General features: G+C 38.3%; 4 protein-coding genes and 1 long non-coding RNA gene across 5 annotated transcripts in view; 3 read left to right on the top strand and 2 right to left on the bottom strand.

Moving 5' to 3' along the window:
• Positions 1 to 5,703, bottom strand: part of LOC139729151 (GDP-fucose protein O-fucosyltransferase 1-like) — a 9,413-nt gene extending 3,710 nt beyond the window's left edge. Inside the window, exons 1-6 of the mRNA XM_071640080.1 lie at positions 5,657 to 5,703; positions 3,919 to 4,064; positions 2,832 to 2,947; positions 2,143 to 2,266; positions 1,499 to 1,664; positions 1 to 195 (exon numbers count right to left, since the gene is read on the bottom strand). The exon at positions 1 to 195 is cut by the window's left edge and continues 1 nt beyond it. Coding sequence (XP_071496181.1) covers positions 1 to 195; positions 1,499 to 1,664; positions 2,143 to 2,266; positions 2,832 to 2,947; positions 3,919 to 4,064; positions 5,657 to 5,703 — 794 coding nt within the window. The remainder of the gene's footprint in view (positions 196 to 1,498; positions 1,665 to 2,142; positions 2,267 to 2,831; positions 2,948 to 3,918; positions 4,065 to 5,656) is intronic.
• Positions 5,704 to 7,083: 1,380 nt separating this feature from the next.
• On the top strand, positions 7,084 to 8,090 carry LOC139729143 (haloacid dehalogenase-like hydrolase domain-containing protein 3). Its single transcript, XM_071640072.1, has one exon. It carries the CDS (start codon positions 7,140 to 7,142, stop codon positions 7,872 to 7,874), a length of 735 nt encoding a protein of 244 aa, XP_071496173.1. The 5' UTR covers positions 7,084 to 7,139; the 3' UTR covers positions 7,875 to 8,090.
• Positions 8,091 to 77,721: 69,631 nt separating this feature from the next.
• On the top strand, positions 77,722 to 90,889 carry LOC139729144 (ubiquitin carboxyl-terminal hydrolase isozyme L5-like). Its single transcript, XM_071640073.1, has 11 exons — positions 77,722 to 77,802; positions 80,944 to 81,010; positions 81,991 to 82,096; positions 83,241 to 83,366; positions 83,969 to 84,030; positions 84,552 to 84,682; positions 85,306 to 85,369; positions 86,408 to 86,522; positions 87,974 to 88,090; positions 89,181 to 89,279; positions 90,670 to 90,889. The coding sequence occupies exons 1-11, from the start codon at positions 77,724 to 77,726 to the stop codon at positions 90,733 to 90,735; spliced, it is 1,032 nt and encodes a 343-aa protein (XP_071496174.1). The 5' UTR covers positions 77,722 to 77,723; the 3' UTR covers positions 90,736 to 90,889.
• Positions 90,890 to 98,228: 7,339 nt separating this feature from the next.
• LOC139729152 (uncharacterized) lies at positions 98,229 to 108,863 on the top strand. Its single transcript, XM_071640081.1, has 12 exons — positions 98,229 to 98,334; positions 98,811 to 98,920; positions 99,832 to 100,512; positions 101,450 to 102,169; positions 102,613 to 103,001; positions 103,574 to 103,728; positions 104,150 to 104,319; positions 104,716 to 104,861; positions 105,969 to 106,127; positions 106,610 to 106,758; positions 107,826 to 107,985; positions 108,478 to 108,863. The coding sequence occupies exons 2-12, from the start codon at positions 98,829 to 98,831 to the stop codon at positions 108,861 to 108,863; spliced, it is 3,207 nt and encodes a 1,068-aa protein (XP_071496182.1). The 5' UTR covers positions 98,229 to 98,334; positions 98,811 to 98,828.
• Positions 108,864 to 120,495: 11,632 nt separating this feature from the next.
• On the bottom strand, positions 120,496 to 121,508 carry LOC139729145 (uncharacterized). Its single transcript, XR_011710853.1, has 3 exons — positions 121,481 to 121,508; positions 120,855 to 120,878; positions 120,496 to 120,577 (listed from the first exon to the last, which is right to left on the bottom strand). It is a non-coding gene; the product is annotated as an uncharacterized lncRNA (long non-coding RNA).
• Between the last annotated feature and the right edge of the window lie 2,762 nt (positions 121,509 to 124,270).

A 124,270-nucleotide genomic window follows, 5' to 3' on the forward strand; every position in this document is an offset into this window, starting at 1 on the left:
CAGTCTGAACCAATCCTCATGTGGATGCCGACAAAAGGGCCAGTAGAAAGATGCTCCCGGATGAAGGCATCCACCTTCTCCTCCACCTGGTCTGACCAGTGCAGGAAGCGGTGAAGAGGGCGGTTCGCCTCGGTGACCGGGAAAGAGGCAGGAGCCCCAGACATGGCCAGTACGGGGTACTCCGACACTGGGAATCTTGCGAGAGATGAAGTACAAATGTAGAACCATTTCTGTGCCGGGAACTTCAGACAGTGTGTACAATGCTATGGGCTTTTCTATGCCAATCGGCACTTGAAACAAACAAAGGGTTAATGACAGAGTGATGCAATTACTTGAGAATCCTGGTGAAGCTTTGTCATTACATTACACAATGACATTTTGGGCTTTGTAACTGGTTGAATAAGGGGTCATGTTGCTCTTATAAATAAATTATATACTGGGCATCTTTGTTTACCTGACTTAGAGCCCGTCTCAGAACTTTAAGGAGATGTAACAGTACTTGGTTGCAAATTTTTTTTTCTCCAAATGCTAACTATTACCAAAGCAATTGGAAAGGAAGTGATTCCAATCATGGGTTTCATGAAAGCAGCTACTTTTCTCAGAGACTAGGTAGGGGCTTTTTTGATATCTCACAACAATTATGAAGGCATCAAATATCAAATATTCTTTACATTTGATTAAAATAAATAAAGAATCACACCAACTTCAAGTTGCAGGTGAAAAGTATGTTTTACACATCATCACAAACTTATAACAACAAGAGTATCATTATTTAAGATGTGTAGTGATAATGCTAAGGAAGACAAGACAACTGTCTATGCCAACATATTAACTTTGCTATCTGTGTTAAGTTTGGAAACAAAATGAAGTAGAAGAAAATTTGAAAAAAAGTAGCAAAGAATTGTTTTACAAAAAATTGTATGATGAAAAAACATATTACACTAAAATCATATGTTGAGTACACTGCCAATTCACGTCCTCAGCAGACTATCTTCTTCCATGTCGCCTGAAAAGTTCATATTTCAATTAAATATCACAGATTATGAACTTTGCAAAACCTCTCGGTACCAAAGAAGCATTAAGCATTAATCCCCAGCACATAAGTCAATTAAGCTCTTACTTTTATGAAAAGCCTGGCCAATTTGGTATGGAGGGCCATACTTTATGCTTCTTTCTCTAAACAACCGATGTGATAATACTGTAAATAACAGTGGTATTGCCAGATAACAATGCAGCAATCTTACTGCACTAATTTGATGATGACAGTAATATTCATAAAACTATTATTACCTGAACATTGATTGCTACTATTACTACTGATAATGATAATAATACCCATTTTTTAGACTTGGGTAAAGAGGGATGTTTGTGGGTAAAATGTTGTGTCCCAGGATTAGTGCACTGGGCAGGATATGAACATTCGGTTTAAAGATATAGAACCTTGTTTTGTAAAGATTTTGGTACCGCCATATGTGGGGCACTGAGTGTGACACCTTACCTCTTTTCCCATGCTGCTCGTACTGCCAGTAAATGTGTGTTGTATGAGAGAGGTCCAAACTCCTCATAGTTGTCAAAGTCGACGTTTATGTTGTCCCAAAAGGGACCAAAAGGATTGCCCTCCTTCATCTTACAGTCTTTACCATCACGGTATCTGTAGCAAAAGCCTGGAAGTGGGCATCAAATGAATAAAAATTAAAAATGAATAAATGAAAAAGATAAACAGTGACAAAATATAGTAGGGCCTTATGGGACTTGTCTTTAAAGTGAAATACAGCAAGAACTGGACTGTAGACAAGCAAAAATAAAAAGCACCTGCAAAAACGAATGAGAATCAGTAAGGAGAGCTGCACTTGCAGTAAAATGGAAAATAGATTGAGACAGAGTCCGACTTGAACCATTACAACATGCTTCAATTATTTAATCACTGGTATGGACAGTTCAAGGTGTGGGATGCTGCATGCAATTCCTGACACTTTACATAGTTTTCCCTTGGGGTTGAAAAGATATTTTGAATCAAAGTTCCACAGGTTGATAAGTGGATGACCAGTGTAAATCAAAACTTATATCTAAATGCCAATATCATGGCAATTCATGTATCGGTAATCTTACTAGTGATGTGACGTACATCACGTTCCCTCTCACCTGTTCGCTTCCCTTTGGGCCATAGCGTTGGTGCCAGCTCCTTCATGAATGTCTCCATGGTGATGACCCGATGGTACTCCCTGAGGGGCTCCACTTTGAAGTAGTCATCAAATGGGATTTGAACCTACGGATCACCACAACACAAGTAGTGAAGCCTAAGGCCATCTATATTGGGGGGGGGGGTCCACAGGCTGTTCAGGACAACTTTAATTCACACATTTGTTTGTGTAAATATGTCATATTAGTCACAATGTGAAGGAAATGAACATTCATGCAATGCATCCATGGCTTGTATCCTCGGCTCAAAGTGATATGAACTAATGTCAACTTTGCTTTACTAGCACTATAGGTTCTCATCTAGGAGGATTCCCTCATATCAGTGTTGAGATATGTTGCATTGGGTACAGAATAGTTGGGTTGATGATCATTGTTACATCAGCTTGGTGTAAATTGTGATCCGTGCCACAGTCCAAGAGCATCTGTTTACAACTGCCACTTTGCACATTGAGAAAACTAGCCAAATATATTAGAATCTAATGCCATGTCTGACATCAAATCTTCCTATAAAAGAGGTCGATACTTCATTGTATCTTGAAGGGCGTTACATGACATGCTCACATGAAAAACAATCCAAGTTAATTATGTAAAAAGAAACAAACAGAAAATGCATGAAGTGGTCAATTACTTACTGAGCCTCTGATGTGACCAGGGTATTCCACCCACGGTGGCAAAATCAAGGTTCTGTCTAGGCCATGGGCAAATGAGAGAGCTCCGAGAAAATGGTCCGCCTGATTCCCAAAACGACCTGGCAAAGAAAATCAAGCAGCAAGAAAAATCAATGAAGAGATCAACATTGTTTGGTAACTGAACATCACATAAGTTACAGCTAATCCAGTTGAAGACTGCACATAATGTACACAAGAATGGAAAGTACTTAAGTTCAAACTCAATTATCATTGAATCTTTTTTTTTTTGGGGGGGGGAGGGGGTTAAGTAAAGATATAGTTAAGAATTCCACAGCTAAAATATATTTACAAACTATTCTGCTACACATGGGAATGGTTTACAGATATTTTTTTTTCACGACCCTCAATTAAATAATGCTCTGCTATTCCATCACATATAACTAAAACTTGGCTCCAACGAAGACGAACTGTCAATCGCAGCATTGTGTATTATTATATCTGCTGTAAAGTCTAAACTATAGGCCTGTGCCCCGTTGCCACATAAAAGTTACTATTGTGGTAACTTTGCCATCTAATGGTAACTACCATGGTAACAATACTCAACAGCCAATCAAAATCAAGAATTCCATGCTAGTTACCATTGGATGGCAAAGTTACCACAATAGTAGCTTTTATGCAACGGGGCCCAGATGGGGTTGGTCAAAAGTTGTAGATGGGGTTGGCCAAAAGTTGTAGATGAAACACACAGTTTTTAAAAATATTCAAATAATTTTCAATGTGTTGTTAATGTAAAAAGATGTGAAAAAGTTCCTACCATAAAAAACATTTGGTGAAATGGTAAGTAGAACATTTTAAAGAGATTAATGTGGTGACACTTCATGGGCCTTTTTGGTGATGTATGAATCATTGATATATTATCATTCCTAGGACAGCAAGATTTGCTTCTTTCCTCTAAAATATTATATTGGAGCTTTTAATGCACATGTGGCGAAAATTCTTACGAAGTGGCTAGCTTCCTAAGCAGTGGGCGTGCATACCTTAATAAAGACCCCCAAATCCTGTTCTTACTTCTTACTGGCCTATTACTTACCCATACATGGGCAATATGTTACATAACCATTTGGGTCACTTTTGTCCACTGTGTTTGAGGCTTGACAGTAGGCTAGCAGTGATGATGCAAGCAGGAGTACAAATCCCTTCACACAATTCTCAGCCATCGCTATGATGTGATACCACCTGTTCCAAGTCAAAAGAACACACAAGGCCACTACACAGTCATTAAATGAAGAGTTTTAATGAAAAAAAAACAACTAAAAAACTGATGTATCTATCTTCATCACCTTGAGATATTTGAGACTGAAGCTGCTAAAAAAGAAAATAACTAAAACATATGTGATTTAACTTAAATTAATAGGTCTACTGTATTTCTTGTTATGTATTGTGAGGAAATATATTTTCCTCTATCTGATATGATCCTACTTGGAAAAAAAAAATGGAAATTATTTTTTTTTTCATTCAAACTGTTCACATACTCCAGTTTGTATAGAACTTTAGAACTTTATGTTTGAATTACTTTGATGTAAACTGAAATTTTCAACAATGTTCGTGCAGTCCCAACCAAATCATGAAAACATGAAAATATGCAACAATATTTTTAGAATGGACATTGCACATTTCCTAGATGCAGTACCTAGTCTGTGTCTTCTTTTTCTGTTGTTAGTGTTGACAAAACAGGATACACAGATGACAACAACTAAAATAAGGACCGGACCTTTAAGGTCTTTCTAAAAATGCATCTTGTGGATACCATTTATATCAAAACACATTCTGACATCAATGTTCGTGTTCCTACTCGCTAGAGATCTATTCTCTGAACGTTAACAAAACTGATTGATTGTGTAATAGTGTCTATTGACTAGACACTAGACAGTAATAAATAGGTAAATCTGTAGTGTTAGATGGATTTTTCCCCTAGCACTGCAGTAATGTCGTTTAGTACCACAATTATTCGATTATTTGGGTACTTATCTCTGCAACTACTTGAACCTCTTGACGGCTAAATGCACATTAGACCTCCCCGGATGTGACTTGAATTATCAGATCAGCTGAGCTTAGTAAGTTGAGTAGGGGCCTACTCACTCACAGTCACAAAATGTAATAGACCTATTGTGTGTGGTCACTATAATGGGTGATAAAGAAGTAACATAGAATCTGGTGCGTCGGACTAAGGCGGGATTGCTGCTACGTGTATTCCACGGTAAATGATTTCTTCCTCTCGGGTAAGATAATAAATAACCACTTCGCAAGGTACAATTTCAAGCTACATCATTGAATGTGAAACGCTGAAGAAGAAGAGAATGGGAGGTACATGGAGCTAGCTAAAAGGAGGAGTCGAAGAAGCGTACCTGGTTACTGGCAGATTTGGCAGTGTTCTGTAGGACTAGGAGTGCCAAGGTCAGCACACACGTGATGAAGGAACGAGACGAGCGAAGGTACGGCGCCAGCGCAGTGCAGCTAGCTAGCTCGGATCTCTTGTTGACGTAGAGCAAGCGGCCAGCAGCCCGGAGCTTTGGCTGCTGCAGCTGCTACCATACCTAGATCGCCAGTGCAGTGCAGTGTCGAACTTCACGTCAGGCTGGCTGTTCTCATAGGCATAGCGTCCGTGCACAGGAAGAGGCTGGGGGAGACAAGGTTTTAGAGCGAAAAGCTATCGGAGTAGGTACATGTACGTTATTTCTCGCCGTGATCATTTAGAGCGCAGTTCAAGGAATGTTTGAACGTAGATGATGATTCGTTTACTTCGCCTCGCCGCCGCATTGTTCACCCACAGTTCCACGTACAGTAACCACCGGATGACCACGGCCACGGTGCGCATCATTATAGGAGGACGTGGATGGATGAAATGAGGACCGACCATTGTTATTTCCTGTCGACGTGACATACGTGTCTTCCAAAGAGGTAGATCTACCTGGCGAGAGCTGCTCAACCACTCCTTTTTCTTCATCTGTGATTTCCACATAGACTAACCATTCGTCTACGAAAATTACATTAGGCTTTTGCATCACCAAGTAGAATCTAGAAATCGGCGCCGTGGAATTTACACAGATATGCCCTTTGGCTTTAGAAGTGATTGAAGCAGGACCTGGCTATCTCTGAAGGAAGAACTTGACAAGTAGAGAAGGATAAGTGTATTCAGGTAATGTATCATTCATAAATTAATAAAGTGAGATACCATGCCACTTTATCTTAATTTTTGTTTCAAGTTCAAGATTAACACAACACTAAATTTATAGAACTAGAAGGTTGCAGTGGCGGATCGGGGGGGGGGGGGGGGGGGGGGCCACCGGGGGCACACCCCCTTTATTTTTTTGATAAAACAAGAAATAAAAAGAAAAAATAAAATGGGCCCCCTTCAGTTTAATTTTGTAAAGGTGCCTCCCCTTTACGGAATTCCTGGATCCGCCCCTGGTTGTGTATATCAATGAATGTGATGTACTTGGAGCCTTCCAGTAAGTTGACCCTCTAGACTGGCAAGTTTGTGGCAATTATGCATGAATATTGCGTGTGGTTGGTCTGTGGTGTATGGAATATACCATAGGCCTACCAGGTAGACCCTACCCTTTGACTTTCCTGAAACAAGTTATGGTGGAAGACGTATATCAGTGTTACTTTACTTTTCTGCAATGATGGTGTAGGCCAGAGCCTGTTCATCAATCAGGATTGATTCTAATTGTTCTCTCCAGCTCTCCCAATGAAAGTGGCTGAATTGGTAATGGTAGTATGTAGGCCTATACTTCATCTGTATGATGGTATTGTGGATGCAGTTAATTTAAGTAATCCAGATCAGCTAAAATGTGAGTGAAATCAGGAAATGTACATTGTATATATGTGTAATCCTCGAGATTCATGCAGTTTCGACTTTGCTTGGTAGAAGTCCTCAATAATGCTGCTAAAATGCAAGGATACTAATGGTAACTGGTATAGGCATCATAAGATAACTGATCCATTTCAAATTTAAAGAAAATCATGTTTTAAATAGTCATGTGCATTGTCACAGTGATAAACATTTCTGTGGATAATTTCAAGCTAACAAACCGTCTTTTCTCAACTTTGTTGGATCTTATTGCTCTAGAATGTGATGTATCCACTTGATATCGCCAGTTTCATCACAATCAAGTTTCATATCATCATTTTCCTCTGAATGCAGGTACCCAGCATGCAAAGTAACTAGACTAGGCATTGCACAACACTTCCTACTGTGTTGGACAAGGACCCAGGGGCCTAGCGTTCCAGACAAATTGAGTCCCAAAGATGCTCCGGTACAGGCTGCTCACTTTCGATGTGAACAATACACTGATTCAGGTCCGGAACACGGCTGGGGACCACTATCGCAGGGTTGCCAAGATGTTCGGGGTGGAGGCCAAGGTGCCTGACCTGAACCGTGGCTTTCGTGTGGCCTACAAGGAACAGGTGGCTGTTCACCCAAACTTTGGGGCCACAACGGGCCTCACTCCCGAGCAGTGGTGGACCGACGTTATATCCCGCACATTTCTCACGGCCGGCTACGCTCTGAGGGAAGGCATCCTCGCCAAGATATCCTCCAAGCTGTACCAGGACTTCAGCACTAGTCAGACATGGGAGACATTCCCTGAGGTGAAAGAGATGCTGACGTTTCTGAACAGGAACGGAGTCGCGCTAGGAGTTCTGTCAAACAATGACGAAAGGTTGATGAGCGTGCTGCAGTCCTTGGACCTAGCTCCACACTTTGCATTCATTCTCTCATCATCGGAAATGAAATGCGAGAAGCCTGATGCTGCATTTTTTCGTCTAGCCCTGGACAGGCTTGCTATTGATCCAGCATTGTGTGCCCACATTGGTGACAATGTTGAATTGGACTACTTTGGGGCCAAAGCGGTTGGAATGGATGCCTACTTGGTGGATCGCAAAGGTTCCACCGAGGAGAATTGGCCTGATATCAGTAAGGACCACATACTGTCTGATATTTCTGATTTGGAGACAAAGATTTTCAAGATGCCTTCTGTTTGATTTTGTAGTCCATGGTACTCTTCTTACAACCCTTTTTGTTGTTTTTATTACTGGTATATGAAAATATGAACTTGGGGGGAAAAGAGCAACGTTTGGATGCTTTTTTCGTTTCGAATATTGAATTTGCCTTTTGTGAAGAGTATTATTTCATGATGTTCCTCTCTTTTTTATCAAGGTAATACAAGCTGCAAATTCAAGAGAAGTTAATTCAAACAAAATGAATTATTAAATGCTGCCCTGTCATTTATAGACTCCAAAGTTTGACAGAACAATGATATGCCAGGTACAAAGAGTTAAAGTCTTCTCTTTTATCAAAATGTTTTAGTGACTTATGAATTGCATCAAGTACTTGATGATCATGCTGAGCTGAGTAAACAGTGCTGAATGAAATCTGTCAATCTATGCCTTGTTTGCAATGGATATGCCTGTATTTCCATTAATCAATTAACAATTAAATGCGGGCACATTGATGTGGATGTCAATCAAACTTAGTACTTTGACCCATCAGATCCTGGGGTAATTTTGCTGCAATAATTATCAACTTGTCTCCTTAAACTGGTTGCTCTGTACTTTGCTGCATATCTTATTTTGGAGAAAGACTACACTTGTAGATTGGAGTGTTTTGACTCATTAAATGCACCAAAAGCAGTAAAGAGAACCAAATGTTTGCCATTCTGGGAGAGGAATATTAACTCTAATCTTCTAAAATGTATAACCAATTTGAGATCAGTCATGAGGTTAACCCATGTAGGACGGACTGATTTTGCTACAACACACATTTCCCATAGACAGCTGCCCGAGTATACTCGGGACTCATCCTCAACGGGTTAAGATATCATTACCTACAGAACCTATCCACAGAAATGTGGTTTCTTGGAATAGATGAGTCAAATAAAGGATTGGTAGCTTCATGTATGATGATTTTCCATTTATATGCAAATTTTACTTTCTTGATTAGTTTTGATATTACTCTTTACTAATATTCAGTTTTCCATGAAAACATTTAGAATCGGTCATGAAGAATATAACCATAATACAGAAATCACTGTAATGTTTTCATGTGAGTATGGTCTTGTGACTCAGAATACATCATGGAATACACACACGCATATATACATTTTTAAGAAACCTTATCTTGCCTGGAGAGAAACAGAAGAGCAAAAAAAGTACAATTATTTCCTTATTTATTGTTTTTATTGGAGTCAACAATATGTGTTGAACCATTTTACACCACCTATCATTTCAGTATTTGATACAATGTTCATAATCATGTTATGTTATAATTATACAAACTGTCATTGCTTTTAGGAAAGCTACATGATATTTGCATGATTCTGGATTTGGGATTGAAACACAGAAAACCTAAATTCAGAATTGTATTTATTTGAAATCCTTATCATGTTTAAATGTCAAATGTACAAGATATCAAGCCGATCTACTAGGCAAACTGTGTATGCTGCTTCCAGCGTGAGTAGCACAGTGCAAAGCAACAAAGATCATAATCATGAACTGTTTTTGTTCTTGGCAGCGTAGAGCAGCTAAAATTTGAGCTAAAAATAGTTGCCGATTATTGCAAAATTCTTGATGATAGCATGCTTCTCGCTCTGAACTAGACATACTAGTGATTATGAAGGTATGTCGTAGATTCACACAAATGTATGATTAGCAAGTGTCAGCCCCATATTGATTGATTTATAACAGTTTAGCTTCAATATGAAGGTCCTGTCAAAATGTCATGACTGAATATTTAAGTCAAATTCTCATCTTTGAGGAGAATTACAAATTGTACATTCCTTGCATTTATGTGCATAGTATGCATGTGTGAAAAGAAGTGCAAAATTAGGCATCTCAATCCAGTATGGGTTCTTTGCCAGCTTCCAGTTGAAGAAGCCAGTGTGAACAGTCAACAGTCGTTGGCTTGTTTGCAATGAAGTGCAACTATTGTTATTGCCTGAGGTCATTTCACAGTGCGGTCATTCATCTGCAAATATTATCAGATCTAGTTTTGGACAGTTGAAGGAAGTGATATGATAAGGCAGCAATCACTTAATTAACACGTCATAGTAGGCAAACTGTAATGTTGTTTTGTTCTTGGGCTCTGTAAGCCTGTAGACATGAGGGGTTAGGGTATGATTAACTTCAACTCGATTTGTGGTAGCCCAATTTTTACTTGGTTAAATGAATACAAAAACAAATGAAGCAAGGTGAAAATTGTCATTAAGTTGCATTGTTCTGTACTGTCAGAGTGTCAATATTGATTCAGAGAACCAAACACTGCCAAGGCGAAATTCTAAAGTCAACGACATTGTGTTTGCACTGTTTGATTTCTTATCAACTTATCAGATGCTTCTTGCCCCTAATATTAGTGTTGTAATGTGTACCATTGTGTTTGCTTATACCACGTGGGTATGGTTGTCAAGGTTAAATGGTCAAGGATGATGATAACAAAGGATAATGGTGCTCTACGAAAATGAAAGAAAGAGCATATGTTAGATATTTACAGGGTCCTGTAAATTGTATGCAGGAGTGACAATACACTTTACTTTGTTGGCATTCCAGTTGTACTGCTGTAAATTTGAGCTTACTTTTAATTTATGTTTTCCTTCAGTTTGTTGTTGTAAGATGGCACTTGCGTAATACTGATAAAAAAAAATCTTCATGAAAATCTCGAATAAGTCATATCTTGCACCGAGGTCATTTTCAGATGTGTTCAGAGAATTGCGTTCATCACCAAATCATTTTTTGAACAAATGTATAAGAATTTTGTACACATACACGTACTTTCCTCAGTCTTTAGTTGGTACCATTGCGTGACTGCTGTATAGCCGTTGTGCCGGGCATTTACCACATAATGACGATAAGGTGTATGGTTGCTCATAAGAATGGGATGAAATGTAGAAGACAAGGTAGCAAGTACCCATGTTTGTGCTGCATGGATTTTTGAAACGTTCACCCTGAGAACTGTTTTTAAAACCCCCAGTAATTTGTCTTGAATAGAACTCAAACTCTCACGCTCTTGACTGTCAGAAGCAGAAAAATTGTTCATCTATGTCCAATAATTACTTGATGTCCAATGGAGGTTTTTCACTTCCCGATAGGACAGATTATGAGATGATATAACAGCCATAATATGTCTTGCTACCGTTGTCCGATTTCACTCAGGTTTTCAACAATCTGTAGTCTTGTGTCATTGCTTTCAGTGAGTAAAGCTTGTTTTAGAGGAAGATTTTCGTGAGGACTGTATACAAAACAGTCAAAGCTAAGTAGATATTTATACAAATTCAGAATGTCTCATTTTGTGTTGATGAGTTTAAATTTCATGCCATCAGTATTGAACTCCAGTCCTTCCAGTTTCCAGTGTATTTGTGATAATGTTTAGAAGATTGTTCACGGTATTTTTGATATCCTATGTTGTGAAAATCAGGAAGAAAATAAGACTCCATTTAAGGACTGTTAAAATAATAATAAATTTGGGGTATAATCTCATCCTTCTGTATCAGTATACATCTGATGAATGCCAAATTATGACAGTTCAATTGTATTGTTGAAATAAATTGCTGCTGAATGCAGGAAATATATTTATACATGTACTGCATTGAAAGAGAGTGACTAAAAAGTTGAAAGACCAAAGTTGTGGTGTGCCCCCTCCCCAACGAAGATTGGAACAAAAGAGAGGTAAAAAGATGGAGAGTAGGAATTAGCATTAGAGAGAGGAAGAGAGGGGAGGGTGGAAAAGAATTAAATTCATGGAATGCATGTGTAAGGGGGTGTTAGTGTGTATGTGTGTAGAATAAAGTCACTTGTCAGGATGGCTTATTCTCACCCCGAATACATAATTTCATCCAAATGGATATATCACACAGAAACATTAAACAAACCAAATATGTGGGCGTCAAAGCAGTGACAAAGACAATGTGGTACACATTGGATTACATTAATCACCATGTTGGTGTTGAGATTTATTCAAGGTCACGCATCAGAGCAATGAGTTTGATCTCTTTGAACCATGAAAAATAAAAAGAGTTATTATACATATACAAATGACAGAGATAACAATGTACTCACATATAAGTCCACTCTGAATTCAATAAAGGGGATTGGGTCATGCACTACCATTCAATTTTCGCGCAAAATACTCACAAATACAGTTCTCGCGGTCGACTTAACATGCTAACTGATGGCGAATCTCGTCGGAGCGCTCAGTTCATGAAGTGAAGAGGAGCCGCGAATGATGACTTGAAGACATCTCTCCGTTGAGTTGACTCACACATACAGTTGGGGGGGGGGGTCCATGTCCAAATGAAAGTTACTTCGGGATTGCTGCACATTCTGAAAGCTGCATGTCTGGTCCTCAAAACACTAAGTAGTCATTTGACTCTTCCTTAGGTCGACCAACATGATAACAGACCGTTTCGAATGTCCAGTAAAGCGTCCATAAAATATCATTCGAAACATCTGTACAGTTGGGGGGGGGGGGGGGGGTCCTCGTCCAAATGAAAGTTACTTCGGGATTGCTGCACATTCTAAAAGCTGCATGTCTGGTCCTCAAAACACTAAGTGGTCATTTGACTCCTCCTTAGATCGACCAACATAATTATAACAGACCGTTTCGAATGTACAGCAAAGCGTCCATAAAATATCATTCGAAACATCTTATCAACTTTGAACTGATGTACAGTAGACATGACTTAGTTATGTCAAGACGGAATTCGGTGTATAGATGCAAAAGGTTGAGTTTCTCCACTAAAGCATTCAAGTATATAACAGCTTGGTCTCTGAGAAATTTGAACACGTCCTTCCACTTCACAGGGCTTGGGGAGGAGAGCAGGGAGGTGGGAATCCACCTCCCTGGGGAGAGAGACTGATTCGAAGTCTTTTTTTCAATATATAGGCCCTACTATATATACTTTCCTGTTCCTACTATCCCATAATACTTATCTCTGGTACCGTACCCAAGCTTTCCTGACTAACCCTTCTCAAAGAAACTTTATACAAAAACTTTATACAAAACTGACCATGAATGGTAAGGGAGAGAGAGAGAGACAAAGAGGCAGAGGGAGAGATGGGGGAGGGAGAGAAAGAGACTTAATACAAAGCATTTTACATCGGAATGCTCTACTCTGGTTCTTTGTACAGCATCACAAGGTGGCAAACTTCAAAGTAACATAGAACAATACCAGCCACTTTTATGTGGTTTTCTATCTCTAAGTCACTGTCCAGTCATTACCAATGTCCAGTCATTGCCACTAAATCCACTATTCAAGTAGGGTGGCAGTACCTCTTTTGTTTCATAAACTCATTCAACCTTTAGGTTGCGTGGTGGCACTATATAATACACTGTGTACCAAGCACCTATTGTATCTTGGTAATGAATAGATTCCAGCTTTCTGGTTCTCCAAATTCTATGTGCACTAAAGTGGGCAAGTTGCTCTATAAACTTATGTTACATGTCTTGGCAGGAAAGCTATATTCCAGCTTCCTGCCCATACAATCTCTACAGTAAAGTGGGCATGTTACTCCACCACTTTACATACCTCCCTGCTTTAAAGGAATCATGACTTCCACGTCATGATGATAATGCATACCATGCATCTTCTTTACATTGCTATTTACATAATACACAATACACAAAATATATTATTTACAATATTCATTTCAATACTGTGAGAAAGAGGAGGGTTACCAAGAACATATCCCATCACACCCAGATAGGTCAATACAGGTGTAGCCCCATGACTAGAGGAAGGTGTGGAGTGTGATGCCCCTTCAGACACTGGAGTTGCCTTACTCCTATTCATTGTACTGCAGTGTATGTATACTACCACCAAAAAGTCCTTAACACACTTTGAAATTAAATTGTCATCAAAAGATCTAAATTTGAGAAGGACCAATAACATGCATCCAATCTATTGCTCAGACTATCAATCGAACTCAAGCACGTAAAATCACGAAATCAAAGCATGGGCATAAAAGTAAATATGAGATGCATGTGCCACTATAAAGCCACTACATCAAGCAAGTGTACCCTCATTCAACCTTGTTACCTGTCGGTAGCGGGTCTACTACTGCTTCGACCAGAACAATCTTTCTATGTTTGAATTCGGTCATTCAATGTACACTTGACCAATTAACTCCAAAACGACCTTGCGAGATGTAGTGCTTCACAATATTCTAAAGTGTGGCAGCATAAATGTACAAAAATATAATGACTTGCGAACTCATGAAATACAAACTAGATCTCAACACCTACTTTGACTATCCCACTCCTGACACCAATTTATGTAAGGGGGTGTTAGTGTGTATGTGTGTAGAATAAAGTCACTTGTCAGGATGGCTTATTCTCACCCCGAATACATAATTTCATCCAAATGGATATATCACACAGAAACATTAAACAAACCAAATATGTGGGCGTCAAAGCAGTGACAAAGACAATGTGGTACACATTGGATTACATTAATCACCATGTTGGTGTTGAGATTTATTCAAGGTCACGCATCAGAGCAATGAGTTTGATCTCTTTGAACCATGAAAAATAAAAAGAGTTATTATACATATACAAATGACAGAGATAACAATGTACTCACATATAAGTCCACTCTGAATTCAATAAAGGGGATTGGGTCATGCACTACCATTCAATTTTCGCGCAAAATGCTCACAAATACAGTTCTCGCGGTCGACTTAACATGCTAACTGATGGCGAATCTCGTCGGAGCGCTCAGTTCATGAAGTGAAGAGGAGCCGCGAATGATGACTTGAAGACATCTCTCCGTTGAGTTGACTCACACATACAGTTGGGGGGGGGGGGTCCATGTCCAAATGAAAGTTACTTCGGGATTGCTGCACATTCTGAAAGCTGCATGTCTGGTCCTCAAAACACTAAGTAGTCATTTGACTCTTCCTTAGGTCGACCAACATGATAACAGACCGTTTCGAATGTCCAGTAAAGCGTCCATAAAATATCATTCGAAACATCTGTACAGTTGGGGGGGGGGGGGTCCTCGTCCAAATGAAAGTTACTTCGGGATTGCTGCACATTCTAAAAGCTGCATGTCTGGTCCTCAAAACACTAAGTGGTCATTTGACTCCTCCTTAGATCGACCAACATAATTATAACAGACCGTTTCGAATGTACAGCAAAGCGTCCATAAAATATCATTCGAAACATCTTATCAACTTTGAACTGATGTACAGTAGACATGACTTAGTTATGTCAAGACGGAATTCGGTGTATAGATGCAAAAGGTTGAGTTTCTCCACTAAAGCATTCAAGTATATAACAGCTTGGTCTCTGAGAAATTTGAACACGTCCTTCCACTTCACAGGGCTTGGGGAGGAGAGCAGGGAGGTGGGAATCCACCTCCCTGGGGAGAGAGACTGATTCGAAGTCTTTTTTTCAATATATAGGCCCTACTATATATACTTTCCTGTTCCTACTATCCCATAATACTTATCTCTGGTACCGTACCCAAGCTTTCCTGACTAACCCTTCTCAAAGAAACTTTATACAAAAACTTTATACAAAACTGACCATGAATGGTAAGGGAGAGAGAGAGAGACAAAGAGGCAGAGGGAGAGATGGGGGAGGGAGAGAAAGAGACTTAATACAAAGCATTTTACATCGGAATGCTCTACTCTGGTTCTTTGTACAGCATCACAAGGTGGCAAACTTCAAAGTAACATAGAACAATACCAGCCACTTTTATGTGGTTTTCTATCTCTAAGTCACTGTCCAGTCATTACCAATGTCCAGTCATTGCCACTAAATCCACTATTCAAGTAGGGTGGCAGTACCTCTTTTGTTTCATAAACTCATTCAACCTTTAGGTTGCGTGGTGGCACTATATTATACACTGTGTACCAAGCACCTATTGTATCTTGGTAATGAATAGATTCCAGCTTTCTGGTTCTCCAAATTCTATGTACACTAAAGTGGGCAAGTTGCTCTATAAACTTATGTTACATGTCTTGGCAGGAAAGCTATATTCCAGCTTCCTGCCCATACAATCTCTACAGTAAAGTGGGCATGTTACTCCACCACTTTACATATGTACATGGTATTGTGTTGAAATAAACCTAAAATATAAATTTAGTGACTCTTTAATCAAGACTGGTGGCATAATTGTTGAATATTGCACATCTACCTCTACTTTGGAAATGTACAGAGACTGTCTTCATTAGTCCACAGGCCTCTTTACGTCTACGATCAAACGTGTCATGAAATCTTACTATTCCACACACACACACACACACAACAGACATACAACATATGTATGTGTGGGTGTGTGTGTGTGTGTGTGTGTGTGTGTGTTTGTAGATTTAAACCGTACAAAACACCTTGGGTTTGCATTTATGAATTGGTAAAGGTAATGAAAATCATTTAAACGGGAAGAGAAAATCTGGATAAAAGATTGAAATAAGATGAAGAAAGGAGGTATAGCAATCAACTAACCTGGCAAAGTGTATTAAATACGAGGTCATCTATTAATCATGATGACATTTGCTCATGTCTAACTGAAATGCTCAGGGCAGATAGCATATACAAATGAGACTGGCCTGTTACAAAGCAACTGATGACAATTGAAAGGCAATAAATAGAATTCTACCAACGTGTATTGAATCTGGTACGACAGACTGCAAATTGCAGGGTGCATTTTATGATGGTCTTCTTTGTTGTAATGTCCTGAACTGATACATCAACAGTCTGGATTCCTTCTTCTTCTTTTTCTTCTTCTTTTTTTTTTTATTGCAGCTAACATACGGGTTATTATAAAGCAACAGATCGGCAAGTTGCGACGTAAATGACTAGTGTATTGTTAACACCGCCCCTCTAAAGGTCAATGCACATCCGCACTATAGGCAGATCATTATTAATTCTGTTCCTTATGGGAAAAATCAACGGGAGGAGTGAATACCTGGCGTAAAGGTCATTCAGTGTGTGTTCTTCCCCGGTCTGCTATTCAGCCAGAATTTTAATTAGATCAGGTTATTCGATTTTTTAATTGACATCTGGCACCATTTCCGTGACAGCAGAAAGACGGAAATAAAACATGCTTTCTTATGGAAATAACATCCCCAAAAAGAAAGAAAGAAAGAAAATAAAAAGAAACAAAAGGTTACAATAACCGATTGGTTGAACTTTGGATCCCATTCAAGAAGAGCTTGCTTTCCAGCGCCTTCAAAACTTCGAGAATGAAACGAAGGAACATACATGTATTTTTTTTTAAAGTTTTATTCAGAAAGTAAACGTTTTACTATATACATATATACAAGGTCATTGTTCTCAACATTTGCATGTGAGCACTTTCGTTATTTTTTCAATGATAACGTCCTCTTTATATTGTGATGCCCAGATACAGTTTGTCACAGTTACCATTGTTTAGATTTTTTTTCCCGTTTAACATGATATAATACGATTGCATTTTCTTGTATTGGGAGCAACTGCTTGTGCTCTGATTCAGTTTTTCTGGCCTATGAAACCAAATGAGTTAATATTGTTTAGTGCACTTTGCTTAGTTTTATTTTTATTTTTTCTGATTCCCCCACAATGGATAGTGCACTGTATATACCTCTTTTTATATCCGTATCGTTATCCGCATTTTTTGTTGTTGTTGGTCGAGATGTTATCCTCGGCTCTCTTCGTTCACTGGGTCTTATTTCAATTCTATTTTCATATATTCAACCACCTAGGCCTACTGCACCAATCTGAAATATTCAATTCCTTTCACAAAATAAGTTAGACTTGAGGATTGGGCTGACAAAGGAAATGAGATTGAGGCATATACATCTTTTGGTTTCGTGAATATTGCATTGCTTTCTATGAAAGTCCATAATTGGTCATTTTGTCATTTTAGTGAGTGAAGTCTCTATTCCGATCAGGAGGGCGATATATGCCATGCTCCCAGTGCTGCCGCATCATTGGTGGGTGTGGCCTTGGTGATGGTAGACGTAGGTTCCTGTGATGGTGGAGCGGCCTGCTTTGGTATCTCCCGCAGAGGTTGCCCACGCCACTGATAGGAGGACGCCTCCATTGAGTACCACAAGCAACCTGCATGGATCACAAAGATGACACAGTTGCATCCTTTTTAGAAGACTACCAGTGGCGGATCCAGAGGGGGCGCAACGGGAGCGCGCCCCTCTTTATTTTTGTTAAAACAAAAGAAATAAAAAGAAAAGAATAGGGGGGGGGGGGAACGCTTGCGTCCCCTTTAAATTTGTAAAGGCGCCTTCCCTGTTCGGAATTCCTGGATTCGCCCCTGACTACCGTGTCCAATAGAACGCCAATTGAAGTTCACGGTACGTGTATCAGTTTTAACAGAATTGACACCAAGTTGGGGGGGGGGGGGGGGGGGGAACTGGATCCCTGAAAGAAATCAGTTAACTGCATGTGCAGTGAAATATTCGAGAGACGAGAAAGGGCAGGGAGTAACGTTTACTTCAAATAAAACAAACAAACAAGCAAACAAACAAACAACCATAACCAGAATGTTTCAGCGAACGTTGCCACAGTAAAGACTGGAAGAGTGTGCACGTATTTGTATAATTGAAGTTTGTAAGAAACATTTCATAATAACATTTTCGGAGTGATATTAAAAACGTTAAGAGGACAATAAAGTCAGAGAAAGCCGTACAATACACATCATACTTTTGTTGTTGTTTAAAGACGCAGGCGTACAAACTATAAAATCAAAAATTATACTACAGATCAATACCGCATAATGACTTGTTATCTTATTACCTGTTGGTTGTCGTGCCGAGGAGATGAGTTTGTTGGGACCTCAGGAATGTTCTGTCGAACCTCTCGTGCAGGCCCCGATGTCCATGGATCCTCGTCTGGTGGAGGACGAAGGGGAGGAGGAACCACTGGTGAAATAGGAGGCTTGGCTGAGACGGTAGCTCTTCTGTCGGCATTGGCGGGAAGAGGTGGATCTGCCCGCACCACTGGGTGAGGAGGAGGTGGAACTGTGAAGACATGCCCGCCAAACTTTTCAATGTTTGCAGCCAGTGATGGAGGGAGGTAAGGAGGAGGGAAATGTATCACCTCTCCATTCACGATTTTCTGGAGTGCCATTTTTTCGAGGTTTTTGACATCTTGGTAGGTAAGACGATGAGGAGTTGGAGGCAGAATGGTCGATGATGGTGACAGTGGAATGGTATGTGCTATCCCCTTCCCGGTAGTCTTGTTCGATTTCGACTTATCGTCGATCAACGACAAAATATTCGACTGCAGCTTCTGCTTGATCGCCTTTCTAACATTCTGGAAAGGAGAAACGAATGAAAGGCATAATTTAAAGTTCTCCTGTACACCCCCACTCAAAATTAACTATCTTTGCTCCTTATGATTATCTCAAATGACGGAAAGAAAAAAATTCCACAACATTATAGGAGACGAATTGGGCAGTAACAGATTGCTCTTTTAAACATGTAGTTGTTCTAATCAACGTAAACGAAGGCCTTCGTTGTCATTGAAATATCATTTCAACATAATGACAAATGTGGTAGGGCCTATGCCTTTTTCGCACGTAGATTCTTTATCTCGCATTTTGAATGGAATTTTGAGAAGCAATGATGAGAAACATTTTTGAGAAACATGAACACAGTCTTGAGAAATAGATCAAGAGAGAAAGGGATCATAATCGCTCACCCTGTATACATTCTGTACGATGGTCTTTGCTTGAGAGTTCAAATCCGACACTCTGCCCACCTCCTGTGAAATAAAAAAGGACAAAATGTATCGATCATGGAAATGGTCGACAACTTGAGGAAGCACCAGTCGAAAAATAGACAAAGTACAGTCCCAAGCTGATTGCTCTTTTTTACATGATTGGTTTAGACATTCTTCATACGCTTTCGATCCAAAAGAAAGTATTCCTTACCTCTAGAATGTCGTCAAAGAAGCCTGATGCCGAGTCCTCGACGTCTATGCGGAACTGAACAGCCTGGACAAAGAATGAACATTTTTGTGTCATTTCATTCGTGAAAAATGTAATGGAAAGAAAGAAAAACATTTGAAAGGAACATAAATCCTTCAGGGGAGATTTTACAGATCTTGGAAAATGACTTGGTTTGTGCAGCGTTATTGACATAAACGTGATTCCCGTTTCCCCAACAGAATGGAATTTTCAGGTTAAAATCTATTTTCGTTCACTCTCCGAGCTCTTATCAATGTTGGCATGAAACTGTTCATTTATGAAATTGACTTACCTTGTACACACTCTGTATGATGGCCTTTGAATTAGCTTTCCATTCGACCTCTTTACCAACCTCCTGAAACATGTAATACAAAAGAAACGGAAGATTCTGTGCTTTATTTACCGTTGACTTTGACTTTATAATTGTGTTCTCCTGAAGAACACAGTCAGGAAAATATGATAATGTAATGCACACAGATTTACTGGCGAGAAGAAAGTAGCGAGCGAATGCTCACTAAACGTATACAGCTTGGCCACATGCCTTAATTACGACTTTGCGAGAGAAAGTCTAAAATACTGTTTGATGGTAATGCTATTCTTTAACATTGCACACTGCACACGCAAACCTGACATGGAAAGCATATCAGTATCATTCATAATGCTATTAGAATGTGTGAGTTTGTTTTCATAGAATAAGCTGTTCATTGATGATTTACCTCAAGAACCCCGTCTAGGAAGGTTGCTGCTGAGACTTCAGCAGCTCTCTGGTCCCAAGCAGCCTGCGAAGCAAAATGATATTTTTGGATTTTAGCAGCCTGTGGACAAGGAATGAATGGTAATATGACGCTTTCCATACAGTTGATGATTAACAAGATCAGCTGTGCCATCCCATTTCTAACAAGAAGTAAAAAGAGACCAAAGAAAAAAAAATGGTTTCAGATATTTTCCGAGTTGTTTGGCGAATTATATGAACCTCATAGGAGGAATAAGATTTCTGCCACTGAGTTAGAATGTAGCTGTTGAGATTTATTAAGCTATATAGTTACAGGCATTGCTTTGTTTAGGAATGTAACTATACACCTTCCACTTACCTTAACTAAAGGAAAATTGCTACATATCAAATGCATGCATCATGACCTGTCAGCTAATTACCTGTAGGTTGGCATGTCGAGGAGAGGCGTTTATTGGAGCCTCAACAATGTTATATCGGACCTCTGGTGCCTGCTCCAATGTCCATGGAACCTCGTGTAGGGGAGGACTAAGTGGAGGAGGAACCACTGGTGAAAAAGGAGGGACAGAAGGCAGCAGAAACCTGGCTGGGACGGTAGCTCCTCTGTCAGCACTGACGGGAAGAGGTGGAGCTGCGCGCACCACTGGGTGAGTAGGAGGTGGAACTCTGGAGAGGTGTCCGCCAAACTTTCCAATGTTTGCAGCCAGCGATGGAGGGAGGTAAGGAGGAGGGAAATGTAGCCCCTCTCCATTCACAATTTTCTGGAGTGCCACACGTTCGAGGTTTTTGACGTCTTGGTAGGTAAGAGGAGGAGGAGATGGTGGCAGTGAAATGGAGAGGTATAACCCCTTCCCGGTAGTCTTGTTCGATTTCGGCTTATCGTCCTTCGGCAACAAAATGTTTGACTGCACGTTCTGCTTGATCGCCTTACAAACAATCTGGAAAAGAGAAATGAATGTTTTAAAGTTCTTACGTATACCCCATCTTGAAAATCCACTTCCAATGAGTGATTTTTTTTTCTTTCATCTGAATGTCAGAAAGACATAAAAAGGGAGAAAAAAAAGAGAGACAATAATATATTATCAAGTTTATGGAGCCACATAGTGTATGGAGCAAAACGTTTTTTAATACACTTGGGTTGTAATTTCCTCATTAACGCAATCATAATTTTTCTTCACGATATGGAATCACGCCTTGATAGTAGTGTGATCACTAGTTAGTTATCAAATTATCCTTCCTACAGTACTTATGACTATCTCAGTCAACGGAAATGGGGGGGGGGGGGGGGGCGTGGCCCTAATAGGGAAAACGAATAAGAACTGTAAATAGTTCTCATTCAAAAACGTAAAAGGAAAAGGACTTCATTTTAAATATCATTTCATAATGATGACAAATGTAGATCTTTTGCTAATGAATTAGAGTTTGCTATCTTTAAATTTATTCTGAATGGAATACGATGACACATATAAAGAACAGTCATGAAAAATGGATCGGAAGGGAAAGGGATCATAATAGCTTACTTTGTATACATTCTGTACGATGGTCTTTGCTCGAGAGTTCAAATCCGACACTTTACCCACCTCCTGTAAAACAAAGGAAAAAGTGTATTAATCACAATATCCCTGACAGCATGACGAAGCATCAGTTGAAAAAACCATTAACTACAGTTCCCAGCCGATTGCTTTTATGACAACAAGAAAATATCATTCAGAGGGGTGAAGATTGAGTGGTGAATTTTCTTCAATTTGTCTCCCTATATGGAAAAGAAATTTGCAAGATCGCAACTGCTGATCTGTAATTTAACAAACATGTCGGAAAAAAAGAACCATGGGACTCGAACCTGTCATGCTACTGCTTTCCGGGCAGCGACTCTACCACCTTAAAGCAGTAGATGGCAGGTTCGAGTCCCTTGGTTCCTTGTTTTCCGACATGTTTGCTTTTATGATATTGGGTCCGACATTCTTAATACGCTTTCCTTCGAAAAGAAAGTTCTTCTTACCTCTAGAATGTCTTTAAAGAAGCCTGATGCCGAGTCCTCGGCGTCTAGGCGGATCTTAACAGCCTGGACAAAGAATGAAAATAGTGATGTTACATTTTCTTCATGATCGTGTACTTGACAGAAAAAAAAAAGTTTATTGTTAACAGACGATCAAATATTCCAGACAGGTTTTGCAGATGTTGGGAAATCACTCGGTTTTCAGAGTTTTTACATGAACACGAAATCCGCTTTTCTCACAGAATGGAGATTTCAAATCAAAACCATTCTTAGTCTCTCACTACCTATTGAAACTAAACTTACAGTGCCTTATACACATTCTGTATAAAGGTTTTTGACTTGGCTTTCCATTCAAACTTCTCACCAACCTCTTGAAACATGTGTTACAAAAGAAAAGAAAGATCTGCGTTTTAATGACCATTGACTTTGACATTATCTCAGCATTTCCCGAAGAAAGCATTTAGCAAAATATGACAATGAAATGACACACAAAGTGATATTGCATCAAGACGAAAGTAGCGAGCGAATTTTATTATCTAAACTTATAGTTCTTGGTCACGTATCTTAATTACAACCTTGCCAAAGAAAGTCTAAGATAAAATTTTACTGTTTCGATGGTAATCATCATCAACATAAACTTGTTGTGGAAAGAATACCAGTACTGTTTTCACAGAGTGAACACTTCAATGATAATATACCTCAAGAACCCCCTCTAGGAAGGTTGCTGCTGAGACTTCAGCAGCTCTGTGGTCCCAAGCAGCCTGTGAAGCAAAATGATATTTTGGATCTTAGCACCTGGACTAGGAAGGAACATACTGTAGAAATATGAAGCTGTGACATACTCTATCAAATAAGAAAGAAAAAGAAGAGACATAGAAAAGTTTCTGATGTTTTCTTACAGTTGTTTTATATTTCTGTCACTGAGTGATAGTGAAGATGCCCAACTATTCAGACTGAGTTTTATTGAGCTATAGTAATAGTCATTACACGTTCTGGGCAATGGTCTTTGAATGTGATTGCACTTCAATCACTTCACCAACCTCCTGAAAGAAAAATCATGAAAGATAATTGGAGAATAATAATTCTGTAGGTGACATTTTACTAAATCGATACTCTTAACATTTTGCTAAATGGATCAATCTACCTCTTAGAAGTACAATGCAAGTTTTGTCGTAAATCATACACAAAATTATGATTTACCTCAAGAAGCCCGTCCAGGAAGGTTGCTGCTGAGACTTCAGCAGCTCTGTGATCCCAAGCAGCCTGCGAAGCAAAATGATATCTTTATATCTTAGTAAGATGGACTAGGAAGGAATATGCAACTGTACTGTAGAAATATGAAGCTATGACATGCTCTATCAAATAAGAAGGAAAAAGAGACATAGAAAAGTTTCTGATATATTCTTACAGTTGTTTGATTTTTCTACCACTGAGTGAGCTTTAGTGAGCTATATATAGTAATAGGTATTATCTTGTTTGTGAATGTAATGACTTACCTTGCACACCTTCTGGACAATGGCCTTTGAATGTGATTGCACTCCAATCACTTCACCAACCTCCTGAAAGAAAAATCATGAAAGATAATTGGAGAATGATAATTTTGTAGATGACATTTTACTAAATGGATACTCTCAGCATTTTACTAAATGGTTCAATCCAACTCTCAGAGGTACAATGTAAGTTTTTTTTTTTCATAAATCATGCACAAAATTATGATAATTTACCTCAAGAACCCCGTCCAGGAAGATTGCTGCTGAGACTTCAGCAGCTCTCTGGTCCCAAGCAGCCTGTGAAGCAAAATGACATTCTTATATCTTAGTAATCTGGACTAGGAAGGAATATACTATTCAATTCAATTCAATTCAAAGGTTTTATTTTCACTTCTTTCAACAGAATGTACAAAAAGGATAAATTTGACATGCGTTCGAAGAAATGATACATTAGATAGCAAAGAATAACATTTGTCAGTAGTCATTACAAAGAAATATTACTATAGAAATTACACTATATACAGAAATATGAAGCTGTGACACGCTCTATCAAATAAGAAGGAAAAAGAAGTGACATATAAAAGTTTCTGATGTTTTCTTCCAGTTGTTTGATATTTCTGCCACTGAGTGATAATGAAGATGTTCACCAAAGACTGTTTGAGCTTTATTGAGCTATAGTAATAGCCATTACCTTCTTTATGAATGTAATCACTAACCTTGCACACCTTCTGGACAATGGTCTTTGAATGTGATTGCACTCCAATCACTTCACCAACCTCCTGAAGGAAAAATCATGAAAGATAATTGGAGAATAATGATTTTGTAGATGGCATTTTACTAAATGGATACTAACATTTTACTAAGTGGATCAATCTATACAATGTAAGTTTTGTCATAAATCATACACAAAATTATGATAATTTACCTCAAGAACCCCGTCCAGGAAGGTTGCTGCAGAGACTTCAGCAGCTCTGTAGTCCCAAGCAGCCTGCGAAGCAAAATGATATTTTTATATCTTAGTAAGACGGACTAGGACGGAATATACTGTAGAAATATGAAGCTGTGACATGCTCTATCAAGTAGGAAGGAAAAAGAAGAGACATAGAAAAGTTTCTGATGTTTTCTTACAATTGTTTTATATTTCTGTCACTGAGCGATAATTAAGATGCCCAACTAAGACTGTTAGAGCTTTATTGAGCTATAGTAATGGGCATTACCTTGTTTATCAATGTAATCAATTACCTTGCACACGTTCTGGACAGTGGTTTTTGAATGTGATTGCACTTCAATCACTTCACCAACCTCCTGATAAAAATCGTAAAAGATAACTGGAAGACAATTATTTTGTAGATGAAATTTTACTAAATGGATACACTTAATATTATTTTACTAAATGGATCAATCTATCCCTTAGAAGTACAATGTAAATTTTGTCATAAATCGTACACAAAATTATGATAATTTACCTCAAGAACCCCATCTAGGAAGGTTGCTGCTGAGACTTCAGCAGCTCTCTGGTCCCAAGCAGCCTGTGAAACAAATGATGTTTTTATATCTTAGTAATCTGGACTAGGAAGGAATGTACTATTCAATTCAATTCAATTCAATTCAAAGGTTTTATTTTCACTTCTTTCAACAGAATGTACAAAAAGGATAGATTTGACATGCGTTTGAAGAAATGATACATAGATAGCAAAGAATAACATTTGTCAGAAGTCATTACAAAGAAATATTACTATGGAAATTACACTATATACAGATATATGAAGCTGTGACATGCTCTATCAAATAACAAGGAAAAAGAAGTGACATATAAAATTTTCTGATGTTTTCTTCCAGTTGTTTGATATTTCTGCCACTGAGTGATAATGAAGATGTTCACCAAAGACTGTTTGAGCTTTATTGAGCTATAGTAATAGCCATTACCTTGTTTATGAATGTAATCACTAACCTTGCACACGTTCTGGACAATGGTCTTTGAATGTGATTGCACTCCGATCACTTCACCAACCTCCTGAAAGAAAAATCATGAAAGATAATTGGAGAATAATAATTTTATAGATGACATTTTACTAAATCGATACTCTTAACATTTTACAAAATGGATCAATCTACCTCTTAGAAGTATATTGTACGTTTGTCATAAATCATTTACAAAATTATGATAATTTACCTCAAGAACCCCGTCCAGGAAGATTGCTGCTGAGACTTCAGCAGCTCTCTGGTCCCAAGCAGCCTGTGAAGCAAAATGACATTCTTATATCTTAGTAATCTGGACTAGGAAGGAATATACTATTCAATTCAATTCAATTCAAAGGTTTTATTTTCACTTCTTTCAACAGAATGTACAAAAAGGATAAATTTGACATGCGTTCGAAGAAATGATACATTAGATAGCAAAGAATAACATTTGTCAGTAGTCATTACAAAGAAATATTACTATAGAAATTACACTATATACAGAAATATGAAGCTGTGACACGCTCTATCAAATAAGAAGGAAAAAGAAGTGACATATAAAAGTTTCTGATGTTTTCTTCCAGTTGTTTGATATTTCTGCCACTGAGTGATAATGAAGATGTTCACCAAAGACTGTTTGAGCTTTATTGAGCTATAGTAATAGCCATTACCTTCTTTATGAATGTAATCACTAACCTTGCACACCTTCTGGACAATGGTCTTTGAATGTGATTGCACTCCAATCACTTCACCAACCTCCTGAAGGAAAAATCATGAAAGATAATTGGAGAATAATGATTTTGTAGATGGCATTTTACTAAATGGATACTAACATTTTACTAAGTGGATCAATCTATACAATGTAAGTTTTGTCATAAATCATACACAAAATTATGATAATTTACCTCAAGAACCCCGTCCAGGAAGGTTGCTGCAGAGACTTCAGCAGCTCTGTGGTCCCAAGCAGCCTGCGAAGCAAAATGATATTTTTATATCTTAGTAAGACGGACTAGGACGGAATATACTGTAGAAATATGAAGCTGTGACATGCTCTATCAAGTAGGAAGGAAAAAGAAGAGACATAGAAAAGTTTCTGATGTTTTCTTACAATTGTTTTATATTTCTGTCACTGAGCGATAATTAAGATGCCCAACTAAGACTGTTAGAGCTTTATTGAGCTATAGTAATGGGCATTACCTTGTTTATCAATGTAATCAATTACCTTGCACACGTTCTGGACAGTGGTTTTTGAATGTGATTGCACTTCAATCACTTCACCAACCTCCTGATAAAAATCGTAAAAGATAACTGGGAGACAATTATTTTGTAGATGAAATTTTACTAAATGGATACACTTAATATTATTTTACTAAATGGATCAATCTATCCCTTAGAAGTACAATGTAAATTTTGTCATAAATCGTACACAAAATTATGATAATTTATCTCAAGAACCCCATCTAGGAAGGTTGCTGCTGAGACTTCAGCAGCTCTCTGGTCCCAAGCAGCCTGTGAAACAAAATGATATTTTTATATCTTAGTAATCTGGACTAGGACGGAATGTACTATTCAATTCAATTCAATTCAATTCAAAGGTTTTATTTTCACTTCTTTCAACAGAATGTACAAAAAGGATAGATTTGACATGCGTTTGAAGAAATGATACATAGATAGCAAAGAATAACATTTGTCAGAAGTCATTACAAAGAAATATTACTATGGAAATTACACTATATACAGATATATGAAGCTGTGACATGCTCTATCAAATAAGAAGGAAAAAGAAGTGACATATAAAATTTTCTGATGTTTTCTTCCAGTTGTTTGATATTTCTGCCACTGAGTGATAATGAAGATGTTCACCAAAGACTGTTTGAGCTTTATTGAGCTATAGTAATAGCCATTACCTTGTTTATGAATGTAATCACTAACCTTGCACACGTTCTGGACAATGGTCTTTGAATGTGATTGCACTCCGATCACTTCACCAACCTCCTGAAAGAAAAATCATGAAAGATAATTGGAGAATAATAATTTTATAGATGACATTTTACTAAATCGATACTCTTAACATTTTACAAAATGGATCAATCTACCTCTTAGAAGTATATTGTACGTTTGTCATAAATCATTTACAAAATTATGATAATTTACCTCAAGAACCCCGTCCAGGAAGATTGCTGCTGAGACTTCAGCAGCTCTCTGGTCCCAAGCAGCCTGTGAAGCAAAATGACATTCTTATATCTTAGTAATCTGGACTAGGAAGGAATATACTATTCAATTCAATTCAATTCAAAGGTTTTATTTTCACTTCTTTCAACAGAATGTACAAAAAGGATAAATTTGACATGCGTTCGAAGAAATGATACATTAGATAGCAAAGAATAACATTTGTCAGTAGTCATTACAAAGAAATATTACTATAGAAATTACACTATATACAGAAATATGAAGCTGTGACACGCTCTATCAAATAAGAAGGAAAAAGAAGTGACATATAAAAGTTTCTGATGTTTTCTTCCAGTTGTTTGATATTTCTGCCACTGAGTGATAATGAAGATGTTCACCAAAGACTGTTTGAGCTTTATTGAGCTATAGTAATAGCCATTACCTTCTTTATGAATGTAATCACTAACCTTGCACACCTTCTGGACAATGGTCTTTGAATGTGATTGCACTCCAATCACTTCACCAACCTCCTGAAGGAAAAATCATGAAAGATAATTGGAGAATAATGATTTTGTAGATGGCATTTTACTAAATGGATACTAACATTTTACTAAGTGGATCAATCTATACAATGTAAGTTTTGTCATAAATCATACACAAAATTATGATAATTTACCTCAAGAACCCCGTCCAGGAAGGTTGCTGCAGAGACTTCAGCAGCTCTGTGGTCCCAAGCAGCCTGCGAAGCAAAATGATATTTTTATATCTTAGTAAGACGGACTAGGACGGAATATACTGTAGAAATATGAAGCTGTGACATGCTCTATCAAGTAGGAAGGAAAAAGAAGAGACATAGAAAAGTTTCTGATGTTTTCTTACAATTGTTTTATATTTCTGTCACTGAGCGATAATTAAGATGCCCAACTAAGACTGTTAGAGCTTTATTGAGCTATAGTAATGGGCATTACCTTGTTTATCAATGTAATCAATTACCTTGCACACGTTCTGGACAGTGGTTTTTGAATGTGATTGCACTTCAATCACTTCACCAACCTCCTGATAAAAATCGTAAAAGATAACTGGAAGACAATTATTTTGTAGATGAAATTTTACTAAATGGATACACTTAATATTATTTTACTAAATGGATCAATCTATCCCTTAGAAGTACAATGTAAATTTTGTCATAAATCGTACACAAAATTATGATAATTTACCTCAAGAACCCCATCTAGGAAGGTTGCTGCTGAGACTTCAGCAGCTCTCTGGTCCCAAGCAGCCTGTGAAACAAATGATGTTTTTATATCTTAGTAATCTGGACTAGGAAGGAATGTACTATTCAATTCAATTCAATTCAATTCAAAGGTTTTATTTTCACTTCTTTCAACAGAATGTACAAAAAGGATAGATTTGACATGCGTTTGAAGAAATGATACATAGATAGCAAAGAATAACATTTGTCAGAAGTCATTACAAAGAAATATTACTATGGAAATTACACTATATACAGATATATGAAGCTGTGACATGCTCTATCAAATAAGAAGGAAAAAGAAGTGACATATAAAATTTTCTGATGTTTTCTTCCAGTTGTTTGATATTTCTGCCACTGAGTGATAATGAAGATGTTCACCAAAGACTGTTTGAGCTTTATTGAGCTATAGTAATAGCCATTACCTTGTTTATGAATGTAATCACTAACCTTGCACACGTTCTGGACAATGGTCTTTGAATGTGATTGCACTCCGATCACTTCACCAACCTCCTGAAAGAAAAATCATGAAAGATAATTGGAGAATAATAATTTTATAGATGACATTTTACTAAATCGATACTCTTAACATTTTACAAAATGGATCAATCTACCTCTTAGAAGTATATTGTACGTTTGTCATAAATCATTTACAAAATTATGATAATTTACCTCAAGAACCCCGTCCAGGAAGATTGCTGCTGAGACTTCAGCAGCTCTCTGGTCCCAAGCAGCCTGTGAAGCAAAATGACATTCTTATATCTTAGTAATCTGGACTAGGAAGGAATATACTATTCAATTCAATTCAATTCAAAGGTTTTATTTTCACTTCTTTCAACAGAATGTACAAAAAGGATAAATTTGACATGCGTTCGAAGAAATGATACATTAGATAGCAAAGAATAACATTTGTCAGTAGTCATTACAAAGAAATATTACTATAGAAATTACACTATATACAGAAATATGAAGCTGTGACACGCTCTATCAAATAAGAAGGAAAAAGAAGTGACATATAAAAGTTTCTGATGTTTTCTTCCAGTTGTTTGATATTTCTGCCACTGAGTGATAATGAAGATGTTCACCAAAGACTGTTTGAGCTTTATTGAGCTATAGTAATAGCCATTACCTTCTTTATGAATGTAATCACTAACCTTGCACACCTTCTGGACAATGGTCTTTGAATGTGATTGCACTCCAATCACTTCACCAACCTCCTGAAGGAAAAATCATGAAAGATAATTGGAGAATAATGATTTTGTAGATGGCATTTTACTAAATGGATACTAACATTTTACTAAGTGGATCAATCTATACAATGTAAGTTTTGTCATAAATCATACACAAAATTATGATAATTTACCTCAAGAACCCCGTCCAGGAAGGTTGCTGCAGAGACTTCAGCAGCTCTGTGGTCCCAAGCAGCCTGCGAAGCAAAATGATATTTTTATATCTTAGTAAGACGGACTAGGACGGAATATACTGTAGAAATATGAAGCTGTGACATGCTCTATCAAGTAGGAAGGAAAAAGAAGAGACATAGAAAAGTTTCTGATGTTTTCTTACAATTGTTTTATATTTCTGTCACTGAGCGATAATTAAGATGCCCAACTAAGACTGTTAGAGCTTTATTGAGCTATAGTAATGGGCATTACCTTGTTTATCAATGTAATCAATTACCTTGCACACGTTCTGGACAGTGGTTTTTGAATGTGATTGCACTTCAATCACTTCACCAACCTCCTGATAAAAATCGTAAAAGATAACTGGAAGACAATTATTTTGTAGATGAAATTTTACTAAATGGATACACTTAATATTATTTTACTAAATGGATCAATCTATCCCTTAGAAGTACAATGTAAATTTTGTCATAAATCGTACACAAAATTATGATAATTTACCTCAAGAACCCCATCTAGGAAGGTTGCTGCTGAGACTTCAGCAGCTCTCTGGTCCCAAGCAGCCTGTGAAACAAATGATATTTTTATATCTTAGTAATCTGGACTAGGAAGGAATGTACTATTCAATTCAATTCAATTCAATTCAAAGGTTTTATTTTCACTTCTTTCAACAGAATGTACAAAAAGGATAGATTTGACATGCGTTTGAAGAAATGATACATAGATAGCAAAGAATAACATTTGTCAGAAGTCATTACAAAGAAATATTACTATGGAAATTACACTATATACAGATATATGAAGCTGTGACATGCTCTATCAAATAAGAAGGAAAAAGAAGTGACATATAAAATTTTCTGATGTTTTCTTCCAGTTGTTTGATATTTCTGCCACTGAGTGATAATGAAGATGTTCACCAAAGACTGTTTGAGCTTTATTGAGCTATAGTAATAGCCATTACCTTGTTTATGAATGTAATCACTAACCTTGCACACGTTCTGGACAATGGTCTTTGAATGTGATTGCACTCCGATCACTTCACCAACCTCCTGAAAGAAAAATCATGAAAGATAATTGGAGAATAATAATTTTATAGATGACATTTTACTAAATCGATACTCTTAACATTTTACAAAATGGATCAATCTACCTCTTAGAAGTATATTGTACGTTTGTCATAAATCATTTACAAAATTATGATAATTTACCTCAAGAACCCCGTCCAGGAAGATTGCTGCTGAGACTTCAGCAGCTCTCTGGTCCCAAGCAGCCTGTGAAGCAAAATGACATTCTTATATCTTAGTAATCTGGACTAGGAAGGAATATACTATTCAATTCAATTCAATTCAAAGGTTTTATTTTCACTTCTTTCAACAGAATGTACAAAAAGGATAAATTTGACATGCGTTCGAAGAAATGATACATTAGATAGCAAAGAATAACATTTGTCAGTAGTCATTACAAAGAAATATTACTATAGAAATTACACTATATACAGAAATATGAAGCTGTGACACGCTCTATCAAATAAGAAGGAAAAAGAAGTGACATATAAAAGTTTCTGATGTTTTCTTCCAGTTGTTTGATATTTCTGCCACTGAGTGATAATGAAGATGTTCACCAAAGACTGTTTGAGCTTTATTGAGCTATAGTAATAGCCATTACCTTCTTTATGAATGTAATCACTAACCTTGCACACCTTCTGGACAATGGTCTTTGAATGTGATTGCACTCCAATCACTTCACCAACCTCCTGAAGGAAAAATCATGAAAGATAATTGGAGAATAATGATTTTGTAGATGGCATTTTACTAAATGGATACTAACATTTTACTAAGTGGATCAATCTATACAATGTAAGTTTTGTCATAAATCATACACAAAATTATGATAATTTACCTCAAGAACCCCGTCCAGGAAGGTTGCTGCAGAGACTTCAGCAGCTCTGTGGTCCCAAGCAGCCTGCGAAGCAAAATGATATTTTTATATCTTAGTAAGACGGACTAGGACGGAATATACTGTAGAAATATGAAGCTGTGACATGCTCTATCAAGTAGGAAGGAAAAAGAAGAGACATAGAAAAGTTTCTGATGTTTTCTTACAATTGTTTTATATTTCTGTCACTGAGCGATAATTAAGATGCCCAACTAAGACTGTTAGAGCTTTATTGAGCTATAGTAATGGGCATTACCTTGTTTATCAATGTAATCAATTACCTTGCACACGTTCTGGACAGTGGTTTTTGAATGTGATTGCACTTCAATCACTTCACCAACCTCCTGATAAAAATCGTAAAAGATAACTGGAAGACAATTATTTTGTAGATGAAATTTTACTAAATGGATACACTTAATATTATTTTACTAAATGGATCAATCTATCCCTTAGAAGTACAATGTAAATTTTGTCATAAATCGTACACAAAATTATGATAATTTACCTCAAGAACCCCATCTAGGAAGGTTGCTGCTGAGACTTCAGCAGCTCTCTGGTCCCAAGCAGCCTGTGAAACAAATGATATTTTTATATCTTAGTAATCTGGACTAGGAAGGAATGTACTATTCAATTCAATTCAATTCAATTCAATTCAAAGGTTTTATTTTCACTTCTTTCAACAGAATGTACAAAAAGGATAGATTTGACATGCGTTTGAAGAAATGATACATAGATAGCAAAGAATAACATTTGTCAGAAGTCATTACAAAGAAATATTACTATGGAAATTACACTATATACAGATATATGAAGCTGTGACATGCTCTATCAAATAAGAAGGAAAAAGAAGTGACATATAAAAGTTTCTGATGTTTTCTTACAGTTGTTTTATATTTCTGCCACTGAGTGATAATGAAGATGTTCACCAAAGACTGTTTGAGCTTTATTGAGCTATAGTAATAGCCATTACCTTGTTTATGAATGTAATCACTAACCTTGCACACGTTCTGGACAATGGTCTTTGAATGTGATTGCACTCCGATCACTTCACCAACCTCCTGAAAGAAAAATCATGAAAGATAATTGGAGAATAATAATTTTATAGATGACATTTTACTAAATCGATACTCTTAACATTTTACAAAATGGATCAATCTACCTCTTAGAAGTATATTGTACGTTTGTCATAAATCATTTACAAAATTATGATAATTTACCTCAAGAACCCCGTCCAGGAAGATTGCTGCTGAGACTTCAGCAGCTCTCTGGTCCCAAGCAGCCTGTGAAGCAAAATGACATTCTTATATCTTAGTAATCTGGACTAGGACGGAATATACTGTAGAAATATGAAGCTGTGACATACTCTATCAAATAAGAAGAAAAAGGAGACACATGCTGCTGAGACTTCAGCAGCTCTCTGGTCCCAAGCAGCCTGTGAAGCAAAATGACATTCTTATATCTTAGTAATCTGGACTAGGACGGAATATACTGTAGAAATATGAAGCTGTGACATATACTCTATCAAATAAGAAGAAAAAGGAGACACATAGAAAAGTTTCTGATGTTTTCTTACAGTTGATTGATATTTCTGTCATTGAGTGATAATTAAGATGCCCAACTAAGACTGAGTTTTATTGAGCTACAGTAATTAGTCATTACCTTGTTTTATGAATGCAATCACTAACCTTGCACACGTTCTGGACAATGGCCTTTGAATGTGATTGCACTTCAGTCACTTCACCAACCTCCTGAAAGAAAAATCATGAAAGATAATTGGAGAATAATAATTCTCTAGATGACATTTTACTAAATCGATACTCTTAACATTTTGCTAAATGGATCAATCTACCTCTTAGAAGTACAATGCAAGTTTTGTCGTAAATCATACACAAAATTATGATTTACCTCAAGAAGCCCGTCCAGGAAGGTTGCTGCTGAGACTTCAGCAGCTCTGTGATCCCAAGCAGCCTGCGAAGCAAAATGATATTTTTATATCTTAGTAATCTGAACTAGGACGGAATATACAGTAGAAATATGAAGCTGTGACATGATCTATCAAATAAGAAGGAAAAAGAAGACACATAGAAAAGTTTCTGATGTTTCCTTACAGTTGTTTTATATTTCTGTCACTGAGTGATAATTAAGATGCCCAACTAAGACTGTTTGAGCTTTATTGAGCTAAAGTAATAGGCATTACCTTGTTTACAGTGTAATCAATTACCTTGCACACGTTCTGGACAGTGGTCTTTGAATGTGATTGCACTCCAATCACTTCACCAACCTCCTGAAAAAAATCATAAAAGATAACTGGCTGACAATTATTTTGTAGATGACATTTTACTAAATGGATACACTTAATATTATTTTACTAAATGGATCAATCTAACCCTTAGAAGTACAATGTAAGTTTTGTCATAAATCATACACAAAATTATGATAATTTACCTCAAGAACCCCGTCCAGGAAGATTGCTGCTGAGACTTCAGCAGCTCTCTGGTCCCAAGCAGCCTGTGAAACAAAATGATATTTTTATATCTTAGTAATCTGGACTAGGACGGAATATACTATTCGATTCAATTCAATTCAAAGGTTTTATTTTCACTTCTTTCAACAGAATGTACAAAAAGGATAAATTTGACATGCGTTAGAAGAAATGATACATAGGTAGTAAAGAATAACATTATTTTGTCAGTAGTCATACAAAGAAATATTACTATATAGAAATTACACTATAATAATAGAAATATGAAGCTGTGACATGCTCTATCAAATAAAAAGGAAAAAGAAGTGACATATAAAAGTTTCTGATGTTTTCTTCCAGTTGTTTGATATTTCTGCCACTGAGTGATAATGAAGATGTTCACCAAAGACTGTTTGAGCTTTATTGAGCTATAGTAATAGCCATTACCTTGTTTATGAATGCAATCACTAACCTTGCACACGTTCTGGACAATGGTCTTTGAATGTGATTGCACTCCAATCACTTCACCAACCTCCTGAAAGAAAAATCATGAAAGATAATTGGAGAATAATGATTTTGAAGATGGCATTTTACTAAATGGATACTCTTAACATTTTAATAAGTGGATCAATCTAACCCTTAGAAGTACAATGTAAGTTTTGTCATAAATCATACACAAAATTATGATAATTTACCTCAAGAACCCCGTCTAGGAAGGTTGCTGCTGAGACTTCAGCAGCTCTCTGGTCCCAAGCAGCCTGTGAAACAAAATGATATTTTTATATCTTAGTAATCTGGACTAGGACGGAATATACTGTAGAAATATGAAGCTGTGACATGCTCTATCAAATTAGAAGGAAAAAGAGACATAAAAAAGTTTCTGTTTTTTTCTTACAATTGTTTGATATTTCTGCCACTGAGTGATAATGATGGTGTTCACTAAAGACTGTTTGAGCATTATTGAGCTACAATTAGGCATTACCTGGTTTATGAATGTAATTACTTACCCTGCACACACTCTGGACAATGGTCTTTGAATGTGATTGCACTTCAATCACTTCACCAACCTCCTGAAAAAAAAAATCATAAAAGATAATTGAAGGATAAATCATGTAGATCATCTTTCACTGGTATCATTCAAACCCGTAGAAGTACATTTTTCATAAATTACACACAAAATAATAATAATAATTTACCTCAACAGCCCCGTCGAGGAATGTTGCTGCTGAGACTTCAGCCTCTTTTTGATGTCGAGCCGCCTAAATAGGAAGATGATTGAGGTAAGATGACTATGTACTAGTATATGACAGAAGACGATCATGATAAAAGTATTATCAGTGCATTAAACTCAACATGAAAAGGGCAGAGGCATATAATGTAGTCAGATTTATATCTCTTTAAATCTCTTTCAAAGAATGATCACTTTAAAGGATGATAACATCCAAAACAGTTACCTGGTATGCATTTCGCACGATGATCTTTGCTTGTGCTCTTAGCTGTGTGACCTCGCCAATATCCTGAATAAAGATGAACAAAACAGCACGTATCTTAAACAGAAAAGTGGGAAGAAATGTAATGTAATGTAGGGCCTAATAGAATTTGGCAAAAAGATTTGTTTAAGATGAGCTCTGTTCTTGAACTCTGGTATCCCTTCTTCGGCAAGAACAGTAGTTTAAGTGAGATCCATTAATTCTTACCTGAAGAACGCCATTCAGGAAGTTGACTGCCGATTCTCTGGCCATGTTGACCTCAACTGCCTGAGGATGAGAAGTAAAATGTAAGAAGGAAATTACAATAAAATATTTTCACCATCATTTTTCAGTGAATCATTACAAGGCATGACAAATCTATGTCAGTTACTAGACCAGCGTGTCCATTTGATTATACTAAATCAAACACATGATAAAAGGATATAAAGGGACGAGCCTATATCTGGAAGTATAATCGTTTGAGCTTTGAAGCGACTTACCTTAAACACCTTTTGAACGGTGATTTTGGCCTGTGTCTTGAGATCTGATAAGATCCCAACTTCCTAGAAATAAAAGGACACATAAAACGAAGTGATGGTACCTTGGATATAATAGATGGATTCCATGATAGGATGTGACATAATATTCCTCAGTTAAATATTACATTAATATTAACACTGATCTCACCTCCAGCACTCCGTGGAGGAAGGCTACCGCCGAGTCCTCGGCAGTTCGGTGGCCTCCGCAAGGCTGAAAGAAAGAAGCGTTAAAATTATGCTTGTACTAGTGGTCAGCTCCTCTACACGTAGCTTATAAAAAGTAACACATTATTGCTACTTCAATAAAAAAAAAGTTGACGGAATGTTTACGCTGACAGTTATCAAGATATACAAGTATTATATTTATGTATAATGCTTTAACATAGATCTAATCATGCTAAAAATGAAACATTATGTTAGTGTGTTGTGCTGCTCACAAAGAAAGGGTTTTCTGGTTCTTTAACACATTCAGATATTGGTATATGAGAAGGTACTTTGCTGAGGAAAGATAAACTTACCTGGTAACACTGTGAAGCTTGCGTGCTGTCACGTGTTTGCTTGTCTCTATAAGCAGAAAAAAAAAGAACAGAGTTGCAAATTCACTATTTTATGACTTTGGATCGTAACTGCATAATACATAGGGTACCTACTTCAACTTTTGATAGCTAAGGAATTTCATATTAAAACAATTTAGAGTCTAAATGAGCAAAGTCAAGATCGGACCAAGCTGTTTGAAAACATATTCGATAGTTGGTATTATATCATTGTCCCATAAATCGATAAATTATATAAATGAAAATATTTCGAAACAATGCAAAACGAAGGGGTATAGTATGAGAAGTACATGTATTGTCTAGCTAGGACTCAATTCTTCAGACATGGTGTTGCTTGCCGCCCCCTTTTTCCTCCTTTTTTTAAAGCATTCGGTTAAAGAACCCTCTTTATATTTTCGTGTATAAAATAGTGGCTCACCCTATCGCAAATGCGCCTGCAAGGATGACTGTGCGGCGTGCGAGTTGGAGAAGAGAGCGAGTCTTCGTTGCTCTCTGTTTTCGACCTGACCAAGACAAAGAAAGAATAACAGATCAATAAAGAAATTAATATCAAGAAAACATAAAATGCGTATAAACACGCTAGCAGGGTGACTACATAGTGACATCAGGAAAAGTCACACGTGAAAAAGAAATCTTTTCCACAATGCGTATAGGATACTGACTACCTCAACAACTTGATTTGTTAACAAACTTGTCAGACCTAAAAATTAAATGAAATCTATTTGGGAATATATTCCGTATTTCATATTTTGTTCTTAAGTGTTTTCGCTCTTACTGCCTGCATCATTCGTGATGTCTATATGTCACTTTGGTACAATACTCTCCCCTTTTCTCTCTTATCCTTTTACATTGTTAATAGCAAGGAGCCCGTTAAAGTGTTATAATGCCTATTACTTGCACTAAGCGCGAATATCTGCACAAATACAACCATACATACAATGATTGTTTTTAAAAAATATTATATATATATATATATATATATATATATATATATATATATATATCAGAAATTGAGAACGCTTTATGAATGAGAAGCAGTCTGTAGGTCACTTACCTGATTCCGGTCTGGAACATGCCCTGAAGCAATTCCTTGGGTCAATTTTAGTCAAATTGTTACCCATTTTGATCGATTGAGAGAATCTATGAACTGATCCAGTCAACTATCAAAAACGTTGTGTTTGCGGTTGGCAAGTAAGCGCTGAATACCCTGGTGGAGGCATTGTTACGTCACTCCATTTCTTGCGCGCATTCCATGACAACAGGAATTACGAAATAAAAACCACTGTGACGATGGTGTTATGATGGATGTACGCGGATTGTGCAGCACGCATGATTCTCTCCATTATGACGTTATACGTGCACTATTTATTGATTCAGATCAAAGAGATTTTACAGAAACGAAACACGAAAGTGCTAAAGGCCGGTTGGACAATATTAGGAACTACGAAACAAGAACGACTGTGGCGGTGTTTATATATATATATATATATATATATATATATATATGTTGTTGTTGTTGTCTGCAGTAACATCTGGCTCCGGAGTTCGAAAATCATGAATCCATTCATTTGTTTTTAGTACAAATGAAGTATTGTGTAAGTGCAGCTATTTAGGATGAGTACGTATACAGCATGGGCCGCGGAACGTTTTTAGTGAGTGTGTGTGTGTGTATGTGTGTGAGTGTGTATGAGAGAGAGGAGAGTCTTGCGGGTAGATGGGGTGTCAAGGTTTAATAGTAACCCCACGAAACCCTTGGGGCTTTATTTCTTTTTTTCCATTCTTTTTTTTAAGAGCGGAGATTGTGGGGGTACAACCTCCCTACTGTTCTACTAATGTTTCTGCTTTCACTCAATCCACATTGCTCTTTGGGTTTTGGTTTCAGTTTAAGTAAGTTAAGTTATTAAAATAAATGAAGTGCATGCATTTGATAATTTGCTGCCCATTTAGAGAGAGGGGTACAAGATCAGTGTTCTTGTGTGGAATTGTAAATCACTCAGAAATTGTAAATTTCTTTTGACTGATTATACATGTAAAGGAAAAATGTGGACAGTCCGAATATATTCCTGACTGAAATTGGATTTTAAAGAGTGAGGATCCAGTGGTACCTAGTGAGAGTACTTCTCAGGAAACACATTCATCGGTGCACCACCACCGGGGAGAGATGGTGTCTGTGGTGGAATCGCTGTTATCTATTGAACTGAAATCAATATTATGTCTGTCATCAAAATTGAATTTAAGCATGATTCTTATGAACGAGTCTGTGTTAATAATCCTGCGAACATGGTATACCATGTTGTAATCTATAGGCGACCATATTCTGTGCAAAATACCCTTAAAACTAGTGAGTTTCTAGCTGATTTTGATGAACTGATCCCAAAGCTTTGTACATGTTCATTTAAAATCCTTCTTGTTGGAGACTTTAATATATCATCATCAAGACATTCCCAGCAAACCTAATGCTGCTCAGTTTCTCTCATCTCCTGATAAAGCAGGTCTTCACTAGCACATCCAGGAGTCAACCCACAAGTGTGGTCGTACGCTCGACTTAATCATTCCAAAGGACAATGATGATTTTATTGTTAAACTGCCGGATTCATGAGAAGGTATAATCTGATCATCATGTTCTTAGCTGTGTACCTGATGTGTAAACCCCCCCCCCCAAAAAAAAGACCAAAGATAAGGCATGTGACGTCTGTTTCACCTAATTTCCACAGCCATAGCATGGAGTCTTTACGTTCTGAGATAGCTGAAACATTTGTGGGATTTCCTACTGTTATAGATCACTGCATTTTACAACCTATGTCCAGCCACTAAACGGACTAACAAATTTTGTTTACATTCACCTTACAATGATGACATTTACGATATGAGACGCTAGACAGCATTACAGCGCCTTCTAAGGGCTCCATTAAATGAAACAAAGGAAGGCAGAGCAACTTTTTTTTAAACGTTTTATTACTAAATCAAAAGTTTTACCATATACAGGGTCAATGTTTATCAATTGCTTGTGAGCACTTTCGTGTTTTTTTTTCCATTTTACTCCAAGCCCCCCCCCCCCACCATGATATGTGGTAATGTCCTCCCATTGTGATGCCTATGCAGCTTATCAATATTACCATTTTTGTTCATTTCTTTCTCCTTTTTACATAACATAATGGTACTGGGAGTCACAGCTACTTGGGCCTTGATCAGCATTGCGACCATTTAAAATAAACGAGATAATTATCCTTTAGTGCATTTGCGGCAGCTTCCCCCCCCCCCCCCCGTGATTTTCACCACATGGATAGGGCACTATTCATACCTCTAGTATCATTATCCGCAATTATTTACGAGTTGAAATATCTGATGTAGGCCAAGCCTCCCTGAGTTTTTGTTTTGTTTTGTTTTATTTTGTTTTGTTTTCTTGTTACTATATATCAAATCCTCAGCACTTTTTGTTCATCAATGTGCAGCTCATTTTATGTCATTTTCATATGGACCCATTGCTGCAGACATCACAAACATTCATTTCCATTTGCAAATACACGAGAGCTTTCTATTAGCTTTATCTGACAAAGAAAATGTTAATGAGGCATAATGTGATGTGTCTTTTGGCTTCCTGAGTATTGCATGGCTTTACATGAAAGTCCATCATTGGTCATTTTGTCATTTTAGTGAGTGAAGTCTCTATTCCAGTCAGGAGGGCGATATATGCCATGCTCCCAGTGTTGCCGCATCATTGGTGGGTGTGGCCTTGGTGATGGTAAACGCAGGTTCCTGTGATGATGGAGCAGCCTACTGGAGTCTCTCCTGTAGGTGTAGCTGCTCACGCCGTTGGTAGGAGGACGCCCCCATTGATAACCATAAGACGCCTAATAAACACAAAGATCGCACAGAGTAGCATCTGATGTTAAGCATATTTAAAAGACTTGGTGTGTGATTTAACGCCAATTGAACTTAATAATATCAATTTCAACAAAACACCAAATGGAAACACAGAAGTTGTAGATACGTCATTACGTTGACAGCACAATCCAAAATGTGTAAATTAAGTTTCATGCAATTCTTTATTTTTGTGGAAGTTTGGAACCAAAAAAAGCAAATCTGGTAAGCGTGGATTGAAATAATCTGGGACCGATTCCTAGCACCTTATGAGCTTATCATTCTTTTTTTTATTATCATTAAAGAAATGTGTACAAACTATTGGAAAATTATCACAGATCAACTGCGTATGACTGGTTATCTAACTACCTGTGGGTTGGCATGTCGAGAAGATGAGTTTATTGGGGCCCCAGCAATGTTCTGTTGGACCTCTCGAGCAGGCCCCAATGTCCATGGGACCTCGTCTGGTGGAGGACGAAGAGAAGGAGGAATCACTGGTGATAAAGGAGAGGCAGAAGGCAGCACAAGTCTGGCTGACACGGTGACAACTCCTCTGCCGGCATTGGTTTGAAGAGGTGGAGCTGGACGCACCACTGGGTGAGGAGGAGGTGGAACTTTGAAGAGATGCCCGCCAAACTTTCCAATGTTTGCAGCCAGCGATGGAGGGAGGTAAGGAGGAGGGAAATGTATCCTCTCTCCATTCACGATTTTTTGGAATGCCACTTTTTCGAGGTTTTTGACGTCTTGGTGGCTAAGAGTAGGAAGCGTTAGGGGCAGAACAATCGACGATGGTGGCAGTGGAATGGTGTAGTACGACGCCGTTCCGGAAGTCTTGTTCCATTTTGGCTTATCGTCGATCGGCGACAGAATGTTTGACTGCACGTTTTGGGTGATCGCCTTGCCAACATTCTGCATGGAAAAGAGAAATACATGAAAGGAACGATGATATGTATGGTAGATTTATTGTAAAAGTAGTTGTTTATTCAATAATCCGAATCGAATACCTAGACACAATAGACGACATGAACCACACAGTCATGACAAATTGATTAGGAAGAAAAGACATCATGATAGCTTACTTTGTATACATTCTGTACGATGGTCTTTGCTCGAGAGTTCAAATCCGACACTTTGCCCACCTCCTGTAAAATAAAACAGGACAATACAGAATTATTCATGATACCAGCGACATGAAGAAGCACCATTTGAAAAATACATGCAGGGGCGGATCCAGGAATTCCGTAAAGAGGGGGCGCACGCACCCCTCCCCTTTTTTTCTTTTTATTTCTTTTGTTTCAACAAAAAATAAAGGGGGCGTGCGCCCGATGCGGTCCTCCCTGGATCCGCCACTGACATGATCTATATGACACTCCTAATTTGATTTTTATCATGTTATCGGTTACAATGTACTTCATACGCTTTCCTTCTAAAGGAAAGTTCTCCTTACCTCTAGAATGTCTGCAAAGAAGCCTGGTGCCGAGTCCTCCACGTCTATGCGGATCTGAACAGCCTGGACAAAATATAGACATTAATGTAAAAATTTTTTCATGAGAGTGGAAATGACAGAAGAAAGTGTATTGTAAAAGTTAGATGAAATACAAGGAAGTTTTCACACATATTGGCAAATTGATTACTTGGTTTGAAGGGTTTTGAAATAAACACGATTTCCACTTATCCTACAGAAAATTTGAGAGTAAAAGTATTCTCAGTCTCTGACCGGCCATTGAAACTAACTACTTACCTTGTACACACTCTGTATGATGGTCTTTGACTTTGCTTTCCATTCGATCTCTTTACCAACCTCCTGAAACATGTGATACAAAAGAAACACAAGATCTGTACTTAATCATCTTTGACATTGACCTTATATCTGCATATTTCCCGAAGAACGCAGTTAGCAAATGATTATGACAATGAAATGATATACAAATTGATAAAAAGGGAAGTAGCAAGCAAACGTTAACTAAACTTATGGACAGCTTGGACATTTACCTTATTAGCTATTTGTCAGAGAAAGCCTTAAGATAATTATGCAATTTGATGATTACCATCAACACCAACTTGTCATGGAAAGAATACTATAGTACCTTTCGAAACTTAAAATCTAAATTTGTTTTCATAGAGTTACCTATAACATTACCTCAAGAAGCCCGTCCAGGAAGGTTGCTGCTGAGACTTCAGCAGCTCTTTGGTCCCAAGCAGCCTGTGAAGCAAAATGATATTTTGGATCTTAGTAGCCTTGACAAGGAAGGAATTGTATGACAACGCTTTCTATATACCTTTCTATATATTTCAATTATGACATGCCCTATAAAGCAAGAAGGGAAAAAAGAGACAAAGAAAGAGAATTTCCTGGGGAATTCAGTGAACCTCAACAACGTATATAGGATGAAAAAGATTTATGCCACGCTGACAGGGTGAAAATGTAAATGTTCAATCAAGACTATCTGAGATCTATTGGGCTATATAGATTGACATTGCTTTGTTACAAGAATGTAATCACTTAAATTGCACCTTCCTTAACCCTAAATGATACAATTTACTACAGATGAACTGAATCGTGACTTGTTATCTAATTACCTTGGGATTGGCATGTCGTGGAGACGAGTTTATGGGAGCCTCAACAATGTTATATCGGACCTCTGGTGCCTGCCCCAATGTCCATGGAACCTCATCTGTTGGAGGACGAAGTGGAGGAGGAACCACTGGTGATAAAGGGGAAGTAGAGGGCAGCAGAACCCTGGCTGAGACGGTAGCTCCTCCGTAGGCATTGGTTGGAAGAGCGGGAGCTGCACGCACCACTGGGTGAGGAGGAGGAGGAGGTGGTACTCTGCAGAGATACCCGCCAAACTTTCCAATGTTTGCAGCCAGCGATGGAGGGAGGTAAGGAGGAGGGAAATGTGTTTTCTCTCCATTCACGATTTTCTTGAGTGCCACACATTCGAGGTTTTTTACATCTCGGTAAGTTAGAGGAGGAGGCGTTGGAGGCAAAACGATCGAAGACAGTGGCAGTGGACTGGTGTGTATCTCCTTTCCGGTGGTCTTGTTCGATTTTGGCTTATTGTCGATCGACAACAAAATGTTTGACTGCACGTTCTGTTTGAGCGCCTTACCAACATTCTGGAAAAGAGAAATGAAATGTCAACGAAAGGAATGAATTAAAGTCCTTGTTTATACCCCATCTTGAAAAGACCATTAGTGCAATAAATTATTCTTCCGGGGGTCAACGTGCACGACTTGAACCCCTTGAGAGTAATGTAATTACTAGTTGGTAATAAATTCATCTTTGCTTCTTACGATGTATCACAATCAACAATCTGGAGGTGATGGCCATAACATAGTGAAACGAATATGACAGTAGATAGAGCTCTTTCAAATATGTTTTTCTTTAAATGCAATTTAAAAGAGGATTTTGATGCAATTGAAATATAATTTCACTATCATGACATAATGTGGTATAGATCTTTCGCGCACGTAGATTACTAAAGTATTTGTCTATCGTTCTGAATGGAACACCTTGACTCAATAGACGACAGGAACAACAGTCATGAGAAATGGATCAGGAAGGAACGGGATCATGATAGCTTACTTTGTATAACTTCTGTACGATGGTCTTTGCTCGAGAGTTCAAATCCGATACTTTACCCACCTCCTGTAAAACAAAACAGGACAATGCATTATCATTCATGACATCAGCGACAGCATGACGGAACACCACATGAAAAATAAATGAACTTCAATTCCCAGCTGATTGCTTTTATGATATCAGTTCCGACATTCTTCCCACGCTTTCCCTCAAAAAGAAAGTTCTCCTTACCTCTAGAATGTCGTCAAAGAAGCCTGATGCCGAGTCCTCGGCGTCTATGCGGATCTGAGCAGCCTGGACAAAAAAAAAAATGAAATGGGAAGTTTTCTTCATGAAAGTGTAATCGACTGACAAAAAAAATAAATATTCAAAGGAGCTTTATACAGATCTTGGCAAGTGACTTGGTTTGTGCAGAATTTTGACATAAACATGATTATATAAATCGTTTCTCCAACAGAATGGAATTTTCAGATTAATACTATTTTCATTCTTTGACTGAGCTGGTATCAATGTTGGCATTAAACTGCTCAGGGATGAAACTACTTACCTTGAACACTCTCTGTATGATGGTCTTTGACTTTGCTTTCCAGTCGATCTCTTCACTAACCTCCTGAAATGTGTGTTACAAAAGAAACGAAAGATTCATGTTTACATTGACCATGGACTTTGAATTTTATTATGCATTTCCCCTGAAGAACACAAATAGCAAAATATGAAAATCAAATGACATGCAAAATGATATTCTGGCAAAAGCGAAATTGGAAGTGTATATTGACTGAACTTACACAGTTTAGTCACATTGATTAATCACAACTGGCGGAGAATGTCTAAAATGAATCATACTGTGTGATGGTAATGCTATTATTTGTTCTTGCGAAAAACTAATAACATTAATTTGCCATAGAAAGAATGTCAGTACCACTCAAAACTTAAGCTCTTAGTTTGTTTTTACAGAGTAAGCACTTCAATGATAATTTACCTCAAGAACCCCGTCTAGGAAGGTTGCTGCTGAGACTTCAGCAGCTCTGTGGTCCCAAGCAGCCTGCGAAGCAAAATGATATTTTTGGATCTTAGCAGCGTGGACTAGAAAGGAATAGTGATACATGTATGACGCTTTTTATACAATTGACAATAAACAAGATAAGCTGTGATATTTCCTTTCAAACAAGAACATGAAGAACAAACAAACAAACAAAAGTTTCTGATGATTTGTCAAAGTTGTTTTGCGAATTCAGTGACCATCAATACCATAGGATGAACATTTTTCCCATTGCATGCGGCAGAATGTAGATGTCCAATTAAGACTGTTTTAGCCCTGTTGAATGATATGAATAGACATTTAAAGAGCGCAACCACTTACCTTGCATACACTCTGGACAATGGTCTTTGAATGGGATTTCAGTTCAGTCACTTCACCAACCTCCTGAAAAATATAAAAGAGAAATAGTGCATGGATATGTGTAGATTATCACGTACTTAGTGGATGCTAATATGTTTTTAAGTACGTTTTTTTTTCATAAATTTTACGCAAATTAATGATAATTTACCTCAAGAACCCCGTCCAGGAAGGTTGCTGCTGAGACTTCAGCAGCTCTGTGGTCCCAAGCAGCCTGTGAAGCAAAATGATAATTTGGATCTTAGCAGCGTGGACTAGGAAGGAATACTGATACGATACTTTTTCTATATTTGACAATAAACAATATAGCTGTGATATTTCCTTTCAAACAAGAACATGAAGAAGAACAAACAGAAAAAGGTTTCTGATTTTTATTTATTTTTATTTTTTTTGGTCAGAGTTGTTTTGCGAATTCAGTCAACGTCAGTACAGGGTGAATATTTCTCCCATTGCACGAGGGAGAATGCAGATGTTCATTTAAGACTGTTTTAGCTCTGTTGAATGACATGAATAGACCTTTAAAGAATGCAACCACTTATCCCTACCTTGCAAACACTCTGGACAATGGTCTTTGAACGCGATTTCAGTTCAGTCACATCACCTTATAAATATAATAAATAGATATAAAGAGAAATGATGGATATAATTATGTAGATTATCTCTTACTTAATGGATACTCGTACGTTTTTAAGTACTTTTTTTCCCATAAATTTTATGCAAATTAATGATAATTTACCTCAAGAACCCCGTCTAGGAAGGTTGCTGCTGAGACTTCAGCAGCTCTGTGGTCCCAAGCGCTCTGTGAAACAAAATGATATTTTTGAATATGAGCAGCCTGGACAAACACGACGCATTCTATAGAGTTGTGAATAAACAAGATAACTGTGACATGTCTTACCTAACGAGAATGCAAAAGAGACAAAGAAGGGTTTCTGATGTTTTCTTAGAGTTTCGTGAATATAGTGAACCTCAATAGCAAAGGTGAATTGTAGCCACTGTTTAATTAAGACCGTCAGCGTTCTATTGAAGTATCATTACATCTACAGGCTTTACAAATGTATTTTATTTATATATTTAATGTAATCACTTACCTTGCACACACCCTGAACAATGGTCTTTGAATGTGATTGCAGTTCAATCACTTCACCAACCCCCTGAAAGAAAAATCGTAAAAGATAATTGTAGGACATAGGCCTATGTTGATCATCTTTTACTAAATGAATACTCGTATCATTCAAACCACTCAGAAGTAATTTTTGTCACAATTATATACAAAATAATGTTGATTTACCTCAAGAACCCCGTCGAGGAAGTTTGCAGCTGAGACTTCGGCTTCTTTGTGATCTCGAGCCGCCTAAATAGGGAGATAATTCGGTTACAAGATGATCGTACCAGAAGAACATTATTTTAAAAGAATCGGTAATGTCAATTATATCTAACACAACGTGAAAGAGATGTGGTTTTCTGAAGTTTCGGTGTTCATGATCTATATGCAGCAGATGTCTTTTCAAACTCTTTAATGCTCGTTAAAACAACAATCACTTTAAAATATGATAACATCCAAAACCGTTACCTGGTGTGCATTTCGCACGATGATCTTTGCTTGTGCTCTTAGGTGTGTGACCTCACCAACCTCCTGAATAAAGACGAGCAAAACAGCACGTAATTTAAACAGGAGAGTGGGAAGAAATGCAATGCAATGGGACAGAATGCAGCAAATAAAACCATCGAACATAATAATGCGCTCTGTTTTTTTTTAACTGCGTTGATCTGTAAGAACAGTACTAGTGAGATCCATGAATTCTTTCCTGAAGAACGCCATTAAGGAAGTTGACTGCTGACTGTCTGGCCGTCACGTCGACTAGATCCACTGCCTTGGGATGAGAAGTAAAAAGTTGCAAGGAATTGACGATTTTTTTCTTCATCATTTTTGCAGTGAATGAAGATGAAGCTATTACTCATCAAATCTGTATCAAATACTAGACCAGTGTGTGCATAAATATTTTAAAGACAAATAATAAATCAAACACACAATCAGAGACGACGCTGTATCTGAAAGTCTAAACGTTCGAGTTTTGTTGCAACTTACCTTAAACACCTTTTGAACGGTGGTTTTGGCCTGGGTCTTGAGATCTGAAAAGATGCCAACCTCCTAGAAATAGAAGAACATACAAAACATAATTATTGTACCCGGATTGAAACAGGTGAAATCCATTATGGCATAATATTCATCAGTCAAATATCTAGGTAAATGACATGTCTTGCATTAAGATTTAACACTGATCTCACCTCCAGCACTTCATGAAGGAAGGCTGCTGCCGAGTCCTCGGCAGTTCGTTGGCGTCCGCCAGGCTGAAAAGAAGGATAAGTTAAAATGATGCTTGTATTTGCGGTAAGACCACTTCATTTCTGAAAGGAGTATATTGTGAGTAATAGGAAGTAAGTAAACATTGTTCTTCAATAACATAATAAATTTAGGAGATGATTTACGCAGACAGTGATCATGATATCAGATCAAGATATTTTTATGCACGCAAGCCAAATAATAAATTGATATGCCTGAATGGATGACGTTATATGACATGGATACTTCACTTTGTGTTTGCAAAGAATCATTACAGCAGCATCAGTGTCGCACTGCACACCTAGAAGTGATATACTAGTAATTATATTCTATCATCGCTAAATCACACAAGTTTGATTATGTAAAGCATATTCGAATATTAATATATTTATTCATATGAGGAAGTATTTTGATAAAGGGAAAGGGTAACTTACCTGGTAACACGGTGCAGCTTGCGTGCTGTCACGTGTTTGCTTGTCTCTATAAATGAAAAAGAGGAGAAAAAGAGTTGCAAATTCATAATCTGATGACTTCGGATTATTATCAATAACACATGAATTACCTATTTCAACTTTAACTGGGCAAATGTAAATATATACAAAATATAGTCTAAATTAGCAAAGTCATCTGGGGACCAAGCTGTTTCAGAACCTACTCGATTGTTAGTATTATACATTATTGTTCCAGCAATAGATAATGATACTGAGAATATTGCAGAACGAAGCAAAACGATGGAGTATGGTAATAGATGCATTCTGTAGATGGAACTCTATTCTCCAGATGTGATGATGCTTTTTGTCGTTTTTTAAGCCTTCGTTTAAAAAAGATATTTGTACAATGTATATAATAGGGACTCACCTTATCGCAAATGCGCCTGCAAGGATGACTGTGCGGCGTGCGAGTTTGAGAAGAGAGCGAGTCTTCCTTGCTCTCTGTTTTCGACCTGACGAAGACAAATAAAGAATACACATCAATAGAAAAATGAATATCAGGAAAAACAGACACAGCATTTAAGCACCTTAGTAGGGTGGCTAAGTAGTGACACATTATCTAACCATCCGTACGAGCGACGTTTGAATAAAACAAAATAAGATCCGTCTGATACCGCACTATATTAAACAAGCACTTTTTCACAATGCGCATCAATACGATTAACTAATTTGTTCGTTAACAAACTCGTCATATTCTAAATTTCTTTGGGTGTGTATTCCTTATTTCATCTTTGGCTTTGATAAAGTTTGGCTCTTACTTGCGTGACGTCTATTTATACATGTGGCTTCTGAACAATAATTTCCCCTTTTCTCTTTCCAGCTCCTGCAACATCAGGAGCAAATAGCTCAAGAATAGTCTTTTATTGTACGTAGCACGAATATCATGCAGCACAGTGTTGTCGAAAATCCCTTTGATCTCATAAATTCAGTACGCTTCATGAATGGGAAACAGTACGTAGGTCACTTACCTGTTTCCGGTCGGGAACATGCTCTGAAGCAATTCCGTGGGTCAATTTTAGTCAAATTGTTACCCATTTTGATCGATTGAGAGAATCTATGAACTGATCCAGTCAACTATCAAAAACATAGTGTTTGCGGTTGGCAAGTAAGCGCTGAATACTCTGGCAGAGGCATTGTTACGTCACTCGATATCTTGCGCGCATTCCATGACAACAGGAATTACGAAATAAAAACCACTGTGACGATGTTGTTATACATGTACGCGGATTGTGTAGCATGCATGAAACATTCTCTACTCAATTGATGGAGATCAAAGAGATTTTACAGAAACAAAACTTAAATGATAAAGGCCGGATGGACAACAGCAACTACGAAACAAGAACTACTGTGGCGGTCTATATGCTGTTTTCGTTTTGGTTTCGTTTGTTTTGTTGTTTTCTGCACTAACATCTGGCTCCGGGGTTAGAAAATTACGAATGATTTCATTTTTTTTTAAAATTACAAATGAAGTATTATTATTATGACTGTAAGTGCAGCTATTTAGGATGAGTCATATATAGCATGGGTCGCGAAACGTTTTTAGTGTGTGTATGTGTGTGTGTATGTGTGTGTGTTGTGTCGGAGGGAGTCTTGCGAGTAGATGGGGTGTAACCCCACGCAACCTTTGTTGCTTTATGTTTACGTTTTTTTGATAATTTCCTTTTTTTAAGAGCGGAAATTGTGGGGGTACAACGTACCTCCCCCTTTCCTTATAGGGCCCCTGTATACAGTCAAGAGAATGACAGTACCTTTTAAATAAGTTCTTGTTAAAGACCATCTTATTAAGATAAATGAAGTGCTGCATTTGATAATTTGCTGTCCATTCAGAGAGAAGGGTATGATAAGATCAGTGGTCTGGTGTGGAATTGTAATCACTCAGAAACTGGAAATTTCTTTTGACTGATTACATCTAAAAGGAAAATGTGGACAGTCGGGATACACCGGTATCATGTTTTCTGACTGAAACGGGGTTGAAGAGTAAGAAATTAGTGAGCTAGTACTCCATCAAGAAACACATTCATCGGTGCACCACCAGAGAGAGATGATGTCTGTGGTGGAATTGCTGTTATCTATTTAACTGAGATCAATACTATGTCTGTCATCAGAATTGAATTTAAGCATGATTCTTATGAAAGAGTCTGCGTTTACACAGATCCTACGAACATGGTGTACCATTTTGTAATCTATAGGCGACCACATTCTGTGCGAAATGCCCTTTAAATACAAGTACAGTGATTTCTTAGCTGATTTTGATTAAATGATTCCAAAGCTTTCTACACGTTCATTTTCTTGATGGAGACGTCAATATTAATAAAGATATTTTCAGCAAACATGATGCCGCTCAGTTTCTCTCATTTCTTGATGAAGCCGGTTTTCACCAGCACATCCAGGGTCCTACCCACAAGTGTGACAAGGGTGTAGCCAGGAATTCGGGGATGCAAAACAGTTTACATTTCTGGTGCCAATTCCAGTTTTGATTGGCTGACAAGCAAAAAAGAAAAAAAAGCCTTAAGTGCATATCTTTCTCATATTAAAAAAAAAATCAAAGAGGGCGTATCCGGTGCGCTTTAAGTTTTTTTTTTAAAATTTAAAACAAAAATAAAGGTGAGCACCCAGTGCGCCCCCCCCCCCCCTATCCGCCACTGATTGTGGTCATACCCTCGACTTAATATTGCAAATGACAATGAAGATTTCATCGTTAAATCCAGCCTGATTCATGAGAAGCTATAATCTGATCATCATATTCTTAGTTGAGTATTTGATATGTCAAAACCAAAGTTACAGAATGTGACCTCTATTTCGCGTAATTTCTGCAGCCACAGCAAAGGGTCCTTAAATTCTGAGCTGACAGTTCTGCAGATGAACAGACTTATTCTACAACAGTGTCATCTCCACAGTGCTAGATAACCCATGTCCAGCCGCTAAACGGACTAACAAATTTTGTTTACATTCACCTTGGCACGACGATGAGATTTACTGCGTGAGACGTACCAAACGGCTTTACCGTGTTTACAGCGTCTTCCAAGAGCACCATCAAATGAAACAAAGGGACAGAAGAAGCTTTTTTTTTTGGAAATAATTTTATTAATAAATCAAAAGTTTTACTATGGATTATACACGGTCAATGTTTACCAATTGCTTGTGAGCACTTTCTGGTCCCCCCCCCCCCCCCCACATACGCAATGACAGTGTTCGCGCATTGTGATGCCTATACAGCTTGTCAATATTACCATTTTTGTTCATTTCATTTTCCCTTTTACATAACATAATGGTACTAGGAGTCACAGCTACTTGGGCTCTGATCAGCATTGCGACCATTTAAAACTAACGAGGTGATATCCTTTTACTTTGCGGCAGCTCCCACCCCCCCCCCGATTTTCCCCCACATGGATAGGGCACTATCCATCATACCTCTCGTATCATTATCCGCAATTATTTATGAGTTGGAATATCTGATATAGGCCAAGCCTCCCTGGTTTTTTTTTTTCTCGTAACTTTATAATCTTCTGCACTATTTGTTCATCAATGTGCATCTCATTTTATGTTATTTTCATATGGACCCATTGCTGCAGACATCACAAACATTCATTTCCATTTGCAAATACACGAGAGCTTTCTATTAGCTTTATCTGACAAAGAAAATGTCAATGAGGCAGAATGTGTGTCTGTTGGCTTCCTGAGTATTGCATGGCTTTACATGAAAGTCCATTATTGGTCATTTTGTCGTTTTAGTGAGTGAAGTCTCTATTCCGGTCAGGAGGGCGATATATGCCATGCTCCCAGTGTTGCCGCATCATTGGTGGGTGTGGCCTTGGTGATGGTAGACGCAGGTTCCTGTGATGACGGAGCGGCCGACTGGAGTCTCTCCCGCAGGTGTAGCTGCTCACGCCGTTGGTAGGAGGACGCCCCCATTGATAACCATAAGACGCCTACATAAACACAAAGATCGCACAGAGTAGCATCTGCTGTTAAGCATATTTAAAAGACTGGGTGTCCGATTTAACGCCAATTGAACTTAATAATATCAATTTCAACAAAACACCAAATGGAAACACAGAAGTTGTAGATACGTCATTACGTTGACAGCACAATCCAAAATGTGTAAATTAAGTTTCATGCAATTCTTTATTTTTGTGGAAGTTTGGACCCAGAAAAGCAAATCTGGTAAGCGTGGATTGAAATAATCTGGGACCGATTCCTAGCACCTTATGAGCTTATCATTTTTTTTTTCATTACCATTAAAGAAATGTGTACACACTATTGGAAAATTATTACAGATCAACTGCGTATGACTGGTTATCTAACTACCTGTGGGTTGGCATGTCGAGAAGATGAGTTTATTGGGGCCCCAGCAATGTTCTGTTGGACCTCTCGAGCAGGCCCCAATGTCCATAGGACCTCGTCTGGTGGAGGACGAAGAGAAGGAGGAACCACTGGAGATAAAGGAGAGGCAGAAGGCAGCACAAGTCTGGTTGACACGGTGACTACTCCTCTGCCGGCATTGGTTTGAAGAGGTGGAGCTGGACGTACCACTGGGTGAGGAGGAGGTGGAACTTTGAAGAGATGCCCGCCAAACTTTCCAATGTTTGCATCCAGCGATGGAGGGAGATATGGAGGAGGGAAATGTATCATCTCCCCATACACAATCTTCTGGAGTGCCGCATTTTCGAGGTTTTTGACGTCGTGGTAGCTAAGAGGAGGAAGCGTTGGGGGCAGAACGATGGACGATGGTGGCACTGGAATGGTGTGGTATGACGCCTTCCCGGTAGTCTTGTTCGATTTCGGCTTATCGTCGATCGGCAAGAAAATGTTTGACTGCACGTTTTGGGTCATCGCCTTGCCAACATTCTGCATGGAAAAGAAAAATACATGGAACGAACAATGATATGTAGAGTAGATTTATTGTGAAAGTAGTTTATCTAATAATCCGAATCGAGTATCTAGACATAATATAGACGACGTGAACCACGCTGTCATGACAAATTGATAAGGGGAAAAGGGCTGGTGATAGCTTACTTTGTATACATTCTGTACGATTGTCTTTGCTCGAGAGTTCAGATCTGACACTTTGCCAACCTCCTGCAAAACAAAGAAGGACGAAAGGTTCAACGTAATTATTCATGATACTAGCAACAGCATGAAGAAGCACCATTTGAAAAATACATGATCTATAGCTTTCCTCATCATTGTTATTGTATCGGTTACAATGCTCTTTATACGCTTTCCTTCAAAAAGAAAGTATTCCTTACCTCCAGAATGTCTTCAAAGAAGCCTGATGCCGAGTTCTCGACGTCTAGGTGGATCTGAACAGCCTGTAATGGAGAAAAATGAACATTGATTTACTAAATCTCTTCATGAGAATGTAAATGACAGAAGAAAATACTATTGTAAAACTGACATAATAATATGATACAAGTGGGTTTTCACACATCTTGGCAAATTGATTGCTTGGTTTGAAGGGTATTGAAATAAATACGATTCCTCTTAACTCACAGGAAATTTAAAAGGATGATTATTTTCAGTCTCTGATCGTTACTTACCTTGTACACATTCTGTATGATGGTCTTTGACTTTGCTTTCAATTCGATCTCTTCTCCAACCTCCTGAAACATGTGTTACAAAAGACACAGAAAATCTCTGTTTTATTGATCATTGACTTTGATTTTATGTCTGCATAATTCAGGAACAAGGCACTTAGCAAAATATGACAATGAAATGATATCCAAATTAATACATGTATTGCGGCAAAAGGGAAGTAGCAAGCGAATGCCAACAACTAAACTTATACAGCACGCCTTATTAGTTATTTGTCAGAGAGAGCCTTGAGAGAAATGCTGCCGGTGGTTATCAACAACAATTTGTCATGGGAAAATACCAGTACCATTCGAAACTTAAAATATATGTTTGTTTTCATAGAGTAAGCACTTAATAATTATTTACCTCAAGTACCCCGTCAAGGAAGGTTGCTGCTGGGACTTCAGTATTAGCATTGTAGTCAGGAGTAACCTGTACGAAGCAAAATGATATTTTTTAATCATAACAGTCTGGACAAAAAGGAATTGTATTATAACTCTTTCTGTATAACGTTAACAACGAATAAGATAAGCAGTGACATGCCCTATAAGTTAAACAAGAAGGGGGAAAAGACAGAGAATTTTCTTGTGAATTCAGTGTGAACCTCAACATTGTACTCTGAAAAAGAATTATGCCAAAAAGTGAAATTATAGATGTTCAATCAAGACTGTCTGAAATATATTGAGCTATATAATTTGGTATTACTTTATGTAACCACTTACATTGCACCCTATCCTCTTATCTAATGACAATGACTACAGATCAAATTTAATTGCGTCACGACTTTTCATCTAATTACCTGTGGGTTGGCATGTCGGAGAGATGAGTTTATTGGGGCCTGAGCAATGTTCTGTCGGACCTCTCGTGCCTCCAATGTCCATGGATCCTCGTCTGGTGGAGGACGAAGGGGAGGAGGAACCACTGGTGATAAAGGGGAAGCAGAGGGTAGCACAACCCTGGCTGAGACATAAGCTCTTCTGTCGGCACTGACAGGAAGAGGTGGAGCTGCCCGCACCACTGGGTGAGGAGGAGGTGGAACTCTGGAGAGGTGCCCGCCAAACTTTCCAATGTTTGCAGCCAGCGATGGAGGGAGGTAAGGAGGAGGGAAATGTATCCCCTCTCCATTTACCATTTTCTGGAGTGCCACACGTTCGACGTTTTTGACGTCTTGGTAGGTAAGAGGAGGAGGAGTTGGGGGCAGTATGATGAACGATGGTGGCGGTGGAATAGTGTGGTATAACCCCTTCCCGGTAGTCTTGTTCGATTTCGGCTTATCGTCGATCGGCAACAAAGTGTTTGACTGCACGTTTTTGGTGATCGCCTTACCAACATTCTGGAAAAGAGAAATGAAATGTCAACGAAAGGAAAGATTTAAAGTCCTTGTTTATATCCTATCTTGAAAAGACCATTAATGCAGGTAAGTTATTCTTCAGGGGGTCAACGTGCACGATTTTAACCCCTCGGGAGTAATGTAATTACTAGTTGGTAATCAATTTATCTTTGCTTCTTGCAATGTATCACAATCAACGGAGATCGGGAGATGATGGCCATAACATCATATGAGACGAATATGATAGAGAGAGCTTTCAATCATGCATATTTAATACCACTTAATACATCATTTCACCATCATAACAAATGTGGTAGATCTTTCGCGCACGTAGATTGTTTATAGATCATTCTGAATGGAATGCTTAGAATCAACAGACGACAGGAACAACACAGTCATAACAAATTGATCAGGAGGGAAAGGGCTGATGATAGCTTACTTTGTATACATTCTGTACGATGGTCTTTGCTCGAGAGTTCAAATCCGACAACTTGTCCACTTCCTGTAAAGAAAACAGGACAATACAGAATTATTCATGACACCAGCGAGAGCATGACGAAACACCGGTTAAAAAATAAATGAACTTCAATTCCCCGGTGATTGCTTTTATGATATCGGTTCCGACATTTTTCCGACGCTTTCCCTCAAAAGGGGAGTTTTCCTTACCTCTAGAATGTCGTCAAAGAAGCCTGATGCCGAGTCCTCGGCGTCTATGCGGATCTGAGCAGCCTGGACAAAGAATGAACATTAATGTGAAGTTTTCTTCATGAAAGTGTAATCGACTGAAAAGAAAAACATAACGCAATATTGGCATGAAATATTTGAGGGAGTTTTATACAGAGCTTGGCAGGTGACTTGATTTGTGCAGGATTTGGACATAAACATGATTATATCCGGTTCTCCACCAGAATGGAATTTTCAGATCAATACTATTTTCATTCTCTGACTGACCTGGTATCAATGTTTGCATTAAACTGCTCAGGGAGGAAGCTACGTACCTTGTACACACTCTGTATGATGGTCTTCGACTTTGCTTTCCAGTCGATCTCTTTACCAACCTCCTGAAATATGTGTTACAGAAGAAACGGAAGATTTTCCATGAAGAACAATGTTTGGAAAATATGACAATGAAATAACACACAGGTTGATATTGTGGTAAAAGGTAAGTGGCAATTAAGGGAACGTAAACTGAACGGATACTGCTAGGTCACGTGAGTTAATGACAACTTTGTAAGAGAAAGTTTCAGATAGAATATATATGCTATTTGATGGCAATTATCATCAAAATAAACTTGTCAAGGAAAAATACCAATACTATTATCTAAGTTTGTTTCATGAAGTAAGCACATCAATGACAATTTACCTCAAGAACTCCGTCAAGGAAGGTTTCTGCTGAGACTTCAGCAGCTCTGTGGTCCCAAGCAGCCTGTGAAGCAAACAAGAACTTAAAGAATAAGAATCAGACAAACAAAGGTTTCTGATTTTTTTTTTTTTTTTTTTGTCAAAGTTGTTTGAGGAATACAGTGAACGTCAGTACATTAAGCGTCTTTGGTCAGTACTATATGAAGATGAATATTTCTCCCATTGCATGAGGGAGAATGTAGATGTTCAATTAAGACTGTCTTAGCTCCATTAAATGATATAAATAGGCATTACTTTGTTAAAGAATGCAACCACTTACCTTGCACACACTCTGGACAATGGTCTTTGAACGCGATTTCAGTTCCGTCACTTCATCAACCTCCTAAGAAAATATCATAACAGGGAAATGGTGAATATGTGGAGATCAGCTCCTACTTAACGAATCAATACTCATACGCTTTTAAGTACCTTTTTCATACATTAAGGCAAATTAATGACAATTTACCTTAAGAACTCCGTCTTGGAAGGTTGCTGCTGAGACTTCAGCAGCTCTCTGGTCCCAAGCAGCCTGTGAAACAAAATGATATTTTTGGATCTTAGCAGCGTGGACTAGGAAGGAATAGTGATTACGATGCTTTCTGTATATTTGACAATAAACAAGATAAGCTGTGATATTTCCCTTTAAACAAGAACATGAAGAAGCACAAACAGACAGACAAAGGTTTCTGATTTTTTGTCAAAGTTGTTTTGAGAAGTCAGTGAACGTCTTTACAGGGTGAATATTTCTCGCATAGCACGAGGGAGAATGTAGATGTTCAATTAAGACTGTTTTACCTTTGTTAAATAATGATATAAATAGACATTTAAGGAATGCAACCACTTACCTTGCACACACTCTGGACAATGGTCTTTGAACGCGATTTTAGCTCAGTCACTTCACTAACCTCCTGAAAAATGTAACAGAGAAATAGTGCATGGATATGTGTAGATTATCACTTACTTAATGGATACTATAGTACGTTTTTGAGTACGCTTTTTTTTCATAGGTTTTATGCAAATGAATGATAATTTACCTCAAGAACCCCGTCTAGGAAGGTTGCTGCTGAGACTTCAGCAGCTCTGTGGTCCCAAGCAGCCTGTGAAACAAAATGACATTTTTTAATCTGAGCACCCTGGACAAAGAGGTGATAGTAATACGACGCATTCCATATAGTTGAGAATAAACAAGATAACTGTGAATGTCCAAGCTAACAAGAATGCAAAAGAGACAAAGAAGGGTTTCTGATGTTTTCTTAGAGTTTCGTGAATATAGTGAACCTCAATAGCAAAGGATGAATTGTAGCCACTGTTTAATTAAGACCGTCAAGGTTCTATTGAAGTATTATTACATCTACAGGCATTACAAACGTATTTTGTTTATATAAATGTAATCACTTACCTTGCACACACTCTGAACAATGGTCTTTGAATGTGATTGCAGTTCAATCACTTCACCAACCTCCTGAAAGAAAAAATAAAGATAGATAATTGTAGCATATATTTTGATCATCTTTTACTAAATGAATACTCGTATCCTTCAAACCACTTAGAAGTAAATTTTGTCATAATTTATGCACAAAATAATGTTGATTTACCTCAAGTAACCCGTCGAGGAAGGTTGCTGCTGAGACTTCGGCTTCTTTGTGATCTCGAGCCGCCTAAATAGAAAGATAATCCAGTTAAGAATATCGTAATAGAAGAAAATGAGTTTAAAAGAACCGGCAATTTCAGGTCCAATTAACACAACATAAAAGAGAAGTGGTTTTCTGAAGTTTCAGCTTTTATGATCTATATAGCAGCAGACATCTTTTCAAACTCTTCAATGCTCGTTAAAACAACATTCACTTTAAAATATGATAACATCCAAAACAGTTACCTGGTATGCATTTCGCACGATGATCTTTGCTTGTGCTCTTAGCTGTGTGACCTCACCAACATCCTGAATAAAGACGAGCAAAACAGCATGTAAACTGAAAAGCCGGACGAAATGCAATGCAATGAGACAGAATGCAGCAAATAAAACAATTCAACATAATAATGCGCTCTGTTTTTGAACTACCTTATCCCTTCTTGATCTGTAAGAACAGTATAAGTGATATTCATGAATTCTCACCTGAAGAATGCCATTAAGGAAGGTGACTGCTGACTGTATGGTCGTCACGTCGACTTCCACTGCCTTGGGATGAGAAGTAAAAAGTTGCAAGGAATTGACGATTTTTTTTCTTCATCATTTTTGCAGTGAATGAAGATGAAGCTATAAATTATCAAATCTGTATCAAATACTAGACCAGTGTGTGAATAAATATTTTAAAGACAAACAATAAATCAAGCACACAATCAGAGACGACGCTGTATCTGAAAGTCTAAACGTTCGAGTTTTGTTGCAACTTACCTTAAACACCTTTTGAACGGTGGTTTTGGCCTGGGTCTTGAGATCTGAAATGATGGCAACCTCCTAGGAATAAAAGAACATACAAAACATAATCATTGTACCCGGGTTGAAACAGGTGAAATCCACGATAGTATATGGCATAATATTCATCAGTCAAATATCTAGGTAAATGACATGTCTTGCATTAAGATTTAACGCTGATCTCACCTCCAGCACTTCATGAAGGAAGGCTGCTGCCGAGTCCTCGGCAGTTCGTTGGCGTCCGCCAGGCTGAAAAGAAGGATAAGTTAAAATAATGCTTGTACTTGCGGTAGGACCAGCTCATTTCTGAAAGGAGTATATTGTGAGTAATTGAAAGTAATCATTTATTCTTCAATAACATGATAAATTCAGGAGATGATTTACGCAGACAGTGATCATGATATCAGATCAAGATATTTATGCATGTAAGCCAAATAATTGATATGCCTAAATGGATGACGTTACATGACATGGATACTTTACTTTGAGTTTGCAAAGAAACATTATGGCAGCATATGTCGCACTGCACACGTAGAAGTGATATACTAGTAATTATATTCTATCATCGCTAAATCACACACGTTTGATTACGTAAAGCATATTCGAATATTAATATATTTATTCATATGAGGAAGTATTTTGATAAAGGGAAGGAGTAACTTACCTGGTAACACTGTGCAGCTTGCGTGCTGCCACGTGTTTGCTTGTCTCTATAAATAAAAAAAGATGAGGAAAAAAAGAGTTGCAAATTCATAATCTGATGACTTCGGATTACTATATACATAACACATAAATTTCCTATTTCAACTTTTACCTGGCAAATGTTAATATACAAAATATAGTCTAAATTAGCAAAGTCATCTGGGGACCAAGCTGTTTCAGAACCTACTCGATTGTTAGTATTATACATTATTGTCCCATCGATAGATAATGATACTGAGAATATTGCAGAACGAAGCAGAACTATGGAGTATGGTAATAGATGTATTCTGTAGATGGAACTTTATTTTCCAGATGTGATGATGCTTTTTGTCGTTTTTTTAAAGCATTCGTTTAAAAAAAGATATTTGTATATAATAGGGACTCACCTTATCGCAAATGCGCCTGCAAGGATGACTGTGCTGCGTGCGAGTTTGAGAAGAGAGCGAGTCTTCTTAGCTCTCTGTTTTCGACCTGACGAAGACAAACAAAGAATTACACATCAATAGAAAAATGTATATCAAGAAAAAAAGACACAGCATTTAAGCACCTTGGTAGGGTGGCTAAGTACTGACACATCATCTAACCATCCGTTCGAGCCATGTTTGAATAAAACAAAATAAGATCCGTTTGATACCGCACTATATTAAACTAGCACTTTTTCACAATGCGCATCAATACGATTAACTAATTTGTTCGTTAACAAACTCGTCATACTCTAAATTTCTGTGGGTGTGTATTCCTTATTTCATCTTTTGCTTTAATAAAGTTTGGCTCTTACTTGCGTGACGTCTATTTATACATGTGGCTTCTGAACAATAATTTCCCCTTTTCTCTTTCCATCTCCTGTAACATCAGCAGCAAAGAGCTCAACAACAGTCTTATTCTACTTAGCACGAATATCATGCAGCACAGTGTTGTCGAAAATCCCTTTGATCTCATGGATTCAGTACGCTTCATGAATGGGAAACAGTATGTATGTCACTTACCTGTTTCCGGTCGGGAACATGCTCTGAAGCAATTCCGTGGGTCAATTTTAGTCAAACTGTTACCCATTTTGATCGATTGAGAGAATCTATGAACTGATCCAGTCAACTATCAAAAACATAGTGTTTGCGGTTGGCAAGTAAGCGCTGAATACTCTGGCAGAGGCATTGTTACGTCACTCGATATCTTGCGCGCATTCCATGACAACAGGAATTACGACATAAAAACCACTGTGACGATGTTGTTATACATGTACGCGGATTGTGTAGCACGCGTGAAATATTCTCTCCATTATGACGTCATACGTGCACTAAACTCAAGTGATGGAGATCAAAGAAATTTTACAGAAACAAAACTTAAATGATAAAGCCCGGTTGGACAACAGGAACTACGAAACAAGAACTACTGTGGCGGTCTATATGCTGTTTTCGTTTTGATTTCGTTTGTTTTGTTGTTTTCTGCACTAACATCTGGCTCCGGGGTAAGAAAATTACGAATGATTTCATTTCTTTTTTTAATTACAAATGAAGTATTATGTAAGTGCAGCTATTCAGGATGAGTCATATATACAGCATGGGTCGCGAAACGTTTTTAGTGTGTGTATGTGTGTGTGTGTGTGTGTGTGTGTGTGTGTGTGTGTGTGTCGGAGGGAGTCTTGCGAGTAAATGGGGTGTAACCCCACGCAACCCTTCTTGCTTTATGTTTAAGTTTTTTTAATCATTTTCCTTTTTTTAAGAGCGGAAATTGTGGGGAAACAACCTCCCTCCCCCTTTCCTAGGGCCCCTGCATACAGTCGAGAGAATGACAGTACCTTTTAAATGAGTACTTGTAAAAGACCATCTTATTAAAGGACAAGTTCACCTTTATAGACATGTGGGTTGAGTGAATGCAGCAATATTAGTAGAACACATCAGTGAGAGTTTGAGCAAAATCGGATAATCCCTTAAAAAGTTATGAATTTTTGAAGTTTCTGCTCAGTCACAGCTGGATGAAAAGACTACTATAGCTTGTGATGTCACATGAGTACAACGATATAAAGAAAGAATAAAGAAAATTCAACATATTTCCATTTTTCTCGCATAACAAAAGAACACTCGACTTCTCTCTTTCAGAAGGCGGGGGGAATAATTTTACTCTTAACATATGTCAGTAGCAAGTCGAAGGAATGTGTACTTTATTCAAAAAGTAAAGTTTTGTTAAATTCTCCTTTTATTTTCCTTATATAGTTGTACGCATGTGACATCATACACTGAAGTAGTCTTCTCTTCCAGCAGTGGCTGCGCAGATACTTAAAATATTCGTAACTTTTGAACGGATTGTCCAATTTTCCTCAAACTTTCACTGATGTGTTCTACTAATATTGCTGCATTCTCTCAATCCTTATGTATAGGAAGGTGGACTTGTCCTTTAAGATAAATGAAGTTCTGCATTTGATAATTTGCTGCCCATTCAGAGAGAAGGGTATGATAAGATCAGTGGTCTTGTATGGAATTGTAATCACTCAGAAACGGGAAATTTCTTTTGACTGATTACATCTAAAAAGAAAATGTGGACAGTCGGGATACACCGGTATCATGTTTTCTGACTGAAACGGGGTTGAAGAAATTAGTGAGCTAGTACTCCATCAAGAAACACATTCATCGTTGCACCACCACCGGGGAGAGATGATGTCTGTGGTGGAATTGCTGTTATCTATTTAACTGAGATCAATATTATGTCTGTCATCAGAATTGAATTTAAGCATGATTCTTATGAACGAGTCTGTGTTTACACTGATCCTACGAACATGGTGTACCATTTTGTAATATAGGCGACCACATTCTGTGCGAAATGCCCTTTAAATACAAGTATAATGATTTCTTAGCTCATTTTGATTAACTGATCCCAAAGCTTTCTACACGTTCTTTTAAAATCTTTCTTGATGGAGACGTCAATATTCATAAAGATATTCCCAGGAAACCCGATGTTGCTCAGTTTCTCTTATCTCTTGATGAAGGAGGTTTTCAGCAGCACATCCAGGGTCCTACCCACAAGTGTGACAAGGGTGTAGCCAGGAATTCATAAAGGTGGGGTGGGGGTGCAAAATAGTTTATATTTCTGGTGCCAATTCCGGTTTTGATTGGCTGACAAGCAAAAAAAAAAAAGCCTTAAGTACAAATCTTTCTCGTATAAAGAATCAAAGAGGGCGTAACCGGTGCGCTTTTTTTTTTAATATTTAAAACAAAAATAAAGGTGAGCACCCACAACGCCCCCCCCCCCCCTCCCAGATCCGCCGCTGATTGTGGTCATACCCTCCACTTCATTATTCCAAAAGACAATGATGATTCCATTGTTAAATCCAGCTTGATTCATGAGAAGCTATAATCTGATCATCATGTTCTTGGTTGCATGTGTATTTGATATGTCAAAACCAAAGTTACAGAATTTGACCTCTATTTCGCGTAATTTCTACAGCCACAGCAAAGGGTCTTTAAATTCTGAGCTGACAGTTCTGCAGATGAACAGCCTTATGTTACAACAGTGTCATCTCCACAGTGCTAGATAACCTATGTCCAGCCGCTAAACGGACTAACAAATTTTATTTACATTCACCTTAGCACAATGATGACATTTACTACGTGAGACGTACCAAACGGCTTTACCGTGTTTACAGCGTCTTCCAAGAGCACCATTAAATGAAACGAAGGGACAGAAGAAACTTTTTTCTTAAATAATTTTATTAATAAATCAAAAGTTTTACAATGGATTATACAGGGTCAATGTTTACCAATTGCTTGTGATCACTTTTTGGTCATTTTGATCTTAAGCCCCCCCCCCCACCCCCCCCCCCCCATATACGCAATGACAGTGTTCGCGCATTGTGATGCCTACACAGCTGGTCAATATCACCATCTTTGTTCATTTCTTTCTCCCTTTTACATAACATAATGGTACTGGGAGTCACAGCTACTTGAGCTCTGATCAGCATTGCGACCATTTAAAACCAACGAGGTGATATCCTTTTACTTTGCGGTAGCTTCCCCCCCCCCCCCCGATTTTCCCCCAAATGGATAGGGCACTATCCATCAGACCTCTCGTATCATTATCCGCAATTATTTATGAGTTGGAATATCTGATGTAGGCCAAGCCTCCCTGGTTTTTTGTTTTGTTTTGTTTTCTCGTAACATTATAATCTTCTGCCCTATTTGTTCATCAATGTGCATCTCATTTTATGTTATTTTCATATAGACCCATTGCTGCAGGCATCACAAAAATCTATTTCCATTTACAAATATACGAGAGCTTTCCAGCTTAATCTGGCAAAGAAAAACGTAAATGAGGCATAATGTACGTCTTTTGGCTTCGTAAATATTGCGTGGCTTTCTATGAAAGTCCATCATTGGTCATTTCGCCATTTTAGTGAGTGCAGTCTCTATTCCGATCAGGAGGGCGATATATGCCATGCTCCCAGTGTTGCCGCATCATTGGTGGGTGTGGCCTTGGTGATGGTAGACGCAGGTTCCTATGATAGTGGAGCGGCCTGCTTTGGTCTCTCCTGATGCTGCTGCTACCCATGCCACTGGTAGGAGGACACCCCCATTGAGAACCATAAGAAGCCTACTTAAAGACAAAGATCGCAGAAAGTTACATCTGATGTAAGCTTTTCTAGAAGACTGCTGTGTCCATTTTAACACCAGCTGAAGTTAACGATATCATTTTTAACAGAATTAACACCAAGTGGAAATACAGAACTCGAAGATATACCATAATCTTGGCAACACAATCCACGATATAAAAATGAAGTATTTTGTGTGTGCGTGTGTGTGTGCGTGTGTGTGTGTGTGTGTGTGTGTGTTTTACAATTCCTTACATTCTTTTGGAAGTTGGATCCCTGAAAGAAGTCAGGTAACTGCATGTGCAGTGAAATATTTGAGAGACGAGCAGGGACAAGGAGTAACGTGATCACAGACAACGAAAGGATAATGGACGTACGTCAGAAGCAATAGTACTGCCGTATAAACAGGACTACAACATTGCAAGCTATAGAGAAGAGAAAAGAGAACAGGAAGTTGGAGGGTGTAATTTTACTACAGATAAAACAAACAACCAAACAACCAGAAGCCCAATGTTTCAGGGAACGTTGCCGCAGTAATAACTGGAAGAATGTGCACGTACTTGTATTGAAGTTCTTAGAAACTATACATTTACGGAGTGAAATCAAAAACGTTAAGAGGACAACAAAGTCCTAAAGCCTTACAAGCCAATAATACTTTTGTATAATTGAAAAATCATACTACAGATCAACACTGCATAATGGCTTGTTATCTAATTACCTGTGGGTTTCCATGCCGAGGAGATGAGTTTATTGGGGCCTGAGCAATGTTCTGTCCGACCTCTCGTGAACCCTCCAATGCCCATTGGACCTCTTCCGTTGGAAGACGAAGGGGAGGAGGAATCACTGGTGAAAAAGGAGGCTTGGCTTGGAGGGTAACTCCCCTGTCGGTCTTGGCGGGAAGACATGGAGTTGGGTGAGGAGGTGGTGGAACTTTGCAGAGATACCCGCCAAACTTTCCAATGTTTGCAGCCAGCGATGGAGGGAGGTAAGGAGGAGGGAAATGTATTTTCTCTCCATTCACAATTTTCTGTAGTGCCACACGTTCGAAGTTTTTGACATCTTGGGAGGTAAGAGGAGGAGGTAATGGGGACAAAACGATCGACGATGGTGGCAGTGGAACGGTGTGTGGCCCCTTTCCGGTAGTCTTGTTCGATTTCGGCTTATCGTCCAACGGCTCGTTGTGGTTGATTGCCTTACCGGCATTCTGGAAAAGAGAGATGAATGGAAGGAATGATTTTAAGTTCCTCTTTATAGCCCCATCAAAATCAATTATCTCAGCTTCTTATGATTAATGAAATCCTACAGCAAATGATAGAGAGGGCTCTTTGTAAAGTTTTTATCATTAATTTAAACGAAGACAGTGGTTGCAAAAGAACTATCATTACAAAATAATACCTATGACAGTATGTGGTAGGCCTATTACTTTTGTGCATGTATAGCTTCTTTATCTAGTACTAGTATTCTGAATAGAATGCTGAGAAACAATAATGACGACATGAACAAGACAATCTTGAGAAATAGATCAGGAGGAAAAGGGATCATAATCGCTCACCTTGTATACATTCTGTACGATGGTCTTCGCTCGAGAGTTCCGATCCGACAATTTGCCCACCTCCTGTAAAAATGAAAAAAAAAATTGTATCGATCATGAAACGACCAACAACTTTAGGAAGCACCAGTTGAAATATAAACGAAGTATAGTTACCACCTGGTTGTTTGTTGTTGTTTTTTTTTTTTGGGGGGGATATCATTGGTTCCTACATTCTTGATACTCTTACCGTCAAAAGAAAAATACTGTACTTCTTACCTCCAGAGTGTCGTCAAAGAAGCCTGATGCCGAGTCCTCGGCGTCTATGCGGATCTGAACAGCCTGGACACAGAATGAACATTGATGTGACGTTTCATTCGTGAAATTATTGTAATCGACAGAAGAAAAAACGTAATGGGAAAGGAACATAAATCCTTCAGGGGAGTTTTGTAGATCTTGGAAAATGGCCTGATTTGTGCAGGGTATTGACATAAAACGAGAACCCGTTTCCCCAACAGACTGGAATTTTCAGATTAAATCCATTTTCGATCACTCTCCGAGCTCCTATCAATGTTTGCATAAAACTGTTCACTTATGAACTGACTTACCTTGTACACACTTTGTATGACGGTCTTTGACTTAGCTTTCCATTCGACCTCTTTACCAACCTCCTGAAACGTGTGTTACAAAAGAAACGGATTAGCTGTGGTTTGACTTTATATCTGTATTCTCTCGAAGAAAACAATTAGGGAAATATGACATTGGAATGTACACAGATTTACTGGCGAGAAGAAAGTAGCGAGCGAATGCTAACTAAACTTAAACAGTTTAGCCACATTGCGAGAGAAAGTCTAAGATAAACCATACTGTTTAAAGGTAATGTTATTCTTTACCATCGCATAAAAAACACTGACACGCAAACCTGTCATAGACATGATGTAAAGTATATCAGTATCATTTCTTTTTAGGCAGTTCAATGATAATTTACCTCAAGAACCCCGTCCAGGAAGGTTGCTGCTGAGACTTCAGCAGCTCTCTGGTCCGAAGCAGCCTGCGAAGCAAAATGATATTTTGGGTTAATAGCCTGGATTAGGAAGTAAGTAGGTTCCTAATGGTAGATAGACGCTTTCTACAGGTGACAATAAATGATAAACAAGATAAGCTGTGTCATCCCTTCTCCAACAAGAAGTAAAAAGAAAAAAAATAGTTTCTGACTTTTTTTCCTGAGTTGTTTGGCGAATTATGTGAACCTCATGGGAGGAATAAGATTTCTGCCACTGAGTTAGAACGTAGATGTTGAGATAAATTGAGCTATAGACTGAAATTACAGGTTTTGCTTTGCTTAAGAATGTAATTCCACCTACCATAACTAATGAAAAATTACTACAGATCGAGTGCATCATGACTTGTCAATTAATTACCTGTGGGTTGGCATGCCGACTAGAAGAGTTTCTTTGAGCCTCAGCAATGTTCTGTGGGACCTCTCGTGCCTGCTCCAGTGTCCATGGAACCTCGTCTAGTGGAGGACAAAGGGGAGGAGGAGCCACTGATGATAAAGGGGGAGCAGAAGGCAGCAGAAACCTGGCTGAGACATAAGCTCTTCTGTCGGCACTGGCGGGAAGAGGTGGAGCTGCCGGCACCACTGGGTGAGGAGGAGGTGGAACTCTGGAGAGATGCCCGCCAAACTTTCCAATGTTTGCAGCCAGCGATGGAGGGAGGTAAGGAGGAGGGAAATGTATCCCCTCTCCATTTACCATTTTCTGGAGTGCCACAAGTTCGAGGTTTTTGACATCTTGGGAGGTAAGAGGAGGAGGAGTTGGGGGCAGTATGATGAACGATGGTGGCGGTGGAATAGTGTGGTATAACCCCTTCCCGGTAGTCTTGTTCCATTTCGGCTTATCGTCGATCGGCAACAAAGTGTTTGACTGCACGTTTTGGGTGATCGCCTTGCCAACATTCCGGAAAAGAGAAATGAAATGTCAACGAAAGGAATGATTTAAAGTCCTTGTTTATATCCTATCTTGAAAAGACCATTAATGCAGGTAAGTTATTCTTCAGGAGGTCAACGTGCACGACTTTAACCCCTCGGGAGTAATGTAATTACTAGTTGGTAATCAATTTATCTTTGCTTCTTGCAATGTATCACAATCAACGGAGATCGGGAGATGATGGCCATAACATCATATGAGACGAATATGATAGAGAGAGCTAGCTTTCAATCATGCATATTTAATGCCACTTAATACATCATTTCACCATCATAACAAATGTGGTAGATCTTTCGAGCACGTAGATTGTTTATAGATCATTCTGAAGGGAACGCTTAGAATCAACAGACGACAGGAACAACACAGTCAAGATAAATGCATCAGGAGGGAAAGGGATCATAAAGCTTACTTTGTATACATTCTGTACGATGGTCTTTGCTCGAGAGTTCAAATCCGAGAACTTGTCCACTTCCTGTAAAGAAAACAGGACAATACAGAATTATTCATGACACCAGCGACAGCATGACGAAACACCAGTTGAAAAATAAATGAACTTCAATTCCCAACTGATTGCTTTTATGATATCAGTTCCGACATTCTTCCTACGCTTTCCCTCAAAAAGAAAGTTATCCTTACCTCTAGAATGTCGTCAAAGAAGCCTGATGCCGAGTCCTCGGCGTCTATGCGAATCTGAGCAGCCTGGACAAAGAATGAACAGTAATGTGAAGTTTTCTTCATGAAAGTGTAATCGACTGAAAAGAAAAACATAACGCAATATTGGCATGAAATATGTGAGGGAGTTTTATACAGAGCTTGGCAGGTGACTTGGTTTGTGCAGGATTTGGACATAAACATGATTATATCCGGTTCTCCACCAGAATGGAATTTTCAGATCAATACTATTTTCATTCTTTGACTGACCTGGTATCGTGAGTTAATAACAACTTCGTCAGAGAAAGTCTGAGATAGAATATGCTATTTGATGGCATTTATCATCAAAATAAACTCGTCAAGGAAAAATACCAATACTATTATCTAAGTTTGATTTCATGAATTAAACACTTCAATGACAATTTACCTCAAGAACTCCGTCCAGGAAGGTTTCTGCTGATACTTCAGCAGCTCTGTGGTCCCAAGCAGCCTGTGAACACAGTGAAGTAAAATGATGTTTGCAGAGCTGAGCAGCCAGGACAAGGAAGGGATAGAAATATGACGCTATATATACAGTTGACCATAAACAAGATAAGCTGTGATATGTCCTTTCAAACAAGAACTTGAAGAATAAGAATCAGACAAACCAAGGTTTCTGATTTTTATTTGTCAAAGTTTTTTTTGGAATAATTCAGTGAATGTCAGTACTATAAGATGACCATTTCTCCCATTGCATGAGAGAGAATGTAGGTGTTCAATTAAAACTGTTTTAGCTCCATTGAATGATATAAATAGGCATTACTTTGTTAAAGAATGCAACCACTTACCTTGCACACACTCTGGACAATGGTCTTTGAATGCGATATCAGTTCCGTCACTTCACCAACCTCCTAAGAAAATATCATAACATGGAAATGGTGAATATGTGGAGATCAGCTCATACCTAACGAATACTCGTACGTTTTTAAATACTTTTTTTCATACATTCAACGCAAATTAATGATAATTTACCTCAAGAACCCCGTCTAGGAAGGTTGTTGCTGAGACTTCAGCAGCTCTCTGGTCCCAAGCAGCCTGTGAAACAAAATGATATTTTTGGATCTTAGCAGCGTGGACTAGGAAGGAATTGTGATTACGATGCTTTCTGTATATTTGACAATAAACAAGATAAGCTGTGATATTTCCTTTTAAACAAGAACATGAAGAAAAACAAACAGACAAACAAAGGTTTCTGATTTATTGTCAAAGTTGTTTAGAGAATTCAGTGAACGTGAGTACAGGGTGAATATTTCTCCCATTGCACGAGGGAGAATGTAGATGTTCAATTAAGACTGTTTTACCTTTGTTGAATAATGATAAAAATAGACATTTAAAGAATGGAACCACTTACCTTGCACACATTCTGGACAATGGTCTTTGAACGTGATTTCAGCTCAGTCACTTCACCAACCTCCTGAAAATATAACAGAGAAATAGTGCATGGATATGTGTAGATTATCACTTACTTAATGGATACTAGTACGTTTTTAAGTACGCTTTTTTTTTCATAGGTTTTATGCAAATGAATGATAATTTACCTCAAGAACCCCGTCTAGGAAGGTTGCTGCTAAGACTTCAGCAGCTCTGTGGTCACAAGCGCTCTGTGGAGCAAAATGATACTTTTTTAATCTGAGCAGCATGGAAAAGGAGGTAATAGTAATACGACGCATATAGTTTTGAGAATAAACAAGATAACTGTGACATGTCCCAGCTAACAAGAATGCAAAAGAGACAGAGAAGGGTTTCTGATGTTTTCTTAGAGTTTCGTGAATATAGTGAACCTCAACAGCAAAGGATGAATAATTATTGTAGCCTCTGTTTAATTAAAACTGTCAGCGTTCTATTGAAGTATTATTACATCTACAGGCATTACAAATGTATTTTGTTTATATAAATGTAATCACTTACCTTGCACACACTCTGAACAATGGTCTTTGACTGTGATTGCAGTTCAATCACTTCGCCAACCTCCTGAAAGAAAAAATAATGATAGACAATTGTAGGATATATGTTGATCATCTTTTACTATAATGAATACTCGTATCCTTCAAACCACTTAGAAGTAAATTTTGTCACAATTTATACACAAAATAATGTTGATTTACCTCAAGGACCCCGTCGAGGAAGGTTGCTGCTGAGAGTTCGGCTTCTTTGTGATCTCGAACCGCCTAAATAGAAAGATAATCCAGTTAAGAATATCGTAATAGAAGAAAATGAGTTTAAAAGAATCGGCAATTTCAGGTCCAATTAACACAACAAAAAAGAGAAGTCGTTTTCTGAAGTTTCAGTTTTTATGATCTATATGGCAGCAGATATCCTTTCAAACTCTTCAATGCTCGTTAAAACAACATTCACTTTAAAATATGATAACATCCAAAACAGTTACCTGGTATGCATTTCGCACGATGATCTTTGCTTGTGTTTTTAGCTGTGTGACCTCGCCAATATCCTGGATAAAGACGAGCAAAACAGCATTGTTTTAAAAAGAAAAGTGGGAAGAAATGCAATGCAATGTAACAGAATGCAGCAAATAAAAACCATTAAACATAATATGCGCTCTGGTTTTTTGGGGTTTTTTTTTTTGTTTGAATTACGGTAGTCCTTCTTGATCTGTAAGAACAGTATAAGTGAGATCCATAAATTCTTACTTGAAGAACGCCATTAAGGAAGTTGACTGCCGACTGTCTGGCCGTCACGTCGACTTCCACTGCCTTGGGATGAGAAGTAAAAAGTTCCAAGGAATTGACGATTTTTTTTCATCATTTTCTCGGTGAATAAAGATAAAGCAATTAATTATAAATTCTATATCAAATACTGGTTTAGTGTGTCAATAAATATCTTAAAGACAAATGATGAATTAAACACACAATGTAATTATTAGAGACGACGCTATATAATCTGGAAGTTAGTGTAAACGACTTACCTTAAACACCTTTTGAATGGTGGTTTTGGCCTGGGTCTTGAGATCTGATAAGATGCCAACCCCCTAGAAACAAAAGTACACACAAAACGTCATTATGAACCCGGGATGAAACAGGTGAGTTCCATGAAAGAATATGACATAATATTCATCAGTTAAACATTTAGCTAAATGTCATGCATTGCTTTAAAATTAAACAATGATCTCACCTCCAGCAGTCCATCAAGAAAGGCTGCTGCCGAGTCCTCGGCAGTTCGGTGGCCTCCACCAGGCTGAAAAGAAGGATAAGTTAAAATAATGCTTGTACTTGCGGTAAGACCACCTCATTTCTGAAAGGAGTATATCGTGAGTAATCATTGTTCTTCAATGACATGATAAATTCAGGAGATGATTTACGCAGACAGTGATCATGATATCAGATCAATATATTTATACATGTAAGCCAATGTATTTCTGTATAAATAATTGATATGCCTGCATGGATGACGTTATGACAAGGATACTTTACTTCGTGTTTCCAAAGAAACATTATGGCAGCATATGTCGCGCTGCACATCTAGAAGTGATATACTAGTAACTTATTCTGTCGTTGCTAAATCACACACTTTTGATTATGTAAAGCATATTTGAATATTACTATATTCATTCATATGAGGTAATTTTCTAGAGAAAGAGTAATTTACCTGGTAACACTGTGCAGCTTGCTTGCTGTCACGTGTTTGCTTGTCTCTGTAAGTAAAAAAAGAAGAGGAAAAATAGAGTTGCAAATTCATAATCTGATGACTTCGGATTATATATACATCACATAAATTACCTATTTCAAGTTTAACCGAGCAAATGTTAACATACAAAATGTAGTCTAAATTGGCAAAGTCAACTCGACCAAGCTGTTTTATAACATAATTCGATTGTTATTATTACGTTATTGTCCCATCGATAAATTATGCTACTGAAAATATTGCAGAACAAAGCAAAACGTATGGTAATAGATGTATTCTGTATAGATAGAACTCTATTCTCCAGACGTGATGGTGCCTTTTTGTCGTTTTAAGCATTCGGTTAAAAGAATTTTAAAAAAGATGTATATAATCTGTAAGTTAGTGGCTCACCCTATCGCAAATGCGCCTGCAAGGATGACTGTGCGGCGTGCGAGTTGGAGAAGAGAGCGAGTCTTCCTTGCTCTCTGTTTTTGACCTGACGAAGACGAAGAAAAGAAAGAGAATAACACCTCAATAAAGAAATTAATATCAAGGAAAAGGCAAGGCGTGTAAAAAGGTTAGTATATAGCCTATAGTAGTGTGGCTACATGGTGACAAATTATCTAACCAGTGCGAGCCACGTTTGAATAAAACAAAATAAGATCCGCCATACCGCACTATTTTAAGCAAGCATTTTCCCGCAATGCGCATCAATCAATGTCAATACGATTCTAAGTAATTTGTTCGTTAACAGACTCGTCATACTCTAATTTTTTTTGTGTGTGTGTGTATTCCTTATTTCATACTTTGCTTTAAAAAAGTTTGGCTCTTACTTGCGTGAAGTCTACATGTGGCTGCTGAACAATATATTCCCCCTATCGCTTTTAATCTCCTGCAACATCAAGAGCAAAGAGCTCGAGAAGTGTTAACGCATTACAATAGTCATGGTCTACGAAGAGCGAATATCAGCACAAATATATACTACTGCTAGTACAATGATGTCAAAAAATCCGTTTATCTCATAGATTAAGTACGCTTTATGGATGGGAAACGGTCTGTAGGTCGCTTACCTGTTTCCGGTCTGGAACATGCTCTGAAGCAATTTCTTGGGTCAATTTTAGTCAAATTGTTACCCATTTTGATCGATTGAGAGAATCTATGAACTGATCCAGTCAACTATCAAAAACATTGTGTTTGCGCTTGGCAAGTAAGCGCTGAATACACTGGCAGAGGCATTGTTACGTCATTCCGTTCCTTGCGCGCATTCCATGACAACAGGAATTACGAAATAAAAACCACTGTGACGATGTTGTGGATTATGTAGCATGCGCGACAGTTTTCTCTCCGTTATGACGTTTTGTCTGTTCTATCATTTTATTGATTCGGATTCCTTCCATTTTTCATTCAAAAGAAAAAAAAAACCAAGTAGGGCAGGGGAACTTGAATTCTGAAAAGAAAGAAAGAAAAAAGAAAGAGAGTCTTACACCTACAAACAATTTAGCATCGTTATTAGTTTCTCTAAATATATGACATACTGGATACTATGCAAAACTGTTTAATCTAAAAAAAAAAAAACATTATGTATTGCAGGGCTATGCGAGATAATATATTGATAAGCTGTTGTGTTTAGGAAGTTTAAAGCACAGTCCTTTTTTTAGGGGGGTGAATAAACCATAATGTTCTTCTGTTTCTCCTTTATACATGCATTTGTCAAAACGTAGACAACACAGCAATAAGAGTTTCATGCAATGCTGACAGCCATTTCGTTGAGGTATTTCTAATTTTCATAATACATATATAACTGCATGCATAGGTATATACCAATGCATCTCACACATTAAAAAAAAAAGACAACGAAAAAGACATTTGTATGCAGATATCGTCAGAAGCACGTATTGTAGTCAGACTCCATTGTATACCTCCATAAAGTCTACATCTAAACAAAATGGACATTATTATTATTATCATTTTTTTATTTTTTTATTTTATTTTATTATTATTATTATTTTTTTTTTTTTTTTTTTTTTTTTGGGGGGGGGGTTGCTGATCAACACTCACTACAAGCCGAAAAAATATCCTTTGGATTTCTGGCAATCAAATTCAGATAGGGCCTACGTTATTAGATCAATCATACATGGAACATGATAGTTATAATCCGATAGTGATCTGATAAGAAGGGCATGTCCTGAGAAGTTAGACAACTTGACAGGTAAACGTAGTGTATATTATACTCGTATATGACATCTGTCACTGCAGCAGTATGCAGTGAAGAGATATAAGAGTTCTCATTTCATTTCATCGCTATTTCTCGTGTATATATTGCTCAGAAGTATTCTAAATGCAACTTGTGTACTGTGATATAACTCATGGTGACAATTTTGTACATAGCTGGTATACAGTTACTTACACATGTATCTTACATATACACCTGTATACCTGTAACTTGGCGTTTAATATGAAGCTTGCAGCACTGCCCCCACAGCCCCTATTGTTAATTTCTATGTCTGTCCAGCCTCTATTATGTATAGGAGTTGGACGCTTGGGCCCTATCTTTCAATAGTCATAAACTTAACCTCCCAAGCACACAACAAAGGCCCCTTTCAAATTGTGTAGTCCCCTATTGTTTGAACCCAACTTCTGCTGGTAGCCTTGGCGTGGGAACTAAGTTAGCTTTTGCAACATCTTGGGCTTAGAAAGCCAGCAAGAAAGCCAAACTAGTCAGTATCATGTTCGATCATCGTTGAGAAAGCATCTCATATCTAGTACCTCGTATCTCGTATCTCGTATCTCGTATCTCGTATCTTCGAAGTTCGTTCCCTCGTTCCGAAACCAGTTTCAACAGTTCAAAGCCTCCAATTGGTAAGAACAGTTCTTTATTTCAGTACATGTATATTAAAGGTGATTTGTATTTAGTAATCTCAATAACCAAAACCATTCTAGTATTTCTGAACTTAATTCTCGGAAGTTTTCTTGTTCAGTGTTATAATTGAAATCAGTTTTTATAAGTATAAGATAAATGCATATTGAACGCTGAATAATCATGCTTAATTTCTCATCAACTCTGAGTTCATTACAAAAGTTAAGATTTTCATGTTATTGCTAGTTACTTTCTGTAATTCTGTTTCCCTTTATTTCTCTGATTTTAGTAACTCAAATGATAGTCTAAAGGTCATATTCATTGTTGGAATAATATGTTCGCATGTGTGTATTTACAATGTATTATAGATTAACAGTCTAGTAAAACAATTCAATTCAATTCAATTCAATTCAATCATAGTTTATTTCCAATCAACGAAAATCAAAAACATAGTACAATGTATACATGTCATTAAATGATATTGTTCAAACGCTTGCAAAAGATTCATGTAATATACGAGACAAATTATAGAACAACATATATGTACAATAATAAAGAGGAACACTGTACAAATACTACGTGGGCGAGCGGAAAATAAATTCGATCATGGAAAATAGATAGAGCTGTACTTGTTTTATCATTTTATGAATTGTAATGCTCAGTAATATTTAAGGCTTAAGAAATAATCTACATTTCACTATTCGGATATGTACATGTGGGTTTGATTTGGTTTTATATCTGTTATGTTCAGTGAATGCACATCTGTTGACCTTAGTATAAGGAGAGTTATTTGTAAGCACTTTTCTTTAATATCACACGCACTTAGTCGCTGTTATGAATTTGTTTTCCTTGTAATATTGTTCGTTGATTAGCATACTAAATGTTCGCTTTATTTGTTCTATTCTTCTTGCAGTATTTTATCTACTCTACTCTACTTCTACATGGGAGATTTGGATTCCAATAAATTCGTTTTCGCAAATTCATATCTCTCTGTTCGGAATAAATTCTGTTGGAGTACTATCGTTCTTCGAACTCGACCGAAACTCCTCACTTAGCAACTCGTGTTAAGTGAGGCAGCCACAACATCATTCTGTCTTGCAAGATGTGTATAGGCCCTATTGGCCTACAGACAAGTGCTGTAACTATATGAAAACTCTTGTTGAGGGAAAGAGTCTCTAAAACAGGATGGCATGATTTTCTTCACAGCTTTGTACACAAAACACCCTTTGTTATTGTAATCTAGGTTGTAACTTTACATCTGAGTGTTTTATTATTTGTTTTAATCATGATAATCAATAAAAACATGAGTAAAACAAACACCTTGTGATGTTAAAACAAGCAGTTTCATATGCCGTCATCCGTATGTGAAGTTAAGATTTGGTTCAACAATATATTGAGGCACGATCAGAACACGGATGCCAGTGAAAACATCCAAAATACACCTGAATGGTCCATTTTGGCCAAAAAAGATAAATAAATACACTGTATTCAGTAAGAGCTGATTCTTCTTTCGAGGTTTGTCTCATTCTCACTTCTTCTTATAACCAAAGAGCGTACAAACCTCTTTGCTTATAAGTTCCTCTCATATTATTCATGAGACACTACCATAGCGCTTCATCATGGCGGGTGGTTCGGCTGGCGACTGGTGCCTCATTGAGAGTGATCCAGGAGTGTTTACAGAGCTAATACGGGGCTTTGGTAAGACAAGCGATGAGATTTTATTCCCTTGGGTGGACGGTATTATTTATTTGAGTTGATATTGTCCATACCTTAAATATTATTCACATAGAAATGAAGCGATGACACATCAGTTTGCATGATCTCAAGTCATGCCGTGCGATGGGACGTATGCCGATTTCGACATCCGCGAGGAGCCTCGGGCCGGCCATGGAGAGTGACCCCGTGCCCGTCCTGCCCGCCCGGGCAGGAACCGAGCAAGACCAGCTCGGTAGAACAGCTGGATGGGCCTAGACAGAAAGATCCGTCTGTCCGGAGGACTCTTTTATATTTTGCCATTAACGCTGTCCTCCGTAGACAGACGGAAGGTTGTAGTACCCATTGCTGTGTGGATGTTCTTAACCACTGTCTCTATGGAAAATTGGGTGAGGTACCTCACCCTTCTCGATTGCGTCTAATTCACGGCCCTAGGTCGGCAAATTTAAGCTTGAATAGTTAAATCAACTATTCAAGAATAGACTACACTCACCAGATTAATGAATAATCCATTATTTTAGTAGAATTTTCAACGTAAAACACAGCCTGTCGCGTCGTCACGTTCAAACTGCAGAAACACACACTATGAATCTCTTAGCCAATCACATGCGAGGTAGCTTCTACGTGTTTGTTTTACTAAAACACGTACCTCGCATGTGATTGGCTTTCAATGGCTTACAGATTAAAAATGGCGACTTACTGCTTGCGAACGGCGATGTTGCGATATCGATAAAATTTCTGCGTTATAACCGAGTAGATTCTAACTGTGAGTATTTCGATTGCACAATGTGAGAAATTAACCCCAAATATTGCTGCATAATGTGTCATGTCATGTCAAACTTGTTTGAATGTAAAATAGCTGCCTGAAATTTGGTTAATCGTAACGTTTGATCTGTGCGCTATTGCCACACAGGAGCTGGCATCATTGACTTCGGTCTGTATACGGAGGGGATCCGTGAAGCCAGACGTAGTCTCCGCGGAACATTCCCCGACGGACAGATACAGACCGATCTTTCGGTCAAGGATGGGCCGTGCATGCCATGGAGACACTAAAACCACGCTAACATCACACAGCATTGTACGGGTAGAATGTCAGGCAAAAATTACTAAATCACAAAATCGGGCGGGATGAATTTGTAAGTTGGTAAAGCAGCATGATGAGTCAAGATAATGAAGTAAGAATTACGCTCAGAGTTTGATACTGAGGACAGATATTGAGATATCGATTATGTTTGAATAATATGAATCTAAATTATACTATAGTATTACGACATACGACTTTATATGGCTCTCTGGTTGGGGCCATAACTAAGGCATAAGTTATGGCATGGCTTGACCGAAAGATCGGTCTGTATCTGTCCGTCGGGGGAATGTTCCGCGGAGACTGCGTCTGGCTTCACGGATCCCCTCCGTATACAGACCGAAGTCAATGATTGCGGCTCCTGTGTGGAGCAGTCGCGCACAGATCAAACGTTACGATTAACCAAATTTCAGACAGCTTTTTTACATTCAAACAAATTTGACATGACATAACACATTATGCAGCAATATGTGGGGTAAATTTCTCACATTGTGCAATCGAAATACTCACAGTAACTCGGTTATAACGCAGAAATTTTATCCATATCGCAACATCGCCGTTCGCTAGCTGTAAGTCGCCATTTTGAATCTGTAAGCCAATCACATGCGAGGTACGTGTTTTAGTAAAGAAAACATGTAGAAACTACCTCGCATGTGATTGGCTAATAGATTCATACTGTATGTTTCTGCAGTTTGAACGTGACGACGCGACGGGCTGGTTGATATGTGTTTTACGTTGAAAATTCTACCAAAATGTTGGATTATTCATTAATCTGTGAGTGTAGTGTATTCTTGAAAAGTTGATTTCGCTATACAAGCTTAAATTTGCCGACCTAGGGCCGTGAATTAGACGCAATCGAGAAGGGTGAGGTACCTCACCCAATTTTCCATAGAGACAGTGGTTAAGAACATCCACACAGCAATGGGTACTGATACCTTCCGTCTGTCTACGGAGGACAGCATTAATGGCAAAATATAAAAGAGTCCTCCGGACAGACGGATCTTTCTGTCTAGGCATGGCATGCAATAACCATAAATGCACCTCTGACATTCGCCACAGTTCAGTGGCTCTGCCTTTTCTCTCCAGCTTCCAACTTCAAGACAGTTGCCTAACCACAAGACTTGTAAAAGCAATTGACCAAAACTGTCTCCAAGACGACAAGATCAAAATTACTGTGAATGTGATAGCCCAACACAACAGTAACACCAGCTGACGCCAGGGCATTGAGTGCAGTATCAAATCAAACCCAAACCTGGAGTGTTTAATAGCTATGAGTATTAATGATAGTGATGTATTAAGTTTGTCAATTAGGGATGGAAACTGACTAATTGTTTAGACATACCATACTTTGTTTTGGGTGGTAGAAGGCTTAACAGTGCACCACATATTGTTTCCAGGGTATGTGATATGTATTTGGCCCTAAAAAGGGCCTACCCAGTCCCGACGCTTCAGCAAGCATGTTCTCGCTGTTCTCAAGGGAACATTTAGAGTGGCGAGAACATGCTTGCCGAGAACATGCTTGCCGAAACATCAGACTGGATAGGCCCTTTTCAGGGCCAAACACATACAATGTACCCTAGAAAGAATATGTGGTGCACCGTTAAGCCTTCTACCACCCAACGTTCTACCGCCACGGAAGCCTTCAAAGATTTCATACTTTGTTTTCATTTTATTCAGTAATTAAATAACCAGTAGATCTACACATCTATATCTATCTCTTCAGGCACATGCCAGACACCTGACAGACGGATCGAATCCCAGCAGTTCATGTATTGTATACAAAATGGACATGGGGGTTTATGTGGGTTCATTTTTGATTCACTTGATTGAGCTGAGATTCTAAGGGTGTATGTACACCCTGTATGGTTTGTGTCATGCTGTGGTAAAAACTGGTAGTCTGCAGGTCTGATCTCATTATCACTGGACTTCCCAATGAAGGAGAGTAACGAAGATTGGTTTGTTGAAGTTAAATGTTTTGCATGTGTGGTGCATGTAAGTTGAAGCCTGTATAAAAATGTATATCTCCTTTATCATGTCAACTTTAGGAGTAACTGGAATGCAAGTAGAAGAGATATGGACACTCGATGATCAAACAGCTCTTGAAAAATTGAAGTAAGTATCTTGTCATCAGTAGATTGTGGGAAAAAATTGAAACTGTATATGCCATCTTTTTGCAACCATGATGTTTTGTTAATCAAGATTTGTAAGTAATATTTTGGGTATGGTTAAAGGACAAGTTCACCTTCATAGACATGTGGGTTGAGTGAATACAGCAATATTAGTAGAACACATCAGTGAGAGTTTGAGCAAAATCGGACAGTCCGTTAAAAAGTTATGAATTTTTGAAGTTTCTGCTCACTCACGGCTGGATGAAAAGACTACTATAGCTTGTGATGTCATATGAGTACAACGATATAAAGAAAGAATAAAGAAAATTCAACATATTTCCATTTTTCTCGCATATCAAAAGAACACTTGACTTCTCTCTTTCAGAAGGCAGGGGGAATAATATTACCCTCAACATACGTCAGTAGCAAGTCGAAGAACTGTGCACTTTATTCAAAAAGTAAAGTTTTGTGAAATTCTCTTTTTATTTTCCTTATATAGTTGTACGCCTGTGACATCATACACTGTAGTAGTCTTCTCTTCCAGCAGTGACTGCGCAGATACTTAAAACATTCGTAACTTTTGAACGGATTGTCCAATTTTCCTCAAACTTTCACTGATGTGTCTACTAATATTGCTGCATTCTCTCAATCCTTGTGTATGTGAAGGTGGACTTGTCCTTTAAATCCATGGTCAAGAACCATTGAGCCACTTAGAGTAGCATAACTTTTGCAAGGGAAGAAGTTAGCAATTACCCACCATTGAGAGCATATATTGTGCATCTCTTGAATGGGAGGCATATTTTCCAGAGTTTTCAATTTTATGAATATCAGTAGATTCAGTGATCAGTAATGTTGCTGTAGAGTAACTGGAATTCTGTTGCTTAGGTGAAAATGCAGCATGTTCAATAATCAGTGGAAATAGAGCTCTGGTTGTTATAATTCCAAAGTTCTATGAATTGATGTGTTTGTCATTTTGAATTACAGGCCAGTTCATGGACTTGTATTCCTGTTCAAGTGGCAGCCTGGAATAGAATCTTCAGGCACCATAGTTCAGGATAGGAGGCTGGATGAAATATTCTTTGCAAAACAGGTAGAATGCACACTTTGTGCTGCAAATTTGTTTACTGTTATGCATTAGTATCGGGATTTTATAAGGTACGCTGAACAAATGGCTTGTGACACACATTGGATATATTTCAAATTGTGTTGTATTGGAGAGGTCTTTTGTGATATGTTCTCTCACTCCAAGTGTCAAATTCCAAGTGTCTTATTCCAAGTCTCTTGAATCTTACAATTCACAAGATACAGCAAATATAGACAACTGGTTGACATACAATGAAGGGATGAATGGAATGGAGTCTTGATCTACAGAAATGTTTTCAATTGGGTAAAACTTTAGATGTTACGGAAACAAAGGTGTGACTAGTTTTTAGGGGGGTTAGACTCGACATCAATTCCAAGTAACAAATTGGGGTGGGACAGGATGTTTGTGGTTGACTCAACCTGGTCGTAAATTGTGGTTTGATTATACTTGGGCCTATATTAAGATGGGAATTTTGGGCTGGATGTTGTCTGATACTGTTGGGGAAGAATGGAATCATTCTAACATTCTAGTGGTATACTCAAGGGATGATAGAGGTCACAGTGACTCAATGGAGATAGGGAGGTATGTGTGCATAGAGGTCAATGACTTGGAGGTCGGGAGATAGATGTGATGGTATGGTGGAATGGACGGGGGTAGTAATAGATTTGAGTATCATTACACAACAGTACATAATACAGGCAATCCAAGGCAGGTAGGCCTTGATCTTTTTGAACTCGAAGTATGTACACACATGTATGGTATAACAGCCATGTCACAATGTACCATAAATGCATTGTCTGGTTTTATCAACAAGCTGTTGTACCCTGTGTGGTCAAACTCTACTGTATGCAAGCATTAGTGGAAAGAAAGCCTTCCCGACTGATGTAAAGACTACCAGACATTTTAGCCCTCCTATGTACTTCTGTATACAATTTAATGTCTGTACAACCCGAGAGACTGGTTCTTATAAAACTAGTTGAGGAAAAGTCCCGAGTATACTCAGGCAGGTGACTATGGGAAATGCATGTTGTAGCAAAATCAGTCCGTCCTCAATGGGTTAAACCTTGAGACTGTGAGGTATATGAAACCATTGATGTATTTAATGTGGAGTTTCTTGCTTACACATGGCTTCATTGTATTTTGACTACAGGTCATAAACAATGCATGCGCCACCCAGGCTATCCTCAGTGTGCTAATGAATTGCCGTCACCGTGACGTCTCTCTTGGAAATCAGCTCAAAGAATTCAAAGAATTCACTGCAAGCTTTGACCCAACTGTGAGTCTGAAATTCCCAGATTTAAAACAACTAAACAATGTCGATAATAGAAAATTGAATACGTGTAATAAGGGATTAGTATTTTTTTTTTGAAAAAAAGGAAAACAACAGATGACTCCATTGTAAGTTTAAGAATAAATAAAAACAACAACAAAACAAAACCAAATGCATACAAGACAACATCAAGATTTCTGTATGAATGATATGTTTGCTTTATTGCTGATTAACTTATCATTCTTTCATATCAAGCTGGCAAATTTAGTGGAGATATTAAAGTGTCCAGATAAATGGGAAGCTTGTAGGACAACATGTCCTCCAATTAGCAAATGATTGCTGTGGCTATATTATGATCAACCTTGCTGAAATTAAAGAGAAAATTCAAAATCTATAACTTTCTAGTCGTACGTCCCATTATAGCGAAACTTCTATCATTTTTTTATTTTATTGAGCAATTGTGTTATTTTATTGCGTAAGTCATCCTGAGTATTGAATAGAATTGCACTTTTGTTATGTACAACTGTATGCAACAGTTATCACCGAATTACAAAGTTTGCAATTTACATGAAAACATGTATATTTTTGTTTGCTTGTTTCCTCCTCAGATGAAAGGCCTTACAATCAGCAATTCAGAAGTAATCAAACAAGTTCACAATAGTTTTGCAAGGTGAGATCGGATTTCTAAAAATTGTTTGTCTTCTTTGGAATCAACCTATTGATTGTGGGCATCTTCGACGAGGCAAGAGATATTAGACTTGTACAATTTACATACCTGAAATGGTCGAAATCAGGAATAAAATTGGTGTCTCTTTGATGCTATATAGAACTTTGTATTTTAGCAGCTTTCTCTGTTTTGATTTCTGATTTGTAATATCTCTTCCTTCTCCATTTCATCTTTCATTGTGAATATATGTTTGACAACAGATAAGAAAACATGTGTACTAGATGTTCACAAGGTTAGTCAAGATCCAGATAAGCAGTTCCAAGTGATGCCGTGATTGAGCAGATGAAAGTACTTGAATTTGATATGTGCCAGTGTTTTCACGGCCAAAAACTGTTCAATGTATTAAGTGTCACTTTGAAAAGCATATGTGTGTGTAGATCTAGATAATGCATGTTTGTCTTTGTTGTCAGTGTGTGAATGTTACATTTACTTGCTGCTTTCTCCTTATCTTTCTTTTCCAACAGGCAGCAGATGTTTGAGTTCGATGCAAGGCTTGCTAACAAAGACGACGACGTGTACCATTTTGTTAGCTACATGCCAATTGACGGCAGGCTTTACGAACTTGATGGACTGAAGGATGGGCCTGTTGACCTTGGTAAGAAGTCATTAGTCACCCGGTGCATTTCTGTACATTTCTATCCTATTGTACTTCAGTTTTCTCCTGTTTTTGCTTTCAGATAGAATTGCATTACTGTCAACTTGTGTGTTTAAGGAAATCCATACTTGTAAGTTTACTTGTAAATATTGATATCATTGCCACTTGGGTATGAATTCTGGTTCTTAGTCAAAGTTTCGCATGAAATTCAATTTTCTATGAATCAACATCCTGCTTGTCTTGGTGTTTATAATTTTACACAATCCAGGGTGTACTTTTAGTTGTGGTTACACTGTGTATTTGTTAACCTGTTGAGGACGAGTCCTGTGTAAACTCGGGCAAGTGTCTATGGGAAATGTGTGTTGTAGCAAAATCAGCCCGTCCTCAATGGGTTAATACCTTCGATCTCATACATATAGCTTACTTAGATGTTCAGTGTGATCAGATTAGTGCAATTTATGTAATATCGTGGTATACAGATCATTAGTTAAACTTTTTCCATGGAGGCCATGTGAGACTTCTAGAGCTTTAACTTTAAGGAATTTTTCTGACACCAATGTAAACAATTCTGATGATGTTGGAGGTATATATCTCAACCTAGCACTGGATGCATTGTTTTGCAGGCAAGGCTGATGATGACGACTGGCTGAAAACTGTGAAACCTGTCATCGAGGAGAGAATAAGGCGGTGAGAAAAGTCTGACAACATTCTTTGCGTGGCTGACAACAGGATAGTTTTGGAAATTTGACTCGAAATCAGATCTCTTGAACATGGCTATACTATAAAGATGTTACAATGATGGGCTAGTTGACATGTGTACTTTAGAATGCATGGCTGTTTTTCCCCCTAGAGATCTAGTAGTGAGTTACTTTGAAGCTACAGACGACTAATGTGATTAAAGGACAAGTTCACCTTCATATACATGTGGATTGAGTGAAGGCAACAATGTTAGTAGAACATATCAGTGAAAGTTTGGGGAAAATCCGACAATCCTTTCAAAAGTTATGAATTTTTAAAATATCAGTGCAATCACCGCTGGGGGAGAAGACTACTACAGTGTATGATGTCACATGCGTACAACGATATAAGGAATATAAAAAGAGAATTTCACAAAACTTGACTTTTTGAATAAAGTGCACATTTCCTCGACTTGTTACTGACTTATGTTAAGGGTAATATTATTCCCCCTGACTTCTGAAAGAGAGAAGTCGAGTGCTCTTTTATTATGTGAGAAAAGTGAGAATATCTTGAATTTTCTTTATACTTTCTTTATATAGTTGTACTCATAATGACATCACAAGCTATAGTAGTCTTCTCATCCAGCCATGACTGAGCAGAAACTTCAAAAATTCATAACTTTTGAACGGATTGTCCGATTTTCCTCAAACTCTCATTGATGTGTTCCACTAATATTGCTGCATTCACTCAACCCACATGTCTATGAAGGTGAACTTGTCCTTTAATTAAGTCCTTGGAAGCAGCAGTTTTCTTTCAGTATCTTGAAATTTCATTTAGCCAAAGGGAATTTTGCACCACAGACTTTATTGACAATAGATTTTGGACCTTAATTTTTACTTTATTGTAATGAATTTGTAATGAATTTTGTTGTAACCATTTTTTGTTGCAATGGTAATGCCTTGTACTTGAATACATTAAAAGAGTTGGATATGTGACATGTATGGCACCTTGTGGAAATCAACTTTCATCACTGCATAAACCACACAGGTACAGTGCGAATGAGATCCATTTCAACCTGATGGCATTGATCTCGGACAGGCGGATGATCTACGAGAAAGAGATCAGCCGGCTGCAGGAACAACTCAAAACGCTGGAAAGTCAAGTGAGGCCATGTTCATTGAATGCACTGTTTGTGTGACATCATGCCATGCAAGTCAACCACAACTCACAGACCATTTCTGTAATGTAATAAGATTCATTGATGTTTCTATGCATACAGTGTAGTAACAAACCAGTTTATTAACCTGATCCATCCAACTAAAGTTTCTTGAGCAGGAATTCAGTTGAATTCATCAGTTGTTAGTGTAGGTAGGGCAAACCTCAACAAAGTATGCATAGAATTTGAATACATTACAGAAATGGATCCATGACATTAATTTGCTCCCGTGACAATTGCTCTTATGAAATATCTGCATGCTAAGCCAAACATAAATTCTATCCACAAACATTCCCTAACCCTAACCCTAATCCTCACATCAAGCTAAATCTAAAAACCTATCACAACCCTTACCCCAACCCTTATAAGTCCTTGGAGAAAATAAGACTGGAGCAATTGTCGCTGGAGCAAATGTTGTGTCCCCCATGTACCATGTATCACTGCCTTTGGTGGAATCTGTCCTATAAAGGTCTCCTTACATCCATTATGTGTTCCAGGCTTGAGAGCAAGTCGAGAAAAGGTGTGTGTTGTATGAAACTTGTCTTGCTATTGTGAGCTGGTAAACGTGGTTATGTCTAGGTGCATACCATAAGGCTGTGCTACTCAACCGACGGGCCATGAAGCTCTCTCGGGTGGGCCGCGATGTTGTCTAAAAAATGAAATTAAAAAAAGACAGTTATTTTATCTGACTTGGCCTCCTAAAGATTGTAAGAGCTAAAGTGGGCCTGTGGTTGAAAAAGGTTGAGGCCATAAGGTATTGTTATGCTTATTTCAGCTGACTTTGTTACTGTTTATGACATCACAAGGCAAGAAAGACTTTCCTGGGGTGGAGCTTAATGGGTGCAGAAAAATGAAAAATTGAGTGATTATAATATCTTATGTACATTGCAATAAATATGCTTCCTGATTATGTGATGTGAAGACATACACATATCAGCAGAAGTCGTCATGGACATAGGACAAGGATTGAATGTCAGGGGGTCTTTGAATAAGCTAATGTGCAAGCACAACTATAAAGGCTATGTATAATTGTTGTCATTGAAGTTGTAAAGGCTATTGAGCAAGAATTTGCAAACCTTGTTACTCTAGCATGAGAAGGCTGTTGATCGTAAGCAAAATTTGTGGAAGCATTCTCTCCTCTTCATTACATATGGTTGTAAGGTCTGCAGTTTTTATTCTAATCTATACTTCTGCCTTTCTATCACCTCTGCATTGAAATTTATCCTGTTTCAGTCTCAGTATTCCATATGTAGTTTCATGTGTGTGTGTGTGTCTGTGTCTTATACAGTATGTATTTAGAAAAAAAGGGGGAAGATAAGTGTTCATTAATAGAAAAAAAAAATTGACATATCCTTTGTCTAGACTTTGTTCATATATTTTGATATATGTTTAAACAGGGTGAGCTGATGGAAACCAACCAATCCAGTCCCTTGTCTGCCGCAGCTATCCAATCAGAGCTGAGCAAATATCAATTGCTGGTTGAGGAGGAGGACCGAAAGATAAAGTTATTCAAGGTGAAGTATTTGTTCAGAAGACAAGAAGAAGAATGTGTACATTGTATGCATGTATATATGTATGTGTGCATGTATGTATGACTGCATGTAGAAATATCATTTTGAAAGATTATGTATATCAATACTATATGAATCCTGCATATCAAAAGTACCGTAGAGTTGCCAAATATTGAGTATAAAATTTAGGGCAGATTCCAAAAGAGCAGACTTTAAGCCTCAAAATGACCCATAACTCAATAGAAGTGGACTTTCTCAAATCATCGAAATAATGGAAAGGAAGTACACCGTCTAGGAAAGTGCTTGGAAGTTTAGGGTCCATTCAAGTGCTTATTTTCACCCAGCGTTGCCCCGTGCAATGAATAGAACAAAAAACAGTGTGAAAATCCTTAGCAAGCACTATGTAAGGGATTATCAGATTAAGCTGAAATTTTGTACGCATTAAATACATTCCATTCACGTCTAATACCAATTTTCAATGCAGGAGCATCACCTTTTAAAAGTTATTGTGAGCTGAAAGCGAAGAGTGTGTAAAGGGTTCTCATGCTCCAAATGTGCAAATATGAGAAGGCCTACATCAGGCCAACAAAAACTGTTCCAGAAATAATATTGCAATAAAGACAATTTCCATTCATTTTATGATTCCAAATTTCAGAATTATATAGGAAAAGAATTACTTTTGCAGAAAATATAAAAATACCCCCCCAAAAAATCACTCGGCTGACCCATTTCATTATTTTGAGTCAGTATGTAAATTTGCATTGTCCAACTTTTTGTTAGCCTTGTGATGCACAGTCAGGTATATGGTATATAGTATTATTAAATGATCTGCCCGATACTAGACAGTGATTGGTTGTAATGCAATCATGTGAGTAATCCCGCAAGGATAAAAATTGTTTTATCGCAAGCAGTCACACCGCATCAGGTAATATAAGTCCAGTAATTTGACTGGCTGTTAGTGAGACTAGAATACTTTGATCTGTATTTATATTGACCGTAATTATGATATAGCATGTAATGTTATTGTGACTGTAGCCACTCTAGAAATGTGATGGTCTGTGATAAAGGAATTTTCAATCATTCTGTTTGGCAGACTGAGAACATTCGGCGAAAACACAACTACTTGCCGCTGATCATGGAACTGCTGAAGGTGTTGGCCAGCAAAGGGGAACTAGTGCCTTTAGTGCAACAGGTATGTCTCCCTGTAGCGAAGCTTACCAATAAAAAGGAAGTTACAATAGTGTGGCTTGTGTACAGTCTTCCTCCAGACTGAAATTTAATCCCGTGCTTGTGTGATGATGATTGGAAGGTGGAAACAGGCCATGACGATAGAAGACAATATATTTGCTGCTTAATCTGTTGAGGACATGCCAATTTTGCTGTAGCACACATTTCCCATAGACACTTGCCCAAGCACACTCTAGACTGGTCTCCAACAAGTTTTGGAAAGAAGTTGTGAGTTATATGCTGTATAATCACTAAACCACACTGATGTATCATAACTTTTTTTTTTATACCCCTGCCACACGTAGTGTGAAGGGGGTATATAGGAATCACCGTGATGTTGGTCGGGCAGTCGGGCGGTCGGTCGGTCAGATGGTTGGTCGGTCTGTTGCAAAATCTTGCGTCGCGAACTACAGTTTTGAAGCAATTTAAATGAAACTTAGGGTAAATGATGATATTGAGGTATACATTAGATGTGCAAGACATGTTTTTTTGTGTTTGTCGGACAGTGCGTTGCCATGGTAACCATAATTTTACCAAAACATTGTGGATTGAATAACCTCCATAGTATTTAAGCAATCAATTTCAAAATTGGTATCTATGATGATCTATAGGTGTAGTTATGCAAGACACTCTTTGTGTTTGTACTTGACAGAGCATTGCCATGGTAACTGCATGCTTTCTTCGAAATCTTGTGGAGTGAACAACTTCCACAGTTTTGAAGCAATTGAAAGCAAATTTGGTAGGCATTATGGCCTTGAGGCATAGATGTGGAACACATAATTTTTGTGTTTGTCGGACAAAGCGTTGCCATGGTAACCATAATTTTACCAAAACCTTGTGGGTTTAATAACTTCCACATCATTCAAGTAATTAAGGTCAAATTTAGTATGTATGATGATCGGGAGGTGTAGTTATGCAAGACACCAATGTGTTAATATAAGAAAAATGTTCTGCCGTGGTAACCACTCATTTTTGTATCAAATTGAACCATTTAATCTATGAAGGTGAAATTTGGTGTGTATGATGCTTAAGTGTAGTTTTGCAAAATGTCCTTCGTATTTGTATCGGACAATGCGTTGCCATGGTAACCTTATTTTTTTTTTAAAATCCTGTGGAGTGAACTTCTTCCACAGTTTTCAAGCAATTGAAACCAAATTTGGTAGGCATTATGGCCCTGAGGTATAGATGTGGAACACATAATTTTGGGGTTTGTCACACAAACCGTTGCCATGGTAACCACTATATTAATGTCATTGCCCTCATGACAACATATATTATAAAGCAACACTAGGGGTGGGGTATTAATCACCTTCAGTGATAATTCTAGTTTGTTCAATTTCTCCATCATTTTGCAGGCGAAAGAGAAGGCTCTGGCAAAACAAGAGAAGGAAAAACAGAAGAAGGTGCCGGAAGCAAGATAAGATGCTAGCTATGGCACCTTTGCCACATACTCGCCCCCTAAGGAGGTCCAGTGTAGTTCATGTTTCAGCGTCGTAGACGACAATGAATTCTTGATGGCGTCATCAGATTTGTCCATATGTCAAATCACTTTGATGTCAAAACAAAAACAATGAATAAGGTTATCTAAGGTAGAGGTTAAATATCACATAATACGTCTTCGAGCACGAGAATCATTTTATGTTTTAATTCAAATTTGAAAAATGCCACCGATAATATTTTGTCTATGGCAGACAGAACATTCCAGAGTGCAGTTCTGAAGTGCAGGGGCCCCTTAGGCCTCTCTGTACTGTGCTTACATGTGACTGCCTGCCTTGATACTGCCGAAATAATTCTTTGGTATTATCACAGACCATTAAAATTCCTGTGTGTGGAGTTACGGATTTGACAAAGAATTGAAGTGCTTGGAGAAAGCTGCACAGGCTCGTTATTTTGTCTGAATTCACTCTTTTAGCTGAGAGAGTGTATGATGAAGTAATGGCATGTGAGCCATGCAGAACAAAAGTATGTACGAGTAGTTACACATATTTTCAGAGCAAGCATATTTGGCAAAACGCTGAACAGAGGGCATATTTTTGTGTAATGCTCCATGAAAAGTGTTTGTTTTGTTTTGTTTTGTGATATTTATCTTTTTTTTTTTTTCTACATTTCATAGTTGGTTTTTATATCCCCAGTGTTGTCAAAGTTTGCACCAAAATGGAAAGAGTTATTATGAATAGATTGATGATATCAAGGTCTTTTAAAGGCAGCATGCAAATGAAGTCACACAGAGTTTAAAACAGTTACAACTCCCAGAAAGTCAATGAGTATATCTAAGATTGTATCCTACGGAAACCATGAGACCATGGTCCAGGTCAAGTATCTCACTTATTTCATTTGTAGTGGATACAAAAAGATTTCAAAATTGGTATCTGACATGAATATGCATTAAGCATCAATTTGAATCCTTTTACACATAAATGCATTGAGTCTTATATCTTCCAAAGAAATATGAAATTATTGATGTTTCCCACAAAAACCAGACAAAACAAGACAAAAACACTGATGAGTGTTGTTCTGGCAATGGGGTGCTTTGGTGTGGAACTTTGAAGTGACAGGTGCAATTTGAGGTGACCTATCAGTGGTTATTTCAAGTGACTACATCAACAGATATCTGATTTTGCTCACTTCTAACTTTTTGGTCACGTGTCCTTGCAGTCGTGCAGTATTTATATATGTATGATATGTCCTGCAGATATGTAATGAAAACTGCAGAATCTGTCAACCTAGTCCACATGAATTGTTCTGATTGAAATTCAACAAAACACATGCGACAGTTTCGTGCTAGTATGTATTGTAAATATGCTCAGTTGTTTTATCACTAAGAGCTCTCTGTACTCTAGCTCATGCTGTATGTCAGTTGCTTGTTTGTGATCAGATATACTGTAGTTGATCTGTTGTGATATGTTTCTGTCATGAGTGAAAATTGTTTTGTAAGCTGCTCTCATCAAACCCAATATGATGAGTATAACAGAATAATATGTGTATTTATTTATTTTTTTTAACTCAAACTATTAAGGATTGGCAAAACTCGCCAATGTTGACCAGGGGCTTGTTTCATAAAACTTGTCATCAGTGACAACTACCACATTTCTATGACCAATTTGCTCTCAGCCAATCAGATGCAAGGATTTCAGTAGCTTGTCACATCTATGACAACTTGTCATTGATGACAAGTTTTATGAAACGGGCCCCAGGTCTGCCTCTTACTCTTCATAAAAAGTGAAGTGTGATCTGGTAGGCATGTGACTTTTATTTCTCTCGCTCAAGGGACCTCCCTTGTACAGTATGTGCTATCTGACTTACAGAGTACAGTATATAATGTTTTCAGGTTGTCTGTCAGTTATTTGTCAAGGTTACTGCACTTTGACCAAAATGTCATCTTCACCTTTAACTTCAGCTACCAGTGCCCAGTTGCAGTGTGCAATTGGCATAGAGGATGGAAATACATCTATACAATTATTGGTATTGGTGAAAGGTGAAATGTCAAGGTCAGATAGAGGTCACTGAACATTGGCATAAAGTGCTATCCCCAGCCATAACTGCCACGAGGAAATCTTATTAAAAGTGGAATGTGGTATGACTGATAAAAATGAAATGGAAACTACAGTTACAGCTACAACTATTTCCTTTGTGCAGTGATGATTATATACAACATATGTCCATCTTACTAGGTCACTGATCAAGATCAAGATCAATGAAACTTTAATCTAAATGTAAATGAAGTGCCATACTACAAGTATGTACTGGTTGTGGACTATAAATGATTGCATGAGAAGGCGGGGACCTCCCAGTTTACTGCACATTGCACTCAAATTGCTGTAGAATATCTGGGGGTTTGGTCATTAATCTCTTGACAGTCCATATTCAGTGAGGATTTTCAACAAGATGCAAGTATAGCTTAATTACGTACAAAGTTAGCAAACACAGTCATTGCTGATCTGTCCTGATCGGATAGCACTACTTGTAACACTTAAATGTCTTTGGCATGTTTATCTTTCTTTTTTTATGAGGCATGAAAATCAGTACAACTGATATTTTCCTAATGTACTCAAATATTCACTCCCAGAACTATAAACAGTCCAGAACTCAAAGGGTTATTACAATAGAAAATTGTTTTTAAGAGGTTGAATATAACCAGACCCTCTTATAACAAGAGGATTTTGCAAGTCCCAAGTCTTCACATTTGTTTGTTTGTTTGTTTGTTGTTGTTTTTTTTTTCATTTTGATATAGTGAGAAACCTAATTAATAACAAGGTAATTTTCTTTTTTTAGTCCTTGTGATAATGAGTTCCCCTGTACTAGATGGACACGTAGTGATGCAGCGGTGGTCTTACGGGAAAGAGTTGGGTTCAAATTATACCAAAGCATCACATTCTTTTCCATGTAGACGTGAGTCTGTGGACTGCATTAACTTCTTTGGTGATCATCTTTCAAATGTATTTTTTTGTTCTGTTGTGTTTTGTGTTATGTTGTGACTTGTATAGTAAGTCGGTTGTTATTGTTTAATTAAACCTTGTATGCAATGCCAAGTACAATTTTGAGACCGTGGTCCTGAGTGCGTGGAAGTCCCGGTAGCATGGGGACACCGTGGAGTGGCAAGGCTGCGCCGGCTCGGGGATATTCGAGAATCCCCAAAACGAAATGTGTATAGCTTCATCACTGATCTGTGTGTATAAAAGTACACACACGTGTACAACCGAAGAACTTCGACCGGATTCGACCATTACCGATGAGCTTACACTTTGATGCACATATTCGCTGACCCGTGCTAGGCGTGGTTTGCGAATGTACCCCTGTGGGCAGCGAATGAATCAGGCCTCCATGAAACCCCACGCCCACTGGTTCTTCAGAGGTAATAAGAAGTTTCTGTGTTCACCAATTAGTGAGGAGCTTTCGATGCTTCAAGGGAAAGTACTTGTATTCCAAGACTGAGTTTGCCCTTCTTGATCGCTATGCTTGATAACGTACTTTTGCATATCGCACCAGAAACTTGGTAACATTCACCACAAATCCGTGTATATTATATCTATGTGCATATGCACGTTAACTACTAAAGCGCTGTATATTTTCACTCATGCCATGGCCTTACGATATGCATAGTAACCCTCTCCGTATGAAGGGAGACTAACGAAGAAGATAATAAAACGTGCATCTCACCGTGCAGTAAATTCCATATGAATGCATTTACTTCAAGTTGTCAGTCACTGTATTTATTTGTGTACATGTAATGTACTTCATGTGCCCACATTTTGATTCCATTTGATCACATGAGTGCTCGGGACAACGTGATAAACTCTTACGTGGTGTGTTGGTGATGGTGATGGTGATATGGTGATGGTGATTGTGATGGTGATGATGATGGGGATATTGATGGTGTTGGTGATGGTAATGGTGGCGGTGGCAGTTGCAGTTGCGATGGTGATGATGCATTGAGGTTAGGAGCAGTTGGTAGGAGGGAATGATGAGTTTTATTCCTGAACCCTTTGTGTACCAGAGACTTTGTACAGTATGTACAACACTCGGATTTTATTTGTCCATCGGTGCTATTTAAAAGCACGCAAAGGGTGAATTTCAGATTGCTGTAGTGCGATGACGTGTGATGGTGAGCTGTTGGATCGTGTCTGAGAATGAATGCAGTCTAATGGCATGATCCTTAACTTCGAGGATAAACTGACCTCTAGAATAAGCGCTATGGTACACCTACTGGCGCACGGTCGTTTAAGTCACGAAATCAATAATTTTTGTCGACGAAATGACTTATTTTCGTGAAGAAATCGACCGTGCAACACTTGGCGCCCCATAAAGCTCGGGCCCCCTCCCCCACTTTTTGTGCACCATACAAATAAATACATAAAGTGTCATCACTTTCGCCCCCCCCCCCCCCCCCACTTTTTTAACCCGGAAGAATGTAAGTGGCACTAAGAAGAAATAGAGATCTTGAAGTGTGAGCGCGTTAAGGTTATGTTTTTCCTCTGAAGACCCCCTTTTTGTTTTGTTTTTTGTTTTTGTTTTTTTGCTTGTCAGCTGAAGAAACGCGGAAGTGGAAGGGAAGAGATAAGCTGAGGACGCTTTTTTATTTTTTTATTTTTTATATTTCTATTTTGCTTTTTAGCTGAAGAAACCCAGAAGTGGAAGGGGAGAGATGAGCTGAGGACCTTTTTGTTTTTGTTTTTGTTTGTTTGTTTGTTTGTTTGTTTTTGCTTGTTAGCTCATGAAACCCGGAAGTGCCCCCACCCCTCCCTCACTTTTGAAAACGCTCCGCCGGCCCTCATTAGTTTAGCTGTGCATGCAATTATGTTACGTCATTATTGCTGACTTTTTTGTTGTTGTTTTTCGTTGTTTGGTTTTGCTCGTTTGTTTGCTTTTTAAACATTAGCCAGCTTTAAATCTGCTACACAAACGCTAAGACGGCGCAGCCTCCCAGGTTGCACAATGGAAACAGCTGTGTCGCGCATGTGCATAACATCATTGTTTGCCTAATTGGCGTCGTCTTAGCGTTCGCGTCGCAGATCTAAATCTCGCTGCTGGTAGCCGCACCAGGAAGCCTTGTCAAAAGGCGAGGATGGGGATACTCCCTGCGAATCTCTGAGTGGCTAGTGCATTATTTCGTTGGCGCGGCATAGTAACTAGTCGCAGAGGGAACAGAGTATAATGAAAAACGCGAGCGAAATCTGGAGCAAGGTTTGTTTTATATTGTCATTTTGTGCTCTCTCCTTGATTTACGACGTTTGTTTTGGCGTTTGGTGGCCTTAGCGACGGAAAGAGCTCGCTTCGTAACATCCTCTTCTCATTGAGATCAGATTTTTGTCTTCCTTTAAACTTAGTTCCTTTAGGGTTGAAGGTTACGTGTAGCTCATTAATCTCGATCTGGCCCGATGGTAACCTGATGTCTGCTGTATGTGCAAGTAATGAGGAAACAATACACTTGTTCTATACATCCTCGAGCATTTTATTATTTTTTTTTTTGTACCTTGTATATCAGTCTTTATCAGATTGTTCATCCAAAATGGAGAGTTAGTGGTGTGCGTGATCATTATTTACTTTGTGTGTTTTAAATGTTTTGTGATTTTTTCTTGCTTTTTTGTTTCATTATTTGTTTGTTTGTTTGTTTGTTTGTTTGTTTGCTTGCTTGCTTGCTTGCTTGCTTTGCCAGCTTGCCAGCATATCAGCTTTTTGAGTTATCTATTTGCTGACCTGAACTTCCTTTGGTCAAAGATCATGGACGCGACAATGAACTTGTAGCCTCTTCAAGACTGCTGTGATCATTCTCTTCCTGAATGGGGCATTAATGAACCATGATATTTTTTCTTTTTACCAAAACTTGAAATAGTAAAATCAAAGCATGATTCCTGAGTTACAATAAAGATTTCGCCTTCAAAGAATGTATTACATTTTCATAAAATTATACGCGTGCTCAGTTGAGTTGCTTTTGCATCCTTTAAGTCGAATGAAAGCATGGATTACAAATTATATGAATCGAAATGTAAAACCAATAAGATGGTCGATAGAGGTTTCATTTTTCATGACTTTGCAGAAAATTGATGGAACTGCAAAGCAGTGGCATATGCAAAGAAGAGAATAAATCAAACCCAATCCAAGCCAATCATATCAAATCAAACAAAAGTGCAATAAGAATGGTATGGAATAACAGATAAGAAAGGAAAATTAGTACGATAAAGGGATTGAAAAAGCTGAGGGGATGATGTCTTTCACCTTCCTCGTTGGCCTGTGCAAACAAACCTGCTCAAATCATTCGTGTTTGCAGTGGATGAATCAAGACCTGCCACCTCGGATTGTACGCCTTGCAATTCATGGTTTATGAGGTCTTTTCCACTCTAGAATTACATCATGCAAATGATATAATCGCTTTATAGTTTTTTGTTTTGTTTTGTTAAACGCGCAATGAAATGAAGATTTTAATTAAGGTCTCTGCCAAATTGTTGAAGCGATGATTAACTTGTATCATCATTACCATGGACAAAAACAATGTGTTGCGAAATTTTAAATCCCGTAGCTTATGATAAATCATTTTATAAAGGGTCATCTGTCCTTGGTTATACGCTTCAACATGAAAACAAAGTAGAGTTATTTTTCATTCTGTCTCATTTGCATTGCTTGTAACAATAAAAACTTTTTATCTATTTCCTTGAGGAAAGCGATCACCTCGACATCAAGCTGAAACGAAACAAAACAACGAAGCAACAAAACAACAAAGCAAAACCAAAACAGAGGTCGCATTTCATTTTACTTTCCAAACATTAGTAAGTCCATTTAGTTTCGTTTTAAATACAAATACGGGGTTACATCGTACTTACAAGTATATTTATTATTTTAATGTTTTGTTTGAACTCACCCTCCGCAAAGTTTCCTGTGCTGTTCAGTGGCGCAGGATATTGGTCTGCAAATTCTGAGAACATAAATATCGCTTTCTTGCTTATGTTTACGATTCTTTACTATGTGATACGCCTACTTCAGAATTAGGTACAAACTGTAGAGCGTCTATGCAAAGTTTAACTACTATTAATTTGTCTTTGGATCGAGAAACTATACTCAGTATATACGGTACTCGAGATATGCCTTTTGGTTCATCGATGAGTCATTGTCAAGTTTGTGTGAATTCCTTCCAAGTACCAATTTTATCTTTACCCACTCCCCCTCCAAATACGAATAAAGACGAAACAAAAACGATACAAAGAACGACCACGACAACAGTGGTCTCTATGGTAACACTAGGGAGGTGGGAATACGACACCGGATGTTACGTACCATCCTTGTGTCGCGTACAGCGGAACAATGGGAGGTTAGCACACTTTGGTGGAGTTGGCTTATCTATCTTAATTGTGTAAAACAAAGAGTTTCCACCACATACGGTGTGAGGTGGCTATAAAGCTGTACTTCATACAAATAGAGCTTGCAATCCCTTGGCGACATTCGAACAGCACAGGCGTCCATCAGTGAACCCGTATGCTCACACACTGAAACTTGGTTCGGTTCTGGTTCAGTCGCTGTTGTGAAACTAGGTAAGCCAAGTGCGCACACATGTGATGTTATAAGCTCTTGCTTATGTTGTTTTGATATGTCCGGTATATTGTGTGATTATTAGTTCAAGTGACGAAAGGAACATACGAGGTAAAGTACAAGAGTTCCCTGTGCTATGTTCATCGGTAGTACAAGACGTAACAAGCTCTTTCGTTTCTCGAGTGGCAATGATAAAAATGCAGTATTGTCTTTATATCATTGGAAAAACGTTTGCCGTGCAACCTTCTGAAATCAGTCTATAAAACAAGTAAGCAAATTGTGAGTGCAAAAATTCAGTTTTGAGGGTTTGTTAGTTTGGTAGGGGTTCATACATTGCAGTTTTTATTGAATTAGTGTGAAAATGTGACATGAATATGAGACACGTTGTTGCCTGTAGAACCAACCATGCACTTATACTGGGAAGTTTTGTTCTTGTACTTGTTTTATTTGTTTGTTTGTTTAAATCTTGTCTGAGAAGACTGAAAGGTGGCCAGTCATGCGGCTGAATGTCGTTATCTTCCTGGTGCTAGTAGCGGCCGTTGCTGAGCAGGTGGCGAGCCAGCGCTCCGGACACCGTAGTGTACAAAGGTGGGCCTTAGCTTCTGTAGTGTGCCGCTACCCACTCACTATATAGTGATATTGGTTGATGATCATAAAGAATTTAGTAAGAATGACTTCAGAACCATAGTCAGGTAAAGAAGACGCTGCTCTGTAAAGAAAGTAAGAACAAAATAAAACCTAAAAATGACATCCGTACACCTTGCATCACAAAAACGTATTGGATCCAAACTGCTTCATTCTGATTTATCGATAAAAAGAATAGTTAGAATAGTGTAAAGATATCTATTTTGCAACTTCCCTATCAAGCCATCAAAGTTGCATCATTCACACTCGACTGCTGGGTCTTTTTCTTGTGCTGGAAATGTAACTCGTCTCTTAAAATCGTCATACGTGTACGAATAACATACTTATTTTCTACATCTTTTTTTTTTTTTTTTTGCCCAATATCTTATATGTTGTACAGTTGTATATAATTTTATTCCTATTAATCTCGGAACGAAAGATTGCATCTTCCAATGAATTGCATGTAAGACAGATCCGTCAAAAGGACGAGGAAAAAGATCGAATTTATGCTTGCAATTCGAACCTCTCACGTATTGTATTAGTAATTGAGCTGGAGCATGTCCATAGTGGTAACAACTTGGAACCCCTACTTTTGGCTTTCTCAGTGTGGTCTACCTTTAATTGGCAATAATGATCGGTCATGCGTTTTCAGGTTGACATCGTACATGAATATGTTCATTTATACACTATTTATCTATTTGTGTATGTATGTAGCCTATGTATGCATTTATTTATCTATCTATTCATGAATTTATTCATACATTCACTTATTTTTTAAATGTGTATGTATGTAGGCCTATTTATTTATTTTCACTTATCTAATTATCTATTCTTTCCTTCCTTCATTACTTCGTTCATGCATTCATTTATGTCAGGAGACGAAGCAGTCGTGTGAGTCATGGCTACAGGCCAGCAGTACCGGACAGGACTCCCGGACGACTCCAACCATCGAACAATAGGGAGAGAGGTGCCAAGCCCGTGAGACAACCTGAATGGCAGACAACGAATCCGGAACCGGGAACCCCAAACACGGAGCGCAGATTGACGAATCGTGGGCCCGTGAGGCGACCAGAGGTGCAGATGAGGAAGCAGAACCCCGAAGTCGTGAACCCGGGGAGGAGAGTGACGAATAGTGGGCCCGTGAGACAAAATGAGCGACAGACAACGAATCCAGAACCGGGAACCCCGAACACGGAGCGTAGAGTGTCGAATCGTGGACCCGTGGAACGACCAGAGGTGCAGACGAGGAAGCAGAACCCCGAAGTCGTGAACCCGGGGAGGAGAGTGACGAATAGTGGGCCCGTGAGACAAAATGAGCGACAGACAACGAATTCAGAACCGGGAAACCCGAACACGGAGCGTAGAGTGTCGAATCGTAAACCCGTGGAGCGACCAGAGGTGCAGACGAGGAAGCAGAACCCCGAAGTCGTGAACCCGGGGAGGAGAGTGACGAACCGTGAGCCCGCCAGGCAACCGGAGCGGCAGACGACAACGCAGAAGCCAAAAGCCAAGAACACGGCGAGCAGAGTGACGAATCGCCAACAGTCCTCTACGAGGTGAGTATAAGAATCCAGCTGTTCTGCTGTTACCTACCCATCTAAGCATCATTTTGTAGCATGCTATAGACGTAGTTACCATGTCAACAGCTTAGCGAGCAACCGATCAGCTGTGAACCCTGAAGTATTTGAATTGACAACAACTACAATCTGGACCACAACCTCTATAGAGTATCGAAGTGCGTTGTCACAGCCGTTCATCGCCGTGGAAACCAGCTCTAAACAATCTCATACATCGATTAACACAGCATTGTTGCTAACCACGTTTGTACCTGGTGTCAACCCACTTCCCAAAGCCTTGTGCAAGGATATTTTGTCTGGAACCATGCAGCACCATAACACAACAACCTGTAGTATCGTCACTATAGATATCTAAAAATTAATGTACATAACCAAGTCGCGATTATCATGAAGGAGTTACAGAGGGATAAAAGATTTACTATGGTTAAAAAATCAAACTCTTAGACATGAGACAAAAAGAAACAATAATAAGAGAAAATTTGTGTGATCGAGATTGGACAAAATATCTGGAAAGTCATGACTACTAGAATAAAAGTCATGTGACACTTAACGTGCAAATCACAAAGACCATCATCGTCTTCACCAACACAACCATAATCATCAATATCATAATAGTATTGGTGTTAAGATCACATAGTTTATCAGATGTCACTTATTATGTCACTGCATGAATCAACCAATTTGTAGAATTCCAAAACGTGTATAAGCGTGTTTCATCTCCAAGATTCAAAGTGCAGCCTCTAAAGAAAGAAAGAAAGAAAGAAAGAAAGAAAGAATGTAAATGAAGCGGGATCAGGGAAGCTGTGATTAAATGAGAACATAACGATATTGTGTTAGTCATAGAATATAGAGTGTATATTAGATCTGCCATTATTCTTATATTATTATGTTATTCTTATATTACAATGTTTTGCAGACGTGACTACCAACCAAGGACCTTCCACACAGAGGTCAACTTTCCTACCATCACAACCATGGATTCATCTTTCAGAGATGTCTCTGACTGGTTCCGTGAACAGAGGCAGACCCTGCAGAGTCCCGACCTCACGACACAGCGGAGATTCCCTTGGCAATCCGGGAACGGGAACCAGTGGACTTGGGACTGGTTCAGCGACTCCTGGAGCAATCCTGGTCTCGGGAGTAGAGATACCACATCCGGTAGACAAACAGCGCGACCAAGAACCCAAGGAAGCCAGAGAACGAATCCAAGGAGTCCCTTTGACATCAGCCCTACGTGGGACCAGCAGGCATGGACGCGGCAGACTCCGAACAGAAGACAAAGTGGGGCTGATGGTCTCGGAGGAGTTGGCCTGACGCGTCTCAGCGACACCAGTGGGGACTTGTTGCAGGGCGTCCTAGATTCGTCGAGAAGAGGGGACCGTGGAATGGGTGGACGGCCATGGAGCGGGGCTGCAGGAGGAGGTGGAGTAGGAGGGGGTATTGGTGGCGGAAGGGACCGTACAAATTCATGGGGCTGGCCCTTTTCACACGACTTATCCAGACCTGTGTTGCCAAAGCCAGTACTACCACACCCAGTATTTCCACAGCCCGTATTGCCACAACCCATGTTGCCACAACCCGTGTTGCCAGAGATCTCCTTCCCCAGGCCAAACTTTGATGCCTTCAGGAATAACTTGTGAGTATTCTAACGAAACCTTTTATAAAATGTGTTGCGGTGTGCTGTCTTAGTTAATAGTGATTGCTTGATATCTTGCATCTAAGGATATACACATCTCGCATCTGATTTATGAGGTGAAGTAAGAACAGAGAAATATATATATATACCTGTATATTGTATATATCCCGATGAAAACCCATTTTCTTTGCTCAAAGTTTTCGCTATTTATTATCACAATTGTTTCTGGTCAGTTTTTCCTTCCTTGTTTCATATATTATATACACATAGTGCGTCGTACTTGTCAGCTCAATTAAAGTCTCACATACTCCGTAGTAATCAATGTAGACGCAGCAGGTTGTTTTTGTTAGTCTGCGCAATAGATGACTCAAACTAGGTATCTTCCAACTACTCCATAATACAAAATGATTTTGCTCTGCTTTCTTTCTGCATCCGGTCCACAGCTTTGAACAGATGCGGCAGCACCGCCAGCAATTTTATGATTTGCACCATAAGATCCACACATCTCTGTTTCCTCATGACACCTACCACTTGGACCATCATCTTCACCACCACTTTCATCATCATCATCATCCTCATCATCATCATCACGGAACGCATACTGCCTCGAGACCAACGCCACGGCCAAAACCAACCGTAGATGAGAGACCTGTCCTAGGGGGCGAACGTCCGACCTCGCCAAGTCCTCACTACGAAACACTGTGCCGCGGACGCCATTACCATGCGCGGCGTTACGACGACACGGTGTGGGTCACCGCGACCGTGTCGGACGGCTCGAGTCTGGATGCCCTCCGTCGAATCAAGTCCTACTTCATGGGCAAAAACGAGAGAGGTAACACCCCCAAAAAACTCAGTTAAATTAACCCAGAAAAATGGTCTTCGTCAATTCCAAGGGCTTGTTCGCGGAGATCGGGCACAGCTCAGTAAGGTCATGTGGAATGAAATCTTAAAACTAAGATGACTGCTATATAATTAAAAGCGGCTATATGACAGGCTTCTCTATTCCTTTAAGTCTGACGGCTTTTTTGTGTAAGGTCAGTCCGTGTAAGAAGAAATCACAAAATGAAATACTTCGTTATATCAGTACCTTCTGTTGTTTTTTTTTATCATAGGAATATGCGATGACATCTCTAGAACACTCTTATCAAAAACATTTGAAATCCATTTTAAAACAAAGATAATCCGGAATAGGCCTACATTATAACCAAGCAGTTTAGCTTCGAAAATAATTGTTTGGCGGCAAAACTTATCCAAATTATTGACTCTGCGGCACTGATTTGACTTGGATACTTGCCTGAGTAAGATAATTGCCTGATTGAAATATCATCTGAAATGATAATTCATACTCTTAATCACGTACGAATCATCTTAACAGAAATAACTGCGTTTCTGTTTGTGCCAAAGGCTTACGGCTCCGAATGTCGCGTCCACTCCGGATGACCGTAGTCGGTACCAATGGTACCATTAGTGACACCGAGGCAACCATTGAAAGCTTTGTTCTGTCTGCAATGCTACCACCCGAGTACACCGACAACCCGCCGAGTCCACTCGACGCCACGGTAAAGCCCGCCTTAAATTCATCTCCTCCGTGATGAAAGAGATCCCTCTATTACATTGACAATAAATAGGTCGCATCATCCTTTATGATGTGCAGATGATTACACTGCGTATACATACAATGAAAGCGATATACAGTTCTCATTTAAAGGGGAAAATGGAAACCAACTCTGCTTCCATTTTTGTTCAATATGATTTAACTTTCCTCGTCTACGGTAATAAACATCGTTTGCATCCACTGCGAATGGAACTGCATTGTCTCTGTCTCTATTAAGGACAACCTGAACCATCATTTAGTAGCAATTGATAATCGATCGGATCAGACGTTGGGCGTAACTTTTTTCTCAAGTACTAGTACTGTAGTCTATACGCTTTGACATTGCAGGCAACACTCTTAATATATCGTATCGCTTTATTCTGCAGCTCAACCTGACTGTCGAACCGAGTCGCGTGTATTTCGTCACCCACTTTCGCCCGGTTCGTCGGCCGGGATCACCTGCGATTTACGATGAATATTTCGAGCTCCAAGACGCTCTGGATGCGGCTGGTGAATCGATCACAACGGGACTGTTCCACACAGCATTCTACGAAACGTGAGTTTTCTCTTTTCTCCTTCCTTTTTTTAATTCTTTTAAAATTTCCTAGTTTATTTCTATCGTTGCACTAAATACCCAATCATACAGTTACACATCACTTTGTAGTCATTCGTGATATGTCAAGTTTTGAAGGTATGCAATTATTTAGGTAAAATATGAATTTGTACGCATCGTCCAAAGCGATGCGTTATGAATTAGTGCTTATCGCTGCATATCGGACTCTATTCATTGATATTTTTGGAAATGTTGCTTACAAGCAGAACAGCTGCGTATGCCATCAAACAGTTTCGTGTCAGGAAATGCATGTATGCATAGATGATAAAAGGGAATTTCCAAATAATTCCGTGAATACTGAATATCCACCGCCTGTCTGTTCATGTCTGTCTACTCAAGGTGGAGTGACGTCATTGCTGGTTTGATGATCAGACCGCGACCAGGTGAGATACTCATCCCTGGAGTACCGGGGGAGAGACAGCCGATGTGTGCCAACCAGGAAACGGAGAGCGAAGGCCCGCAGAATGGGATAAAACAGTGCGGAAGTAGGTCAAATTAAGTTTTTCATTGTTCCGTGACCTTATTAGTGTATCATGGGATTTCCTCATGTTATCTCCTCATATTATTTCAAGCGCAATGTGAGGGATTTGCATTATCCCTGTACATCAACATTGCCTTACTTTCAGTATGTCGGCTACAATAGCCTTGAATGCGAAAGTACAATATAAAACACAGACTATAGTGTTTTGGTACAGTTTTCGCACTCTTTGAACATGTTCAGAAGGAAGCATTGAAAAAAAAAGGCCCCAGGCACTTCGTTCCCACTTGTCTGCTTTCCCCTTCTCAATCCACCTTTGCTATGTATGATGCATCTGGCATTTCATTTGCATACCTACCCATCTGGCTGTTTATCTATCTATCTATCTATCTATCTATCTATCTATTTATCTATCTACACACTTCCTATCTGTCTATATGTGTCTAATTATCAATCCAACATTTTTTTAATTAATCAATTAATCAATCAGTCAATCAATCAATCAATTAATCAATCAGTCAATCATTCAATCAATCAATCAATCTATCTATCTATCTATCTATCAATCTATCTATCTATCTATCTATCTTTCTATCTATCCATCCATCCACACACGCATTATCACAACAACATATGGCTTGCACACACGCAGCTGACAAGTCGAGGCGTAAAAATGCAAATATACATACACATGTACATACATACACACATAGTCACATATACGTACATACACACATAGTCACATATATACATACATACACACATACACACATACATACATACATACATTCCCGATAGCCGATGGCGACTGCAGACGACATACACGTACCATCACTGAATATGACGTTTGATGGAATGAGACAAACCAAACATTTGATCACCTAAGGCTACTTTCATGTCTTCCGAGGACAGCAACTTCCAGTGATTCGCTGTACTCATTCCTCTTTAACAAAACAGGTTACTTTCCGTATCCCCTTTTCTCTATTGAGTGTTTTTGTCATTTGTCGAATAAGAGATGGTGGAAAAGTTAGAGCATTTATTCGTGAAATATTGTTAAAGCTTCGAAAGTTTGGCTAGCGATGTCTTTTGTCTGTTGTTTTCCTCCTATATACAGAGTCCAGATGCCCTCAGTATGAACACTTGGAGAGGCTCAGTCACAACGTTGAGCTGCGTCGAGTCAAGGGAGGATCCTACATCACCCGGAGAGCTCCGGCCTGCGTGCTGCTAACACCCTCACTCATAGCTCACTGGTCCCTCAAGAGATACCTTAATGGTACGTCTTGCAAAGAGAGATGAAATAACTTCTCACCAACCAAGGCACACACGTTCATCATAAAAATGAAATGGCGAATCTCGATACTTTGCAACAGTCATTTGGCAGATCATCTTATCGTTGTGTAAAGCTTAAAACACTGAAACAATCAACAGCAACAGGAACTGACAAACTGTTGCAAATCCAGAAGAAATGGCAAATGATCGAAAAATTTCAAAACTTGAATAATTGTATACAATACATAGCCATCATTATGTACAGTAGCCTGACTAGTAACTGCTCACTTTGATACTTTATTGTGAATAGCCTTACCAAATTATCTCCTTCCCGATTCAATCATGTGAAACGTGGTTCACGATATGGCTCTTTCTTATGTATGTATAATTATCTACTATTATATTGCTGCATGCACATGTGTACATACATAATATTCATGTTAAACATCATTGTGTCTTAGCTGTTCGAAATTCGTTCTGTTTCAGGGGCAAACGCAGACTGTCGTAAGTACCCGTCCTCCGTTCCCTACATCAACTATGTCTTCCCATCTCGGAGGGCTTCAAGTTTCTGTAAGCAGACGGTCATCTCTGCTTACTATCTCCCGCCAAACCAGACTCTAGCAGAACCGACGCAGGTAACTTTGGGATATTTACAACCTTTTAATAAGGAACCAGATAAGATCCAAATTTGAAAGCTTGATATATTGGTGGAATCATAATCATCAGATCATATGAAGTGTTCGCAAGACATATTTGCCATATTTAACGAGAACAAAAATGAAGGGTATGTTGATTCCTAATGTGGCATGAAGTCAAACTGTACCTGATTCAGTTACCATCTCATTGTTCCTATTTTATATTTCGTATATGCAAGTAGTTACTACATGCATATCTTTTGTATTTTTTCTTTTCTTTCTTTTTGTCGCTAATCACCCTTATCATTTCAATATGCATGATATCTACTACACATATTTTAAAGACAATTACTATACAAAATTTGACTACTTTTTGACTGACTCTATGGAAGAACAGCAAGCCTAATATCGACTATACCGAATGAACCCTTACTGTAAATCTTTCTCTGAACATTTGCTTTATAATGTCCAATGACCATTTTCTTTCTTTGATTAGTGTAAGATATTGATTGGGCATGATATCGATAAAAAATAATCAAGTAAGATGCGCTTCGTTTCGTACGACCTACCAACATCTTGCAGATACCTTCCAAACAAAACAGTCGTGATTAAGATACCATATCTAACTGCTCTGTGGATTCTGAAAGTGTTTCGTGCAAAGTGTTTGTTGTCATATTTGAAATCAAAATGTCTCTTTTACTGTTATAATGTTCCTCCCCCTTTCCTATATACTGTTAAGCCGTTTGACTGTGTCGCCTGTTTAAAGATCACTGGACAAGACACGGCAGAGAAGCCCACACGCACATAAAAAAAATACTTTTCATAAACTTTTACAAATTTTAATGCTTGTAATAGTCAAAGTTTGTTTCATCACCTAGATACGGATCCTGTTTTATGAAGTGTTATAATTGATTATATAGTTGATTTCCATCATGATTCTCTGGCAGCCTGTGTGGTCAGGGAATTTACAATCGATTATATCTTTTGATAAAACGGGACTACGGTCTGTTTGTCCCATAGCAAATCTCGATTAGATTTCCATTGATATTGATTTCATGTCGTCACAGAGGTCTTTGAGGATCGTCACCGCGCCAGACCGAGAGGCCTACGTCATGAAATTTGGGGGAAGGCCCACGCAGAGAATCGTGGAGAGAAAGGTCGACGAACTTCGAGATTTCCTCAGGCGAGAAGGGCGATGCTTCTCCCCCAGTCGTTATGCTGTGGCAGGTAATAAGGGCTCCCGTTTGCCTTCCCGTAAGCGGAGATACCATAGCATGATGATTCGTCAGCCCGATTCGTCAGCTGAGAGCAAGAAGGACATTAACGCCAAACGAAGTCTATGGGGTTAAAATCCTCGTGTTCAACTGACGAATCGAATCATACAATGTAGTTACTGATATTTCTGTTCATCGCAACACAGCTCGCTCATGTCCGCTAAGTGGGAATATATATATATATATATATATATATATTTTTTTTTTTTTTTTTTTTTTTTTTTGGTTGTCGTTCTAATTAAAACTGACAAGCGTCAGTGACGTCATTTCATACAATTCAATTTACTTTGCTTATCACTTTACTACAACATTGTCTCAGGGACCTTTGACATCTCTGAAGAACCATAATGATCTCCATAGCTCCAGCAAAGACAGCGATGAAGTTTTGTGCAATTTCACAACATTTAACGTGCTTTTTTGTCCTTTTTTTTTTCAAAATTACCAGCGTATGATCATCCGTTCAACCGTCCGCCCCACCTCAACGAAGTGATCGTCTTTTCCAGGCCGGGAAGATGTCGATGGAGTGAAGAAAATGGCGCCGCTACAGAAGGATACGACACAACGAGTGCAACGAGCACGACGTCCACGACCCAGATGACGAACTCGACGACGATGGTGAGGGAGACGACGTCCAATTCACAAACGAGGCGAACTACGGAAAGGACAACGGAGGGTACAACAGTTTCAACGACGCAAGGGACTAGTACCGCAGCGGAGCTCGACAATGAGATGCCGCTGGTTACGGATTTCCCGCCGCTGATCGAAGTCGAACTCTCGCTGGAGACAAACAGCGTAGAATCCTGGGATAGGGATCTGGTTCCATACAGGTAACCCATCTTGGCGTGTATACCTGCTAGTTCTCTCGACTGGCATGCAATCAGCCGATTTGTAATATATTCAAATACATGGATACTGTTCCTCTATGGACCTAGCAACAAGCTACACATGTATGACATAATACCCGTACATAGGCCTTCTCAGTGCATTTGTTTACCTTGAATCCAGGTCGTATTGACGCAATTCCCGGTGTGAGTCCAGAAGGGGAACATTATCTGATAGATCCTCCGTGCAGAATAATGTGTGCGTGTCATGCAGACACTGGTCATAAACCTTTCCTTTTCTACTTTGTACCAATAATAAATAGATCGGTAATTTGTTGTTGTTGTTGTTGTTGTTCTTTTGACAGAATACGATCAACTCTACCAACGTCGTGCATGTTATACAGAACAGATATCTACGCCGATATGGTGTTTAAATATTCTGTTTCAATTAATGTCTTCCCCTTTCAATGATGGTTCCTCTCTTATAGAATATATAAGACTGAAAAAAACAATACAAAACAAACAAAAAGCCATTTTTTTTTTCAATTGCACACAGGCAATTTCTATGATGAGACGTAATGGTTCTAATTTTGATATGTCATACATGCATTAAGTAGTATAATTATAACTTTCACACAGTATATACATAGGCCGATTTGCTCATCACGGCTTTTTGTCTATATCAACGAGATGTTACAAGATTAACATCAAATAAAAGAAAATGAAAATCAGCGCATCGGTGTATAGAATTTGTAAGGCGGATTGATGACACATTTTCTCTGTCCGTTATTATCATGCTTATTTTCACTAACTCGCTTCCTCTCTCTTGTGACAGATTTAGTGGTAATGCTACTGATTTTCCAGAGGACTTCCCAACTGATGTGTTGTGAGTATCACAATTTATGAATATGCGTTCAGTTGATACATAATAAGCAAAAATCCTTGTCTACGGGACAATGGGGGGGGGGGGGGGGGGGTTCCGTGCAAAGTCTATGGCGATTTCAAGATCTTGCAGGGAAAGGGTTAAGTTGCCTTTATTGCTATTCGCACGCACCCCCTCTCTCTCTCTCTCTCTCTCTCTCTCTCTCTTCGCAGACATCCCTTTATACAATACGCAACGACTGCAGACCGAACCACAATCTATTGCGTATACGGATTTGTGTTTTTTTTTTTTTCGGTTCCCAGAAACGATCTGGAACCTTGGACGGAATCGTTTGATTAAAGAGTTATTAGACATTCACAGAAAATCCCACTTGTTATGTTTTCATACAAAGACCTTCCCTAGGCCTATGTCTTTAAGTGGTCGCCATATTGCAAGAACCTTTTGGTGTTTCTTTTTATTTATTTTTTCTATGAAGGGGGGGGGGGAAGAGTTGGGGTAACTTATGTTTTGTACCAAGGAATACATTTATAACAAGCGTATCAAACTGGACTTAGGTGCAGTTCGTAACCAAACAGGAACAAATGGTAATTTTGCATGAATGATATCGCCACAGTTGCTTACAATCAAGCTTTTGAATTGTACTCGTAACACTGCTTAAGGTTCACTAAAATATATTTTCCTTTCTCGCTTTAACTTTCACTATTTCCCACTCCCTTTAAACAGTGTCTACTAGACAAAGGACTACGCAATCCACTGTCCAACTCGCTCAAACCCGCCATTCATCCGCCATGTATACCATGTACAGTGCCATCAGCATCGACACGCAGTCTGAACATTGCGCATCAGTCTCGGTTGTCAAGGCAGACGTAACATACATCGATTTCGTTCCGGGCATTTCGTAGTGTTTAATACCACATTGTGGCAGCGACATCCAGGATCCCTCACGAAAAGTTAAAGGAGACCACCGGATAATTTTCAGACTTTTACATTTAAACAACTATAAATTAGTTATACTGGGTACAGAGTCTCAAATTTTAAAGTGATTGGGGTGAGGAATAAGAACGTTTTCAAAATTTAAAACAAATTGCAATGAACAAGGGTGATGACATGGCAGCCTCACCATTCTAATGAATGAGCTGAAGCTCAAGGAAGCAGAACAAAAGAAGAAGGCATGCATATATATCACACAGGTGAACATGTTAAGCAAGCGGTATTGTAATGGAAATACACTGCTAGATTTGTGACATATGTGAGGCTCCTATGTCATCAACACTGTTCAGTGTAATTTGTTAAAGATTTTTCAAGAGTATTGGTTTCTCTACATGCTCAAGGATCCCAATAAATTCCACAAATCTATAATATGGAGCTACCGATTAATGTACAGCTGTACTACATGGAGTAAAATTAAGAAAATTGTCTGAAATGCTCCTTTAAGGCACGTTATGTAATCACATGCATCTGATTCCACCCGGGCATTCTATATAATTGTAGCATCATTTTGGTATAGAGATAGCAAACACGGTGTTGGGTCATTAACGTCTTCAGTCAGATATTTTGTGTTCTACACCAGTTTACTAACATTCAATCCTTCGCATACCTCTTCAACAAAGACTTTATTCAAAAATGTAAGAGAGACATACCTCAAATGTTAGAGTTCGCCATGATGTCACCTAATGACGTTAAATGTTTGATATACCCTTTTAGTCTTCCACTATACGAGGATTGCCTTATCTCTTAACAGCCGACGGAGTCTTGGGTACAGTCTTGCAATGCATCAATTTCAAGATGTTGAAGTGTGTTTGCATGGTATGACGTGTCGCATTGCAGAGTGTCACTGTCGACTTATGACACGTCCTGTAACCCTTTCAGCTGCTGCAATTACGTTTAGACGGTATTTTTGTGTGGAAAAAAAAATTAAAATATATGTATACCACAAACACAAATTAGTACTGGAGTACAACGATTATTTCTACATCTTATGAACTTTTCTCAAAATTTCCGTGCGAACTGTGTGTGTGAACTTTACGTGTACGCTTCACATCAGCTCACTTTTGGAGAAAGATTTCAAATTTCTCTACGCACTTGTTGTGAGAGATATTTCGTTTCGTTGATACACTTTGCGAAAATAAATTTGATAAAACTTCAGGGTACGTGTACACGAGTTTGAAATGTACAGTGCATGTACCAGAGTTGAGGGCAGCATTAAGATAATTTAATTAGTAGCACTTTACGCCCAAGTGAATCATGTCATTGCTACTAACTATAATATATACATGATATACTGATATATATATATATAAATGCCAATATGTAAAGATATATATAATACAGTTTATATTTATATAAGTGTACGAATAAACAAGATTGAATCCTGGGGCGTAGCTTGCCAACCTCACTATAATGAGAAATAAAAATATCTATGGAAATAAATAGTGCTGTTGACAAGCTACGTCACTGAATACAATCTACTTTACATGTATTCCTACGCTTTCTATACACACATACACACACACACACACACACACACACACACACACATCAAATATAAACTTACGGAAACCGTGTTGACAACATCAACATACTATCAACATCAAATGGTTCCAAAGAGTAATAATAATAATATAATAATAATAAGGTCTTATTTACCCAGGGTAGCCTCTTCAGTGTTGCCACTGTTCTACCAGAGGGCCCTGCTATTATTATTACCCTAGCGTTGCCAAGTACCCATTTATACACCTGGGTCGAGAGGGACACAGTGGGTAAAACATCTTGTCCAAGGACGAAAGCACTGGGCGGGATTCGAACTCGGGTCCTCCGATCGGGAGTCGGGAGTCTTATCCACTATACCACAGCGCCCCCACTAGAGTAATCAGGGATATGATACACTTATGAGCAAGAATGTCTCTCCACGAGGCAAAAATTATTTCAATAATTAATCAGGCTCTTATATTCTCTTGTCGGAATTGAAGAGATACTAAAGATTGCACGAAGCCTCTAGGTGACTTAGGAAATACTTTGCTGGTTCCGGTATTAAAAGTGGAAGTCCATATACAATGTACCACCAAACATGTCGCAAGTCACAAGACGGGACAGAAATGTCACATTGAGGAAGCAAAAACCACACACACAATATGTCACGTTCGTTTTATGTTCTATTTTCATTCAAATCCAACATAAAATCACTCATACAATCACGTTTGCACGACACTACCTCCATTCTACATTTATACAACTACAAGTGAGCTCTTTGCGGCAAAAGAACCGGGCTAGGCTAAGAAAAAAAAATAAAAAGAAGGAAGAATTAAGCATTTTTGACAGGTTCAGACACAAAAATGGCTATAGTCTATTCACATCTACTAACTTGATTTATTGTGTACCACCGAACTTGCTTCGTGACAAGAAATTCAGGGCACAACTATTATATGTCTACAAAACCTAATTACCTGTATAACTCATTGTAAAGATGCACGATTCATCTCGAGTCTTCTCTTGCTATCCATTAGGCCTATTATTGTTGTTGTTTTAAATATATCGTAGACAAAATACAACCACGTCACAAAAACAAAAGCAATGGAGCAATTTACAATATTTTCCGAAATCGTGTGACTGAAATGCGCGTGTCTACAGGAAAAAATGCAATATATTGAACCGTCATAAGCGAGTAAATATGCAGCAATACATTTGTTTGATCTTAGTATGAGGTAGAGAAATTCAGCGCCAAAGTTATCTCTAAAGGGGATCTATATTCAATCGCTTCCATCCAAAAAAGAAACCAAACCAAACCAAAACAAACAAACAAAAAAATACTCGTCACAGTATCCGTTTCCTTTGTGTCCTAGGCTACAACATTCATGAGCTTATGCGGTTCTTGGAAAAAAATACCTGACAAAAATAATGTATAAGGAAAATGCTTCTAAAGCTCAGGGAAGGGGGGTGGCATGAAGAAGTATCCTACAAGAAATTCTGGCTTAAAGCATTAAAATATACAAATCGGCATAGAAAAATGGGAATCTGCTCTTACATTGACATAATTTAAAACATTTACAACAGTATACGATGGTTAAAGATGGTTCTACTTTTCACTAATCGACTATAGACAACAACGAACAGTCGGTACTCCGTTCCGTCCAAACCTACGTTCAGCGAACATAATTATAATCTGTACATCAACAAAATATCAACCGCAGGAACATTCAGCTACTTTCTAATCCGCAGGAACTACATCTAACTCGTGCGGTCTCTACGCCGAGCTACTATTAGGAGAAAATAATCAAACATGTACAAAAGTTAACTGTTAAAAATAGATCTACGGAAGCTAACAGCAAAAGAAGTTACATGTACAACATCAGCACGTACCCTGTACCAAAGATAAAATACTGTCAGATACTGACAAGGTAACCCCAAATTTTTTCGCAGGTTAACTTTCGGAGGAATACTTGGCAGCCATTTATTCTAAGCAATATCCCTTTGTTTTAATGCTCCCAGCCTACGGAAAGAAATATTTCCGTTGGCATACTCCAGCCAGCCTTAATCATGAAAAAAAAAATGCTATATCTCCTCGCGATGTCAAACAAATACATAAATACAAACATTTCAAGAAGAAATCAAAATTTACAAAATTTGGTCTTTAAACGATGTCACAAATTCCATCAGAGCGAATTTCTCACTTTGCAGCTACACGCCCGAGCACACATAGAACTTTTGTAGTTATACACAAAAAAAAAATCGGTCTTTGATATAATAAGTACAAAATACTGACTCAAGTGTCTACACTGACGTTTTAACACAGTGCAATAATAGTTCACACGTGGTGGAATTCAATCATCACACCATGAGAATAGCACCATAGGATTCTTAGCTTACAATAACTAGATTTTTAAGTAGCACCATTTTGCATACCAGTGTCGAAAAATAATGTACAATTCTACAATACTACATTTTCACGAAATAATAGATTCGCATTACTTAGTTCACAATAAATTCTTTTGAGCACCATTTCGAACCTGTTATTCTACTGGTAAGTGTACTCGCACCTCATTTTAGAAAGAAAAACGGTCTTTTACTTTAAAAAAACGAAACAAAAATGTGCTGGTTGTCTAAAACAACAAATGATCCAGCACCAAACTTAGGGTTTAGGGTAAGAGTGACCTAAAAACTTTGCACTTCTTATCTTTTTCTTCTCTCTTTTCTTTTCTGCTGGAATGCCTTTTAATGATTCAGGGAAGACATGCTAGAAATTCGCGGAACCTTTACACTTGGCATTAATGACACACATGGTTTTTATAGAGCTTCCGCCAGATTCCAACACTTGTAATTATCATTCAATCGTACTTCAAGCCCTTCTTAAATGGTATCTCATGCACCTTTGAAGGATAAACTGATAGACTTACTGAAGTCAAGGAAACAATGATTCAAACAAATATGAATTAACCTCAATTAAGGCGGCACGTGATTATAATAATGATTCTTTGGAATTAACATGAGGAAGATCACATAAAGAAATACAACAGCAAACACCTGCCGATTATAGGATCTAAAAAATATTGATATTGAATTATCATGAAGCTATTTTCTCAATGTGACGGGCTGTTTCTTATTCTGACTTATCAGAGATATTCTATGTTAGGATAACCTCACCACAGTTTATGAATTCATATCAAACAGATCATCATAAGCAATTCTCTGCCTCAAAGAAGTATCATCAGAAATTTGTAAGATTCTTTGTCGGAATTCCATTTGCTAATCTCCACCATCTTATACACTCCATTTGCCACAGAATATATACAACACTGAAACAAAATAGGCGACATTGTGGCCGAGCGCGATCTAATACCCTTCTCTCATCCAGTCCTCCTTTAATATCATGATAGGGAATGATCTAAATCTTCTATTTTTCTGTCCGAATAGGGTAGGATACATTTGTCGTTGCTTTCAATGAGAGGTTTAAAAAAAAAAAGGCTTTATATCTTCATTGGTAAAACTTGGTTCTTCGCACACATAACGATAACGTACTTTATGCCCACATTTTGAGATACTTTATAAAGCATTTGATGAACACTATGCATTATTCTGATGATAATCATTTCATTGATGGCTATCATTGTATCTCGAATTCAGACGACAAGAGACAACACTATTTGTCTATATTACATAATTTAAAGACGGTTTCTGTCAACCAGCATTGCAAATTAATCTAACGCTTGGACTTGCACACATTTAAAACTTCCTGCAAGTTGTATTGGTATGTTGTCCTTTTTGTTCTTTCTTTCGTAGGAACAAGTGCTCTCAATAAAGAATTTCATACCCCAGCAATAAGCCTTGACTAAGCGTACTGTGAGAAGCGCAAACTGTGAGAATGGGATTAAAATAGTCGTGATTGAATGAAAAATATATAATCTGTCATAATCTTTAACTATCTGTCATAATCTTTAACTAGTCTTCAAATATGTTGCACGTACCAAAATCCATAATACCAGTAGCGCCTTTTTTTTTCTTTTTCTTTTCCCTGTTGCAAATAAAACATATGAACTGATGTTGGACCACGCAAACTTCATCTATTTTTACATCACTGAAACAGAAAAAAAAATGCTTCACGTAAAGCTAGAGCTTTTTGACAAATCATTTCGCCTGTCACTCTAGAATGACTGTAAGATACTGCAAGCACCAGTGGCGGATCCAGGCGGGGCACACCGGGAGCGCCCCCTTATATTTTGATAAAACAAAAGACATAAATTTAATTTTGTAAAGGCGCCCCCTCTTTACGTAATTCCTGGATCCGCCTCTGAGTACCATAACAAAATGTCAGCCATCACAGAAACATTGAAACGTAGAAAACCAATCGTCTTTCAGTTGCTACCACACTTTTATACCATACTACTTTTCATGAAAATCGCTACCTAAAAAGACACTTCGTTGAAATTTGGATAGTGGAGTACAATGGTATATATGTGAGATTTCAAGTTGTACATGCAATATCTTCTTTCATACATCCTTTTTTTTTTTTTGGGGGGGGGGGGGAGGAGGGAGGGAGATGGGGGCAAAGGGATACTCCATACGAATACACCTGTTCTTACTGCTGACGATGGTTTACCGTCAGAATTCAAACGCAGTCCGATTATGTGCAGGTTATATTGCACAAGGAGGCAGGACTACTGACTCTGGGTTTGTTCGTTCATTAAAACTGTCGTTAATCACCGACCCACGATTTTTTTCTGTTTAGTGTTAAGAAAAAAGCGGAGTTGGCTGAATCGTAAAGTTCAATATGGCAGATATGAATAGAAACAGAGAAACCAAACGAACAATAACCAAAAAATAAGAAACCACGATCTATATACACAACCATGAATAAATCACCTGATTAAAAGGAAAGTTTTCTTCGATTGATTTCCAGCATTTTTTTTATATACTGGTACAAAATGCCCCTGAATAACATCATTCCTGAATGAGAAAGTGTGGTATTCCCAACATACAATACTTTGCTGTGTGAACCAGAAGTGCATAGCACCCACTTGATAAGAGGGTCTGCCAGCTCTGAACTCGATCTACTCACCAAGTAAGTCAACATTTTCATCGATCGCAGCAGCCACTTTGAGGACTTCAAAGACTTGTATTTGTACTTTTCCACTCGATGATAATAATAATGATAATGATAATATAGCAATAATAATAATAATAATGACAATAATAACAACAACAACAATAATGACTACAATAACAATAGCAACAATGACAACAAGAATAATAATAGTAAAAATAATGATTTAAAAAATTGACAAAAATGTACAAGACAAAAGGTGAGAACATAATAATGAGGAAATAACAAAGACGACACCACCTTCCAACTCCATTCGTCTATTACAACAACAGAGCATGATGGAATCCTTGTCAAAGGTGTCCAACACTCCGCATTCAGTGGTGGGAACTCGTGTGTGAAGTTCACCTCCTTAGGCGAGGCACACGGGAGAATGATGGCCGTGACAATGGCTATGAAAGTCAAACGCGATGTCTTTTTTCGCCCGTCAGTCGTGTAAACTCAATCGAAACACGTGTGTCCAATCTCTATCTTGAATCCAGTGCTGTCGGATACTCGGTGCACGTCTGGGTCTGTGATGACGTCAACAATGGGTAACCTGTGCACGTCCTGAACCCGAAAGATGAAGCGCGTAGTCCGCCATTTTGAATCTTCCATCTGTTAAGGAAAATTAGCCACAAAAAATGTCGGACTATAGAGAGACGGATACAGTGTGATGAACCCTTAGATGTTACAGATACTTGGTAGAAATACAAATAACTTTTTACTTTTAATTCACAAATTGTTCGGGGATTGGGATCTAAATGAGTTTGTTATATGTCAAGTCACATCATATCTCATCAAAACTCAATGTCAAATCATTACACATCTATAGAATAGACTATTCCACAGAATTCAATCTCTATTTTGCGTATCCATAACAAAAAAGGAAAATTAACTAAATAAAATAAATTATTATCAATTGCGTGCTTGCCAATAGGGGAGCTAGAAGCGTTGACATTACGGACTATCTAATCTGTGTGTCTGATTGTGACAGGTACGCGAATAACTATCACCAGAAATTGCAGAAAGCTCTCAAATTCCATTACTTTTTGTAGTCTATCCGATTTTAAAGAAACCTAACAATGTTCTGTTTGGGTGTTACGACATTTGCTCCTGCGACACTTGCTCCGATCTTATTTTTCCAAGGACCTAGGGTTAGGGTTAGGGTTGTGATAGGGTTTAATGTTTAGTCTGATGTAAGGATTAGGATTGGATTTAGGGTTATGTTTTGAGGGTAGAATTTATGTTTGGCTTAGCGTGCTGATATTTAATGGGAGCCATTGTGACAGGAGCAAATGTCATATGACCCCTGTTTGATTCTAGTCAATGCAGGAAAGGGGGAGGGGAATCTCCCCTATGGAGGATGACTTTCCATAGAAGGGCGACTTACGTGACAGTTGTCTTCCAGGATCTCGGGTCTCGACGGCCCATCGTGGGTGAAGTACACGCCATTCCAGCCCCGGAAGCTGAGGGCGTTGTCGTAGCTCCCGCGGCGATTCCGCCAGACGGGCACGTTTCGACAGTGTATGGTGATTTCCTGGAAGGCGGTGGAGCTCAGGAGATGGAGGAAGTTGAGTTGAGGCTTACTGATGTCATAGTCGAGCTGTTCAGGGGGGAAAGAGAGGAGGCGACACTATGGCGAGCTACAGAATTTGGATTTGAAATTTTGATAATTATTCAACTGTCGACAGGTGAACTGCTGAATCATCATCTCCTTTCGAGTGACGTGTGGGTAAAATAAATATTGTCAAAATGCTATCATGAAGTATGACAACTTGCAATTTGACCCTTACCACATGAACTATGTACAAATTTCATCAAGATCCGCTCATGTACCATTAAATTATCGAATGATATAGTCGACAGACAGAAAGACAAACATACAAACGCTCACATGGTACATAACCTTCTAGAGTAGGTAACATTGAACAGCACTAATAATTTGAATGTATACTTATGAATAATTTAAATGTATTCAAATATATTTAACATATTATTTAAAAGCTCTCTTTCTTTCATACCGTGCTAGTATCACGCGACAGTAGACAGGTATAGCCACCTGCAGCCAGACCGCAATACACCTTGACGGCGTCAGTACAGCAGCCCAAGTCGGGGTCGATCCAATATTCACCTGTGAAGAGAACACAACAGATTGCCCCAAGTTTCGAGATAAGGTGGAGTATCGCGATGTAGTGGCTACCGCTCAGGATCTGTAACGCAAAGTCTTTGTTTGAAATCATGGCCGGTGCATTCACACTTGGACAAGATGTTTTAAATGATATCCTCTGAAAATAAAATTTCTATCCAAGTATTCTGATCGTAAATTTGAGACCAGGAATGAACGGAAAATGAAATAATCAGCGGTTTAGATGGACAACGAAGAAACACCACACTGAAATTACGCTAAATCATTTCATGTCAGACACTTGCACTCCTCTACAAAGGTATTTTGCATGATAACATTTTGGTCGCTCTCACCGTCTTCCATGTCTGGTTGGCAGTCCAGCAGGTCGCGGCATGTTCTGACGGGAAGGTCCTGGGTACCCAGCGGGTGTTTGATACCCTCGATGTAGCGGTATAGGTGCTTCATCATGTAGAACACGTCAACGTCCTGTCATGCAAAATACAAGCAGGTATTATCCGAAATCTTGTTTTTTTAAATTGCATTATGTCATCATCATAACAAATGCTGAGTTCGACTTGGAGGCTGGCACAATGTGGTCTGGAGAAAAATCTGCTGAACATCGTTCAGGACCCTTTGAATATCAGCACGCATTCTTCCATTAGATCATCGAACAAACTCCTGTTTTTGCGAATCACAGTAATTAGACAGAACGGTTGTGACATTCAGAACGTGACCCTTTTTTACACACACCCCATAGTTAAAGTGCTACAGCCTCCCATAAATGTCAATCCTCATGTTTTGTTTCTTTGCTGTCAATAGTTAAGAATTCTTGAGCAAATCAATAGGCGATCGATATCGATATCAATATCTACATCATCAACATATCTAGAAGTATGCAATAATCGAGAAGATCACACATCTAACACGTATATACGTACACGATTGTCAAACAAAATTTTAAATAATTATCTGTTCTCTACATTTTGAAGAACACTAAATCCAAATTCTACGAAAGGGGAACAGACTAAGTACTGAGAGAAGAAATTGAAATGAGAAACTTACGCCTATATGTTTAGGTCGCGGTAAAACAAAGAAGTAATGTAGAAGGGAGGCCACGGCTTCGGCGTCATTCACATATTGACCCTGAAAGAAAAAAAAATAAACAAACATATATCATAAGCGCGAAGTGACAATCACCGCCGCATTACGTACAGCACATAAGAGCTACTATGCTTATTGTCAAGAATATCAATTTCAAAATTTACATCCATAACATCGCTTTCTGTAGAAAGTATTTATCTGCTCACAAGAATAAAGAATGATTGTAATACACAAAAACTTTAAGTATTGCAACGGTAACCAAGAGGGGCACTTTTTTTTTTCAAGGATTGCATCCTTAAAAATGTGATGTAAAACTCACCTCATATATACCACCAGGCGGACCCTATAAAGGAAGAAACAAATACAACCTATTATTTCTTCACGCTTATCTGAATATCTCATATCGTCCGGAAATTTGTAACGCTCCCGTCTACATCATAATTATTTAAAAAAATACATACTCTATTTATTTCTAAAGCAGTAACATAGAAAGACAGAACAAACCATGGACATGCAAACTTCACATTCCACAGTGACTGAATAAACCTTCGCAAGTCTTATGCATACAAGGGAAGATCAAATCAAAATGGTAAAGTTTCTATACTCAAGTTAGAGACTTAGGCCTAGATATCAACTTTAAACTTTACAAAATAACCCAGGTTTGAGTCTCAAATATGGGACATGATAATCATAATTATAAAGAAGAGCTTTGTTTTACTTTTTTCACTAATCAATTCATTTTCATATTTTCTCAATGAAAACACATCAGATATAACAAAATAGAATGATCCCTGTCAGATATGACGATGGAATTATATAGATATATTTCAAACTCATACGGAATGCAAGATATGTAATAAGTTAATGCGTAAGCGATGCAGACTGTATATTATGAAAACTATGACGCAGAAAACTATAGAGAGAGGAAATAAAACAATGTCTTACCGGTGGTCCCGGATAGCCACGGTCACCCTGGAAAATTACAAACATGAAAGAAATACGAAGTTTGATCAGTATTGTTCTGTCACCAAGGTTATCAGTTCACGACTACAACCAAAAAGAACACAATCTAATCATGAATTTCATTGGCAGTTGGTATTACCTTCTTCACACGGATGTTATATTTAAACAGGCTCTCTTATTGCCACGATGCATCATTCGCACGGGTTGGCTATTATGTTTCGGCTGAGTGGAAGCCGAATTCGAAATTTCTGCTTTGTGCTGACATTAGCTAACTAGTTTTAGTTGGCACTTTTTTTCTCACGTTGACCCTCTGCTGTCACAAATCATTTTCTGATGCAAATGCCCTTATGGAAATGACAAAAACACGAACATTTAACTCCATTTAACCCACTTCATATTGATTTTCTTTCTGTGGCATTAGTTACTGAGGAAGTCGCATGCGATATGAAAAGTCGACAAATACAAATTTTTAATCATAATAATATGGTGAATCCAGTTGTAAAGTACTTACCAATGGTCCTTGATGACCCAAATCACCTCTTATGCCCTGCAAAAGAAAAACATTAGGAGAAACGAAATAACTGACGAGACACTGACGAACAATGCAGGGCATATTTTCTAAATCACACCTGACTGTAAAGAGTATAAACAAGAATGTGAATATGAATATTGGAACAAATCGGTCCTTATGTGCTGTAATTTCATAAAACTCACAATTTACAATGAAGTAGAACACCTGTAAATAAATCAAAAGGATCTTTTAAGCAAGAAATTAGAGAAGATCTATCTACCTCTTATCAATTCATTCATCTCTCTGTACAACCATCTATCTATCTGTCTGTCTACCGATCTGTCTACATCTTACTATGTATCTATCTACCTATCTATCAACCTAGCTATGCATCTATCTATCTATCTATCTATCTATCTATCTATCTAATTATCTATCTACATCTGTCTATCTAATTATCTATCTACATCTATCTATCTTTCTACCTACCTATCTATCTATCTATCTATCTATCTATCTATTTATCTATTTATCTGTCTATCTTGTCTAGTCACCTGGAGACCAATTTGGCCAAGCATCCCTTCTAAGCCGGAGAATCCCGCAGGACCCGGTGCTCCTCGAGGGTCCCTGTAGAGTAGCAATTACATCACATATCATTTCTCTCCAAATAGCACTCATGAACTCACCCATAGCAAAAAACAAACAAACAAACAAACAAACAAACAACCCCCCCCCCAAAAAAAAACCCAACCAACAACAATAACATAATAATAAAACAAAACAAAACAAACAAACAAACACACAAACAAACGATCAAAAGATCAAAAGATCAAATAACAAATCGAAACCTTAAATCACATTTATACATATTTCTATACAGTTGTCAAAGCTTCTTGCATGACTGGATATATTGGTGAGATACCATTGTCATTATAATAATAATAATAATAATAATAATTGATATGATTTATATAGCGCCAAATCCACTCTGCAGAGTGCTCTAGGCGCGAGGTGATTAAGGTGATATCACTGCCGTCCAAGTAAAATACACACCATTGGCCGGTGTCAGGGGGGTAATAAAATATCTTGTCCAATAACAAAAGCACTTAGCAAGATTCGAAAACGCGATCTAACTCTGAATTTCAAGGGGCTTTTCCACTATACCGCTGGTTTCTTTCTATTTGAAAATCTTATCAGCATAATGAAATGTGTTAATTACTTAATAATGCTCTTACCTGGCTACCCACTGAGCCCTTGAGGCCACCAAATCCAATACTGCCAAAGTCACCAGGATGTCCCTGACAAGATAAACGAAATATCTGATTAACCTTTATACTATTCACGTATACGTCATGCCATGAATATGTACAACTTCAAACAGACAAGAACAGTCAGCTGCTGAAACATACGGTTATAAAGGAAACATTTGTAATACACACAGTTTGAAAGCGAAATCCATAGGAATTCTTCTCACGCGCCATATCACTTCAGCAAATATACCGTTTCTCCTTCTAAAGGACTAGAAAGTTGAAATGTTGGATAAAATGGATTTGGAAAAAGTAGGAAACTAAACGGATTAACAACGAGACGTAAATATCAACAGGGATAGAAAAAAGCAAAGAGATATCCGTCAGAAGCGAAACGGCTTTTTGAAAAGAATTAGGAAGTGCCTAGCATCCTGTAAAGAGAAAAAAACCCTAGTATTTCATCGACTACAATCAAATTATATGTTGTGAGAAAAGCCTTCTGGCAAAGTGAAGGAAAACTCACCCTTTGGCCACGAAATCCAGCCAAGCCAGGAATACCTTGGTCTCCAGGGAAACCCTGTGAACAACAACAGATATAGAATAAAACAATGACTACGTGCTTGTGTTTTGTATTTGGGTTAATCCGTTCTCTACCAGCTTGTAACATTTCCATAGACTGAATCATGTCCTATCGTATCGTCGGGCACTGGGTTACTAGTAAATTTGAAAAAAAAAAGGTGCTGGAAAATGTGTTCTTACAAGAGTTTTGAGTGTTGGTAGTTGATCACGCTTCACTAAACTTTGACAGTACAGGCAGCTTCTGAAAATGGGTGCCTCCTCGAAGTAAAACATGCAGGTTCACGTTCATCCAACTTGGTAATCAAAGTTCGTTATCTCTTCAAATATAGGAAAACAGCGATGGAATACGGGGGTACACATATTTTTCAGACCTCTGTAGCATTCATATCATACTTTCTACAACTAAGGTATCTTTAACCCTAAATAGGCCGGGGG

This window comes from Diadema antillarum, unplaced genomic scaffold (genome assembly GCF_040938485.1).
Source record: "Diadema antillarum isolate AM-2024a unplaced genomic scaffold, OU_Dant_1.0 seq00000220_RagTag, whole genome shotgun sequence".
NCBI classification, from domain to species: Eukaryota; Metazoa; Echinodermata; class Echinoidea; order Diadematoida; family Diadematidae; genus Diadema; species Diadema antillarum.

Coding starts and splice junctions, on each gene's coding strand:
- LOC139729143 (XM_071640072.1), top strand. CDS start 7,140: ATGCTCCGGTACAGGCTGCTCACTTTCGATGTGAACAATACACTGATT.
- LOC139729144 (XM_071640073.1), top strand. CDS start 77,724: ATGGCGGGTGGTTCGGCTGGCGACTGGTGCCTCATTGAGAGTGATCCA. Junction 82,097..83,240: donor AAATATTCTTTGCAAAACAG/GTAGAATGCACA, acceptor TTTTGACTACAG/GTCATAAACAATGCATGCGC. Junction 83,367..83,968: donor CTGCAAGCTTTGACCCAACT/GTGAGTCTGAAA, acceptor TTTCCTCCTCAG/ATGAAAGGCCTTACAATCAG.
- LOC139729152 (XM_071640081.1), top strand. CDS start 98,829: ATGCGGCTGAATGTCGTTATCTTCCTGGTGCTAGTAGCGGCCGTTGCT. Junction 102,170..102,612: donor GATGCCTTCAGGAATAACTT/GTGAGTATTCTA, acceptor TCCGGTCCACAG/CTTTGAACAGATGCGGCAGC. Junction 103,729..104,149: donor CGAGTCCACTCGACGCCACG/GTAAAGCCCGCC, acceptor TTTATTCTGCAG/CTCAACCTGACTGTCGAACC.